At 33.5% G+C, this 144,179-nt stretch overlaps 1 non-coding gene across 1 annotated transcript; it reads right to left on the bottom strand.

Moving 5' to 3' along the window:
- Positions 1 to 99,106: 99,106 nt before the first annotated feature.
- On the bottom strand, positions 99,107 to 99,272 carry LOC129077196 (U1 spliceosomal RNA). The gene has a single exon (XR_008529788.1). It is a non-coding gene; the product is annotated as a U1 spliceosomal RNA (small nuclear RNA).
- Positions 99,273 to 144,179: the final 44,907 nt, after the last annotated feature.

Raw genomic sequence — 144,179 nt, 5'->3', positions numbered from 1 at the left:
AGTGTTTCTTCACTTCTGAAAATTAATTAGACATTCTCTTTATTGCTTCTGCCTCAGTCTCACACTCCACTCAATCTAGAATTTCATTTAGACTTAACATCTTTTCTGTATTCCACAGCAGTCTTACAATTATTTCTTCATATTTCTCTTCCTTTTATTTTTCTGTCCATCTCTTCAGTTTTTTTCATAATTTTCTTTTGTGTAGTCTTTCAGATGAATAACTCTGTATTTTGCTTTCAAATACACTTAATGAAGTCTTAATTTCAGATGTTTTAAAAATATATATTAGCCCTGGCCAGGTGGCTCAGCTGGTTGGAGTGCTGTTGCATTCATCGAAAGGTTGCTGGTTTGATCCCTAGTACTCATGCATACAAGAGAACAGACTGATGTTTTTCTTTCACATCATCTCTCTCTTTCTTTCTCTCTCTCTACCTCCTCCCTTAGCTCCCTCTCTAAAATCAATAAACATATCCTTGGGTGAGTGTTTAAAAGAACATAGATTGGATTCTAATTCTTTGTTTACATCCACTAATTCTTCATAAATTTAGTCCATATTTCTCTTGTTTTTTTAAAAATAAAATATAATTATTTTTAAAGTATATGGTTAATATCAACTTTATCTGAATCATTTTGGGGTCTGTTTTTAATTTTGTGCCTGTTTTCAGATATTTATTGTCCATTTTAGTATGCTTCATTTTGCTTCACCTTTTCTTTTAATTATTATAACCTTACATGTATACGAAAAATTTAATGCATAAACTTATTGAACCAGGTAGGTTCTGCCTAAATCTCATGTAAATAAATCTGTCCCATCCTTCCTTAAAATTCAGGAAATGCACATAATTTAAAAAGTAATCTAAACTGAGATGCCTATAACTCAATTGCTAAGAATTTTTAGTTTCTCAAGTATGCATTTGATTTTTTTGGGACAGTTATTTATAAGTTTTAACTTTTTATTATAATAAGTTCCAACTTTCAAAAAACTTCAAAAAATACACAAAATAATATATATACTCTTTGCCTAACTCCAGTTAACTCTAACTCTAGGCAAGTTATAACTTGTTCCTTTACTCCTTAATACTTTATTTAGTGTGTATATGAATAACATAGTATTAATTTAAATAACAACATTATAGTTATCATGTTTAATAATTAAAAGAATTTTAATCCTCACCTGAGGATATGTTTATTGATTTTAGAGGTAGAGAGGAAGGGAAGAGAGAGAGAGAAACTTCGATTGATTGCCTCCTGTACATGCCCTGCCCCAAGATAGAACTAGCAACAACATGCCCTCTATGGGAGGATGTTCCAACCAAATGACCCACCCTGCCATGGCATAATAGAATTTTTATTAATATGTCAATAAAAAATATATTGCAGATTCAATTTGAAAGTCTTAGGAAAACTGTAATATTACCAAATCATGGTTATTAATAATTGCTGATTGTCAAAACTAAAAAGATTTTTCTGAAGTATATGAAACTACAATTAGTCTAGCATGATATTTTTCTTTGATAGGAAAATTATTATGTGAAACAACTTTTAATGAACTTTTTAATGAAAAATATATAGAAAAAGACCATGGGAAAATGTTTTACCTAATGTTTAAAATTAACATTATTACATCTTATTTAATCTCTTAAGATATGTATTGGTTTATAAGCAAAATTTCCATGAGATAAAAATAGAACATAAACTGATTTCCCAGACAATAACTGGTTTACCAGTTGGTCAATAACTGGTGACCAGGTAGTCAGGAGCTCAAAGGAAGTGGCTAGATATAAGATTACCATGCACTTAGAGAATAATCCAAACAAGAGACAATAAGATAAGGAAAATCTCACTTTTGCAGTTCAGGAAATCGTACACAGCTGAATTTTCTCTCTCCATAGCTCCTGAGCTTTCTACAAAAGTCTTTAGTGTGATAAATGACAGAGATAATAATAAATCATTGTCACGGGATTTGGATAGTGATGTTCAATTATACCAGAAGGGGGCTCCAAAATAAGTCATTTTCACAGTGTTTAAGTAACTAGCAATCTCTTTTTTCTTTCTAGAATACTTCAAATCAGAAAATAAATATGTAAATTTTGAAAAAACTAAACAATAAAAAATTTTGAAGTTAATATACAAGAGGGAGACCCAAAAAACAGAATTTATTTATAAAAATGGTATTTATTCTTACATGTTTAAACTTCACTCACCTTCAAAAGACTCTCTATTTGATGCAATACGCTTATCGAGATTTTTTTTCACTCTTCAAAGCAGTTTTTGAACTCACTGATGTTGACACCTTTTAGAGTCTCTGCTGTTTTTTGTTTCACCTCTTTCACATCAGCAAAACATTTGCTTTTGAAGACTTTTTTCATTTGGGGCAAGATCAGGTGAAAAGGGAGGGTGGAGAAAGGGGTTCATGCCATTTTTGGTCAATAACTGCTGGACACTCAGTGTGGTGTGCGCATGTGTGCTTGTAAATCGCCCATCATAAAATGGACAAACACATCAAATGAGTCTTCAGAAAAATTCACTGAAACCAAACACAACCTCTCACAATGATGCCAGCTGGTGCACTGATACAGATGGTTTCCTAGACCACTTACCTGTACTACAAGGGGCCCACCCTCCAGAAGATAATTCCGTCTTTTCGTTTGGCCCCCCTTTGTAACATTTAGGTTATAGATAACAGATTTTCAAAGCTGTGCTCTGGAAAATCAACTTTCTTCTTTTTTGCTCTATGTGATTATCTTAATCTTGTGCTCTATATTGTTACTTTGGTTTTCTGCAGTATCATTTTATATTTTGTAAGTTCTCATGCCATATAATAAGGGAACAATAATTGATATGCTTAAGTTGGTTTCTTATTACAGTCTTTTTCACATTGTTCTATCATATTAACTTAATTAATTTAGAAAAAATGCAGTAAAATATTTTTCATTTTTTTTAATAATTTATATACCACATAGATGTATAGCACATATAGGATTTATATATTTGGAGATGAGAGAGCCCATCAAAGAATAAATTTACTGGCCCATGTACATCAAACTGACTGAAATTTAAATACAAAAAAAGTATTTATAAAACAAAAGTGTAGTATATAGAGGCAAAACCTAGTAAATAGGCAATTATATAGAAGTAGGAAGCCAAAGAGTGGTACGTCATGTTGCTCAAAAAATATTGTTTATGTCATTAACTTTTTCTCTTTTAGTAATGAATCTTTGTACTTGGTTACCCGTTTCCAGAATTATTTTCTACAAGCATGTCATTCCTTTTAGTCTGATTGCTGTTCCAACCAAATTGTTAATGACAAAATAAACTGTATTTTTCAAATATATTTGTAAATATGTAAAGTAAAGGTTAGGATGCATTAAATTACTTTCCCAAAGTCATATCACTGGCAAAAGCATTAATTTCTGCTAAGAACTAGATATCCGCTCACACTCTAATTAAGACATTGAAACAGAGGATATTAAAGTTCCATCCCCCTCAGGAAAAATTTTACTTATAAACATTTTATATTAGATTATTGGCCAAAGTAACATTTCCTGTATAACTAGTACAGTCTATTAGAAGGGTTGATCCTTTGGTCATAATATGTGAATCACGGAGAGTAAGTCTTTATAACACTTGATGAAATATATTAAGTAATGGCACCTACTTCTTAAGTTTTTAGTTTTTTTCTCTGAACAGATTCAACTTTTGGGACATGAAATTTATCTTACAACATACAAAAATATGTTGCACAAGCTACTATTATCATATGTAAAATAAGAAGAAATGAAAGGAGAAAGAGAATGTTACTTAATTTTCTAAAATTAGTTAATTTTTTTTCATTTTCAATATTTCTATTTTTTTTTAAATAACATATGTGCTATCTAATTCAAATAATTGAAAAGGCAGTAACTCTTACATAATTGGTGTGCAAATAACTAATCATTATTAAAATTCATGGTTGTAGAAATCTGAGGCACAGATGAAGGATATTGTACTCCTAGACATATCAAAGATCATTTAATAGGTGTAATTAATGTCTTTGAAGTGATTTACTGAGAATAGATAGCATAGGTTAGACACAATAGTAATTATTCTGAGGTAAGTGATGAAGTATATTTACTTAAATTATGGCATTATCATTGAATTAACAGTGTCTATTCATGCTCCAATCATAAAGTGGTTCTTTCAGCTGTATTAGTCATGGAATTTTAGCAAGAAAAAAATATTAGGATAGATGCTACAAGGTTTGTGAACTTTTGTAATATGAATGCCTCCAAATTAAAAGGTGTGTATGACTAAATGAAAGTATTGAATATAAAGTTATTTATTACAGTTAACTTTTCTTCTCCTAGTCTATATCTTCTTCATGCATTACTTCCCAGTGGAATTAAGATATTGAAAATAATACTACCCTTAAATTTTTTTCATTTTATATATTGATTTTAGAATTTCAAATTTATTAAATATTTTCTAATTAATTATGAAAAGAGATAAGAGAGAAAATATCTAATAGTATATTCCTGAGGTTAATATTTAAAGTAGAATTACATTTAACTGCACTATATATTATCATTATTAGTACTAGTAGTAACAAAAAAGTCATGGTCAAAAATGAAATGTCAAACATAAAGAAAACTTTAAAAAAGTAAGCTGCTAAAATGACCATTTTAATTTTCATAAATTCTGAAAAAATAACCTGAAATAGAAAAATCCATTTCTCAGGAATGAAATAATATTTTTTAAAGACCATTAATGGATCTATGCAGTTCTTTCAACAAAAGCTATAAATTTAAATGAAAGTTTTAACTTTTTATCTTTTAGAGTAAGAGTATCTGTAAATTAACTTTAGTATGCAAAATAATGATTAATGCTTCTTTATTGTGAAATACAAATATTTTAATATAACCAAATTTGGTAAGAAATTAATAGGCATCTGTAATTTATTTATATGAGATATTGTCATTCTTGCAAAGCCTTTTTAGTTTGTGTAGATATCTGTCTTTTGTAAGTAATTTGCCAACATAAAAAAGAAAACAGAAATAAAACCTTAATCATTCAGTAAATATTTACTGACATCTACTCTGTGTGTAAGTCACCAAGGTGACTGCCATAAACACAACAAATAAAAATCCTAGACCTTAAAACTACATATTAGTTTGGGAAGAGGTGGAGGTAAATAAAATAAGATGAAATCCATTAGCCACCTGAACATGTGCCCTGCTCATCCAAGGACGTTTATCCAAGTAGTGCAGCTTATTGTCGTACTTACATAAACTTTTCAAAAAGTACAAATAAGCTAGAAACAGCGTAACAGCAATGACAGAGAATTCCCCAAATCATCACTTTATTTAATTTTGTTAATGAGAATAATCTCAAACTTTAGAGTTAGAAGCAAGAAAACTATTACACAAAAGCATAAAATGCATATTGTTTCCTTTTATCACTCAATAAGAATGTCTCAATACTAAAGCACTAAGTAGTATCTATATAACTACAATGACAATAATGCGGGTTTGCAATTTCAGTTTTAATTGTTACCATAATAAAAATGAGACAGAAAATGAACAATTTATAAAATCATTATCTAGCTTTTCCTTATCACTTCGGCAACAGATTTTATTTTTCTTCATATCTGTAAAATGTGTCCAAGCGCAACAAGCTGACCATTCCAATTTCACACATATTTTTGTTTGCTGTTTTATCTTGCTGCTGTCTCATCTCAGTAGCTCACAGTTAAAACCTAATGGTCTGTAGCAAAACCCAGCCTCAGAAATCAGAATCAAATGAATGTTATGTGAAAGAATATCCCATAAAACAAAGTCTCACGCTGCCTTATGACCTATTTAAAAATAGTTTCCCTCATCAAATTTGCTTCTTCTCTAATAGATATTGCTAATTATCAGACATCATGTATCATAGATGTCTTCTACCTATATGTTATTAAAATAAAATTCACTACCATTTTGATTGGTCTTCCTACTTGCTATGTCTCAAATCCACTTCTTTCTGTATACACTGAAAAAATTTATTAGGTTTATTTACTCCAAGCCTCTATTCACTAAATCATGACCAAGTGGTTGTCTGATCAAAATCTTTGATTGCTCATATAGTCTCAATTGTGCATAAAGAAATAAGAGTTTCCAGGGAGGAAAAAAAAAACTGATTACTGTTCACCTAATTATCCAAATGTCTCTAAGGAGATGAGCTATTAACATGTCACAAATAAAATGTGTAGTGACAAGTATTTATCAGAAGAAAATCAGAGAATGTATTAATCATGTAACAGAGGAAAAATCTACCAGATTATCTGGTGGAAAGATAATGAATTAAGAAAGCAAATTGAGGACAAACCATCAAGTTGATATGGGAGGAGAAATCAAAATGGAGATGCAATGGTTTGCTTTGCCACAAGAAATGAAAAGTGTGAGATGAGCCAAAAACAAAGGGGGCAGTTTAATAAATAGCATTAAGTCTCTTATAAATGCTGAATTACATGCCTAAAAAAGTGCACTGAACTTGCCACCTCATCCTCTGATTATGGGATGAAAATAAATGTAAAGTATTTACAATATAGAGGTTGAAGAACATGAAATTCATGCAAAGTATTATGAGAAAGTCTGGACAGGAGTCTTGATGGGTTTTTACTGCAAATAAATTAGAGAAATGTATGTGCTAACAAATTAATTTGAATTTGCACCTGCAAGAACCTCTTAGGAATTGCATCCCTACTTTACCTGTGCTCTGATGATGAGCAGCAGAAATAATAAAGTAAATGTTCCACATATTTTTCTCTTAATGTGATAATAACATTGTTCTATGGAAAGAAGCACAGGAAGAATGGGGTTGGTAAGTATACAGGGTCTAGGACAAATAACGTCCACTTTTTATTACAAATGTTTAATTACAAAATCATAAGCATGTAATTCTGTAACATAACGATATCACACTCAAACATACCATGTGAAATTTTAGATGAAATGATCAAATTAAAACTATAAATTATTACACTCATATTATTACCCTACTCAAGCAGGCATGACTTCTGCCAGACCCTGTATTACTCAGAAATACATTCACTTCCCAGCTGGAAACATAGAGTATTATTGTCAGTAATTTTATTTGTATCATGAAGTTCAGGGCAAGTATGGTGACTCCCAGTTGTCACTAGGAATTTAGTCTGTTTCCAGCTTTTTGTTCTCTCAGGCTTAGGGGTTTACTTTTACCACATGCCTGTGGTTTATGGTTACATGTGCTTCCTTCGCACCCAAGCAGGGAGAAGCAAAGAAGGAGAATAAGGAATAGTTGTCATCTCCTATAGGAAAGTAAGCTGCTTTCCCCAAAATGCTCAACTGATTATGTCTCTTAGGCCATAATTGTGCTTCATGGTCTCACACATAGCACATTTCCACACTAAACAAATTATGGGGTATTTTGGCAAGAAAGAATACCAGGTATTCTTAAAAAGACAGAGAAAGAGAGAGGTGTAGTTGTAAGAGCTGGATCCTGAAGAGGAACTGTGTCAATCTACAAGCTAGCAGAGGGAGAATAACTACACCAACATCACTATGCTCCTACTTCTGATCTCTTTCTGGTGTCTTCCCCTGATCTAATCCATGCAGAAGACAGGGGAAAACCAAGTTAAGAATCTATAAATGTCCTCCTCCTGGAAGAGGTGGGAGAGATGTAAAAAGCATGAGGTAAAGGCAGGGGATAGACATGAAGGATAAATGGGGAATAGCCAGTGCAGCATCCAAATATCATGTTAAATCTGTGGGGGAAATGTCGACAAAAGAAGGATATAGGAAGTACATGCCTTCAATTGCAACCTAAAAACAGTTTACATTCGCCTCAAGTGGATAGCTCAAGTACATTGTCTAATTAAGACAATCTTGGTAAAGATTATACTCAACCTACACTTCTCTTATTTAACATTTGTCGAATACACATTGAAATCATTAGTTGGGCAGTGATTTTTTTCCAAACTCAATTGAATATATTATGAAAGAAGAGATTGTGGTTGACTTGTTCACTTCTTGTTTTAGGCAGAATTCTAAGATGTGTCCCAAGATTCTCATTCCATTGAGAAAGGCACACATTTTGCCATTTATTCAATTGAACAATAACCTAGTTGTTGTTAAGATGTTATTTTGTAGATGTAATTAAGGTCTTAAATCGGCTGACTGTTAGATAGGAAGATTATCCTTGGTGAGCTTCATTTAATCAGGTGAGTCCATGGAAGAGCTTGATGTCCTGGAGGGAGGTCCAAAGTGAGAGAGACTCTAAACATAGATTTGATGCCAGGGAGATTTTTCCATTGCTAGCTTTTTAGTGGAGGAAGTCCATGGCAAGGAACGCAGATGGCCTCTGGGGGCAGCAGAAAACCACCTTAACTGACATCCAGCAAGGAATCAGCAAGGACCTCATTCCTAGAGCTACAAGAAACAATCCTGTCAACAACTTGAAGAAGCTTGGGAAAGAATCTTGTGCTCTAGATGAAAACTACAGCCTGGTCAGCACCTCCTGGATCACAGCCTTGTAGGAGTCTCAAAGAATCCAGAGATGCTGGGCCCAGGCTCCTGACCTCCAAAACTGAGCTCCTAAATTGTGTTGTTTTGAGTCACCAAGTATGTCACAAAATAATAGTACACTATATACTGCTATATCTAAAAGCATAATGAATGCTACAGGAGAGAAATCATATCGAATGAATACTTTTTATGTATGAGAAAATCCAATCATAGTAGGAACCTTAGAGATGATGTAATTCTGACTTCTCACTTTGCAGATAAAGGAACAGAAGCTCTGAAAAGTTCATATGTTAATGAACAGACAGATAAAAAAAGCTGAACGTTTTGACCAGATGAACGTGAATTCCTCCCGCACTTCCTGCCCCCCTCTTTTGCTGCACTTGGCTGTTTATCTAGGTTTCTCTTTAAAAAAAAAGTCTCAAATAAATATAGTATTTTCCAGATTTTCAAATATATTGATTCTTAACCAACAAAGTGAAAACAATATTGGAAAACAGATTTTTAACATAACTTTTAAATTGCTATAAAATTGGTAACACTAAAATTATGCAACTTATTTTCAAATAAATTTAACCTATGCTTATGCAAGAGTACTGAAGAAAATAAAGACTGTAAATTTAAAGTTATACATTGAATCCGAATGCTTCTTAAAATTAATATATTTCAGGAAAATCCAATCCTAAAAATAATATTTTAGATGTTTTCCAGGTTACAAAATGGACTAATACATTTTATAGGAACATATTTAATTTGGATCATTCTAGAAATAATTCCATGTTTCTTGTAATTCTCTGTATTGGTACAGCATTATTGAGTACTTCCCAGCCCATTGGGAAAAAAAAAGCAAATAATAAAACAAAACACAAACAGAAACCTTATATTTAATAGACCAATAACAAACAGAGTGGATCTTATGTCTTTATAAATTTTAATTTTACGTATTTGAACATGTTAACACACATATCAGTGTCTAAATATAGATATAACTTTCAGTTAATCAAGTTAATTTCCAGACTGATTTAGGAGAAACCAACAGACATCTGAACTTCAAATATAACACTGAGAATTTCTTTTAAAATATTTAATTTTATATGAAATGTGTACAGCATATTTTAGCAATTAAAATTCAAAACATAAAATTAATTCAATAAATAAAATTATTATAAGAACTTAAGTGTTTTCTTCTTTTATTAAGGTTGCATTGCAATTAACACATTGGCATTCGATAGTGATTAAAAAAATGACAGAGCTTACATTGCAATTATATTTTCAATTCGTTCTGTTCAACTGGAAAATTGTCACTCAACTAATTCTTAAAAAAGTGTGTTCTATGAGGCTTCTTCCTAAAACCAGTTTTGTTACCTAGAAGGAAACTTCAATGATGCAGAAAAAATGTTTATTTAAATTTATGTTTTCTGGAATCTAAGTACACTTAAAATTTTTAATAATTTTTGGCAGGTACAAAATATTTCAGAATTTTAATGGTAAATATATTTTTTTAAAAACTTAATAATTAGCATAAAACATTTCCAGATGCTAGATTTTACATTAGCATTACTAGTAAAATATAATGAGTTAACTGAAATTTAAGGATCTTTATTGCCAGAAAGTGATTGCTTAGCAGGCTTTGTGTGGGAGTATATTGCATTGTATTGTATCTAACAGAATTGTGTTCCTAAATTTGAACTGCTAATTTTGTAAATTACCCCTAAGTTTCTTTTCCCAGCAAGTGTATCAATAACTTTAAATAGTTTTTATTTCCCTAGTAAAAAATTTAAATGAAATTAAACCAAGAGAAATTACCTTTACATTGGTAAAATTCAATTAAACCAAACCAAAATATAATTCATAATTTGTCATAGAATGAATTTTGTCCTGTTTTTTTAATAAGACACCATTTCTTGCATCTATTATTATTTATTCTACCATAACTTTTGGGGGGAGTATAAATAGAAATATAAAAGTAATTTATATAATTTCAAAGATAAAAATAATTTTATAAAAAAATGAGGACACTGAATAATAATTATTCAATCTGTTGACATAAACAATAGGATTTATGACATACGTGCATACTAATGACAGATGACAGAACTTTTACTCCATAAAGAGATAGTAGTTGTCTACTTCATATTTTGACAAATTTATGAATTTACAAACACACCTAAATATTTAAAATAAGTATTTTTCAAATGTCATATACCCTGATATAACGTTCCCATTATCAAGTGGACACCATTTAAGAATTTGTTGTAAAAGATTTCTGAATCACCTCTGTAACAGCCGGTGTTTTGTTCAACCATTCCTTTGGGCTGCTTACCTATTTTATCCCATTTTCCACTAGCCTACAAATTCATTGAGAGCTGAGACTTGCCATACTATCTTTGTTCACCAAAATAGGTATGTTGGTTTGCACACCATTAAATACTCAGGAGAATAGTTATTTTAATTGTGTGCCTTTGTCAAATTAAAAAGAAAATCCATAAGCTTTTTTGGAAAAAAACAATTTTACATGTTATTTATTGCAGATAGAGAGATGGACTTAGAAAAAATAAGAAAGATTTAATTGCTTATTAGTCAGAGTAAGTAACACTATGTGGTATAAGAGAGAAAAATCTAAATTATCAGTGCCAAGTGTGTAAAATGTAATGTCTTCCTGAAACTACTCAGATGAATATTTCTGGGTGGTTGTCTCTCTTGAATGATTTGCTTTTAGGCAGGAACTCAGAAACAATTCAGTAGCTCTCCCTTATTTAAAGTCCTCAGAGGGTTCTCAGTTCAGTTAATTAATTTTGAAAAAATATTGGAGAAATTCCTAATTTTTAGCACTCAGCCTGGAAATGACACATTCCTCTCACATTCCTTTGATGGAAACTAGCCATAGTCCTTTTTTCCCCCCCACTTAATCCCTGTTTTCATTCCTGGCTTCCTTTGTGATCAAACTTGTTTTTCCTTTTTTTTTAAAATTATATTTTATCGTCTATGTTATTGTTACAGGAGGATTAGGCACAATTTCTGGAAAGCGAGGAGGGAACCCCAAAGTGGCACAGGAGGGCCTGTTTTCCCCTGAGGCGGGAGGAGTTGGGAAGTGTTGCAGGCGGCCGATTGGAAACTGCAGCAGGCACGTGATCAATTTCTAGAACCCCGGGGAAGGATGAACAAACTAGCATGGTCAGGACACAGTAGGAGGAAGCGTGCACAGAGTATGTGCGGCTGAAAAGGTCACAGCACATGTGTACCGTGGAGGTTATCATGGCGACAGGAGAAGGCTCCTGAAGAAGCCACGCAGTAGGCTAGTGAAATGTTTGGACAGAGGAAAAGACCCTCTTACTTGTTTCCAGCGTGCACAGGATTGTGGACTTGGATTTTTAAACCGAGGGAGTGCAGAGACTGGGCGCTGTTTTCCCTTCTTTTCCCCCTTGCTCGCCCAGTAGGGAGCCAGTTTATGGAGGCTAAATCCCACATGCTGGGCAGTGCTCCAGGGGTGCATGCCTCCCCAGTTGCCGGTTTGCAAGATGCTGAGTCTCCATGCCTTATGGGCTGTACCCCTTCCCTCACTCTGAGATAAGTGCACAGACACGCAGTCTGGAATTCTCTCTGATTCCAGGCACTTGAGCAGTTGGGCGTGGGGGCCCGTGTAGGTTAGCCCCCTTGCACGACCAGCTGCAGTGGTCTTAGCAGCAGCCCCAGGCCTTGGGAGACAGAAGAAGCTGCAGCGAGGCCATGAGACATGCCAGCCCCAAAAGTAGCTAGAGAACAGTTCACACAATAGCCTTGGGCCCCAGAAGGACAGGTAAGAGGGAGCTGGGTTTCTGGGCACTGGCTCTGGTTCTACGGGTAGCTGGATTCTTTCTGTGTTTTGTGGAAGGGATTGGCCTGGAGCAAGGGAGTCTCCACCTTCTCCAACATGGACTACCCTTTAATAAAGACCTTTTTCCTTCCCCATTCATCTTTGTGTTAGCCTGTGTTCTGCGGTAGGCAGCCAAATCCCCACTCTGTTCCATAACATTATTACAGCTGTCCCCACTTTACCCTCTTTTGCCCATATCCACCTAACCCTACTCCGTTCCCTCAGGCAATCTCCATACCAATGTCTGTGTCCGTAGGTCATGGATGTACGTTCTTTGGTTAATCCCTTCATCTTCTTTCATACAGTCCTCCTCCCCCCTTTCCCTTTTGGCAGCTGTCGGTCAGTTCCATGTATCTATTAGTTTGTGCTCATTAGTTTATTTTGTTCATAAGATTCCACATATAAGTGAGATCATATGGTATTTGTCTTTCACTGACTGGTTTATTTCATTTACAATTCATACCATCACAAAAGGTAAGAGTTCCTTCTTTTTCAGTGATGTCCAGTATTCAGTTGTATAAATGCACCACAGCTTTTTTTATCCACTGATCTGTTGATGGGCACTTATGCTGTTTCCAGATCTTGACTATTGTAAATAATGCTGGCTATGAACATAGAGGTGCATATACTCTTTTGAACAGATGTTTTGGAATTCTTATGATATATTCCCAGAAATGGAATTGTTGGGTCAAAAGGCAGTTCCTTTTCTAATTTTTTTGAGAAAATTCCATGCTGTTTTCCACAGTGGCTGCACCAGTCTGCAGTCGCCCCAACAGTGCACTAGGGTTCCCTTTTCTCCACATCCTTGCCAGCACTTATTGTTCATTGATTTCTTAATAATAACCATTCTGGCAAGTATGGGGATATATCACAAAGTCCTTTTGATATGAAACTGGGAGAAATAGAGTCTAGTTATTACCTGTAACTCAACCACAATTGCCATAAGTTTCCTCAGCCTATTTTAAATTATGCTATGAAAATATACAATCTATTTTTATAAACTATACTGAATTCACATCACAGGACTAGGCATTTTTACCTACGGGTGTCAGGGACAGAATTTTGCTCAGAGAATTATTTTTCTGATAAATATACTTCTCCCCTGGGGAAACATTACTCTCCATGCTTTCTTATAAAGTCAGAATTATTGTTCCCAGCCCTCTAAATTTGAAATATCTATGGTTCTACATAATGGTATTTTTAACTATCTGAAAGGACAATATAATGAAAGTGATAGCATTGGCTATAGTCTTCGTTCACTCTCTTTTTCATTTGGACATGGTGACATAAAAGAGGCTATTCATACTCTTAATTGGAATAGTGATGTTTTGATATGAGTATACATTGAAGTTCGCCTGCAATTAGTATTTTAAAGAAAAGCCATTAAATATTTTCATTCAATATCATTTGCTAAAAACCATTGTTAAATCAAGTTTTATTCGTGGACTTGCTGTTGGTTTACAGGGTCTGCATAGAGTTAATGAGTTTTTGCCAGAATCTATATTCTATTTCATTAGTCACCAATTAGACCATCTGACAATGTCTTTCATATTAAGACTTTCTCAATGAAAAAAAAACAGTACATTGATTTATCTTCTGGTTTCAGCCCTTAAGCTCATTGTAGATCTCCATTTTGCTTAATATCAATTTAATTCTCTCAACTATAGAATTTTTTTTCATGGTCTTCTATCTTGGTCATGTAATTATTTCAGGAATAGCAATTGCACTCCTGACTTTGCATTTCTTAAATCCACTTTTATTATCTCAGCAAGTTGAAATTCATGAAATTATTTTCACATTTAACACAGAGTCTTAATCTTTAATTGTGACATAAGGATAATAAAATTCCTTATTTCCTTCTAGAATCCATTTTTCTAGAACTAGAGTGAGCAAGCACAATGGATACAATGGTAAGGAGGATGGATGAGTCATCAGCTGGATGAGTCATTCTGCTTACTTGGTGACTTCTTTAGTAGGTGATTTCTTACAGGCATTAATGTGTAATATAAATATTTTCATACTATATGCCCTCCCATACACCAACGTTCATTTCTCTTCTCTAGACCCTCCTTCCCCAAATAACTATTTTTTGTTTGTTTTAAGATTCTAATAAACCAATAAACCATTTGCCACTTTCCGTCTCTCCACTTACGCTTGGCTAGGTTCTGCAACTCCTTGAGTGTATATGCCCTTTCCTCCCTTGATAGCCCAGTTCTTTTCCAAATGAATTATGTTGTTATATAATCCTACTTCCTGTTTTTCCAGGTAGGAGGGAATGGGTGTATATATAGGTCCTGAGAGAGGCACAAGTAATTGCCCAGTGAATCATATTCAACTAAGAAATACTAGCTTTTCAATAGGAAAACTGGACCACTTCAACATATTCAGAGAATTGGGGGGATTCTATGAGTTCAAGGTTTTCAAGTCCCTATTCTAAATTACAGGGCCCCTCTCTTTCCTAATCATAATTTTTACCTTGGTATAGCAGACATGGCACAGTTAAAAATTCAGCACTCACTGTAGTTCTACTACTCCAATAATTAAATCCTGCACCTGATTTTTACTTTTATTCTGACTCAACTAATTTTCCTCCCAAGATATTATTATTATAAATGTAGTAGTAATAGTGATAATAATTATTAAAATGTAAAATTTGTATAATAATTTATAATATACAGATTTAATATATTGATAATATTAAACAGATTATAAGATTTTCTGTACACATATTATACAGATAATATATAATATACATATAATATGGAAATAATAACAACATAATATCTTATGTTTTAAGCCTCCAGCAATGTCCTAAATTAAAAAATTATTATTGCCATTATCTGAGTTTGAACCAAGTGATTAAAAGTTTAATTAGTTCACAAAAATGTAAAACATTGTTACATTATACAGCTTAGTAGTTGCTGAAGCCCTTATTTAAGCTGAGGCATTGTGATTCTAAAGGCTCTGACTAGGGTGTCCAACCGGAGGCCCTCAGGCTGCATGTGGCCCAGGAGGGCTGTGAATGTGGCCCAATGCAAAACCGTAAATTTACTTAAAACATTATGCGATTTTTTTGTGATTATGTGCCACAATGTATTTAATGTGTGGCCTATGACAACTCTTTTTTCTTCCACTGTGGTCCAGAGACCCCAGAAGTTTGGACACCCCTGCATCTAAACAAATCAATACTGCTAAAAGTTTTCTGTTCCTATCCTTTTAAACTCCATCTTTGTATAAACAAAGATAATGCATGTACATATAATGTTCAAATCATACTATATACTTTATTTGCTTCTGTAAGATTACGCACACTGCTTATTTAATTATTTTCACTTTATAATGCATATCCTAAAAGCAGTTCCATGCCAGTATGTTTTCTTTTTTATTACTTCAATTCTCACATATATTTCATTTTATTACAATATCCTTAATCATACCCTTAGTTTTTGGTATAGCAAATGATTGCACATTAAACTACCATTGTGTTAGTTCTTGAGTAGTTGAACCCCAAACTTATGTTTATGAGATTCTTGTGTATTTTTATCTTTAAAAGCAGTTCATTCATTTGTACTATTCTAGACTATTCAGTTGTATGATTACATAAAAATTTATTTATCCACTCAACTGTTGATGGGTTATCTGGGCTCCTTACAATTTGGAGCTATTATAATTAATGATGCTAGGAATGATTCTAGTACATGTTTTTGGTAAATATATACATACAGGTTTTTTTTAATTGGGAATGTTAGAATTTGTAATTTCTTTAATGAATACTGCCAAGAGCTCTCCAAACTAATTGTAATATTTTTTTTTCTGCCAACAGTACATGAGAGTTCCAATTACTCCACCTCCCTGCAACACTACTTAAGAACAGGGTTTTGTTTCATTAGTTTTTATAATTTCATTCATCCTGATGGGTGTGTAAGAATAACTCTGCTTGGTATTGTCAGGGAAACAGTGCTCTGTGTACATTTTCATATATTTTTTTTAATTGTGATGATTGTCTGAGCAAAGAAAATTAGAATAATGACAGACCAATTATGTTTTCGTCCAGCTTATCCCTGTTGGGTTGAACCCTGCTCTTATATTTCAACTGTTTGTAAAACATTAATTACAAAGTAAAGGTGTTTTTACCTTTTGAGGGAGAGAGGATAGCATGTGTAGTCTATGTAAACTCCCATACTGATAATTTTGAGGTCTTCCCATATCTTTTCTGACACCCCTTTTTAGATGTACAGGCATAATCATCTGACTTTCATTACATTTTTCTGATGGGGAGCAAGAAATGTGGAAACTGATATAGCTATTGTTATAAGTAATGACTGTCTGCCTTAAACCAGAAATATATTTGCTTTCAGAATAAAAAAAAATTGTGTGTCTATAGAAGGAATGATGTTAAAATGTATCAGGCATTATTTTGCACATTCTGACAATTAATGATGTTAAACAGCTTTTCAAATGTTATTTTACCACTTAGCTATATTATGAAAGTAACTGCTGAAGACTTTTGCCCATTAAAATATGATTGGCTGCCCTGGTGGGTGTGGCTCAGTGGACTGAGTGATGGACTGAACAAAAGTGTCTCTGGTTCAATTCCCACTCAGGGCACATGCCTGGATTTTGGGCTCGGTCCCCCATAGGGGGTGCATGAGCGGCAATCACACATTGATGTTTCTCTCCCTCTCTTCTTCCCACCCTTCCCTCTATCTAAAAATAAATAAATAAAATCTTAAAAAATAAGATTGTTTTTATTGTATTAATTACCAAAAGTTTTATTTCTTTTCATGTAATCTGATTGTGAGTTCTTTGTAAGAAAAATGTAATGCAAGTATCTTCTGCTCATGGCTTTCACTTTCAGTTTCTTAATTATTACTTTATATGAATAGGAGCTCTTAATTTCAATAAAGTTTAATTTATCAATATTTTTATTTTTATGGTTAGCATATGTGTATATGTGTGTGGGTGTATGTATTTCCTTTTTAATAATTACACAAACTGAGCTCATTACATATTCTCCTATTATTTCTAAAAGCTCTATTATTTCAGTGCTTATATCTAGGTCCACAATCAATATTAAATTACTTTCTTATGGAATGACTTAGGTGTCAATACTTTTTCCCATTTCAAATCTAAATTGACCCTGCTTAATTTAATGGAAAACTTTCCTTTTCCATTGGATTGCACTTGAGAAATTAGAGCTCTAGAGCTTTGTATTTGTTTCAATTATATTACATACATCTATTTATCCATTCATCCATACTACACTATCTCGAAAGTCTTTGTTTTATTTTGTTATTATTTTTGGTAGAAATAAAAATATGCATTTTGTTTAATTCTTACAAAAATGCAATGTGACAAGTATTACTGTCCCAGACTTATAAATAAGGAAATAGGCCCACTAATGTGCCTAAAGTTACCCAACAAGCTGGTGAGATTCCAGAAAGTATTCTAATCAGCCATTCTCTTCTCAACCCTGTTGGTGGCGGCTTCTGCCCTCACCTCTCCACTGAAACTTCTCTTAAAACTTCTTTAGGATGTGCTGAAACTTATATCCCAAGATTTTTACCTCAGTGACTATAATTGTAAAAGCCTCTGCCTTTTTAAATTTTTGTATTTTTTACCTGGGCTTCTTGGAGAAGTTCTTGTTGAGAGTCATGGACCCCAGGCCACGCTCTCTGTTCTCATTTGAAGCGCTCGGTGTTCAGAGAACTAGAAGTACTTGTCCACAAGTCTATTTTGGCTTCTCCATACTTCTCCAATGCCTGGCCTGTTTTATTTCTCATTGTAAGATTAAGTCAATTTCTAGAAAAATAAAATGGAATTGATCATCCTAGTCTTAGTATAACTTTCATAGCTATTTATATAAATCCTTCCACTTGATCCTTCTTTAAGATTTACTTGACTATTATTTGAAATTTTGCTTTCCATATAAAACTTACAACCCACTTATCAACTTCCACCAAAAATATTTTTATTGTTGTTGATATATAATTTTGACTGGGATTGTATTAAATCTGTAGATTACTTTGGTAGATAATGCACATCTTGGTAATGCTGAATCTTCCAATTTACACAACCTTTACCTATGTGTTTTTATAACAACTCCATGTTGAGGGATGAGCTAGTCAGATTAAGAAAGAAGGAAATATCTTCCATCTAATCAAATCCTTTCCTCTGTATTATTTTCTCTCATACACATATAAAGCACTCAGTAAATATTAGTTTAATGTAATTTATTTGGTAATTAGTGATGAGTATGCCTGTACCCTTTCTTCCACAGGGAATACAAACTGAAAATATGAGTGGCTGGAAAACCAGAACAAACATCCATCTTCCTTCACAGGAAGAAGTCAATAAAGAGACAAATGTCTCTCTCTTCTGTTTTTATCCACACATTTTATACTTAAATTGACTTTGCTTCATTTAAATTTTATCATTTTATAATTACCATCTGAAAAAGACATCTCAAAAAAGCACGCTCCGGGCATAGTGTGTGTTTGTGGACAGATAGAATGTAATTAATGTCAAATGAATATATTGCTCTCATGCAGCAAGGCAGATACATTTTATTTTCCATTTTAATATTTAAACACAGTACAAGAAAAATAAAACTCAGAAAGTCTGTCTAAATGGAAATGATTGAATAAAGAATAAGAAAAGAAATTTGAGGCTATTATCTAATATTAAAGAGAACATTCAATGATGGTGAGATTTTCAGGAGATGTTTAAAGAGCTGTCCTAACTAATTAGACACAAGCCAGACACCTCTTTGAAATTCTCAATGTGAGAGGCTTCTGGATAGAATTAATAGGCAGTGTGTACACACACACACACACACACGCACGCACACACACAAAACACATGAAAATAAGAACAAGAGGACGCATTGAGAAACAATTTGCATAACCAATTTGCACAACCTCTGGATAAAAGACAAAATAAGAAGCAGATAAAACATCATAAAAAGAGTAGGCACACTTTAGGTGCGCACAGTAATAATGAATGACTATCTTGAATTGGTATGTGGTAATAAGAAATTGAAACATTAAATAACAACCATTAGCCTGATAGTCTTTCTTTCATTTTGGCTTGTTTTTATTTGTTCTCCACTAAATCCGAACTCCTAGAAAACTTTATTTTCAAAACAGAGTGTTCTCCTTGCTCTTCAGTCATTTTTACTGTAGCTTTTGTCACAAGACAACTGACACTGTGCTTGCCTGCAGTGGAATCCTGAGGCCAAGGTGGGTGAAGCAAAGAGAGAGGGGAAATGAGCCAGACAAGATGCTGACTTCTTTGTTATTTCCTCTCTAATTGTAAATAATGGCACTATTTTATGCATATTTATAAGTGAAAAATGGTGGTATTTATACCAGCCAATTAATTTATATTTTTATATATAAAGAGAAATTTAACTTGACTATTATTTTTGCAACTTAAAATTCTGGGATTATCTAAAATTTTAATTGTTGTTTTCTCTTTAGAACTAACACTTTATCTGTAATCTCTACTATGATTATTGTTCTAGAGTAGTGTTGAGAGAAATGTTTATCTCAGTCCATAAAACAAAATATCATTTATATAATCTAGTAAAGGGCATTGAAAATGACCAGATCAGCCAGAGTTAAAGGTTTAAAATATATCTCCTATTACATTTATTAGATACCTTAATTTTGAAAGCATTAATAACCTATGTTTAATAAGTATTATTTAAACATTCCAATTTCTAGTCTTACTCATTTTCATAAACCTGTCTGCCAATTTAATCAAATCAGAATTTACTGGACATTACTACTTTTGAATACAATTTCCAAAGAGAAAAATTTTGTTTTATAAACATATTAATAAATACATGGAGTTTTTCATAACATTACTGGTATTTGATTGATGGGTAGAAGGTTGAAATGCTCATTTAAAGATTTAAATTTAGGGAAAATATAAACTGGAGAAAACATACTTTTCAGCAAGATCTGATCATAAAAATGCTTTGTTTCCTAAGATTACTAAATGCTGTCTTCAGAAGAAGATAAAACTATTTTAACCAAAAAATTATACTTTACTCTTGAGCAGCTCTCTAAAGATTAAACAACTCAATAATAAGTAACTCCTTGTCTCTTTGCTAGCATCCTTGGAGAGGGAGACAGAAAAACACAACACTTACTCATTGATCTTCAATTCTATCTCTGATCTCCCAACTTTGACCAAATAACCAAAGTTTTCTCAGCACTCAGCTGTGGTCTAAGAGGAACCACTAACCCTGTGTCATTGTCAATTGCATTTACTCTTAGGTAGAGTGAAATGACATTGAAAGGGTATATAACATTTTAGCGAACACTTTGTCTGCATCCATTGAGGTGATCATGTTTATTTTTCCTTCTGTGGCGTATCACGGTAATTGATTTTTTAAATATTTTATTGTTTATACTATTACAGTTGTCCTAATTTTCCCCTCTTTGCCCCCCTCCGCCCAGCCTGTTTCCCACTTCTATAGCCAACACCCCCACCGTTGTCCATGTCCATGGGTCCTTCCTATATGCTCTTTGACTAATCCCTTCACCTTCTTTCAATCCCCCACCTCCCCTCTTACAGCTGTTAATCTATTTATTCCATGATTCTCTGCCTCTGGTTCTATTTTGCTCATTATTTATTTTATTCATTAGATTCCACTTATGGAATCTAATGGTATAAGTGAAATCATATGGTATTTGTCTTTTACTGATAATCTTCTTAGCATAATAGTTTACAGTTCCATCTATGCCGTTGAAAAAGATAAGAATTCCTTCTTTTTTACTGTTGTGTAGTATTCCACTGTATACGTGTACCATAGTTCTTTAGCCACTCATGTACTGATGGGCACTTAGGCTGTTTCAAAATCTCGATTACTGTAAATATCATTGTTATGAACATAGGGTGCATAAATTCTTTTGAATTGGTATTTCAGGATTCTTTGGGTATATTCCCAGAAGTGGAATCACTGGGTCAAAGGGCAGTTCCATTTTTAATTTTATGAGGAAATTTCAAACTGTTTTCAACAGTGCCTGTACTAATCTGCATTCCCACCAACAATGTAGTAGGGTTCCCTTTTCTCTACATCCTTGCCAGACCTTGTTGTTTGTTGATTTGTTAATGATACTTATTTTGGCAGGTGTGAGGTGATATCTCATTGTGTTTTAATTTGCATCTATCTGATGTCTAGTGATGTTGAGCATTTTTTCATATGGCTTTGGGCCATCTCTATGTCCTCCTTGGAAAAGCGTCCATTCAGGTCCTTTGCCCATATTTTAGTTGGATTTTTGTCTCCCTGATATTGGGCCATATAACTTCATTTTTTAATAAAAACATTTAATAAACCACTTGTTACTACTTATAAATTTGATTAACCACATCCATATGCATTGTTATACTTATGAAATGAATATATTCACTTTCATTCCCAAGTACTACTATTGTGAAACATATAAACTTGGAGGTAAAAAGACGTAGAAGTTAATTACATAATGAAATAGGCATAGACCACTCCTGTGTTGTATATATTAAAATTGAACCCATGACAAGAGTAACTACCACTGTTTAAAACTTATAAAATTAATGAATGACAAAGCAGGTAGAAATATGGCTGAAGTTATCTTGTCCCAGTTGCTTCTGAGGTTCATTATTTGTTTAGACTTAAGACAGAATGCTTTCATTCAAGGTTTTTGTTATTCATTAATTTATCTGAGTTTTTTTTTAAAGACCACCAAATTGAATGTGTTTATGAGTTATTTCTGCATAGATTTCCTAGCAAATGAAGAGGCAACATAAATTATGGCAAATCATGCCATATTCTTTGCCAGAGAAAAGAATTTCTCTAGTGTGAACTGACATCTACTGAGTTTTACTTTTGATCAGATGCTTTCCCACAGAGATATTCATTCATTCATTAATTCATGATCTCTGATGATCACATGAGAGGGTCTACATCCACTATGGTTTCCCAGTTAGTCACATTTATAGGATTTATCTCAGTATACACTGTTTAGATAGTAATGTCTTAAAATATGTTAATCAGGCTGATTATATCTGCCATATAACTTCTTTACAAATTTTTTAGATTAAACCCTTGTCCAATGTATCATTGGCAAATATGTTCTTGCAGACAGTGGGCTCCCTTTTCATTTTGATGATGGTTTCTTTAGCTGTGCAGAAGCATTTTAGTTTGATGCAGTCCTATTTGTTTATTTTTTTCTCTATTTCTCTTTTACTAGGGGATATATCCACAAAAATATTGTTATGTGAGATATCTGAGATTTTACTGCCTATATTTTCCTTTAAGATTTTTATGATACTATCAAGATCCATATTTATGTATTTTATCTATTTTGAGTTTATTCTGGAGCATGGTGTAAGTTTCATTTTTTGCATATACCAGTCTAGTTCTCCCAGCATCATTTATTGAAGAGACTGTCTTTCCTCCATTGTATGCTCTTGCCTCCTATGTCAATTATTAATTGAACATAAAGACATGGGTTTATTTATGGTTTCCCTATTTTCTTCCATTGATCTATGTGTCTATTCTTATGCCCATACCAAACTGTTTTGATGGTAGTGGCCTTGTAGTGTAGTTTGACATGAGGTATTGTGATCCTTCCAACTTTGCTCTTCTTTCTCAAGATTACTGAGGCTATCCAGGGTTATTTTTGGTTCCATAGAAATTCTTGAATACTTGTTCTCGATCTGTGAATTATGCCATTGGCATTTAATAGGAATTGCATTGAATCTATGTATTTGTCTGGTTAGTATTGACATTTTAATGATGTTAACACTAGCAATCCATGAACACGGTGTATGCTTCTACTTATTTATATCTTCCTCAATTTCTTTCTTCAATGCCCTGTAGTTTTCCCAAGTACAGTTATTTTACCTCCTTGGTTAAATGTCTTCCTAGGTATTTTATTTTTCTGTAGCAAAAGTAAATGAGATTTTTTTCTTTGTTTCTCTTTCTAATAGTTCATTACTGGTGTATAAAAATATCATTGATTTCTGAATATTGACTTTGTATCCCACTACTTTGCTGAATTTATTTATTAGATCGAGTAGTTTTTTGGTGGAGCTTATAGGGTTTTCTGTGTACAATATCATGGCATCTGCAAATAATGACAGTTTTACTTCCTCCTTTCCAATTTGGATGCCTTTTATTTCTTCCTCTTGTCTGATCACTGTGGCTAGGATTTACAGTACTATGTTGAATAAAAGTGGTGAAGGTGGGCACTATTCTTTCTGGTTTTAAGGGAAACACATTTTGTTTTTGCACATTTGAACATGATGTTGGCAATAGGTTTTTCATATATGGCTTTTATTAGGTTGAGGTATGCTCCCTCTCTTCTCATTTTGCAGAGGATTTTTATGATAAGTGCTGGATTTATCTAATTTTTTTCCTGCATCTATTGATACAATTAAGTGATTTTTATCTTTCATTCTGTTTATGTGCTGTATCAAATTTATTGATTTGCAAATGTACCATCCTGCATCCCCAGAATAAATCCCAATTGGTCATGGTGTATGATGTTTTTAATGTATTGCCATTATTTTGTTGAGGATTTTAGCATGTCTCTTCATCAGAGACATTGGCCTGTAATTTTCTTTCTTTGCTCTGTCTTTATCTGGTTTTGGAATTAAGATTAATACAGGTCTCATAAAAAGAGTTTGGAAGTTTTCTCTCCTCTTGAATTTTTTGGAATAGTTTGAGAAGAATAGGTGTTAATTATTCTCTGAATAATTGGGAAAATTAGCCTGTGAAGCATTCTGGTCCAGGGTTTATGTGTATTGGGATTTTTTATTGCTACTTCAATTTCATTAGTTGTCAGTCTATTCAGGTTTTCTTCTTCTTCTTGATTCTTGGCAGATTGTATGTTTCTAGAAATGTATCCATTTTGCCTGGCCTGTCCAATTTCTTGGCATATAGTTATTCATATTAATTTATTACAATCCTTTGCAATCCTTTGTATTTTTGTAGTATTAGTTGTTACTTCTCTTTCATTTTTGATTTTCTTTATTTGGCTTCTCTCACTTTTTTCTTGAGGAGCCAGGTTAAAGTTTTATCAATTTTGTTTATCTTTTGGAAGAACCAGATCTTAGATTCACTGTTCTTTTGAATTGTTTCTTTTAGTCTCTATTTAATTTATGTCTGCTCTGATCTTGATTACAGTATTTTGCCATGTATAATGAAGACTTTTTGCCCAAACTTTTGAGGAAAATATAAGGATATTTTTACATGGGTATAATGATTATATGCCATGGGTATAATAAATGGATATAATAACCCCTTGTATAACATGCAGAAAAATGTGGGTGGGTGCACATTATATGTGGCAAGATACGGTAATTCCTTCCTTCTGCTAACTTTGGGCTTTGCTCACGTTGTTTTGCTAGTTCTTTTAGGTGTAGGGTTAGTTTTTTATTTAATAATTTTTTAAAAATTTTCTTTAGGTAGTCCTGTAATGCTATGAACTTCCCTCTTAGTACTGCTTTCACTTTGTCCCATAGGTTCTGGTTGTTGTGTGATTTCTATTTGTTTCCAGGTACTTTTTGATTTCTTCCTTGGCCTCATTGTTAACCCATTTATTATGTAATAACATGTTATTTATCCTTCATATATTTGAATGTTTTTGAGGAATTTTTTTTAGTTGACTTCTACTTTAAAACCATTGTGATCCAAAAAAATGCTTGAGGTGATTTAAATTTTCTTGAATGTGTCAAAGCTTATTTTGCATCCTACCATGTGGTCTATTTTTGAAAATGAATCAGATGCATTTGAGAAAAATGTATGTTTTGCTTCTTTGGGATGATCTAATGTCTCATTTATTTTTTTTCAAATATTTTATTTATTTATTTTTAGACAGAGAGTAAGGGAGGGAGAAGGAGAGGGAAAGAAAAATCAATATGTGGTTGCCTCTCACATGCCCCCTACTCTGGAACTGGCCCACAACCCAGGCATGTGCCCTGACTGGGGATTGAACCGGTGACCCTTTGGTTCACAGGCCAGTGCTCAGTCTGCTAAGCCACACCAGCCAGGGTGTTATTTAATGCTGCTATATCCCTGTTGGTTTTTTTGTCCAGAAGATCTGTCTGTTGTTGACAGTGGGGTGCTAAAATCCCCTACAGTGCCTGTATTGCTGTTGATCTCTTTCTTAACATCCTCCAAGGTTTCATTTATACACTTAGGTGCTCCTATATTGGGTGAATATATGATTACAATGTTTATATCCTCTTTTTTGGACTGACCCCTTAAGTGTTATGTAATGACCTTCTTTGTCTCTTGTTATGGTCTTTGTTTTGAAGTTTATTTTATCAGAGAGAAGTATTGCTATCCCAGCTTTTTTAAATCTCCATTTGGGTGGCATACTTTTTCCATCCTTTCACTTTCAGCCTGTGTGTAAATCTTTTGCTTTGAAGTGAGTCTCTTGTAGACAATTTATATGAAGGCTGTATTTTCTTATCAATTCAGCAACCCTATGAATTTTTATTGAAGAATTTAATTCATTTATATTTAAGGTTATCATTGATAGGTTATTATTCATTGCCACTTTTCCTTAAGAAACACTGTGATCTTCTCTCTATTTCTTCTTTTGATAGTGGCCCTTTAGCATCTCTTGTAATGCTGGTTTGGTGGAAATGTATTCCTTTAGTTTTTTTTTTGGGGGGGGGCGTTGTTTGTTTGTTTTTGGTCTGGGAAGCTCTTTATTTCACCTTCCATTTTAATGAAAACCTTGCTGTATAGAGTAGTGTTGGTTGCAGGTCCCTATTTTTCACTACTTGGAATATTTTATTCCAGTCCCTTCTGGCTTGTAGTGTATCTGTTGAGAAATCAGCTGTCAGTCTTACTGGAGTTCCCTTGTAGATAACTAACTGCTTCTATCTTGGTGCCTTAATTTTTATCTCTGTCTTTAAACTTTGCCATTTTAATTGTGATGTGACTTGGCATGGGCCTCTTTGGGTTCATTTTGATTGGGGTCCTCTGTGCTGCCTGAACTTGTGTGACTTTTTCTTTCACCAAGTTAGGGGAGTTTTCGATCATTATTTCTTCAACCAGGTTTTCTATCCCTTGTTACCATTCTTCTTCTGGTATTCCTAAGATGAAAATTTTTTATATTTCAAGTTGTCCCAAAACTCTCTTAAATGATCCTCACTCTTTTAAATCTTTTTTTTTTTCATTTTATTGCTCTTACTGTGTTTTTTCTACCTTGTCTTCCAAATTGCTTATTCGATCCTCTGCTTCATCTAGCTTCTTTTTAATTCCTTCTAGTATATTCTCCATTTCAGATATTTCATTCTTCATTTCCAACTGGTACTTATTCATGTATTCTATGCCTTTTTTCATGCTGGTGTAGTTCTCATTAAGTTTCTTGAGCATCCTTATAACTATTACTTTTGACTCTATGTTTGATAATTTGCTTGCCTTAATTTCATTTAGCTCTTTATATAAGGATTCCTCCTTTTATTTCATTTGGAGGTTGTTTCTTTGTTTCCCTATTTTAGCTGTCACTTTTTGTTTGTTTCTATGTATTAGATGGGTCTACTTTGATTCCTTGTCTTGTTGGGTGTCCATAGGTGGTAGGAGTCTTGTGGGACCCAGTGATGGAGTCTTCTTGATCTCCTGTTTTGGATGCTCTAGGGTTGTCCTTTATGTGTGTTATGTGGGCTCTCCTGCTATATTTCTATCCTTAATTTTGTTCACCCATTCATTGGTAGGATGTCCCCTCTGGCTGGCTGACTGCAAGGCTCAACCTCCACCACATCTTGTATGCTGTTGTACAGGTGCTTACAGAAGGAAAACAATGCAATAAACAAAAACAAAACAAGCTGTCCCCCAACAACAAAAGCAATATCAATGACAAAAGATCAAAAAATAATAAAGGTGGAAAGCAAAATGGAATAATAGAGCAAAGGGAAATAATAATGAAAAGACAAAAAAAGAAAAGTAATTTTAGGAGGAAAAAAGGGAAGAGAATAAAGAATTGAAAGAGGAAAACAGGAAAATAGGACAAAGAAAGAAAAAATAGCAACGATATGAAAAGGAAAGAAGAGGAGAACAATTGAGTAATCAAAAATAAGGTAATATAAGAGATATAAAAGAAAAAATAATGTACAGAAAGAAGAAAATGAAAAAATAATAAAAAGCCTGTAAAAGAGACAAATAATGAAAATGAACAAAGTGGAATTCATCTCAGTAGAGTTTAGTGCTCGCCTGTTGGGTTCTCCCTTTGCATATGGCTCTGGTATTGCCTGAGGCTGGTGTAAACCAATGTCAGATGCTGTCCACGTTTAACCTTCAGCAGCCAGTTTTAATCTACAAGCAATCCACAGTTTGTGGCTGATTCCTCCATGCTTGCTGCACCCAGAATCAGCCAAGCTGCTTTCTGCATACCTAGGTTTAACAGCACTGGTTCCAGCAGTGTGTCAGCAAACATCCCAAGTCACCACAGGATCTTCTGCCTATTTTTGCTTGCTGTCCTGCTGTCAGTCTTAGACTAATCACAGGCCTGATTGTTTGAGAGGGCTTCTGGCAGAACCAAGTGATGGGAGTCCTGGATCTCTCATAGCAGGGACCTTTCAGACTTCAGGGAAGATAGCAGGTGTGTTCCCCTGCCCCACAGGCCACTAGTCTGACTCTGTCTTGTATTATTTCCCTGTACTTAGTAGGGTGAGGCCCCTAGTAGGCTAATAGATGGGATCCCCAGAGCCCAGATTTTGGGTCTCCCAGAAACTGAGAGGGTGTTTCTATGTCTCTCTTGTGACAGTAATCTCCAGTAGTTTCCTGGGAGAGTGTATGGAATGGCTGTGCCCTATAGCCAGTCTCTGACACCCGCTGAGTCTCGTAAGTTGCTATCTCCTCAGGCAGGGTTAAGATGCAGGATGGGAAGAAGAAAGAAGAAAAGGGAAAAAACAAAACAGAAAAACAGAACAACAACAACAAAAATTGGTGCAGGCTGGGCAAGCAGGATTCCAGAGAGTGGTGCAAGCAGTATTCCACAGAGTAAGTAATTGCTTTCTCCTAGGAAGGGCTTGCTCTTCCCAGGAAAGATGGCTCTGTAGAATCTAGGTATATCCTGGCACAGAAAACCCTGTGTCAATCCCCAATCTAGACTCTCCTTGCATAGCTTCAATCTGTGCTGCCTTCTTTTCACCAGGGTCCAAGGTGGATGGTAGCAAATACAAACCTGTGCTGTTGCTTCTTTAAGAATTGTCTCTGGTGGTTGTTGTTGTTGTTGTTGTTGTTGTTTAATAGTGGCTTTTTTCCCAACAGGTTTTATCTCTCCCTAGCAGAGAAAGAACTCGCAGCATTTCACTGCTGGATGCTATGTGATTGGCTGATATGGGCACTACGACTCTGTTCTTGGGAGCCCCGTTAGTGGTCCCAGCCTCTCTTTTCAACGGGAAGTGCCCACAGCCATACCACCTTTAACAAACTTGCCTTTCTTACCAGTCTTCAGGTGGTTTTTGCCCTTCCTAGGTTAAAAATATTTTTTTCAGGCAGTCTTCTTTTTACTTCGGGTGACTGTTCCCCACTTTAGTTTTCAGTTTTTGCCTTGGAGGAAGTATGCAATGTATCCTCATGCTCTACCATCATCTTGTGACTCTTTTCCCATATTAATTGATTTTTATATGCTGAAACATCCTTGCATTTGTTTATTGTATATGATCATTTGATTGCACTATTGAATTCAGTTTTCAAGTATTTGTGGAGGATATTTGCATTTATATTCATTAGGGATAATAGCCTGTACTTTGTTTTTGTGTAGTATCTTTGCTTCTAAGATCAGAAATGAGACAAAAATGCTCATTTTAGACACTTTTATTCAAAATATACAGAAGTTTATTTGCATATACAAATAGAAATTTATCTTAATTTAACAAACCTTTATTATTACTAACCTAGAGATCAAAACAGAATTTAATGCAATTAATTTAATAAATTTAATGCAATTATCTTTAATAAATGAAATTAGGTGAAAATTTTTTCTTTAATACCTTCCTACTACCCCATTTCACTGTTCATTTTCTTTATGCCAAATTCTGACATAGATTCTTCTAATACTATTTTTTCCATGAGAAAGAAAAACTATGGAGGCTGTGGTGAAATTTTGTTTTTATATAAACATAAATATAAGAAAAATATTGCCTCATTCTCTTCTCAGACTCATGTCCCTACATCAGAACTCAAAAAATGTGGTGGGTGGAATAAAAGAAAATAAACTTTTTTTCTGTGAATGTTCCTTGACCCATTTTTTTCCTCCCTCTATACAGTTTTCTTTTATTTCTTAACTTGTTTTTCCAAGAATTCATTTCATTATATTCATGATATTTCAAAGTGAATAGTATTAATTTTACTTATAAACATCCTCTTCCATGTTTGAGTTCCTTGAGGACAAGAATCATTTTTTATTTTCTCTTTGTAACTGACAGCTTATGCCACATAGGTTAAGTACTCAATAATAACTTATTGAATGAGTAATGGAATAATGAATGCATACATTTGTTCAGTGCTTTTAATTTTACAAAATGTATTAACATATTTCTCCAATGAAGAAATATCCTATGGAGATTTACAGAAATATAGCAGAGCAGTTCAAATTTAAACTTTACTTGGATAACCAGGGCAAACTAGAGAAAGAGAAATCATCTCTAAAGGAAGTAATAGCAAGTATAGAAAGATTTTAACACTGGAATTCTGAAGTAGGCACTCATATAGGGCTTGTGGGACATGTATAAAGGACCCATGGGTAAAGCCAAAGTGGGGAAGGATTAAAGGTGAGGGTGGGTGGGGCAGGGGAAAGTGATGGTTGGGAAAATGGAGACAAATGTACTTGAACAATAAAAAAAAAGAGAAATTTCCTTGTAGATTTTCAAGTTTCACTTGGTAGGTATAGAAGCAAATTATTGCTTTTGTATCTTTTGTGACCACCTGCTCCTGTCCAATCTCCTTTAAGTGGTTTGGAAAAATTTCAGGTAATTAGAATTTTTCCTTCCAATTGATTAAAAACAAGAATTCGCCCTCACCACTTCTCTGGTAAGGATTATGGGGATGGGGCGGAGAGGAGGGTGGTGTTCTTTGTCCAGATAACCTTGAAAAAATCTGAATTAATCATTTTTTCATTTTTTTAAGTTGGAATTTTGGGATCTTTTTATACATATTTATCAGTGCTTATTGTGTGATCCATTAATAACTAGTGATATTTATTATTATTCTTTAGGAGGATGCTTTTGAATGAAGATTTCTTAAGTATTTTTGACTATTTTTATATTTGTGAGTAGTTTTTGAATTCTGTTAGTGTGTTTGTGGATGTGTGTGTAATATCATTTAAGAAAGACTTGTATGTGCAAAGGTAAATGTGATTTTGATTACCTTTACGAGAATACAAGTTTTCTTTACTTATCATGCTCATTTTCTCTAACTTTAAGAGTTTTTAATTTGTACATTTGTAAGATAAAACAAACTGTATGAGCTTTAAGATATATTCCAGATTTAAAACATAATGACCCTTTAAAACTAAAGCAAATACTTTTTCTTGTTGATAAAACCTGAGTAAATCAAATGACTTCAATTAATAATTCAGACTTTATTCTAATTATTTTTAAATGAAAATATTCATTAACCTAACAAGAAATGAACACCATTTATCTCTAAGATTTATATGCACATTTGAAAATAGTTAATTGAATTTCTGCCAATTTGAATTGCAATTTCCATGGGATGATTTTACTACATGCATCTGTGGTTTGTAGATTTAGTTCCAGTGACTGTGAAATTTCTTTCAGTTGTCATGTATACCCAGTCTCCTGAGTTAAATAAAATTCTTATAGTTCTTGCTGTAGTATATAACATACATTTTGTTCCTTAAATATGTATAAAGTGAGTGTTTTTTTGCATATATTTTTGTTATTATTAGTTCACTATATAGTCACTTTATCATTGGTATCACATTCTGGATTTTTTACAAACACTTTAATTGGCATGGTCTATATTTTTCAAGTTCTTCATTTTTTACATGAGATAGATGATATACGATAGTAAAACATTTTATACTATAGAATTTTAACTTTATATTTAATCTTAAGTGTGAGGAAAACCAACACATGATGAAAAGTTTAATCAGATTAATAATAAAAATTATTCAAAATTTATGTTTAATCTAAAGTAGCTAAAAAATTTTTTAAAGATTTTATTTATTTATTTTTAGAGAAGAGAAGGGAGGGAGAGAGAAAGGGGAAGAAACATCCATGTGTGGTTGCCTCTCACACACCCCCTATTAGGGACATGGCCTACAAGGCGGGCATGTGCCCTAGACTGGGAAATTGAACTGGTGACCCTTTGATTTGTAGCAGGCACTCAATCCACTGAGCCACACCAGCCAGGGCAGACAATTTTATTAACATATTGTATGTGCTTAACAAAACTTTTATACTAAGAACACGACACAAAACTGCACAGTATCACTGTATTATCACAATTTGAACCATCATCAAAAGCAATAAATAAAATATGGCCAACAGTCTAGAATAGTTTTAGCATACATAAAGCATCTCTCATACCATAAAGCAGCAATTTTTGACCTTTTTTATTTCATGGCACACATAAAATAATTACTAAGGTTCTGCAGCACACCACGAAATAGATTGTTTGCTGATATGACAAAAAAATGGTGTAATTTTGACTCATTCACACTAGACAGCTGTTGTTGTGTTGGCTGTTGTCATTTTTAGTTTCACAATCTAAAGGAAAAGAGATCAGTGCCCCTGCCTAAGTAGTCAAGTACAACATGTTTTAAAAATTCTTGCAGCACAGCAGTTAAAAATTGCTGCACTGAAGTAACCACTACATTTTCACCCGTCTCAAAGTTACTGTAGTCTTATTTTTTAAAGTGTGGTTTTAATATTTATACAAACAGAATCATATAGGTTGCATTATCTTCTGCCTAGCTTCTTTTAATTTAAAAAAATGTGTTGGCAGTACATAATCTTACATGTAGCTATTTGTTCATTTTAATCGATATGTATAATTCCAAGTTCATTATTTATCTATTTATCAATGCTGGGCATTTGAGTTGGTTTCATTATGGGATATTACAAATAATGAAGCTATGAACATTCTGATGTTTTTACTGCATACGTGCATGTCTTTCTTTTGGCTATACAGGATCCAGCAGAAGTAATGCTTGCCTAAGTGTGGTTGGTAGAGAAATCATATGGGAGGAATAATTTATAGTTTTAATTTGAACATTTCAGCTAAAATGTCATATGGTGTCCTTGAATGTGATATTGTTATGTTATGGAATTACATGCTTATGATTTTTTAATAAAAGATTTTGTAATAAAAAAGAACATTATTCATGCTGGACCCTGTATATCTAGAAATAAAAGTGTTAGTCAAAAATATGCATAGGTTCCCACAGGAACAGATAGTTCAGTAGTGACTGAATCAATATAATGTGAGACAAAGAATTAGGCTTATTTTTATTTCTCTGCATGAAAGTAACATATTAGCCAGCAATATTTATTGAAAGGCTGACAAGTACCACACTTGTCAAAATCACATGTCCATATGTGTGTGGGCCTGTTTTTGCATTCTATTCTGTTCCAGTTTTTATTTTTAATAATATCGCATTGTAAAAAATGATTTTATTGAATTTAAAACAATTAATGTAATCATAGTTTTTTACTAAAAACATTTAGCAACAAATAAGATAAAAATTATTCTGCATCCAGAGACCTGTACAGAGTTCTAGGAGGTCTCCAAGGAACTGAATGGCATTAACGGACTTACAGTGTCATACTGGAATTCACCAAAATCTAGTGTTCTTGGAATGTAAACTATCACTTATGATTTAGACCACAAATTCTGCAGGAAAGATTACTGAATCAATGACAGTCTGGATTTTATATAAAAGATGTATGAAAACAGGAGTATTTGGGGGCAATCTGTTGAAGCCAACACTAACAACTTTCTGTATCTCTAGCAAAAAAAAGCTGTATCTTTGGAATAAGCTCATCATCTTTAGCAACTCTGAACTCAACCCTGAGCCTACATGTGTGCATGTGAGCATTTGCAGACGTCGGTCTACCTCTGTGGTGAAAATATCTGTTAAATTGGAGTTATAAGGCTCCTCGTGGTTTTTCCTAGGTGCCTATCACTAATGCATTTCATTACTAAATGTATCACTTTATTACTTGACATATAACAGATTTGAGGAGAGCAATATCAAGAATCACAACAGCTGCAAGATAATTTTTGTCTATCAGATTTAAAGCAGCCACTGCAAAAACTGAGGTATATATTGTAACTGACAAACATGAGGGAAGTTTAAACATTCTTAAATTGTCAGCTATTGGGCTGTTGTGACTTTGATGATCCAGAGTAGATATGGAATAAATAGTTCACACATGTCAAGTATTCTCATTTCAAGACTCATTAGTAAATTAAGGTTTTTGCGTTAATTTTGTATCAAATAGGGAAATGTGTTAAAATTGTTAAATTGATTTTATCTAAATGAGGGATTGTTTTAACATCATAATGGTTCTAATTTATTTTTCAAACTATCTAATTTTAATGTAATGTAGCAATAATTATTGCCCACCTCTCAGTAACAATTTATTTGCAGATGTGCTTATCTTCATAAGTGGATCTTAATACAATTATTCGGAAGTGTATAATAATGCCAAATTTGTAACAATATGCATATGAATAATCTAATTACATGTTTTATATTCCAGAAAATGAACCATATAAGCAATATAATATTTTTCTCTGATTTATTTGGAATAAAAATTTCCCATGATTCTCATTTTCACTAGTCAATTATAAACTAAGATATGTTAGGGGCCCAACAGAAGTTTCATTGAACTTGGAAAAACCAAATATGTAGCAAATTAATATGTAACAAATTAATATGTAACAAATATGTAACAAATAAATGTAAAATATTAATTTCTGACTGTTAAGTTAATTATACAGTCTCTTACATGTGTATCTGTAATCAATTTATTGCAAGCTAGCAGTAAAATATGCCTTAAAGGCACATACAAATTAAGAGTATTTGAACACTCCTACATTTCATTTTGCTATTTAAACATGTTAAAATTGTTTTAAAACCCTGTTTCTTAAATTTACTCAGGAAACTGATATTGTATAAATGTGTATAATTTAAATAGTATTCTGGAAACATTTATTAAGTTTTATATAAAGAGACATTTGAAACTCCTGATACTAAACACCAAAAATATTGAGTCCTTAGGAAACATTGATATATATGGGTATAAATAAAATCTCAATGATTCAAACACATTTTAATAAGAGAGCTCACTTCAAAGAAGCCCTAAAGGAAATCAGTTTATTACAATGAAAGCATTCATTTAAGCCTGTCTTAGTACTAATATTTTTTATCAAGTCAGGTTTGGCTTAATTTTTACACCTGTTTCATGGCTGGAATTATGTCTCCCCCTCTTCAAAGAAAAATAAGTTCTAGTTCTAATCCCCAACCCCCATCACTTATAAATGTGATCTAATTTAAAAATCAGGTCGTTGCAAATATACTCAAGTTTGGATGAAGTCATATGTTTTTAGAGTAAGCCCTGAATTAATGACTAACATTCTTATAATGAGGTCAATTTGGACACAGAGATACGCAGAAGGAAGACTCAGAGGTAAGGAGGCTCTACAACAATGGAGGCAGAAATTGGTGTGATGTGTCTGTAAGCCTCAGAAACTAGGCATGGATGAGAACCTTCAGAAGGTAGAAATGCACAAAGAAGGATCCAACCCTAAAATCTTCAAAGAGAGCATGGCATTGTTCTCCTGTTGATTTGGGCTTCTAGTTCTCATAATTGTGCAAAAATTTCTGTTGTTTTAATCTTCCCATTGTCTGGTAATTTATGACAGCTATAAGAATCCAATACAACCTGCTAGAAACTTGTTCATGAATTTACATATTTGGGAAATAGTTTCTCCTACATTCCAGGACCTGTGTTAAATTACTCTTTATTAAAATATTTTACATATTGGCTATAAGTAGTACAGTGGGGAGAGCAATAACATCCTCAGTTTGTACATAAAGAAACCAAGTCACAGAGAAATCATACACTAGACATGATATTCAGTGTAGCTCTAGGTGGCTCCAAAATCTACCTCTGTTAAGTATTTACCAGACATAGAGATACCCAAGTTTTTAATTTCTTATATATTTCATCTTCAGTTGTGACATGATAGTATTGATATTCTTTTGTTGTATATATATTAGTATTTTAATATGTGAGTTCCCAGAATACATAGTGATTTCATACTATGTAATTATCTTTCTGCCAGGTATATAGATTATCATTGTATGCCACTTTTTAGTATTTGTCTCTTCTCACATTCTGTATCAGTGCTTTTAACAGCGTTCTTGAGCTGTAAATTATACACCATAAAATGTGTTCAGTTTAAGTGTACAGTGATTTTTTTTTAAGTAAATTTATACTTGGGTAATCTTCTGGTTTTAGAACATTTTCATCTCCCTGAGATGATCTCTTATGGTCAGGTAATTTGTAGTCGATATTCTTTCTCAATCACAGCCTAGAAAACTCTAAACTACTTTCTGTTTCAATAGATTTGCCTTTTCTGGATATTTCATATAAATTAATTCATACAATGTGTTCTTCTGCATCTGGCTCTTTTTACTTAACAGTGCTTTTGAGATTCTTCTACTCATGTTGTATACAACATTATGTTTACCCTTCCTCCAACTGATAGATATGTAGGTTATTTCTACCTTTTGATTTTAAGACTAAGGCTGCTATGAACAGTCACATGCAGGTCTTTGTCTGGACATATGCTTTCAGTTTTCTTGGGTATGTGCCTAAGAGGAGAATCCAGGGTAAATGCGTGTTTAACATTTTTAGAAATTGCTACACTGTGTTCCAAAGTAGCTGAACTATTTTATATTCTAATCATCAATGTATGAAGATTTGTTGCTCTTCATCCTTGCCAGCAGTTTATTATTTGTCTTTTTTAGTATAGCCATTATAGTAAGTATGAAATGTTATCTCATTATGGCTTTAAAATGCATTTCTCCAATGACAAATAAAATTGAATATCTTTTCATGTGCTTACTGGGCATTCCTATATCTTCTTTGATAAATTTTTAACTTTTGATCAAGTTAAATATTTCAAAAATAGCACTGGTTTTTACCTCATTTTGTACATTTTAATCACCTGAAAAGTGTAATGAAGAAAAATCACTTTTGCCCCCCTTTTTTTAAGTCAATGAAATCAGTCACTCTGGAATGCTGCCAGTTTGAGAACCAATATTCTGGATGGAAAAATTATTGCTTGTGGAGTCTGTTCCAGTGTTTTCTTTTGTAGTGCAAAATTTAGATAATAAGATAATTCTCCCATAAAAGGCAGTGTGAGTTGGGGACAGATTCTCACATTCCAAAGAACTGCTTCCAGGCCAGAATTAGTGTAGGAAAGAGTGCTGTTCTGAAGGGTGTGTTGTACATTAGGATTTTAAAGTTTATATAATATATAAAATGAAAGCTATTCCATAATGTTTACAAATGTTAACAAATGAAGTGGAAGTGAGAGAACTTTAGTATAGAATTTAGGAAAAACATGCTTATATGAGTTGTTGGAGGTTAAGAGACAACTAGTGTGAGAATGAAAAATTTATGAGGCTATTGTCTTAAGGGGCCTGAGCCATAGTGGGCTTTCTTCTAAGAATCCTACAAATTTTGAGTTATTTCTGTGAAGATTAAAAAAATATCGCCTCTTCGCTTTGACAAGAGGAGAAGAAGTATAACTATTTGAAACACAGCCATGGCTTTCTCCATAACAAAGGACTGCTCCCAGGGGAAAGTGACTTTGACAGAGCACAGTTATGAAATATTATTCCAGCTGGGAAAAGAGAACAGATCCCCAGTTCTGCTCCCTCTCATGGACTCCCAAAATGGGGTCAAGAACAACATAGTCAACAAGGGACAAGATTTTAAGGAAATAGACTGGGAGCTCTTCAGATACAGAAAAATGTACTGACAGAGAAAACACTACACTATTAGATAAATGCTTCTGAAAACCACGGTATTGAAAAACAGACCCACTAAAACACTAAGTTTAATCAGTAAAATATTGAACACTCCCTTACCTGCCTCTTTATCACCATGCAGATTGAACTCCACTATAATATAATTATAGTGGGTTTATATGAAAGGAGTATACAATATAGGTGATCTATAAGGGTTATACATATTCCAAAAGTGGAGCAGGACATAAAAATGCCAAAAGAATTTGAAGCCACTAATATATGAAAGTGCAACAAACATTAAACATTGTTCAACTTGGAGACAGATTAACTTAAATATGTAAAGTCCTAATTACCTCATTTTCTATTCCTCAGTTTCCTGGATAATATGTCTGGCTTTCAATAGAAAATAACAAACATGACAACAAACAAGAAAATAACCCAGAATTGAACAAACAAATAAATACATGGCAGATGGGAGCCCAGTTTCTTACTGTTATGGAATTGTAGAGATTGTGGCAGAAGTGTAGATACAAGCAAGAGAAAGCTAGAATTATCCAGGTGGTAATGAATTGGAGTTGAAGACATCAACATGAACTCATGCTTAACTTAGTGTACGTTCAGATAGATAAATGCAGAAATATTTATACACAGACACTTAGTATACATACACATATTTTCTCACTGTGTCATTTGAGATGGCTTAGAAACAAGGACGCCGAATATCAATAAACAAGCCTAGTACCAATATTTTGGTTCCTAATATTATTCTCCAATAAAAGAAACCAGGCTCTTGGCAAAATGGCTGGTTCTAGGATTGAGACAGGCAATATATAATAATATCTTGAAGCATCGCATAGTGTTAAAATGTAAGAACTGCTTAAAAATAATACACAGTTAAGAACATATGTCAAAATGACACAAGTCAAATAAAAGATCTCAATGACTGAAGGTCATGGAAGAATTTGAGCAACAAAACTAAGTAGTATAGGATAATAACCCAAAGATTAAAATAAATAATTATAATGTAAATAAATTAATGATTGACTACATAAATACATGGAGAAGTAGAGAAAGCTCCCATGCAGAAGAATCCTAAGACACTTATGTAGGTATTTATCCCTTAAGGAGGTGGAGCATATCTCCCCACTTCTTTAGTACTTTATATGAAAGGCCAAAATATGGAAGAGAAGAAAGAAAGCAAATTTACACTGAATAAAACTGATAAACATTATTTCAACACAAATGATCAAGGTCAACATGAACAGTGGTAAGTTATATTGATTAGTATGTACCTTTGATGTGATTTGATAAAAATCTCACTATACATCTCTTGTCTTCCTCCCCAAAACACATCACACCTTGATATCTTGATAAAAACATCAATAAATTCTTTTAATTACAATCCTCTAATGATGACAATTAGCATGTCATGTACTATTGATTGTTTTAAAATGTAAAAATATTGCTTTTTACTGAAAGTTTAGATAATTTTCATTTAAAATGTGCATAATTGCATCCATTTGTAGAAAAATATTTTCAGGAAATTATGGTTAGAACTTTTTTTCTTTGAATGCGTCATATATATTTTAGAAAGAACTGAAAACCTGATTAAGATGCATTATAAATTTAGGAAAAGAACCTTTGATCAACTATAATCCTCCTCAAAGTTCACAGAGTTAAAGCCTTGAAATGTTTCATTTCTTTACTTGTAAATTTTGAGCGAATAAATTCCTTTCTCAGCAATTTTTTTCTTTAAAAAGCCAGTAGCTAAATTCAATGAAGATTTATGAGTTCATAGTTATAGATGTCATCTAACTCCTTGGGGTATTGAGAGAAGAAATATAGAATAAGTCTCTCTAGTCTTCATAATCATACAAACTGCAAAGTGTACAAAGCCTTCAGAATTATGTTACATTGTAGTTTACAGGAGTACTTCTCAATATCTGATCCCGTCTTTACAAACTTCAGCATAAAATAAAAATACAACAAGGTAATTAACCACTTTTAAATTTAATATCAATTGATGGTAAATCATTATAGACTATCATTTTTTGTTTATTAATTCAGCTACCATTCTTGAAAGAATATATTTAATAGACTTTTCTATGATAAGGTATAATAGTACGCTGATGTCTCTTGTGGTAGATGAAGTAAAACCCTAGTTGACTGCCCATCTCACCTCTAGAAACCTTGGGGTATGGATCCTTGCGTGTCAAGACATTCCGGTTACCATTCCAAGCTAAAGTTTATTTTGGTAATTTAATGTTTTTGAGAATACTAACAATTCCATCAATACAAACTAAACAATCATGCCCATGCCATGGTAATTGGGACACCCAGGTAAACCAGTTGTTACTGACAACTTTCGTCTATTTAGTTTCTTAAATATTCTCATGTGCTTTCACCAGTGCATTTCTTATAAAAAACAGTTTCTTTTGAGCCCTTCCTGGGAACATAATGAATTCATGGTTATTCCAGAATTGGCCTTTGCAGTAACCTAAGGCTATTTGTTTGTTTTAAGATAAAATGAAGGTAAGCTTGGAAACAGAGGCATTGAGGTAGACATACAAATTTTTTGTGGCAATTGGTGAGTTCACTGCATGGTTTCCAGTGAAAGAAGACTGTTGTCTTATAACACGAAGGAGAGAGTTGTTTTCCTTGGCTGGGAATATCAGGGGTATATGGTATAATCTCAATTATGTTGACAAAAATTTTCTTACTCTCTATACCAGCATCCTACTCTTTTCCTTTCAGGGTCAGAATTTTGGTATACAACTGCGAAGATGTGTACTTGGTGTCCTTTGATACTCCAGCACCATTACAATAAAACTTCAGCCTGATTTTCAGCACAGTCTGCCTTGAAGTTATAGGTAATGGGGTTTTTTGATATGTTCCTATAGAGGTGTTCTGACATTCACAGTGTGCATTGCCCTTAATAGGTGGCTCAACTGAGACTATCATTTTGTTTTTTCAGGGCTTCTACAACTAATCTGAAGCCACCCCAATCCAATCCTTATAATGTCTGTTTCCCCCCAAATGTCAAATGCAATCCCTACATTATAGCTAGTATGTCACATTCCACCTTATCAGGTGCTGAAAGTTGACCCAAAAAAATACATGTGTATGTTCTAATCCCCTGAACCTGTGAAAGTGCCTCATTGTTAAAGATCTTCAGAAGAATTTTTCCTGGATTATCTAGGAGGACCCTATGTAGAATTATCTGTATCTTTATAAGAATACAGAAGGGGTTGTTTTGGGGCAGATACACAGAGGAGGCTGAGTAAAGAAGGCAGAAATTGCTGTGATGTGGCTACAAGCCAAGGAACACTAAGTATTGCTGGGAGCCCCAAAAAGCTAGGAGAGAGCCATGGAACAAATTCTCTCTGGAGGAGGCACAGACTTGTCAGCTTCTTGATTTCAGACTCCTGGCCTCTGAACAGCAAGAGAATAAATTTCTGTTGCTGTAATCCACCCAATTTGTGGTAGTTCTTATGACAGCCATAGGAAACTAAGTCATACTTGATTAAAATGTTCCAGCAGTGAGAATATCTGTAATGTTTTTCATGCCAGGGATTATTATTACCATCAACAGCACTGGAGCTCTTATAGATATCTGACCTGTGGGTGATCTGTTTTCATATTCCCATATTGAGGGTCTGCTTTCTAAGACCACTATGATATCATTTATGTCATGATTTCAATTGCCTCTCCTTTTGCTGGATCAAACTTTATGGCAAGATTGGCATGCAGGTAGTTTATGTGAAGAAGTTCTCCTAGAGACAAGGACTAGGGCTTCAGCAAAGGGCGAAATAAGGAAACCAAACCAAGGATGTGTTTGAGCTGGGTTCTGTCCTGAACAAATAAGACATTTTGATGTGTCAGCTAAGCAGGTTACAGTCCTAAATTATTCAATTAGACACTAATGTAAGTATGGCTATGAAGGTATTTTGTAAATGGAATGAAAGTCTATAATCAGTTGACTTTAAGGAAGGGAGATTATTCTAGATAGTCTGGGTAGGTTTAATTCAATCACTTGGAATCAGTTGGAAGGCCTTAAGAGCAGAACTGAGTCGTTTTTGAAATGCAAATTTCACTATGGACCTCAGCTTCAGCTCCTGAGAGTTTCAGGCTGCCCTTCCTGATGACCTGTGCCATAGATTTTTGAAATTGCCTAGCCAGCCCCCTCAATTGCATAAGCCAATTTCTTGGAAGAAATCCATCTATCTATCTATCATTTCTCTAATCTATCTCCACTGGTTGTATTCTCTGGTTGAAACTTGACTGATATGAGCTCCCTTGAAACATTTCAGGTAGCTGTACAAAATGCACCTCAGTATTTTTAGCAGAAGTACAGTAAAATATTCATCCATAGACTTCTATTGTCAATTGATTAATGATTTCCCCAGGAGCTATTAACTATCTTATTTTGAAGTTTTTCTATGAATTTTAATGGCTGAGCAAGTTTTACGATGATCCATGTAGTGATGGCAAATAATAACTGGGGGAAAGTAAGTAAGAGATAAAATGTATACTGAGAAAAGTGACCAGTGGATATATGAAAACTGCTAGTTCCTGCAGCCACAGCCATGGCCCATGTAAAAAGGTCCAATATAATGGGTACAGAAATGATATTTACGGACGCACCTTTGGGTAGGTACAAAAGGGCACAATAAACAAGTAAATTTCTAAGTGACAAAATCTTTTAAATGTACTTCTTTTTTTTCACAATGATGGTGATGAAGAAAAATATGATTTGGTTTATTATTTTTGCTAGACCCAGTCGAACAAAATATTTAAATAAAAATGTGAAACCTAGCCCTGGCTGGTGTGGCTCAGTGGACTGAGTGTTGGCCTGTGAACCAAAAGGTCACTGGTTCGATTTCTGGTCAGAGCACATGCCTGGGTTGCAGGCCAGGTCCTCAATGGGGGTGCTGCAAGAAACAACTGATCCACGTTTCTCTCTCACATCATTGATATTTCTCTCCCTCTCTTCTCCTCTCTCTAAGAATGAATAAATAAGAATCTTTCTAAAAAATGTGAAACATAAAGTACTTACCCATTTAGATTAACTAACACTTATTACAAATAATATTTTCTGTATATAACTCTAATTTCATTACTATTAATTGGAGTTAATATGACTGATTAATTGAATACTTCACTAAAGTACATGTGATGTCTAATACTGCACCTTTGCATAGAACCCACTATTTTAGAATTAGACAAAAGTCTGTAAAATACATAATCAAATATTTTAATTAAATAAAGATATATACATATGCATGTATAATGATGTATATGTGTGTGCATATGCATATGTACATATATATGGCCATGTGTAGATTCTCAATTTGAGATAAATCAATACACACATACACACCACTCTATATATATACACACATGTATATGTGGATGCATGTTTGTATATACTTGTGTTTAGAGGAAAACTTTTTTTTTGATGCAGTATATCTTTTAATGAACATTTTTTTTTAAATTTGCAAAGTTAATATTGCATATAACTCGACTAATTCAAATAAAGGTGCCTTGCCATATTTTAAGCAGATCCAGACTATATCATCATTATATTTACTTTCAGAATATTACAAAAAGCAATTATTTAGACTCCACCCCGAAGGAGATATTTACAATATAGAGGTAAATATAATTTAGCTACTCCAAATAATCATCAATGTGTGTAAAATGTATATAAATCTTTGTTGTATTTAACAAAAGAAACCCATATGTTTTCCTTTAATAACATAATTAAAACAAAATTCACATACCATACAATTCACACCTTTAAACCTACAATCCATGCTTTTTAGTATATTGATAAGGCTCCACAGCCATCGCTCTAATTTTAGAACGTTTTGGCCTCCCCGACAGGAACCTTGCACCCCTTAGTGATCTCTCAACACCCTCCCCTCCCCTCCCACCCCTGTGCAGACACTAATGTACTTTCTATCTCTGTACATTGTCTGTTCTGGGCATTTCATAAAAATGAAGTTGAAATATATATGCTTTTTTTTGTAACTCGCTTTTTACACTTACCATAAGGTTTCCTTTTTAATTATTTTTATATTTTTAACTTTATTTTTATTGTTTACACTACTACAGATGAAAATTGTATTCTTTTTCGCACAAGTATTTTTTCCTGAACACAGTAAAAAGTGTTTAAATTTTCACGTGGATATTCCTTTACATACTTTCACTTTATTTAAATCATCTTTGTTTTAGGTTGTAAGACTTTTTAATTATTTATTTTTACTAAACTATATGAAATTCTACTTCTGAGTATATATCCAAAGGAAATAAAAACAGATATATGCACTTCCATGTTCATTGTAGCATTATTCGCAATGATCAAACTAAAGAAATAATCTAAATGTCTGTCAATAGATGAAAGAATGAAAAAGTTAGTTATATATTTTATATGTAATAAACTATTATTCAGCCATGAGAAATAAGGAAAACCTGACATTTGCAATCACATGGATGGAAAGTGAGGGCACAATAGTGAGGTAAGTCAGACACTAAAGACAAATACTGTATGATTTTTTTAAGCGAGTGAGTTAACCCATGAAAACATAAACCAATTACTGTAACTGTAACAGAGGGAAATTGTAACCCACTGCACCAATCTTTTGACATTACTTCTGTAAGTGCTTACTCTGAGTAATATGCATGTTGTATTGGGGTTGCCAAAAAGTCTGTTTAGTGTTTTCCATAAAGTAAAATACACATTTTTCATTTTCACCAATAGCTTTATTGATTTGGATATCTGAGTATGTCAGCGATCTTCTGCTATTGGCTTCCAGAGGGTGGAGGTCAGGGGTGCAGCTAAACATCTTCCAATGCATAAGACAGCCCCACAGCAAAGAATTACTTAGCCAAAATGTCAATAGTACCAAGAAATTTCACAAACCACTTTTGACACATTCGATCAGTCACAGCACCTTCTCCATATATTGCACAATTCCTTTTTTGCATTTCAGTTGCATTTTTTGCTTTTCTTCAAATAATAAAGCACAATATGCTGAAAATGTTGTATCTTCTTCCATTTTCAATATTAAAATGGCAACACAAGAATTCACCAATTTTGATGTCTTTTTTTAAAATACACAGTGATATGACAGCTGTCACAATACAATCTAACAAAATTGTTTTGAATGAAATAAGACAACTAAGCACTACCAGAGCCATCATATACTTTTTGGCCAGCCCAATATATAAACAACAGGTTTATATAAGAATCCTAGGAACTAATTTCAAAAGATACAGACTCCAACCTTCAAGTATCCCAGTTCCAGGAGATTTGCTGACCTTCATCTGTGCAGCCAGGATGATGGGAAGTAGGATGATGTGAATTCACGATGACTAAACTAGGATGATGCACACCGGACTACCACCCCTCGCCTTATTGGAAGGGGTTGTGCCAGTCTGCACGTAGAGAACTTTTCAATCCCCTGCTTTAATCTCTTTGTTCTGTCGCCCTCTGCCTCCTTATACAAAAAACTTCTGCCTCCACGGAAATGAGGAGATGGGCTTTGAGACGTGAGTCCCCCCACTGTCCAGATGGCCAGCATCTGCAAATAAACCACTTTACATTGGCACCCACCTGCCTCCCGAGTATTGGCTTTCATAGTGGCAGCCAGCTGAATCTGCTTTTTGGTTACATAAGTATATTCTTACCAAAACTATTAAGACCTATTTGCCAAATAATCAGATTTCTTAAGTTTTTAATAAATGAAATTCATTGATTTTCAAATTCCCTAGACTTTAGCAAATTGGCATCAAACATATACTATAATGTTATCTCCATCTTCCATTATTTAGATAATTCTAATGACTATTGGTGTACCCACCCCAATGATGCTGCAATTAAAACTTTTTATTGCTAATCCTTTGTGCACAGAAATCAGAGAAATAGGCAATCATGGGGCAATTTTCCCAAATCAGTTCAGAAACCCAGAATGACTTGGGTTAACTAAAATGTAGTTTTGTCTGACAGAAAGTGTATTGTGGAATTAGCAATTATTCCAGATAGACAAACAGGACTTATGTCGAGGTTACCCATACAAATTATGATTATAAATCTAAGAAAACTACAATCTTTAAAAAAATAATACAATGGGAATAATACATATTTTAATGAATCTAGTTAATACTCCTCTTTATAATGTTTATATGTGATAAAATGTTAAATTAATGCTAAAACTTATTTGTTAGAACTTATAGACATAAAATAAATGGTAGGACTATATGTAAGTTTTGAAAGGAAAATAAAAACTATTTGTAAGACAATTTAAAACATAAAGTCTAGTACTTTGGCTGATGTTTTTCCAATTTATAATTACCTTTCTCTTTGTTTCTCTACATTTTTTTTCCCTATGGTGGTTAAAAGCATCTTTGAGATGATGCTTTTATTAATTCCTAAATAAGTGATAAATCCTTGTTTTATCTTCAGTTAGTATTTACAGTGAGAAACAAGATAAATAATCAATACTAGTAGTTGCTATTCATTAATTGCCATTTCCTGAGGAAGGACTTTCTCAATTTTTCTTGCTTAAAAACAAAACTAATCAAATCAGCAAGTGTATTAATTTATACACTCAAAACTGAATACACTTAACTGGCCTAGCACAGAAAAAACCACTGGTATAGAATCATTAGATGTTCTTAGAACATTTAGAATAAAACTACCCAAAATAATTTAAACAGTTTTTCTTTCATTGGAATGCAAAATGCAGGTAGGCTAGCAACTGCAGTTGCAATGGCAAGTGAAAGTTTATTACTCAGCCTTCTGCTGTTCAGGAATGGATCATCTCTCAAAACCCCTGGGTCATTTCCCCTGCGTCCCTTTAAAGGGCATCCTTTCTACTAACCTTTTAATTCCTTGTTATTTCTCTCTTCTTGGAAATGCTACAGCTTTTTAGATTTTCAGCCTTCCTAATTTCCATCCTCTGTTTTCTACCTAATTGCAGCGTCTACAGGGACTCTTCTTACTATCTACTTTTCTTTTCCAACTGAAATAGAACATTCTGAAATACTGGCCTCTTCACTTCTAAATGAAGTTCACTCATTTGAAATGCTGTCAGTGATAAACTCTAACTTATTTTACAAACTGCTAAGCCTAAACAAATCACTAAAGTTGTTTAAGTCTTTTGAAAACACTGCATCAGAATTTCACTCTTGTAGGATACCCAGCAACTGGAGATCGAAACAGAGTCCATTTAAATACAACAAAATGAGGTGGGGGAAAAAAAGCACAAAAAAGAAACTGAAGGCTTACAGCTTTATGTGATCCAAGTCTCCAATGTTCTGTAATTTTGAGTGACATTGACAAAGGCTCAGTCAAGGGAAAACCATGTTACTGGTGACTGATTTGTTTGTTCTTTGTCACTTGTCACTGATGCACAGTAAAACCAGATCACTTTCCCAGAAGAACAGTATGTTTCCATTGTTTAGTTTTACTGTGGTTTCCATGCTATATGCAACACTACTCTGTGGCATTGCAGATAACTAACAAAATATGTTAACAATAAAATAAATTAACTATAAAACTAACCAAAATTGCTTCTGAGTATGCATGCAATATTTCCAAGATTAAGGTTGCACATCTGCTTACCTATTATTAAATGAATGAAGATGAAGAAGAAAATAGAGAACATGAATAATGATTAAATACCTTTTTTATATAAACCCCCGTTGCCTGAAGTACAGCCCGGTAAAGATTTTATATTATTCACCCAAAGTTTTTTCAAGGAACTTGTTAGATGTCGTTTACTTTGTCAGCTAGACTCGGTAGTGTATCCCATTAGGTGACACTTATATATAACTAATTGTGGCATCATAGGTATGCTATATTGTTTATTGATTTGAAGGCACTGAACCCTCTTTTTATAGTCCACAGCAAGAGATATTCATTAGAACCAAGGGGCACAAAACTACATTGGACAATGTTTGGAGAACTGTGATGAATGTTTAAGGTCTGCCTTTTTTTTTTTTAATTACTCTCCATACCATTAGGTACATTTCCAAGTTTTATTGCAGGTTTGTTCAAACTGTGAAGAGATTTAATTAACTAAACCCATAGATTTATGACAGACAATAGTGAAGTATGCAGTGCCGCTCTTTTGTTATATTTTTCATTTTTTTTTAATTCTACTTGCCTTCTCTCTTTACACCCATATCTCTTTTCAATGATGCCCACTCTGGTTTGTTTAATCTCTTTTATAATCTACCTTCATGATAGCTATTGTAATGATGTGTATACACGAATACTTTGAATTTGTGTATTTATATTTTAAGTGGTATTGACTTGTATATTTTAATATTTTGATTTTTTTACTCAAAACATTATGAGATTTATTTATGTTGCTATTTGTCTTTGTAACATTTTACTTTTATGTTTTTTTATTGTTTATTCTATTACAGCTGTCCCAATTTTCTTCCCTTTTACCTTCCTCTACCAGCCCACCCCTGTAGCCCACACTCAATCCCCTTTCCATTGTCCATGTCCATGAGTCATGCATACATATTTTTTGACTAGTCCCTTCCTGTTCCTTCCCCAATTGCCCCCTCCTTCCTCCTGTTCTACAGCTATCAGCCTGTTCCATGTTTCCATGTCTTTGGCTCTATTTTTCTCATTAGTTTATTTTGTTCATTAGATTACAATTATAAGTGAGGTCATATGGTATTAACCAGACTCATCAAGAATAAAACAGAGAGGACCCAAATAAATAAAATCAGAAATGAAAGAGGAAAAGTAACAACTGATACCACAGAAATACAAAAGATTGTAATAAATTACTGTGAACAACTCTATGACAAGAAACTGGACAACACAGGCAAAATGGACAAATTGCTGCAAGCACACAATCTCCCAAAACTGAATCAAGAAGCAGCAGAAAGCCCAAACAGTGTGAAAACAACTAGCGAAATTGAAGCAGTGATTAAAAAACTCCCAGCACACAAAAGCCCTGGATAGGGAGGCTTCATAGGAGAATTTTACAAAATATTCACAGAAGAAATGACACCTATCTTTCTCAAACTATTCCAAAAAATTCAAGAAGAGGGAAAACTCCCAAACCCGTTTTATGAGACCAGTATTATCATAATGCCAAAACTACATAAAGACACAACAAAAAGAGAAAATTACAGGCCAATATCTCTGATGAACATAGGTGCTAAAATTCCCCACAATATATTGGCAATCTAGATCCAGCAATACATTAAACAGATCATATGCCATGATTAAGTGGGATTTGTCCCAGGGGTGCAAAGATGGGATAACATCACAAATCAATAAATGTAATACATCACATAAAAAAATGAAAGACAAAAATCACACATTATATCAATAGATACTGAAAAAGCATTCAACAAAGTCCAGCACCCATTTACAATGGTCAGAAACACTCAGAAAAGTGGGAATAGAGAGAGCGTGCCTCAATATAATAAAGGCAATATACAAGAAACCTACTGCCAATGGCATGTTGCTATTTGAACATATTTAAACATCCAACCATCCTCCTGCTAACTTAATGCTATACAAGTGTATCAGATTTTTGTTATGGTTCCACACCACTTTTTATAATAATTTCTGTATTTTTTAGGATAATGCAACCTGGATTTTTTTAAATGTTTATATAACTTCAATCTTATAGAAACTGTTTAAGAATAATGCAAGAAATTCTCATAAGCCGCTCACCCAAGTTCACCAATTTTTAATATTTTGCCATATTGATTTTACCAATCTCTATATTATTTTAAAAACAACTTGATAACTGCAAATATTATTCCCCTTCATATTAAACAATTTGGCATATATTTCCTAAGAATAAAGATTGTAGCCATAGTACAAGAATAAAAATAACATTTAATGGCACAATACTACTAAGATCATACAGATTCTCCAGGCACATGCTTTGGATATATACTTCTCTAGGTAGGACCTAATCCAGGATCACACATTGACCTTTTTAAAAAAATTTGTAATTGTATTTTTTCATTACCATTTAGTCCCCGTTTACTACCCCCACAATCACCCCACTGTTGTCCACGTCCATGAATCCTTTTTCCTTTTTGCTCAATCCCTCCGCCACCTAACCTCCTCACCCCATTAACTGTCATCCTGCTCTCTGTCTATGAGTCTGTCTCTGTTTTATTTGTTAGTTCAGTTTGTTCATTCGGTTCCACATATGAATGAAATTATATGGTATTTTTCTTCTCTAATGGACTTATTTCACTTAGCATCATGTTCTTCAGGTCCATCCATACTGTTGTAAATGGTAAAATATCTTCTTTTTTACAATATCTTCTTTTTTACAACTGAGTAATATTCCATTGTGTAAATGTCACATAGTTATTTTATCCACTGATCTACTAACAGATAATTAGTCTTCTATATGTTGATGATTATAAATAACACTGCAATGAGTATAGGGGTGCTTATGTTCTTCTGAATTAGTGTTTTGGGTTTCTTCAGATATATTCCTAGAAGTGGGATCACTGAGTCAAAAGGCAGATCCATTTTTAATTCATTGAGGTATCTCCATTCTGTTTTGCACAGTGGCTGCACCAGTCTGCATTCTCACCAACAGTGCAAAAGTGTTCCCTTTTCTACACATCGTCACCAGCACTTGTTGTTTGTTGATTTAATGATGATAGCCATTCTGACAGGTGCAAGATGATATCTCCCTTTGGTTTTAATTTGCATTTCTCTGCTGATTAATGACATTGAGCACTGTTTCATATGTCTATTGGCCATCTTTATATTCTCTTTGGAGAAGTATCTATTCAGATCCTTTGCCCATTTTTTAACTGGATACTTTGGTTTTTGATACTGAGTTTTGTAAGTTCTTTGTAAATTTTGGATCTTAACCCTTTATCAGATGTAACAGTAAATATGTTTTCTCATTCAGTGGGTTGTCTTTTCATTTTGTTGATGTTTACTTTTGTTGTGCAAAAACTTTTTAATTTGGCGTAGTCCCATTTGTTTATTTTTTCTTTTGTTTCCCTTGCCTGGGGAGATATATTTGATAAAATATTGCTACAGGCAACATTCAAGATTTTGCTGCCTGTTTTCTTCTATGATTTTTATGGTTTCAAGTCTAAAATTTAAGTCTTTTATCCATTTTGAATTTATTCTTGTGTGTGGTATAAGAAGGTGGTATAGTTTCATTATTCTGCACCTATCTGTCCAGTGTTCCCAACACTATTTATTGAATAACTTATCTTTAGTCCATTGTATGCGCTTGTTTTCTTTGTCAAATATTAATTGATGAAAGAGGTATGCATTTATTTCTGGGCTCTCTGTTCTTTTCCATCCATCTTTTGTATTTTTTATGCCAGTACCATGCTGTTTTGATTACTATGGACTTACAGTATATTTTCCTATAGTTTCCCACATTGCCTTTAGTTGTCATGTCTCTAGTTTTCATTAATTTGGGTCTGTTCCTCAGCTTTTGTCATTCTTCTCTTGATATGTTTAAATAATATAGGCTACTTAATTAATATACAGACCTTTAATTTGTGTACTTCTAATACTTCTCCAGGACTGTATTTAGGTTATGCACTTTGGGTATGATTACCATTTAAATAACATGTTTTTCTCAGTGCATTGTTTCAGAAGACCCATTATTTCTCAATATTGACAATGTTAATATGACACTTAAAGTTGTATATAAAAAAGTTTTTCTGTAAACTTACTGTTTTTATCTCTCTGATTAGTAAGTAATTTCCTGGAGAGAAAAAAACTATGAAAGTAATTTAATATTCTCTGTGTTAACAAAGTTTCACTGAAAAATTTAGACTCCATTGATAACTTTCTAACTCTATCATCCCTACTACATTTATTAGTTTCCATTCAACTGTAAGAAAGAGATTTTTGTTATCAATATTGTTTTATAAATTCTTACTTCTTTTAGTCGGTTATTGTTTGGGTTTTTGATACTTAAATTGTCCCAAATTTGGCTAGTGAAGGTTTCTTTAAATTAATACTCTTGTGTTATTTTATTATGTTTCTATAATTTCTTATTCACTCCATTACTTTCCAGTGCTAAAATCAGTACCAAGCTCATCATCTACTTTACCAGGCACTACCCTGAAATTCAGGAATTTATCTTGCTTTATTTTAGTGGAGAATTTTACTTAGAACCAAGAACTGGGAGCTAAGTTTACTAATTGTCACTGATGTAGCATTGTTTTTAGGCCTTTTATATAAACAGAGTGAGGAGGAGAAATATAAATGGACACAAACACACTGTGTGTGTGAGTGTGTGTGTGTATCATGAGTCTGTACTGGTACCTCCAACTGTAATGCAACAATACATGTTTCATTCTTGTCTTTCCACTTTCATTTCCTTCACTCCTTTCGTCACAATGAAAAATGTAACTTTTATTATCCTCACTATATTTGCTCATTTGCACAACCCTACTATAATGAATAATAGTTTTAGAGAAAAAAGTTACACATAATGTTGTGAAAAGCAAACATAAAAATTAGAGTTAAAAACTTGATTTTATCAAGGGGCAAGTCAAGGAACATATAGCAAGGACTCATGGACAAAGCCAAAGTGGGGAAGGATTGAGGGAGGAAGAGGGAGGAGGGGGGCATGGGAAAGTGGTGGAGGGAAGGTGGAGACAAATGTATTTGGAAAAATAAATAAATTACTTTAAAAAAAACAAATAAAATTAAAGAAAAGAAAAATCATAGCCATCAATAGCCTACTGTGGAAAACACTGATGAAATCCTAATAAAGCACTGTAGTTTAGTTAATAGTATTATATCTATGTCGATTTCTTAGTTTAGATAAATGCACATGGTTACGTAAGATGTTAACATTAGAAGTGGCTAGGTAAAGAGTATATGGGAACTATCTGCATTATATTCCCAACTTTTCTCTAAACCTAAGGTTATTTCAAAAAGATTTTAAATGTATTAACCCAAAAATGCCTACTGTTTTCCAGCACTGTGCTCTACAAGATGATGGTTGGCCTCCAGCAGCTGTACCCGCACAGCCTCTATAGTCAATTCAGAAATATAAGGCAGCATCCAGCCCAGAATACCCTTATGCAAAAAAACCAAAAAACAAAAAAAAACAACAAAAACCAAACTTGATTTTATTGTCTTATGGAAAAATGCGTATACAATGAAATAAATATATTTTAATAGTAAAATTCAATAACTTTATAATAATGCATATATACCTGGCTAAACCACACTTCATCAAAAGAAAATTCTCATCACTAGAAAGTTCTGTCACATCCTTTCTCAGTCAATATCCCAATTCGAGACAACCACTGTTCTGATTTTCTTTTTTTCTATTGACTAGTTCTAAGATACCATATAAGTGAACTCATACAGTATATACAGTTTTGCCCTCACGTTCCCACACTCAACATAATATTAGTTTGAATTATTAATGGTATTTTTCTCATGAGTAATTAACATCATTTTAATGCTTTGGAAGTATTGAGAAGTGATCAGATTCCAGACTTATTCTGAAATTAGAAGGAAAAAAAATATTGTCTGTGGATCAGTGACAAAGGAGTGAGAAGAGAGGACTCAAAGCAGCTGCCAAATATTTGTTATGAGTGACTGGAAAAACAGAGTTAAGTTTTCCTGAAATGAAGATGACAAATTCAGTAGGCTAGTGTTCAGATTTTGTCATATGAATACTGAAATATGTGTTAGAAAAACAAATAGAATGGTAGGTTTCATTTTGACTTAGGATTTGAGAGAAATAACAACATGCTCAAGGAAATGCTTCACTATACAACAGCAAAGTTTATACAGACCTTTTTAAAGTTCTTATGGTGGACACTTAATGCTTTGTTTTTATAATATAATGCCTTTTGATATAAACACTTATATAAACTGTTGTATTAGCTTTGTCCCATGGCCTTTTTGCATCATTATCATAAGTGCTTTCTATATTCATGTTTATTTATTTAAGACCATGAGGTAAAGTGTGATATTACTAAATTTGAAAATATGTGTCTTTTTCTCATCTCTTATTATTGATTTATAGTATCTCTCATTATGATTGGAGAGATTAAGTTCAACCTCCTTATATTTGAGACTTCCTTTATGGCAAAGACTATGAAAAATTTGGGGGAATAGCCTATATCTGCTTGCAAAAATCAACATTATTCAAAACTGAATTCAGGGTTCTAAATATATTTTTTATAACAAGTAGGCAAAGACTGGTAGTACTAGTAGAAAAAAGTTAAGCTATACTAAAACACATAACTTCTCAGTTACAGATTTGCATTCTCAACTTCTTTTGCAATGATGTGTTGCCATGATACAAGTTTTCCAGGCCAGTGGGATATAAGAAGAGGTCATATCTGAAACATTCTTCAAGAAACTCTGCTTGCCCTAAATTTCTTCTCAAGCAATCTTGTTGTCCAGGAGGCATTAATTAGAGCAGTTGCCTTTGATACATAGGTAGAAATCACATATTCAGGATGACTAGATAAACTATTTGATTCAAAATTCATAGTGTAGGTCTCTGAATTGGCTCAAGTCTGGAAATCGGATAAGTAATGAAGCTTGTTTTTCTCCTCATTTGACTTTGTAAAATACTCATTTATGTCAAGCCGAGGGTTCCTTAAATCAATTACCAAGTATACCTATATTTCAAAATATTCTGATTATTGCCAGCCTTGCAGCCTACCATAGTGGCCATGCTCACCTAGTGTCTGATTGTTAAGTGATATCTGCAGCTTTAGCATCTTATTACCCTACTAAAGGCTGAGAGCTCATTGCAACAACAGTAACTTTAACTGAATTTGTGACCTGGCGATAGTCATTAAATACAGAGCTTTTACAATGCTATTGATGCCCATGCCCAAATGTGTTGCTCAAGGCATTGGTGGAAGAAATACCTTTTGGATAGTCCCAGGGGCTTGAGCTAAGGGGTGGGGAGAATATCGCTCATAATAAATGAACATTTACACTCACCTCCTATAGATCCTTTCTTTTAGAGTGTAAGAAGCATGTGCTGAACTCTCATTTTTGTTTAACTTAGGCCGCTTTTGAGCCAGCTTTCATCTACTCAAATGAGTAGTGTTAGAATCACTGTAATATGCTAATGATAACAGATTTAATACACTTAACACCCAGGATTTATTGTTCAGAATCTTTGTGGTGAGTCATGTCAATAAATTCAGCCAGATCCAACAATACATTCTTTTTCATTCCCCGTATTCTACTCTTAGATATTATTCTCTATCCAATAAATGATGTTGTGAAAATTAAACAGATGCATGCAAAAAAAATTAAACTGATCACCTTCTTACACCATATACAAGAATAAACTCAAAATGGACTAAAAACTTAAATGTAAGACTCAAAACTGTAAAATTTCTCAAAGAAAGCATAGGCCATAAAATCTTGAACATTTCTCTTAGTAGTATTTTCTTCTGACATATCTCCTCAGGCAAAGGAAATAAAATAAAAATAAACAAGCAAGATTACATCAAATGAAAAGGTTTTTGCACAGCAAAAGAAACCATTAAAATGAAATCTCAATCCACTCAATGGGAGAACATATTCACCAATAATAGATTAGTTAGAGAGTTAGTATCCAAAATTTATAAAGAACTTATAAAGCTCAACACCAACAAAAATACATAATCCAATTCAAAAAGGGGCAAGGACCGGAATAGACACTTCTCCATAGAGGACATACAGGTGGTGAACAGACATTTGAAAAGATGTTTAAAGTCATTAATCATCAAAGAATGAAAATTAACACCACAATGAGATATCACCTCACACCTGTCAGAATGAGTATCATCAATAAATCTACAAAACAACAAGTGTTGGTGAGGATAGAGAAAAGGGAATCTTTATGTACTATTGGTGGGAATGCAGGTTGGTGCAGCCACTATGAAAAACAGTATAGAAGTTCCTCAAAAAATTAAAAATAGAGCTGCTTCATGACCCAGAGATTCCACTCCTAGATGTATATATGAAGAAACCCAAAAACCCTAATTCAAAAGATTATATGCACCCATATGTTTCTAACACAGTTATTTACAATAGCCAAGCTATAGAGACACCCCAACTGTCCATCAATAGACAAGTCAATAAAAAACCGGTGGTACATCTATACAATGGATTATTACTCAGCCATTAAAAAAATAAATAAAACAAATACAACATGGACAGACCTAGAGGGTATTGTGTTAAATGATACCAAATACCAAATATTTTCACTTATATGTGGAATCTAAATAAAAATATAGACATAAATGAACAAACAAAACAAAAACACACTCATAGATACAGAGAACAGGCTGATAGTTGCCAGAGGGGAAGAGGGTTGGAGACTGGGTGAAAAAACTGAAAGGATTCAGAAGAACAGTTCCATAGTTACAAAATAGTCATGGGGATGTAAAGTACAGCGTAGGGAATATAGTCAATAATATCATAGTAACTACGTATGGTGTCAGGTGGGTTCTAGAAATATCAGGGGAAGCACTTTGTAAAGTATATGGTTGTCTAATCTTTATACTGTATACCTGAAACTAATATGAAATAATGCTGAATGTAAACTATAATTGAAGAGTAAAAATTAATTAAAAAATAAACTGTAATCGAAAAAAAAGAACTGTGAAACAAACGAAAAATTACTCTCACCCATATTCATCAAGTTCATGCCAATATAACTTGGCTAGATTTTGCAATTCTTTATTTTGTCTGGTGCATCCTGTCATATTAAGCTTTGTGGTCATCTTTCCTCTGGTTTGCTGGGTTTTGTGTCTAGGTATAAGTCTAAAAGCGGGGAAAAGTAATGGATATAGGAACTGAGAACTGGTATCCACATAAAAAGCCACTGTCTTAGATGACATCATTACGGGGCAAGACAGTTCACGCCTTGAGTGGGGAAGACTCTGCCACATCCACCAGCAAGAGAAACTCAAGGGAAATTCAAGGTCTTTATATGCATCAAAATCCACCCAAGTATACACATTGTAATTCAAGGCTCCAGTCTCTTCTGATCAACATTGTAACTTTAGTTTAAAAGATCTGCTGAGGCTTTGATTTAAACTTGCATATTAAAATTTAGCCTACTGTAGAATCAAACTTACATGCTTATCAGAAGCTTCTGCCTTGTGGCTTCAGGAAATTAGGGTTCTCTAAGGATAACCAGAAAAGCTCTTCAGTTTTTCCACCCATGCTTTTAGTTAGTAATTTAAAACCCTAAACTTGTTATTTTCTTCTCTCAAATTCTTCGGGGGTTCAAGCGGTACTAACCACAAACTTGCAGCTCTTGTAATCTTATATTATTTATTTCCCTAATGTTCTAATTTAAGAACTAATAGGTCTCCCGTAACCTTGCTTTCTATAGGCACTTCGTTGCAGGCATTTTAATGTGCTAATTAAAGAAAGTATTTTTCCAGTCAATGCCATGAAATACCAGGGTCTCATTTTCCATTAGCAATGAATTTATTACTGCCATCAAATCCAATCAGAGCAGAGAAGCAGTTACAGATTCTAGAAATTGAGCTTCTGTTTCCTGGAGCCACTTATGGTACAAAATGCTATGTTGATTAGAATCTGTTTAGGAAAACAAATATGAAGAATTTTAGTATAGAGAATCCGATGCCTACAAACATCGGGTCATTGAAAGTCAGGGAAGGTTGCAGTTGGTTTTGAAGAACCCTCGCTGAAGGCACACCAAATCTCAAGAAAGTGTTCAGTTTGCACAGATTGTCACACTCTTTGGCACTCTTCATGCAGCACAAATCAATGTGTAGATTTTCAGAGGCGCATTTGGAAGCTTATTAGGACATTACATCCACACACTGGATCAGCAATAGCCCTAAGGAAATCTATCTATCTCTCTCCCCCCCCCCCGCCCCCAACTTTCTGAGTCTCTTGGGTGTCTCTCTTTGATGGACAGTACAGTGAAACTGCACACTAAAGGAACTTTGGGAGCTGGCAGTCTAGCACACAAACTTACCAGCTGGCCTTCTGGGTAAGTGCATGGGGGGAGAGATTCTAAGTGCCGGCATTGCTTAAATAATTCTGTAATCTTATTTAAGAGAAAGGAACTTCCATCACATTCTAACTATTATATTTTATTTCCTAATTATAATGGTTTTAGCATGTACCCTAATACAAATATCATAATTTAATCTTGTTGCAGTCTTTTAAATATTTAACTTTCTTAAACTACTTGATATTGTATAAAGTTGGTATAATTTTTCTGAAGTGTTTTTAGATCCCATTACCTGTCTCTTGTTTTCCTGGAATCTCCAAACAAGGGCTTGAGAGTAGGAACAAATACCATTTCACCATTTTATTCCTACAGTTTTATTTTAGTTTTCCTCAACATTCTTCATCCTGCTGGCAGGAGTATAACCACTTCTTTATTTCTGGAAATTGATTTAAAAATATGCATTAAACATTAGAAATGCAGCATATAAAAATTGTAAGACCAGCCTGAAAAGCATGATATGATGTATTTAATTCAAGATTATTTTAAATATGATAATTAAGATTTTAAAACACATCCACCATAGGTAATAGTAACATTAGAGACTATCCACTTGATGTAACCGTTTGTTATGGACTAAATCATGGTGCCCAAAATTTCTTATGTCAAAGCTTTAGCAACCAATGTGATGGTATTTAGAGAGAGGGTCTTTAAGAAGATAATTAAGGTTAAATGAGGTCATGAAGTGAGGTTTTAATCCGATAAGACTGCTGTCCTTATAAAAGGGGAAAGAGACTCTAGAGCCTCACAGCCCAGCTCCCTCTATAAGTGCACAGAGGGAAGGACCACTTGAGGAGAGGGGTAAGCCTGCCATCTTAAAACTGGGGGTCTTGTAATGTATTCCCTGTGGATAAGGAAGGACTACTGTATATATACATTAAGCATGTGTGTGTGTATATATGTGTACATTACCATAATATTAAATATAGAAAATACACATAAATTTTATAATTGATGAAAGACTGGTACTGACTACCATAAAATAAAAATGTGCTCAATAAGAGTTAAAAACAAAACAAAACAAAACAAAAAAAAACACTCTGTTCCTGGTAAGCAAAGCCTTGTTTTCCAAAAGAGCTGCATACTGATGAGTCATGAGAATTGATTTCTATCTTGGCTGGCAGCATCTGTTTAGAATATCCAAGTTGATTTTGTAAAATCTGTTGGTGCTGTGTGTAATTCTGCCTGTAGGAAGCTTAAGTTGGTTGAACTGAGCTAAGCTGGTTAAATTACTAAGAAGGGTTAGATCACAGCAAAATGATAAGACTGTAAATGGTCACTGAGGAAGTGAAAGTAGTACATGGCCCTAAATTTAGGCTACTTGAAAATTAACAGTGATAGAATCCTTCAACTTAGAAGGCTTCCTCTGATAAACCTGATATGCTACTCAGAACATGGTTTATCTCATCTAGTTCTTTTAATTCAGAAATAAAAAAGACCCCTCCCCATTTTGGTCTCTTTGGTCATTTTGTTATCTAATTTTCGTTAATGTTGATTTATTATATGTTTGGGGTTTATTTTGGAATTTTTTTAACATCCTGCTTTTTAGTAGTTCAGTTTTCAACTTTAAAACATCTATGCAATATAATTTCTCAAAAAAAGAGTCTATTTTATGGAATTAGAAGCACCACAGCAAACTAAGGCCTTTTGAAATTAACCTACACTTCAAAGATGGTGTTGCAATGCCAACTAATACTGCACTACCACTTTCTGTACCCTAAAAGCAGGTAAGACTATTATCCCACAAAAGTATATTGATTCTAATCTTAATCAGCTGACAATTCTCTATAGAACTATTGGGTATCACTCCATGAAGTTATACAACATAAGTCTTACTTTCCCAGTTTCCAAGGCTATTTCGCTAGCCAGTTGAAACCAGTCTGTGACCTTATAGAAGGATTCTAATCAAAAACTGGGAACTAAATAAAAGATTTAAAAGAAGCACATCAGGCTTTCTTTTGGATTATTGTATATGCTCTCAGAATTATGTATTCTGGATTGGTTCACTAGTTATAAATCGATACCTTACCCATTTTTGAGTGTAGCTTTCAGCCTTACTTGACTAGAAAAGTCTGACCAAGCAGTAGAGACCAGGAACACTCAAGCAGATAGTCTGATCATCCAAAGAAAAGCCAATGGCCCTGCTCCACCAGTGAACCTCAGGAATGGGTAGGCTTCAGTTAATACCACAAACGCAGAGCCTGCTGGTGGCAGGCAGGGAAACTTCTTCATATCCCTATGCATTATTGAATAAAGCCTTCAGCTTGCCTGAATACGAAAGCAAACCAGAGCAACAGGAAGCTACATAGCCCATCCATCTCCTGAACAGAGAGCATAGCCCATGGCTTATCCCATCTGCAGAGCAGAACAAGTGGCTCCATATCGCCAAGAAATTTAGTCCACAGTCTATCCCAATCAAGGTCCTGCAAAAACAGGCTGCACAGGCTTTTAGGCCCATTCTGCTACCCTGCCAGTGCAGGGGAGCTAATTTATAGCTCTCCTGATGACTAGAGTGCCCAAGCCCAGCCATCTAAGAACTCTGACCAGATATTTCAGACAATCTTGGAGCCCATCCTACAAGCTGCCTTGGGAGAAACCAAGCAGCAATTTCATTCAACTGCTCTCAGCTAGTGGCACCCCCACCATCAATCTTAGAATGCAGCAGTAGCCTTGCCCAAAAATAGATCTTGAGAGTAAGCCCACTTTGGCAAGGACATTATCAGGAGACCCACCCAAACTGAATTGACTTGTGAAGAACTGTCTCTACCAAAGTAAACTTGTGAAGTTTGGGAGAGGAGGCCACTTACTCAAATGCACAGATGCCATTGCAATGAACAGAATCACAAAAACATAAGGCAAACATGGGACCATAAAAAGAAACAAATAAAGCCATGATAACTAACACTAAAGAAATTAAAGTCTATGTTCTGTCAAAAATTCAGAATAATATTCCTAACAAATTAAATAAAATACGAGAACACATAGACAACAGCTAAGAAAAATCAGTAAAATAATCTGTCAATAAAATAAGAAATTCATAAAGAAATAAAAACCACTAAATAAACAAACAGAGCCCTGACTGGTATGGTTCAGTTGATTGGAGTGTTGTCCTGCAGCCAAAAGTTTGTGGGTTTAGCTCCTGGTCAGGGCACATACCTAGGTTGCAGTTTCCATTCCTGGTCCAGGCACCTATGATCCTTGGTCTGGACAAGTAAGGGAAGCAGTCAATCAATGCTTCTCTCTTGCATCCATGTTTCTCTCTCTTCCTTTTTCTCTCTCTAATGTCCTCAAGTGAGACTTTTTTAAAAAGCAAACAAATTCTAGAGCTGCAACATATGAAACTAATCTGAAAAATTTAAGAGAGATTTTTCAAAAGCAGACTCAAACATGAAGAAGAAAGAATCATTGACTTAAGTTGGGGGGAAGGATATTAGAAATTATCCAATCAGAAGAGCAAAAAAAATTTTTTTTAAAACAAGAAAGCATTGGGGCTTTTGGATCACAATATGAAGAAGCAACATCTGCTTTATGGAATTGTAAAAGAAGACGAGAAAGAGAAAGGGACAGAAGTATATACATAAAACGATACAGGCTGAAAACTTTTCAGACCTGGGCAGACAAATGAAAACTGGAAGGCAAACGGCAAAAGAACCCAGTTAGGTTGAACCTAAATAAGACTATGCTGAGACATATTATTAAACTGTCAAAAGTGAGAGACAAATTTTAAAGCAACAAGAGAAAAATGTTACATACAAGGGAATCCCTATAAGACTTTAAGCGGATACCTGAATAGACTCTTTATAGGCCAGGAGACAATGACTTGATATATTCAAAATATTGAAAGAAAAAAGCACTATCAACCAGAATTATATACTGGGCAAAGCTGTTCCTCAGAAATGAAGGTGTGATAAAGACTTGATCAAGCAAACAAAAGCAGAGGAAGTTTATCACAATGAGGCATTTGTTAATCACAAATGTTAAGTAGGGATTTCAGTTCTTTGAGTGGAAGTAAAAGCAATCTAATTAACATCATAAAAATTTAAGAAGGTAGTATAAAACTCACTGACAGTGGTAAATAAATGATTAAATTAATAAAAATAATAAATTTAAAAAAACAAATTTAGTAAAATTTTTACTAAATTTTACCAAAACTATAATAATCAGTTATTGGATACACTATAAAAATAAGTAAACTGTATCATACATAAACTATAATGTGACTAGGAGGATAAGCAAAAGTGTAACCTAGGAGGGCTATTGAGACTAAATTGTTCCCAGTTTAAAACAGGGTTTTTCTAATATTTTATCTAAACCTCATGGTAACTGAAAGTGCAGTAATTACATACACACCAAAAATATATGTGTGTATCCAATAAAATAGCACAATAACACAATAAAATGGCAAAGCATGCTGATACCAAAAAACATCAAAACTTAAAAGAAGGCAGCAGAATAAAAAGCAAGAAACAATGACTCTACAAAAGAGCCAAAACGCAATTAAGAAAATGGCAATAGTACTTCCTTACTTGTCAGTAATTATATTAAACATCAATGGATTAAATTTTCTAATCAAAAGACATAAGAGGACTGGATAAAAAGGTTCAATAGTATGCTGCCTATAAAAGACATCAAACTAATAGATTGGAAAAAAAAACTTATGATCAACTCTAAAAACAGAGAAAAAGTATTTGACATAATTCAACATCTGTTCATGAAAATATCTCCTAACAAATTAGGTATAGATGGAATGCACTTCAACATTATAAAAGCATATATGCTTAGCACACAGCTAGCATAACACTCAATAGTGAAAGTTTGAAAATTTTTTCTATAAGATCAGGAACAAAATAAAGGTGCCCACTTTCACCATTTCTATTCAATAATAGAGCTGGAAGTCCTAGCCAGAACAATCAGGCAAAAAAAAAAAAAAAAAAAAAGGAAAAGAAATCAGAATTGGAAAAAAAAGAAATAAATAAAATTGTCTCAATTAGCACACAACATAATTTTATATATAGAAAATCCTAAAGACTACACCAAAAGACTGTCAAATCTAACCAATGATTTCAGGAAAACTACAGAATACAAAATTAACAAACAAAATCAGTAGTCTTTTTATACACTAACAACAAATTATCTTAAAGAGAAATAAATAAAACTCTCCTATTTATAATAGCTTCAAAAACTATAAATATTTAGGAATAAATTTAACCAAGCTGGTTAATGAAAACTACACTGAAAACTACAAGACATCGATGAAAGAAATAGATGGCAACATGGAAAAAGATAATTCTTATACAATGATGGTTATTTTTTATGTTCTTTAATAGTCATTTCATATGGAAATAAAGAGAATTTAAATTATGGAAGCATTTTACAAAAAGAAAAAACTATAGAAACATAATGAATATTTATTTATTTTTAATACCATCATCATCCTTATGTTGTGAAACAAAAGAATAGAATCTAAGAAAAATAGTTTTACCTTTATATTTTCCCCAATTTTATTTTGGACAATTGGAAGAATAATCAAGCAGCAAAATAGCAATCTGTAGTCTCTCCCAAGCACGCAATGTTAGCTTTCTCCCCTCCTCCACCCCTGATGCATAGCTATCTATGTCTCTCTCCTTCTATGTCCTGTATATACATCATTTGGGAGTTAATTGTATGAGTATTATTTGTACATATGATGCTACTTTACTCCTAAATACTTTAACATTTATCACCATAAAAACAAGGAGTTTATCCTACGTACCCATAATACAATAACCACACATAGAAATTAAAATTAATACAATATCATTTGATGTTCATATTTCTGAATTATCCCAGTGTGTTTAACCAATGTTTATTTTCCAGAACTCATTAATTTTACATGTCTTATAATATTATTGTAAATGAGCTTATAAAACATTTGTAATTGTTTTATTAGTAGAGACTTTCAGATGAGATTTTTAAGAGATAAAGGAGGTGTTTTATTTATTAAATCGTTATTGCTAGAGGAAATCAAGGTATCTCATAGAATTTTTTAAAAATAGAAATGTAATTAAAAAACAAAGATGAATTTCCAGGCATGCTATATGATGTGAAAAGATATTTATAGATAGTAATTATTGCCAAAATATAAGACACCATGCCATATTATGAGATATAACACAGAGTAATTGCATTGAACTGAATGTTTGTGTCTCCCCAAAATCCATATGTTGAAATGCTAAACCCCAATATGACAGGGCCTTTGAGAGGCAATTAGGTCATGAAGCTGAAGACCTTATGAATGGGATTAGTGCCGTTATAAAAGGGACCACAGAGAATCCCCTCACTCTTCTGCAATGTGAGAACATACTGAAAATATGACTGAACCAGAAAGCAGACCCTCATCAGCAATGGAATCTGCTGGTGGCACTTTGATGTTGGGTTTTTATAAATCAGAACTATGAGAAATAAATTTCTTTCTAAAAGTCACCCAGTCTATGATATTTTCTTATAGCAACCCAAGACATTGAGTTTAAGACTGAATGAGGATATAAAACCCAATACATACAGTAAACTATTATTTAAAATAAACAATGTTGGCTTATATAATAACCCCAATTACTGTCTATACTTACCATGTTGTTTAGAAATTCCTGTAATAATTATACACTGAGTAGAAACTGCTTAATTCCTTAGACTAAGATAACACTTCAACTCTACTTATTACATATAATTATTAAAACCTAAATCCTTTTTCATATACATGGAGACAAAAATCTAATCTACAGTAGCATCTTTTCCATTTAACTTTAGTACAGGCACATATGATGCGCTACTTATAAAATATTCCCAAATCTTCTAACAGTTCTTATTTCCTTCAAAACATTCTTCTAGGGTAAGCTTGATGGTTGGGAGGGAAAAGAGAGTCAGATACTTTGCAAAAGAGGTCACCCAAAAGCAATAGTAAAGAAAGGCTCACTAGATATAGCCCTGTATGTGTCCAATGGTAGTAGAAAACTAATTAGAAGTGCTGATCTTACTAAAGTTTATGTATAGGCTGCATGGTCTAATATATTGACATCTAAATTAAATTACATATTTTTAAAAAATTTTGTGGATGTCTTTTCACTCACATTTGATTAATTTGTATTTTTTCTTCTGCATTAATTTGTAAAAAATTACTATAACAAGTTAGTATAATTCTATAATTTGTCAGTTTAATATTTGATATTTTGATATATTGTATAGAAAACTTAACCTGAGGAGCTTATATGAGTATAAAAATCAAAACAAACAAGTATAAAACAACTTTATACTTGACTTCAATTAGCTTCAAGTAGCTTTTTCTCAAAATTTCCACACTATTTTAATCTGCAAAAAAAATTCAGAATTGTTTTAACTTTATTTTAGATTTTATTGGCTATCATTATTATAAGTATGCTATTTGATGTAATATAATTTGTCTTCAGATCTTTTTGTCAAGATTTATGTTATCTGCTTAACTCTTTTTAAGTTATTAATGTGTTAGTTATATAATCCACCTATATTTATGAAATTCTCCCCTTTTTTAATAAAAAATATTTTTGAGGTTTCTTACACTATCAACTTTTGATCTCAGAGACTGTGTAATAACATAACAAAAATAAATACTACCAAAATAAATTTTTAGTCTGTTGTCATTCTCATTTTATGGTTTTTATTTTTTACATTTCTTTGTTTCTATTTACTATAACTTGCTATGTAATGTGGATGTTGTATGCATGCTTGTTTTGCACTCTCTTATAATTCATCCAAATTTAAATTCAGTTATGATTACCTTCATGCTTTTAAATCATCTCTAAATATTTTAAAATGTCAATCCAAGAAATATATTTCCTTTTGAATAACTACTTTCTAATCTTTGACAATATGGTTAAAGACTTATTTTTTTCTAACATTATATAGCTTATTATTTTATATATCTGTACTTTATTTTAACTCATTGATGAAAAATTGTTAGGTTAATTTCTCTTAATCATCCATTTGAACAGTATTCTTTTGTTTTCCATTGACAGAAATTTAACATCAAGTAACTTAATGAAAAGAACATTACATTGGCTCATTGAATAACATTTACTACAAAACTACAAAAGGTAGAATTCATAACTAAATATCAGCAAATAAAATTTCAAAAAAGTCTGCTATGACTATGGTAACTGATCCTATCTGCATTGTTCTTGTTTTTCTTTCACAGTGAAACCTTTTTTTCTGCATAGTGAGAAACATAGACAGTAATATCTAAATTTAAAAATATGTAGTGTTTGCTACTTCCCTTGAATTTATCCTAATTCCTAAAATCTCCCTAGAAAACTAGTTGGCCTAGCTTTGACCATACAGTAGGCTTAGGGGAGGTAATAATACAATTTTTATTCAGTTCTGACTATCAGCAAAAGATATATAATTTTGACATAATGACCATTTAAATGGATTAAATAGGTATGGATATGAGGAATAAGTGATGAATAAGGAATTATATTATCAGAAGCCAATGTTTGCCAAGTTAAATATGTGTCTGGGCCTTGAAATCCCTAGACATCTGTGAGTCCAGGTATAATCATAAATCATGAGAATAATTACCAAACCCAAAGGATGATGCTGGGTTGATTTATCTCTAAAACTACTTACAACTGTTTACACACTCATGAATGTTAGTCCTCTGGGGATACAACTCTGTCAACTCATTAAGGATCACAGTTCAATAAGTGCTTTGCTTAAAATATCTTTATTCCTGAATATGAACCTTAAAATAAGCATTCACGTGTCTATATTATGGCTAACATTGTTCAATAGGCTATTGAACTTCAACATTTATATCATACAGCGTTTCACAGAGTTTGCTACAAATGTCAGAATAATGGGTAGCCATATGGTAAAGAGGTGGATTTCAGAGCTCACAATTTTGTTGAAACTGTTTGATGTTTATGATAAGAAATATTTTGTCTTGATTTTAAAAGACTACTTAGTAAAAAAAAAAAAAAAAAGGTGATTCACTGGTTTCCCACCTTATTACCTCCCTTTCAAAATCTATTCTTCATGAGAATTCATAGCTGTAATAATAGTATAGACACAACTTTAGTACATCAAAAGTATTCAACTAGTTTGCTATATAAACATTATGGTGATAATATTAAGAAAACATATTATAAACAATTTAATAGGCTTTAATATTTATTCTCACAAAATTTATTTTTAGATGGTACTATATATATACATGATATATCATTTAAAATATTTAATAATCATTTATTATAGTCCTTTCTTAAGTTTATAACCATAATAACTACATTTGAAGATAAACAACTTTTGTACACATAAACATAATTATCCATGGATAATTTTGTATGGTTGCTTATACCTTCATTATCAACTGTCATTCTTACTTGATTATGACATATGTAAAAATAACTTTATACAGTTTCAATCATATTGAATCCCCAATTTTAATTTACTCTGCAATTCTAGTCATGTGAATCATAATTGCCAATAAAATAAAAATAAACATGGGTAATATTTTCAGTGAGGCAAAACTCAAATAAAAGCCATTTATATTTTCTACCCCCCTACGCTCCTGCCCCACAATAAACCTATATAAGTGGAGAGCTGTTTTGATTTAAAATGTCAGTGTTAGTAAAAGCAGAATTTTGACAGGAAACACAGTATAGCCATAAAACATACACAGATAAGTGCATCCCTTGTTTCACTGTGCCCTCAGCAGTCTAACATAAGGCCTAATTACTGCACTTTTGAAATGCAAGGAGGAAAAACAGCTGTGGGGACTTATCCAGATATGAATGGTCAACCGTTCAAAATTTTACTTTTTAAAATCACGTTCCTCACCTAGAGATTTCAGTTTTTATCCTTTAAAACTCAGTAAAAGCTGGAAGTATTATTTAAACATATCATCTTCTAATAAAGAGGAAACAACAGCCTTAAGAAGTTTTATTTGAATTGAAAGGGAGGAAATTTTGGATGGAATATTTAGATCTTTTTCTGTACGGGGTTAAATTTTCCTATACACCCCTGAAAATCACCTCTTAGAGCCCCTAGAGGACATGCCAAGGCAGACTCATCTCTTCTGCAAACCACGTACAAGCTGGTGGGCTGCTTAAGTGCTGTATCAGTTCTAAACTCTAGTAGATGAGAGGAGTGAGCCCAAGTCGAACTATTAAAGTTCAAAATCATTTATAAAATGTCATCACCCAGAGCATTTACTTATCTTTAATACCAAAAAGCCATTAATAGTCACAGCTCAAACATCAAAGGATAAACTATCTTTACTCCCACTAGAAAAGAGAGCTATTAGAGATCCACATTCCTCCAAAGGAGGAATCTGTGACTATAAGACACACTTTTCACATTCAAATCCTCTTAAAATTTTAGTCACACTTTCCCTTTAAGATTCAACATTTGTGTTTTATGCTGTAATAATTCCTCAATCTTTTTAAGCATCAATTTTTAATAAATAGCAATGGTCTGGATTATGTTTTTTAATTGAATAATAACTCTAGTAGCTTTATGTTTTGTGTAATTGTTTCTAGTAAAATTAAAACAGCTATTAAAATGTCTTTTTTTTTTCTGATAGCACCATTGAAGAGTAATTATCAAGAACTAATTTTGTAAATACAATCTGAAAAATGAGGTTAGAAGACGTTTTAAAAAATGCATATTTAGACTTCCTTTACAAAAAGACGAAGTAGCTAAGTAGAAACCTATGTAGAATATAAATCTGCAGATCCTGACTGTCGTGTTTGGCTTCTAATTATATTCAAGCCTCAGGGGAAGATCAGCTTCAGGCAAGAGTGCAAAAAGGATACTTTTTCCCCTAATCACTGGTATTCAGAGTCTCTTTTCCTTCTGTTTTCTCTTCTTTCCTCTTTATATCCTTGCTTTTCATAGAACAGACCCCTTCTACTAATTGTCTTCCAGATTTCCTCCTTTTTATCTCTATATCTCTAGGGCAATTTCCCACCCAACATCTCTAAAAATTTGCTTTCTCTAATACAAGGTCAAATCAATCTATGGACATAAACTGTCTCTATTATTAAGTGCTTTTACTTTCAATGTTCTTCTTTAAGGGTAGATCTGATATAATCATGTGCGACTTGATTTATTTAGTATGTCCTTTTCCCTTTTCCTTTCAAATTCAAACTGGCCTCTTCCAGCATCCTGTCTCCTCCCTCGTAGGACCACTCCCTTAATCATTAAGCAATCAAAACAAGGAGCTTCTGATCAGCATCAAATAATCTTAGGAAACAAAGCCTCAAGTCTGTTGACTACAGAAACAGAGTGTCAACCAAACTAGAGATAACGCCTAGGCCTTCACAGTTCTGTTTCAGCTCCAGGCCCACAAAACATAGAAACCAGACAAAGCTCAAGGCCAAGGCTCACAGCAGGACCAGATGCACTGATCCCCTACCTAACCCCAGCCTACGAGTAGATCCTCTGGAAACCATCAGGGAATCAAGTCTTTGAGCATATACTCACCTGTCTCTGGGAGTGGGCCACTTTTTAAAAAAAATACACTCATTTCTTTGCTATAAGCTTCTGTTTAGGTCTTAACTGTGCTTTCATGCTCACAGGCAAATGAACCTTTGATCTGGCAACAGTGAAGTGGAAGAATGGGGCACCGCTATTGCTTGGTCATATATTTTTTATCCACTTCAAAAACCAGAAAGACAATTATGTTATCAATGCAGGATTTGGGACTTCCAGCTGGAATAAACCTTTACTAAATATATATGAAGAGAATAACATTTCAGTCCTAATTAAGGTAAAGGACAAAGGAAGAAATATTATCAATCAAGCAATATTATTTATTATATAGGTTTCATTAAAATCTGGTTTTTATATTATCCTACTGGAAAAGAAAACAGTCTACACAAAGTGATGTTTAATGGGCTTTAAAAATCATTTCTACCACCTTATGAAAGTTGAGTAAAATGTTATATTTATTTTTAAGTATCAGGAAAAGTATTCACCGTTATACTCATAAGGATGTATTGTAATTTTCATTTCCAAAGTATAATTTACCTAAATACAAACTAGGAAAAATATTGAAAAACAATGCAATTTCATTAAGACATTTAATACAGTTAGAAAAGTAGTCATATGTATGCTTTTATATGTATTTTACCTCTGAAGTTATATTTAATAAACATTTGCAAAAGTCGAGAGAAAATTTCCCAAAAACTTGAAAAAAATATATTCTGAAAAGAAACTTCAGGAGAGTTACTGCAAAGCAGGATATGGCACCCCTGCCAAAGACAGATGTCTGTGAGGCCACATTCCTTTTATTTGCCCACGAATGCATCTGGAGTCCATCTCTGAGCTGCCTCGCTGAGCAGTGAGAGGTCTACAGACAGTGAGGATATCAGATGAAAAAGGGTAGAAAGAAAAATCAAGACCAAATAGAGTTAATGTTTAACTTGAAATTTTACAAATTAACTTTATACTTTTAGAGTATTCATATTTACATGGTATCATGTTGACCCTGCAAGAATCTACTTAAGTACTTAAGAGTATAGAAACTCTGAAATAAAAAGAACTGATAAGACTACCTAGTTAATACAATGACAGCAACAATAGAAAAATGAATGTTAGATCCCAAAGTACATATTTAAAAGTTAAGCTCCCACCCCCCACCCCCCAACCCCCACCCCTCAGTAAAGAGAGAGTAGCAACAGTGTTATATTTCTGGATATGTTGCTTAATTAAGATTTTCAGCTCATTGTTTTCTATGGATTTCTAGTTGGGGGTACAATTGACTTTATCAAGTCATGAACGTATAGCCCTAATACCAAAACAAGTTATAATTTTATCAGAAGCCACGTATAAAAATTTTAAAAACTTAAGAAAAATTTAAAAGCTGACAATGCAAAAGTGACATAGAAATAACAGTAATGTAATATATGAAACTAATTAGCAAGTATTACAAACCAGTAATAGGAAATTGCAAAAAATGTCCTAATGAGAAGGACAGAATGTTAAAGCAACTGAAGAATGCAGTTGTATAAAGGAAATTTTAGACAAAAATCTGAAGTTACACTAGATTTAGAGAGTTACAAAATTAGTTATAAGGTTTTGACATATGAAATAAATTTGTCTCACATTGAGACTGTGGGAACTCAGTATTGCTTGCTGCATGCTATTGTAAGAAGATTTTAGGATTATTTTCAGCCTTCTGAAATTTGTTCTTACTTTCCCACAGAGTTTGAGAGAACAAGCTGGAGTGATCCTGATTGAAGGCAATGCGCCCCACGTTTGCCAGGTTATTTTGAAGTTTTAAAGTTTTCTGTGATAAAGTGAGATGCTTTCCGGTATTTGTCAATTACACTTTGGAAAGCTTTTGGTTCTGACCCGCAGGTTTTAAATTTACTATTGATGGACCACAAGAGGAATGTTTTAAAACTTGGAGGTGTTTAAAGATTTAGTTGGTGCCGAAAGGAGCCTTCAAACTCTCATATTGCCAGCCCCTCAAAAGGGGTCTAAGAAACTATAAGCAGCAGGGACATGGATTGAAAAGATTATTTCTTCAGTAGAGTAATTACTGCACCCTGTCACTACCTGTTCCGTGAAGCATTTCCAGCTCCCTGTGTCAAAAGGAATTACTTCCTCTGCTCTGCTTCAATAGTCCTTTGTACATTCTCAAATACCCCTCTTGCCTGCTTTATATTTAGTTGCACACACTCTTGTTCTCTTCAGCAGATTACGAGTTCTTTCATCTCTGTAACTTTTGCATCTATTAATGCCTACCCAATACTTAATAGGTACTCAGTGAATATTGTCTGACTTAAAATTAATTCCATAAGGTACTGTGAGAAGAATATTTCAGAAGACAAGTTGAAAAACTAATCACACACTATTAGAATTAAAAAATGCAAAATATAAGAAAGTAGTATTCCCACAGAAGTAGATAATTGAACAGTTTTCTAAGTTATAAAATATGCATGTTTACAATTTTAAATTGGTTAGTGAAATAACACAAACTACAATGGAGAGTCTTCTTCAAAACAATTCAAGAAAAAGCAATTAGAAAAAACAGCATAGGTAATTAAATTAAGCACTAATGGATAAGACTAACAGCAAATTAAGCACAGTGGAAAAAAGAAAACTCAGAATCTCATCCTCAGGTAAAGATGGACTAACATATTTACATAAAATCTACTACTGAGAATAACTAGGAAAAAGCGATATATATAAGCTCTACTTACAAGTATTTACATAGACAAGGTCAAGGAGACAACCCAATGGAAAACAATTTGCCTTGAATTTAGGGAATGTTTTTTTTTTCCCTTGGGCTGTCTGATGATTTTATCAAAAAGTGTGGGAAAATAAGGAAAGTTTTAGCAACCTTTTGCATTAGTGGTTTAACAAATGGAGTTAAGAGTATTCCAGGAAGCAAAGAAGGAGGCAGATTTGTTCTGGTAAAAGCCATTGGTTTTAGGTTGGCAGTTCAAGACAAAAGAAAATGTGAAAAAATAAAATAAAATAAATTACTGTAATAAATTTAGTTCACCAGTCCTTTAAAAAAAGTTACTCAAGATAGTAAAAAAAGAAAATAGGTCCTTTTCATTTCAGGAGCTCAAGTCAATCTTAATGTTTTCACAAACACTGAAATTGAATGCAAATGATCTAGAATTACAAATGCTCCCTATCTTGCTCCTGCACTTCCAGGAGCAAGAGTATATTGTTTGAGGAGAAAGTAGACATTATTTTATTCAAATTTAGCATGTATAAGGATTTATTTAAAAACGAAGTTTTGAAGCCAGTAAAAACAATCAAGTCTCAATACAAGAAAGTTAGCTATGAACTCCAAAAACTCAATAACTATTATAAATATTGATCATCTATGTTTGTACTTTTATTATTTTTAATATATTTTATTGATTATTCTATTACAGTTCTCCCAATTTTCCCTCTTTTTCCCCCTCTACTTGGTACCCCTCTTCCCTCCAGCAATCCACCCACTTATTTTATGTCCATGGCTTGTGCATATAAGTTCTTTGACTTCTCCATTTCCTACACTATTCTTGGCATAACCTTGTCTACTTTGTACCTACCGGTTATGCTTTTTAATCCTTGCACCTTTTTCCCCATTCTCCTTCTTTCCCCTCCCAGTTGATATCCCTCTGAATGGTCTCCATGTCTATGATTCTGTTCCTGTTCTGGGTGTTTGCTTAGTTTGTTTTTTTAGATTCAGTTGTTGACAGTGTGAATTTGTTGCCATTTTAATGTTCATAGTTTTGGTCTTCTTTTTCTTAAATAAATCTCTTTAACATTTTGTGTAATAATGCTTGGTGATGATGATGAATTCCTTTAGCTGTACCTTGTCTGGGAAGCACTTTATCTGCCCTTCCATTCTAAACTATAGCTTTGCTGGATAGAGTAATCCAGGTGGTAAGTCCTTGCTTTTCATCACTTTGAATACTTCTTGCCAGTTCATTCTTGTCTGCAAAGTTTCTTTTGAGAAACCAGCTGATAGTCCTATGGGAGTTCCTTTGTAGGTAACTCTCTGTTTTTCTCTTGCTTCTTTTATGATTTTCTCTTTACCTTTGACTTTTGGTATTTTACTTATCATGTGTCTTGGTGTGGTCTTCTTTGGGTCTAACTTGTTTGGGACTCTCTGTGCTTCCTGGACTTATACGTCTATTTTCTTTGCCAAATTAGGGGAGTTTTCTTTCATTATTTTTTCAAATACGCTTCCAATTTCTTGTGTTTCGTCTTCTCCTTCTGGCACCCTTATGATTTAAATGTTGGTATATTTAAAGTTGTCCCAGAGGATCCTAAGCCGACCCTGGGTTTTCTGAATTCCTTTTTCTTCCTACTGTTCTGATTGATTTTTTTTGTTTCCTTGTGTTCCAAATTGTTGATATGATTTTTGGCTTCATATTCTACTGTTTGTTCCTTATGTACTTTTTGTTTCTTTCACTTAGTGTAACCTTCATTTCTTCCCTTCTGTTTTTGCTGTACTCAGTGAGTTCTTGGGGCTTCCTGATCACCAGTGTTTTGAACTCTACATCTGATAGATTGGTTATCTCTGTTTTGATTATCTAAATGTTATATTTACAAGAATATACAGGTTAAATTTCAACCATACACAACATATAGGAACAATATCTTAAATATAAAGATATAACAAGCTTAAAAAGGCACAAAAAAATTTACTTTGCAAACAACTAATTAGAAAAAATAATGTAGCTTTATTAACATCTATTAAAGTAAGCATTAATGCAAGAAGGGTTATTAAAAATGCTGATTTTAGCATTGATTATAAAATGCTAAATTTTTCAAAAATATAAAAATTCTAAATTTATGTGAAATTAATGGCATCAAACCATACAAAGCAGAAATTAAAGAAATAAGTAAAAAAAAAATAGATGAATCTAAACTTATAGAGGCTATTTTAACACACCTGTCTTAAAACTAATAGAAAAGCAAATAAATTATTAATAAGAATGTTGAAGATTAGAACTAGGAGACCAAAAATCTGGATATAATTGATATTATACTCTCAAACGGCAACATATAGTTGACTTATATAAAATACAGACTTGAAATGCATGGGTCCACTTACATGTGGATTTTAAAATATAAGTTTGGTGCTCTGTATCCCTGGGTGTGGCATCCACCGATGCAACCAATCACAGATTAAAAATGATATTTTCTATCTGCAGTTTTGGGAATCCAGAGGTGCAGGGGCCTGACTTGCCATATTTGCAGATATTTGACTGTGCAAGGGTTGACCCCAACCACTGATTTATTCAAGGGTCAATTTTACACATTTATGTCAAGATCACCTCAACATTTAAAAATTGGAGGTTTTTAAGAGTTTAAATCAAGATGTTACAAAGGTCAAGAGATCAAATTTATACAGGATATGCTCTCTATCATCAGTTGAAAAAATACAGAAATAAATAACATAAAGATGACTGGAGAATACTCATATGTTTTAAATAAATTTCTAACCCTAGGGATCAAATAATAGTATCACTGAGGAAATTAGAAAATATTTCCACCAATTACATTGAAAGTACTATACATAAATTATTATTATATAGTGGCAGTAATTATACTAGGTAGTGTTAAAAGAATAGACAAACTAGAATAAGATAATCCACAAAATAGCCCAGGTATAAAGGGATGGGAAAGAGTAAGTTTATAGTTGTAAGTACACAGAACATGGACTCTATTCTTGTATTATTATTTATTTAATTATTGTATTGTTTCCCATATGCATAACTATAAACCTACTTTGCCTACTCCTTTGCATTGGCACCTGGATTGTGATACAAGCACCGCTACAAAGCTTTGGGGAAGGGGCTATCTTCTCAATAACTAATACTAGATAAAATGAATACCCATATAGAACTAGTGAAACTCTTCCCCCTACGCCCACCTCATGTCTACACACAGTGTTTTATCCAGTGTAAAGTTTAGATCTAAGTTTAAAGGAAACAAAAACAAAAACAAAAACACTAAGACTTTTTGAAAATAATAAAATATGATATTTTTAAAGAATTTAGTGTAGAAAAAGATTTCTTATAACACAGGTATCACAATCTAATAAAAGTTTAGAGAAATTGGAATATGTTAAAGATTTCTATTCATCAATAACACTCAATATGTAAGTGTTAAAAACAAGCCATAGATTGAGAAGGATTATTTACACTATAAATGAAAAGGATTCTTATCCAGTGTACATAAAGAATACCTATAAATCAATAGAAATAAGTCAGATAACTCATTAAAAATTGGCAAAATTCTTGAATTCTTACTTCAACACTCAGCATTATCTACTAAAATGGAACATAGAAAATCTGTATCTTAATCATTCTAGGTTTGATCAGAAAAGTGGAACCATAACAATGTGAGCTAAGAATTCATTGAGACTGAACCTTGCTCAATTGTAGGAGCTGGTTAAACTGTATAACGTTTTTCTTTATTCAGTGTTGAGCCTGATGTCACTGAACTAGTGGTCAGGGAGGAAAAATGGAGATGAATTGGGGGGAACAAAGAAAAATGGAAACTTCAAAGAAAAATCACAAACTAAAGTCAGGAGAACAAACTGGATCGTAAACTGGAAAATTGGAATCCCCTTCTGCCACTAAGCAAGGCAATCTTAATGACAAGGCTGTCATGTAGGACAAACTGGTGCTTTTCACCCGAGAGTTGCACATCTACCTGGCCTACGACTCAGGAAAGCTAAGGCTGGAAATGAGCAGTGAGAAGGCTACTGTTTATCTTCTTCCTTTTAATTCATATACATTTAATGGCGTTCTCTTCATTCCACTGGTGAGGGTAAAACTCCCACCATAAGGACAGAGGGACAAGCAAACACATAACACTCAATACTGGGCAGATGAGATTGACAGCAGCTTTATTAGTCCCGTGTACTCACAGTCTGGGAGAGAAGAACACTGCACCATGCAAGGATACAGTCGCATCCAAGATCAGAAGAAACAACCAAGGACCATAGGAAGCAGGATTTGCAGTTCTAAGGTGTGAGGTGCCTTCTGGTTCCTGTAAGAGGATGTGATTGGCCTCCTTGAATAATTTCATGGGGTGACAGAGAACTGAAACACACTACACAAGGGGAAGCAGCATTGGGACTTTGTTCTCTTGAAAAAGAGGGTTATTTGGTGAGGGGAGCTTATCTGAGGGAGCAGAGTAGGTGTTGGTACATCAAAGACTCTCCAGTTAAAATACTTAAGATGGCCCAATGTAAATTAAGACAGAGTTTTCAAAGATTAAAGATCTATTATAAAAGACCTAATGAGTGAAGAGGTGATAATCTCCACAGTTTCGCCCAATTTAGCCTGTTCTTAAACATGACAAGACTGGATGACACCTCATGGTGCATTACCACAACCTTAATGTTCGCATCCTATCCAGTAAGATCCCCCCAATATCCAATATTATTTAAATTACTTACTCTGTCTAACAAGGAAATATTTTGTCATTAGAGATTTGGCTATTCAGTGCCTATTTCAATACTGTCTCAGATTTAATTTGCCTTCACAATATTGAAAGGACACGATATGCTTGTACCAAGCTACCTCCACAGTCTTTCCATTCTACACCATCTTTACAGTCAAGGTCTTAACAGCATCCACCTGTCTCCAGCATCACAGGAATGACATTATATACAAAGTATGTCCAGAAGGTATCCAGCCATGTAACATGAAAAATGCAGGCATTTATTGAAGAAGATACAAGAAACATTGTATATAGGACAATGATGCCTGAATGCCCTTCATCATCAAAGAAGGCATCTTGGGAACTCACACAGTTCTCTCAATCGTCATCAGCTGCCGCATCGTATTTTCCTGTATCTCATTGATGGTCTGAAATCTATTCCTTTTCAAAGGTGGTTATAGTTTGGGTAAAAGCCAGAAGTTACAGGGCACCAAATCTGGGTTGTAGGGGGCTTGAGTCACCTGGGTGATTTGATATTTCACCAAAAAACTCTGCATGAGACATGATGTATGAGCAGGCACGTTGTCGTGATGAAGCTGCCAATCACCAGTTGCCAATAGCTGCGACCTTCTGAATCATCCAAATAGTTTCCATGGAAGAATATTCAAGCTTAATGAAAAATTTGATGCAGATTCATGGCAAAACCTTTATAAAGAACCCAGATTATAAGGGTTCTTTGATATAGCATCCCTCCCTTGTCAAAAATATAAAGAATACTTATCTCTTTTTTCCCCCGTTTGGCTCCTCTAAGAACTCTAAATTGCTAGTGAACTACCTTCTGAAGCAAAATGATAATTATAATGCTCTACAGTTCTGTAGATGACAGACATCACAAATAAATGAATTAATAAAAAAACAAATTAGCTCTGGCTGGTGTGGCTCAGTGGATTGAGTACCAACCTGCAAACCAAAAGGTTGCCTGTTTGATTCCAAGTCAAGGCACATGCCTGGGCTGCAGGCCAGGTCCCCGGTGGGGGGTGCATGAGAGGCAGCCACACATTGATGTCTCTCTCCCTCTCTCTCCCTACCTCCCCTTCTCTCTAAAAATAAATAAATAAGATTTTTAAAAAACCAAATTAATTCATGAATTTTTGATTACTTCTTTGCTTTTAAAAATCCATCACAATATCTGATCTTGTAAAATATAAGAATTTGTTTACAATACAAACTACAATGAGACATACTTCTGTTCATTTTTGTTCTCGTGTCTAAATGTTGTCTTTGAGGTTTGAGTGAAGTTCTTATAACAAGATAGTAACTAAAGCTTCAGAAGCATCAAAGGGAAATCATGTCTCAATAAAACTTTTAAAAAACCTTGGATGATAAGTTCTAAATAATATGACGTGCCCTTCAAGTAAGCCATTTTTGTAAATGTACAGTCGTACCTTGGTATCCATGGAGGATTAGTTCCCGGACAGCTGCAGATACAAATATCTACCAGTACTCAAGTTCCTTATAAAAAATTGGGTAGTATTTGCATATAGCCTAAGAACATTCTCTTGTATACATTAAATCATTTCTAGATTACTTATATTATCTAATACAATGTAAGTTCTATATAGTTAGTTGTTATACTGCATTGTTTAGGAAAAAATAAAAAGAAACTAAAGTGTGTACATGTTCAGTATAGACACAAACATCATGGGCCTAATTACATAATACATATTACCAACAATGTAACATTTTTTTCAGAATATTTTCTAATAGCAGTTGATTGAATCCACAGATGTTGAACCTGCATATACAGAAGACTGAATATATATTGTCATCATTTTAGATCAGTAAGAATAAACAATTTTAGAGGAAACTTGAGTAAATTAATTTCATATTATTGTGCATTATAAGAGCTCTATTATTTTGTATCAACTGTTTTTATTAGACAATAGGAAAGTGTAATGATTGGGCCAATAAAATTTCTCAAATTAATTAGGTGCACTTAGTTTAATTTTAGATAGATAGATAGATAGATAGATAGATAGATAAAATCTACTTTATTTCATCATCTAGACTTGAAGTGGGCAAACTATGGCTCACCTGCCAAATCTGGTCCACCATTTATTTTTATATGTAAAGATACTTTGAAGCACAGTTATAACCATTCATGTGTATATTGTCTAAGGCTGGCTTGTATTATAAGGCAGAGCAGAGTAGTTCTCACAGACCATATAGCCTGCAAAGACAAATATATTACTATCTGGTCCTTTTAAATAAATGTGTTGACCCCTTATCTGAACTGTAAAGTTAAATCAAATATCTTTGATAAGTAGGATCTAAATGGCCACTGCAATTTTATTTATATACTTTGATCAAACATTTGTGAATCACTGTCCTTCATCTCTATATCCTAGTCACATTAGAGTCAAAGGAAAAGTTTGGGCTTGTGTGCTGGAATGGAGACATTTTTCATTTTACTAAACCACAGTATAAGTAATGGTTTTCCAAAAATATATTAGTCACTGATCTTAGATAAATTTTAATAGAATTTTGTCAAAATAAGAGAAAATAAGGATTAATTGTCCCTGTTGATTGACCTCATATGGTATAGAATAGCATTTCTTTCGCTCAAATTTCCAGATCAACTCAGGACACTATGTTTATAAATAAATAGAAAATAAAAATTATATTGATGAAAAATAGCATACTAAAACAAGTTTGGAGTGGAAGATGCAAAAGCATCATGACCTTGAACTTTCATTACTGTAGCATGGATAAAGAAATTCAGAAGTCTAACTTAGAAAATACGGGTAAATTCTATAGCTTTTGCTTGGACAAAGTCAAATTTAAAACTGTGCAGTTAAAAGATGTTGGGGGAAGTTTCTGACATATATCTGACACATATATGAATGTAGCCCTCAGTTAAGCTAGGTTGCAAACAGTAATAAGCATCACTCTGATTTATAGCCTTTTTTATTTAAGCTTTGGTAAAAGAAAAGGAGATATTTTTTAATTGTCAAGTTGTATGCAGCCAATAGCATATTGTCATTTACTTTAATTCCTGAGGGATGACAGGCACTATATCTATGATAATCTATCCCTGTTATTTTATTATTATAATTAATCTTACAGCCTGCAAGATAATGGGATGCATTGTTCCAAGAAAAAATATATTGTGAGAGAGTCAGAGTACTTAATTAACTAATAAATATTTAAAATGCATATTTAAAGAGAATTTTGTTAACTGTGTAGACATATAAATTTTGTAATTTGTAGAAACATAATTTAAAACATTATTTAATTGGCTATAATTCACATACCAAAAATAAAGTGTTTGTGAGCAAAGTGAATGGAAATGCAGGCATGAAAACAAGAAGGCACAGTGATGACATACTTTCAAAGACAAAAAAAAATGAAAAGAAATATAATACCAGCATAGTACAGAAGATAAAAATGCCTGTGAACATATAAAGATATTGTGGAATTGTAAATAAAATGTATTCATAAGCAGGAGAGTCCTAGACTCTCTTTAGCCCTGCACCTGCTATTTTTTCCTGCTCTCTTAGAGGTGAGAGCAGTAGTTCCAACAGACCTCTCTTATCTGTAGGAATCACTGCATGGAGTACAATAGGGCTGATGAACTTCATTTACTGAGAACATTCCCAGGGTCAATCTGAGTGGGAGTAGCTGCTGCATTAGTTGCCCCTTGTCCTCTCACTCTTGTGCTCACAAAGATTTAATGATCAGTGACTGCAGAATAGAAAGACCCAATTGTTCTCATACCCTATGGACTGGTTTTCACTCTGAAAGTGTTTTGACTCCTTGAAAAAAATACATCTATCCTAAATCTATTAAAGTGTGCCATATACATACACTTTTTAAAGTATTCAAAACAAGAACCAAAGCCAATTGGAAAGAAAATCTCACAAAGATAATTCAAGCAAGAACAGGGTAGGTAAAAATGGTACAATTCACCTAAATTGACTTTTGTGAACATAAACACACACCAAGACACATAAGGCCTGGTGTGTTTGCTACAAATTCAGTACCATTAACAGATACATATGAATATATTTTCACACCTCATATACTTCTGAATTCAAATCATAAGACTGTCTGCTTCAATTAATGAAAGGCAGATTACAAAGGGAAAGAGGAGCACCTAGAGAATTATATTAGAACAACAAAGCTATTAGTAACACTTAGCACTGAAGCACTGGAGTGTTTTAAGTAACAAGCACTGTTTACTTTTCTAGTCCATGTTCTAAAGACAAAATGAAACTTTTAAGCATATTTGCATACATTAATACCTGAAGGAATTTAGGAAAAATAAAAACCAATATCTACTCTAATATTTAATCATCATCTTCTTTGGTTGTCTCTCCAATGATTTTTAAAAAGCAAGTGTCAATTATACCAGGAGAATTATTTGTAAAGAAAATAAATAGCCTTTGGACAATGAGCTATTCACTGAAATGAGAACATATAACCCTAACTCAGTTAATTGTATTGTTTGACCTTCCAACTCATAAAAGTATCCCCATCCTTTAAAAAAAAAATAACCAGAGTATGTTTCTATCTGTTGAAGCTTACATCCTGATTCACTTTTTCTAGACTAGATATTAAGACAATCAACACTTTATTTTTCCCTAGACTCCTATTCACTGATATGCACAGTGCTCTTAAAAAAAAAAAGAAAAAAAAAAAGGCTTCATTTACCAGGAGAAAGAACCCCACAGTGTATCTCAAGCCTGAAGGCATTGATATACACTTCATTTGGAGACTCAGTAATGGAAATAATTCTTGGGCACACTGGTCTCTTGTAGGTATTCACTTCTGAAAAAAACAGTTTAAGGCTCAAAAGTGCATCCAAAGAAAACCAAGACCTTGTCGAGTGGTAAAGTAAGAACTAAAAGAATAATCAAAATACTCCTCTAAAATGTTATGTATGCATGTTTGGGTCTGTGTGTGTGTTAGAGACACTAAGTTAGAAAAAGAAAATTGATTCTCTTTTTTAAAATTGTATATACTTTCTAGTTTTAATTACTCTACTGACAAGTTGTATATCATAAATTTAGAATTTATAACCATAGAAACTGAGGCACTACAGTGTTCTTAACTACAAACACAGTGCTGTTCAGCAGATCTCTAGAATGCACTGAAACTTTGTACCCATCGAACAGCATCTCCATTCCTCCTCCTAACCTAGCTTCCACATCGTAGCTATTGTGAATAATGTCCTAATGAACATGGGGCAAAGGTCTTAAATAGACAGTTATCCAAAAAAGACATACAAATGGCCAGCAAGTATCTAAAAAGATACTTAATATCACTAATCATTGGAGAAATTCAAATAAAAAAACAGTAGTGAGCTATCACCTCACACCAGTTAGGATAGCTAATATAAAAAAATAAAATAAAATAACAGGTGTTTGCAATAACGTGAAGAAATTAGAATCCACATACACTATTTCTAGTAATGTAAAATGGAACAGCCGCTGTTAAAAACCGCGTAATGTTTCCTCAAAAAACAAACAAACAAAAAATGCCCCCCCTTACTTGTGGGTATATATCTATAACTCTTTTAAGAAAACAGCAGATGTAGAAGCAATCCCAAATCTGTTTATGAGTCTAGCATTACCCTGATACCAAAATTATAGAATGATCTTCCAAAAAATAAAAAAGTCACAGACCACTATTTCTTAAGAATATAGACACAAAAATGTTCACAAAATATTAAATGAAATTAGCAACTTGTTAAAAAAGGTAAATTTTTTAACGATTCGGGTCTTATACGAGAAATGCAAAGTTAACACTCAAAATCAATCGATGCTATTTTACCATATTAACAGAATGAAAAGGAAAATGATCATTTCTGTAGACACAGAAAACTCTCATGAAAAAAGTGAGTAATAATCATGCCAATATTTGCAGTAACCTAGAAATATTGGGTTGGCCAAAAAGTTCATAATTTTTTGTAAAATAAAAGACACATTTTTTCATTTTCACAAATAATTTATTGTTTTGCATATTTTGAGAACGTTGATTATTCTCAGTTAATGTCTCCGTTTGATCATTATCAACTTCAATTGGTCTGACTGCAGAGCATGTTCCAGCAGAAACTTCGCAAACCACTTTTGACACATTGGATCAGTCAACACCTTCTCCATACACTGCATAATTTTTTGTGTGTGTGTTTTAGTTGTATTTTTACCTTTCATGAAATAATAAAGCACAATATGCCAAAATGTTGTGTATTTTCTTCCATCTTCAATAGTAAAATGGCTACACAAAAATTCACCAATTTTGATAAGATTTTTTATTTTATTTTATTATTTTGATAAATTTTTGAAATGCATGCTAATATGAAAACTGTCACAATACAATCTAACAAAATTGTTTTGAATGAGGTTAAAGACTACTAAACACTACTAGAGCCTTCGTACAGAAAAACAAATAAACAAATTTTTTGGCCAAGCTGATAGATAAGAATTTCTTCAATCTAATAAAATATATATATAATACTAAAATCCTACATATAGTATCAATTTAATGGTTAAGTATTGATAACTTTCCCCAATATTAAAATAAAAAAACAAGAATACACACTCTGAACATTTTACTCAACATTATTCTCGAGCTTCTAGGTATTTTACTAGGGTAAGGGGGGAAGTAATAAAAATTAGATAAAAAATAAAACTTTCTATTGGCAGATGACATAATTATTTACACAGAAAATCCATAGGTTTTAAAATATACTTGAATAATAGGAGAATTAAGCAAGCTTGCAGACACGGCAGTACTTCTATACACTAGTAAGCAGAGAAACTCAAAAAACTAATTTAAAAAAATAATTTCACTATGATAATATCAGATCCATCAAAATTTAAGAATTTAGCAAAAGATGTGCAATATGCTAAAAAACTATAGAACATGAATGAAAGAAATTAAAGGAGGCCTAAATCAATTGATTAGATATAATACCAAATCTTCTAATCAGTATTCAAACTATATAACGAGGGTTGTCTAGCTACAACCCATAGGCCGAACGGGGCCCTAACCTGTTTTTGTAAACAACTTTTATAGAGCACAGCCACTCTCACTCATCTACATATTGCCTATGGCCACTTTCATGCTACAGTTGAAGAGCTGAGTAAGTAACAGAGACATCTGGCCACCTGCTAACACTAAAATAGATACTGTTTTTTTGTAGAAAATGTTTCCTGATCCTCCGCATAGTAAATTATAATGGATTTTTCTATATTACCCTTCTATCCTGTGACCTCGCTAAATTCACTTATCAATTATAGTAGCTGTTCTCCTGATTCCCCAGGGGAATGCTGGCTCTGCTGAAGGAAGAAGGTATTAGGCAATGAAGCAGCTGCTGGACCTAGTGACCACACCTGAGCAGTCACCAGGAGAGTAAAGGTGAGAGTAGATCTTTGGGGTGTTCGACGAAGAGGACCGGAATGTAAGTTTCGTGGCAGAAAATGTGCCACCGTGTGGATACCATCCAATAATATGGGAGCTAAATCCAAGATAAAGAGCTCATGAGGCAGCACTGGTGTGCTGCTAAGCAACATTCTGTGTTCTAGGTGTCAGTATGTGCAATCAGTTACTTCTGTCCCCAAGTCCCACCGCGGTGATTCCAACAGGCCCAGAAAGATGCTGCATACGCTTGGGTTTTGCATTGTAGCTGAGGGGCATGCAGTTTGAGGAACCTGCCATTATATAACAAATGATAAGCAAGCCTGCTCTTTGTCTCAGAAGGAAAATTATTTAATTTCCCAAGCATGCTTGTTATAAACACAACACTGACAGAAGTACAAAGCAGAGTGGTCAGAGCCTTGCACTGTATCAGTAACACACAGAGACACTCAAGTTCATAACAAAATGCCTTAGACTGAGAAGCTTAAATAAAAGAAATTTATCCTTTCACAACTTTGGAGGCTGACAGTCTGAGATCATGGTGTGAGCATGATTGGGATCATTGGGTTTGGTCAGACCTCTTTTCCTGGACTGCAGGTAGCTACCTTCTTGATGTGTTCTCATATGGTCGGTAAGCAGGGAAAAGCTGGAGAGAGGGGGCGGGAGGAAAGAGAGAGATTGGGACAGAGTTTTCTGGTGTCTCTTCTTATAAAAACATTAATCCCATCATGCAGGTCCCACCTCATCCCCTTATCTATCTAATTACCTCTCAAAGGCCCCACATTCAAATACCATCATGTTGAATTTAAAACTTAACATGTTAATCCTTAGGGGTCACAGTTCAGTCCACAGCAAGACCTTTCCCAATACTGAGAGATTACATAAAGAATCCCTGAATTTAGCAGCTGTGAAATTAGTAGTACCTTGGAGTTAAATTTCAGCGGTGTTTGTGAGCAGAAGTGAGATTAGAAAGGAGCAAGATGTGAATGGGAGGTTGAGAAAGTAGAGCCAGAATATAAATTTAGAAAATAACTTTCAGTCCAATGTGTTCATGGGGTTAATTAGAATTAATTTTATTATTTTCTAAGATTATTTCAAAGTTACAGAGAAAATAACTTTCAGTCATGGTAATTTCAAAAGCTTTGATGTTAGTATCATTTCCATTAAATAAAACATTCACATTATAGCTCAAGATATAAAGGAACATCTTTTAACCTTTGTTGTTCTTTTGTTTGATACATATAGAATACTTTATAATGATTATTTCCTAATTAAGTCCATTAGGAAAACAAAAATATCATTTATTTTACATCTCCTACATGTTAGGCTCAACATTTTTATCTCAATCCTTATAGAGATCCTGTGACAGGTTTTTGCTCTTTGTTTGTTTGTTTGTTTGTTTTTTTAATTAACCATTTTACATACTCAGTTAACATGTGGCAGAGTTTAACTTGAAAGCCCATCATAGTAATTCCTAGGCTAATGTTCTTCCCACAAAATACACTGTCTTGGAGGGAAATGCCATAGTTTATACATTGAGCATTAAGCAAATCAACTACTCAAAGACTGAAAAGGTAGAGGAAAAGCAATCTCATAGATCACTGTAATGGCATTCTCAGATGGCTAACACTATGATCATTGACAAAAAGAAGAAAATTTATAGGCTTTATCATTTTTATTTTTCATAAGAATAAAGTGTATCACTTTATAATTAGTAAGAAATTCCATAGCATTAAATTTAGGACTCCAGCCAAAAGAGTCACAAATTAGTATACAAAGATTATATGTTTTAGTTATTAACCATTATGAAAAATTTTGAATTTAAAAGACCTTGTCCTCAATTTTAATTAAAGGAGCCTTTGCTAGAGCTTTAAAGGAGTAATCAGCAAAGTGGATTAGCTAATACGTAACAGGGAGAATGGCTCCCCCACCCCCCATAAGATATGGGAAACATCATAACTTGTAGCAGTATTGAGACTCATAAAAAAGAATTGTTAAGCAATTCTGTCAGATCAGTTCTAGGGTCTCTATCAAGAGATATAACTGGAAGGATTAATTTCTTCATACATTTTTTTTCTCTCTCTCAATGGTTCTCTCATATATTGAGAGATAATGTAACTTCTAGTACATTGAGACAATGAAATTTTGCCATATCAGGAAGCTGAAGATACAGTCTGATACAGAGCAGTTATTTTCCATTCAAACACAACAGTGTTTAAATTCCTGATCTTCAACTTATACGATGTGTAACATTTGAAAAATTACATAGCCCCTATTAATGTTAGTCTCTTCATATATGCAATGTGTATGATAAACACTGACATATTTCATTAGGGTAAGAAAACATTATCATTAGCATGCCATAAGGACAATAAATGCCCTCCTTTTTTAACATTATCAGGAGCAATTCAAATATATTCTCTTCGTATAGATCAACAAGCTCAGAGACTTACTCGAAATCACTCTCTAGACGATTCTTGCCTCCTCGTGAGTGAGTGATTGAAAAAACATTCTCTCTAAAATAAAGAAAATATTAAATATGAGACAGCAAGGCACCTGTCAATAAAAGATATTATCACCTTTCAACTTCATTTTTGGTATGTCAAGATAAAGGAACAAGGTATTCTTGAGGGGAACAAAATTCTTTTAGAAGCATCTATTCTAAAAAGATAGGTCAGCATAAATGAATTTTTTATGAGTTGAATAATGATTTTCCGTATGTCCTCCTGAGTGCTTTCTGAAGAAAATTAAGACTGCATCTTGTCCTCTCATAGTAAAATTAGACATATGAAGAAAACAAAATGTGAGCTCTTTAAGAATATAATTTTCTCTCCTTTTCTTTCTCTAGACTTTTTTTTTACCTCACAGCTTGATAATAAATACTATTTTGTTTTTAAAATAACACAAATATCTTTAAGAACAGGCAGGCCAGCATTTGTAAAATAGTGTCTCTCCAGAATTATTCCCAGTCTGGCTGTGCCATTCTGCCTGAACTATGAAACTTCTTAATTCTGCAAGTCCGTTATGATAGAGGACTGCCATAGAGCTATATGTGTCACTAGTAAAATCCAGGAGCCAGCTAATTAATGTATAAAAAAGAACACATTGCCAAAAATGTCCTTAATTCAATGATTTTAATTAGGGTCCTTTACCCTTCTAGTGAAGATTACTAGAAATTTGAAACACAGACAACAGAGTATAGAGAATAGTGGAGAATAATAAAGAATAACAGACAATATAAACAGAGAATCCAAGTAAACAAATAAAGTAACTGAAACTGAAGGAAAGTGCAATAATTTAGAAAGGAGGATGAGGTGTTTAAAACTCTCATTAATAACATTAAAATGATACGGTTATACAAATGCTCTCAAAACTTGAGTGTGCTGCTGAACGAATTAAACAAAGAGGTACAAGGCTATTTAGTGAAAAATACCTTATTTTGACTCATGAGTTTCTTTTTTTTCCTGGAGCAAGTATGATTTTAAAGCAAGGTTTATTGGTCAATAGGACATTAGCAATTTTTTTAAATCTATATAAAAACATAAGGGTTTTTAAATTTTCAATAATCTCTGTCATCACTTACCAATTGGCTGTCTATATCAAGCTATTGTATGTGTTTGATGAAAACCTATTTAAAATACTCGTCCATTACCTTCAACATGTGAGGACTAAAATGTCACTGTGACCGTATCTAAGATAACAATTATCTTTGTAAGTGAAATGCATTTTTTTTAATTCAGAAAAGAAAGGTACTCTGATCTCTTTAATAGTTTTTTTCTTTTTCTTCTTTGTAATATAATTTAAAACATTCTTTTTAATATAATTAAAACAATCTATTTAGTTTAAAGGCAAAGTTAAGCTTTATATGCATAAAATAAATAAAATACATTTAATCTGTTATGGCAAAATTAATTTCCCATGGTGTGAAATTAAGAGGAAAAAAATCAATCATAAAACTAGGAATGTAAAATTCTAGGGTTTTGACCACACATTTTCTGTATTCTTTGAATTCCTCCAATATGTATATGTCCTAAATAACTCCCTTTTAGAAGTCATTAAAAAAAATAAAAAATAAAAGAGATAAAAAAACAAAACAAAACAGTGCTTGAAATGTAACAAGAAGAGAAAAAGAAAATTGCTTACAAGGATTACATTCATTTCATAGATGGATTAATTATAAGGAATATTTTGAAGTTCTTAGGGAATATGAAATGTTGGCAATTGTTAGGATTAAATAAATATTTTAGTATTTAAATAAAAAAGGATCAGGTAGAAACCTTAGCATTTAAACACAAATAAAAGAAGAAAAATACTTTTGAGTCTAATCTTACTGATGTGCTATTGCTTGAGCTATTTATGACATGTTAACTAATTTAGGTGGAAATAGAATACACGATATCGGAAGTTCTGATTTGGATAAAAAAATAATGATGCTCATCCTGGAACTTTTATATGCTACAATATTCCAGGATTTTTTTTTGTTAGTTTTGTTTCATTTTTTAAAATATATCCCTTTTCCCTCAATTTACATCCCAATCTCCCTTCCTGAAAGCTGAAACAACTCACTCCCTTCTTCCAGGCCTTACCTCCTGTCCTTAGGATGAAACTAAGCATATAATCAATGTTTAGCTCCCATTCCGTGGCTCAGCCTCTTATTATACCTAAATTTGTGCACCTTTTTGAGAAATAGGTTTCTGCATGTTCTAAGGACTAAACGCCTTAAGTAGCTTTGGCCCCATTTATAAATACAGCCAACAGCTTTATAAATGACTTGGCAAACTGTCTTGCTCTCTCTGTTCTCAAGACTTAAGCTTGATCTTATCAGTTCCTCTTAAATGAATTACAGATGTATTATCAAATATTTTTATTTTTCTTAATGCTTTATATACTGTCTGACCTTCCTCTTTAATGCAGATTGTTTGCCTTATGATTTTCAAATATTTCATCTAGTCAAGTCCCAGTCTGTTGATATTTGAGCGATTGGAACACTCCATGAAACCATCTTGGACCATATGTGTCTTCTTCTTACTTGAATTCAGTCAGTTTTTGTTATTTCCCATAGATATAATTCTTGCTTGACTAAGATTCTAAGGAGGGAATCTCTCCTCTTTCTGGAGAGCAAAAGTAATTTGTAATGCTTAAACTCTAACCACACCAACTTTGGTTTTATCCTATAGAAAGTAATTGAACAAAGCCTGTTCATATCTCAAGATATGCCAATCCCTGACTATGCGTTCAGACATACATAGAACAAAAACAAATTTTTTAAACGGCTTTTTTAAAAACATAAATGAGAGCATTTTTCATACAGGATTATGAATTTTAGGGTATATGCTGTGAACTTATTATAGAAGTTAAAAGCAGTGTTATGAAGGATATTCTTTGTAGTACTAATCTAATGGAATTTTTCTTGAGTACAAAAATAAATTGGATGGTTTTAAAGAGAATAAACCTGAATCAATCAGCAATGAAACTAAACAATACGAAGTAGGGACAGTCCTTTCTCCTTACAACTCACAATCTTGCTGGATTTTAATGATATTCTCCTCTCAGGTAATGGGGATCCATTCAGGGAAACAAACCATATTTCAAGTGAAGGGAATTTACTACAGAGGTTGATTACATAGATGTTAGGAGCTGAGAGGACCGACTGAGTAAATTGAGGAATCTCAGGTTTTGTAATGGCTAGAAACAGCTAAAATGAACAGAGCTGGAGAGATGAGAGAAAGCACAAGGTTCTTACACTTTTGTGTGAGGCATGCCTAGCTAGTGTTTAGATCTTAGGGGGAATGGCCCTGCGGTGGGTGCGCAGAGCCGCAGCGTGCAGGGTTTCACGTCATGGCTGCTGCTCCAGCCACTGGGATGATCCCAGCAGGCACAGCTCGCTCAGCCGGTGCTGGGAGTGAAGAAAGAAGCTGGAACCCCTCTCTAAGTGTAGTCTTTTGCCAGGGCCTCCTTGGTAAGACCCTAAGAAGAATCTGGCTAAAATGATGTCTACAGATGTGGTTTGCAGATCCCCAGGCCCCATATCAAATGATACAAAGGGGAAGAGAAGAGCTGAGAGATGATAAGCAAATAACTGATATACAAGTGATATGCATAAGTAATATGTAAATAACTAATATACGACAGATATGTATAACAATCTGGCTCTCCAGACTTTGAAATTATGAGGCATGAAGTTCAAATCCCATAGTTTGGGGTACAGTAATTTTCATTATGGGGTTCTTAACTATTTCTTCATTACATACTTTTCACTATTACAATAACCTTATTAAGACCAAGTTTTCTTTATGCTCAAGTATAAGTTGCTAATAGCATGTTCAATATTATTAGAAAGAGACTATAATGACATAGATCAATTTAAAGTAACAGCTAAATAATTTTAAATAACAAAATATAATTGCATTTGCCACAAAATGACTTTTAAATTTACACAGCAAAATATGTATTGTTGTACTTGTTCTTTAGAAAAATTAAATTGGACAGTTATTGAACTTGTTTTTAAAAGTATCCATATTGCAGTAATTTTTCAAAGTACTTCCCTACAAGAATTAAAAAACAACTTAAACATATAGTGCATCCATTTCCACTAATTTAAGTGGTCAAAAATTGTCTATTTTTGCTGGGGAGTTGTTCAAATTATAAGGTTCCTCTCATCTCACTGCCTTCAAAAATCAGTGTGCTGTTGCATTATTCATACCAAACAGCTTTTCAACAGATTAGCAATGTAAGAATAAAATAGATTTTATAAATATTCCAAACAATTTGACTACACTGTTGGAAGACTTGTAAACATTATGGATTATGAGATTTTAGTGCCATCTTCTGATGGAAGTACTTTATGAGGAAAACAAAATGTGTAAAAATTATCCAAAGGAAATCTCTCAGTATGTTTTACTTGTGTTTGGGAATGGAATGCTGGAGAAATATACGGAGATAAGTTACATTGGTAACATGTATACAACTTCCTTATTGCTCCATATCCTCAAACATGTTGCTAGCATGGTGCTGATTTCCTTTTAGGCCTTTTTTTTTTTTTTTTTTTGGAACAACGATTTCAATACTCCCTGTGATAAGTTGGAATATAGCTGATTAGAAATATTTAATGATGCTTACCTTTAAATTGACAAAGCATTACAATATAATGATTTAGCTAATTGAAAAATTTATCAGTAGGGTTTTAAAGTGGATAAGCATTAAATATATTTATCATGAATACGAAGGCCTTCAGGTTCATGTTCCTGTTTCTGAAAAGCACTGTTCAAATTCTATTTTTTTATTTCTTTTTTCAAAATACATGAACTCTGAAGGAAAAGTTAATGAGATATTATTATCCCATTTCAGATGATTAAATTAGAATACATGAAATTGGAACCAACCAGTGCCTGGTTCTGCCATGAGCTTGAAGTATAATTTTATGCTAGTCATATTTAAGCCCTTAGTTCAAAATGAGTTAGTTCAGTATTTCCTAATGACAAGTTCCAGAACGTCACACCTGTGCATTCCATAAATTTCTGAGGTGACAAAATGCTGGATTCCCCTCTGTAGCATCTCACTGTTTTTCTCAAATTTTCAATGATAGGTTCAGCTATAAGAAAGTCTATTTTTCTATGGTATAATTTGAGATAGAAAACACAGTGAAGGGTGACAGATGATTTGACTTTAGGTGGGAAGGTACACAATGCAATATACATATTATGTATCATAGAAAGGCAAATTTGAAGCCTATATAATCTTATTCACCAGTGTCACCCAATGAATTAATAAAAAGAAGATAAATAAATAAATAAAAACATTGGGAAGAGGATTATAAACTTCAAGCCCTGTGATGGCCTTAGTGTATAGATAGTGTCCAAACTATGGAATAGAGGTTGATGTAATGCTCATCAGAAATATTAAATGTTCCTTTTTCAGGCACTTTTTCTTCTTTTTGCAACTTTATCATTAGCTTTTTAATCTACCCAATCCTATGGAATATTGTTTTTAAAAAACAATATATTAAATTGAATTGTGAAAAACGGACAAGTTTCACATACATTTCCAAGGTATGTTTTCATTTTAATATTTTTGGGACATTTTAAAGGGTTGCCTCTAATTGTGGGAATTAGACAGCTGTCCTACTTACAGATGCATATAGGAGAACCTTTTCTTAGCTTGAAAAAACAAAACTAGACAAAGGATGGTGAAAAACACATACCGTACCTTTGTAAAAATTTTAAAAAGTGACCCCTGAAATGGGCTAAAAGGTGGTATAACCGTAACTGAACAACTGTTTTAAAAGTGATCCCTATAGATACATCACAAAAAACACATTTCCTTGGTGAAAAACCCTCTAGCCAGAGACCTAGGCTTAGTGAGTGGAGCTGGAGGTCATTGTGCAATGCTTAAATTTCAAAACCATATGCAGTGACTTTAATTAATGGAGAATTCTGAAAATTATGCTAGGTTCTCAGTTTAATTGGTGCCTGTGGTAGATTTTTATGGTATCTTTGCCTATTTCTACTCTGCTTATCAAGCCACTGTATGACTGTAGAATTGTTAGTGCTCTGTCCCAGGCCCCTCTTGAACCCATTCTACATCCTTTCCCTTGGCAATCCCAGAATCACTTCTGCACCTATGTGTTCAATGCCCCAGATGCACCCACTGCTATAGTTCTTCTTGGTTTGTAGAGACCCCAGATTGAAATGTATCCCTTACCTTCTTGAAATCTGTGCTTGGAGGTTACACATTCATTTTAAACCCTAAGTACTCAAAACCCAAATTGTGATCTTCCTTCCAATTGTGCTACCATCTCCATATGTTATCTTCATTTCTTACCATAACTATGACCTAAGTTGTCTGAGTCTCCCCATGCTGCTTCTGTCCATTTCTATCTGCTCTCCTCATTTCTGTCAGAGTCTTTTAAACACAGAAGTCTGGCCATGTTGCTTTCTTGCTCAGAATCCTGTCAAGCTTCCCAATTGCTTGAAGTATGTGTAATTGGACTGTGCCCATTGCTCTTCCTTTAGACATACTCTTCACTCTGTGTGTCTCTCTTGACCTTTATGCTGGATTTCCTCCATTTCCCTGAACACAATGCACTCTCTCACTTTGGGTCCTACCATTATATACAGTTTCTCTGCCCAGAACTTACATCTAACAGGTCCATACTTTTCTTCACTTCTCATCTAAAAAGTTACTCTTCTGAGTCCAAGATTAAGTGGCTGTTCGCCCAACTTCTTAACCTCCAATAACACACTACTCTAGAATATTTATATTTTTTGTTTCTTTCTTTAACAATTCAAATTATTTGATTACTATGTCTACCCAGACAGATTGTAAACTTGATGAGGACAGAGACCTTGCCTGCTGTGCACATGACAACATCTCAAACATCATACTTTATTTCTGACACATCAGAGACACTCAGTAGATATGGCTGATTAACTATGACATTCATTCATTTATACATTCCATATACATTCATTTTAAAACTACTGTAAATAAGGCAATGTGTATTCTGTTTATGAATTGATTTAGTGAATGATGCAAAATTCAGGCTGGAGTCAGTAAAATATGAAATATGATAGCAAACAGGTAGGACCACGTTTTTACTATCTTTTATATTGATTCTAATCAAACTAATTGTCATGTGATTATTGGCAGCCCTACTTTAAATTTTCTGTAGTTTGTGATATTTTTAGTTGATAAAAGACATTATAACCAATGGGGATACTGTATTACTTTCATGGCAAATATAGTTAAAATACTCAGAAAGTTATTTTATGTTAAGTCATTACTGTTTCATGATAATGACAATATCACTTATTAATTAGCATACTGTATGTTTCATAGGTTTCTGTTAAACTTTGAATTTCCTCCATTTTTTTATCTAAATTATCTGCTCTGTTTTAAATATTTTCAAAGGTTGTGAACTTCGAATTATTCAAATTATTTAATGCAGGCACTATCTTTACTACTTAAAAATTTTTGAAAGAGACTGTGTTTTCTTTTAAAAATACCACTATATCATCTGTGATGTTGATAAAATGAATAAATGCTCCCACTATTTTTCTAATCCTCTTCTGAACAATACTTCTCATCTTTTATCCTATGCTGAAAATATTTAGTTCATCACTGAGTTCATATTTTCACAATTTCCATTTTTCTGCCTCTAGATATTTTATTTCCCAAATTTTCTATGAAATATGAAAACTTCAGTTATATCTGCTAGTTATTAATAAATATAATATTAAAACAGTTTTCTTGGTTTTAAGAGAATGATTAAAGCTTTTTACAAACTAAAATGTTAGACTGGTTAGATTATTTTATAAGCAGCTTATCCATAAAAGACGTGAGATAAGATATCTACTAAATTAAGAAAACTCTTGATAGTGCAAATCAACAGATCATCCACTTTTCAGTAATAAGTCTCTGAAAATTAAACTAAAATTCAGATGTTAGAAATGGCAGGATATCCATAATATCCTGTGCTTATTGATGAAATGTATTTATTTGGGAAAATCTATTACCAGCAGATTAAATTTTTAATGTTTCCTTATTATAATATGAGCTTGTTCAAATATTTGAAAATGAGATTGAGTCCTCAACAATATAAACTTATGCAAATCAGTCACATCTTATAACATCTCAGATTGCGTTGTTAATTAAGGATTAAAAACCTTGCATATATCAATGTTCAGAGTGCCACCAGTCTTCAGTGAAGATGGTTTTAGAGTCTTAAATACGTAAACAAGAAAATCCAAATGATTATATATGTATATAACCTATTTATATAGGATGAACTGATTATGATATTATGATGTTACTCTGGGGAAGCACACAAGGCAAAGCTGCTCAAGTGTTTACCTTGTTAACAAAACCTGTGTTGTTCTTGTTATATTTTAGGATTTGTATTTTTAGCATTATCACATGGTTGCTTTGCCTCTTTGGGGTCTTTTGCAATTCTATATATCTATATAACAGAGAATATTTACATTTTAATCACCAAAAGCATTCTTGATAGTAATGTTTCTTTCTCAAGTAAATCACACAAAAATATAATTTTCATTAAAATGGCTTATATAGGTACATAAGACACAATAAATAAATGTTAAATGATTGTAAGAAACCAATTCAGTCTGTAAATCTTAAAATAAAAAGTTTTAATCTTGTTTGTGTGGTAACCTTAATTAGATTCTTTAAAGGAAAATGAGATGTGATCTATGATTCTTACTAAAATAGAAACAATAATATATTTGCACTATCTTTCTTCACCCAAATTTTCTAATGAGCCTAACAGAGAGCAGAAGCATAGACAGTCTTCACTTTGTTCTGTGATCTTTAAAAAGTTTTGTTAAATATTAAAAATGTTTATACTTTATTATTAATATGTAAAAAATAAAAATACAATAAAGCTATATTTACTTAGTACACTGTAATCTAGAACATTAAAAACATTGAAAATTAGTGTTTTATTGTAAAATAATTATCAAAATAGTTAAATAACTAACCTTCCACCTGTTATTATGTAACTCAAAACATAATGAGCAAGTATCTTTTCAAAGCCTTGAAGAGTTGTCATTTTTCCAAAAGTTTGGATAGGCCCCCACCATTTTATCTTTTGAGCTTTCCAATATCATGAATTATCTCTGTGATTTCCTTTTATGTGACGTTAAGTACTGATATCTCTTCCTCTAGGATATCTTCATCTTTTCATCACATCCATTTTCTTCACTTATGTCAATAACTGCACCTTCATAAAGTTTTTCTGGCTACAAATCAAGAGTCTTTCCAATGGCAGTAGGGCCAATATCCCCATGGTCATCTATATCTGAGTTCATTTACATTCAATTTGATTTTCACTTTCAGTATTATCACTTTTATTTTCTTTTCTTTCTCTTTTGTTTTTTGGCTGCATTTTTACCTTTGTTGACCAATTTCTTTTTGGATTATCCAACTTTTCAACATGGCAGGTGGGTTTATCACTGGGAAGAAGAATGCAACAAAAGTGCATGCATTGTCTGTCTGTATGTGAAAACTGAATCATAAATAGTATGTGGGAGATTAGCTTAATTAATACAGAAATAACATTTGCTAAAGTTCAATACTTACAGGTGACTTAAAAATATCTCTCCACAACAAAGGCAGAATAAATTACCTACACTTGGAAAATAAAATATATAAAAATATATTTAGATAATGGACCTAAAATTTACATGAAGAGATAAAAAACACACAATAGCCCACTCAATATTAAAGAAGAACAGAGCCATCTGACTGACACTACCAATCTTCAATTCTTACTCTAAAGTACTATACAGCAATCAAGACAGTGTAACATTGGCAAAAGAATAGACAAATAGATCAGTGGAACAAAAAAGAAAGACTAGAAATAGACCTAGTAAAAAAATTAACTGATCTGTGAAAAAAATCCAAGCAACACAGTGGAACAAAGATAATCTTTTCAACAAATGGTGTTGAAACACCTAGACATCCATATCCCCCCAAAATTAATCTAGAGATCTTGCACCCCTCACAAATAGTACCTCAAAGTGAGCATAGGTCATAAACTCAAAATTGATTAAAGACTTAAAAGTGAGACTCAAAACCATAAATGTCCTAGAAGAAAACACAGACACTAAAATCTTGTGTTTCTAACAGTAATATCTTTTCCGATATAGCCCTCAGGCAAAGGAAACGAAAGAAAAAATAAATGGGACTACATCAAACTGAAAAGTTTTTGCACAGCAAAGAAAATCATCAACAATATGAAAAGATAACCTATTGAATGGGAGAACATATTTCCCAATGATACTTCTGATAAGGGTTTAATATCCAGAATTTACAAAGCATTTATAAACCTCAACACCAAACAAACAACCCAATTAAAAAAATGGTCAAAGGGTCTGAATAGACACTTCTCCAAACAAGGCACACAGAGAGCCAATAGCCATATGAAAAGATGCTCAACATCACTAATCATCAGAGAAATGCAAATTAAAGCCATAATGAGATATCACTTTACACCTGTCAGAATGACTATCATCAATAAATTAACAAACAACAAGTGCTGGCGAGGATGTGGAAAAAAGTGAACCCCTGTGCACTGTTGGTGGGAATGCAGATTGGAGCAGCCACTGTGGAAAACATTAGAGAATTTCCTTAGAAAATTAAAATTGGAACTTCCTTATGACCCAGCAAATCCTCTTCTGGGAATACATATCCAAAGAAACTGTTTTGGATGGACTTATAGGTAGACAATACAGTGAATATAAGAATTGTCAACATGAGCTAGTCAATGAACACCAACAATTTGAAACACAAGAAAAAAAGATTAAAATATTATAGAACATCAAAAAATTATTAAAACACATGAGAATATTCTTATGTATTTCTAATAGAAATATCAGAAAAAGAACATAGATGGAACAAGAACAGAAGAAAGTAATGGCTAAGAATTTTCCAAATTAGTGATAGATATCAAACCATAGTTTTAAAGAACTCAAAGAAAAACTCATGCTTAGATATATTATATTCCAACTGCTGCAACATGAAGCAAAAAAGCAGACAAATTGTTTAAAAAAGAATTTTATACAGGAACAAAGCTTAAATAATTACAGCTGACCTTTTTTTTCCAGAAACAGTACAAGGAAGCAGATAGTGAAACAATCTTTTAAAATGTTGAAAGAAAAATACTGTCAACCCAGAATTCCATACCAATAACAGTATCACCTAAAAATAAAGAAAAGAGTATTATTTTTTAAGTTAAAAAAACTGAATTTATTATCTATTGACCTGTATCAAAATGTATATTAAAGAAAGTTATTTAGGCAAAAGTACTATGATACTAGACAGAAACTTAGAATTGCACACACAAAGAGATGAAGAGTCCTAGAAAGATCATAAACAAAGGAAATGCAATTTTTATTTAATTATTCTAAGGAGATGTTTAATATGTTATGCCATGCAAAAGATTACACAAAAAATGTGTGGATAATAAAGGAAGGCAGAAGTTAATGTGAGAAAAACAGTCCTCAATAGCGTACCTGCCCCCAGAAGACGAAGTTTTTGGAAAGGTTCAAACATGCCATTAGAGATGTCCGTTAGAGATTATTTCTGGAATCTGAAAGAGATATTGGGGAAAATCCATTTTTTCAATTACGTGGATATAATTGCTGGCACTTTTAAGATGGCCACATCATGATGCTGAAGAGGTATGAAAGGAAATTTGAAAAGATCTTATGTAACTATATAATATTAGAAAAAATTCGCCATTTCATTCAATCAACATTGTGCATAAAAAGCTTCAAAACTACTGATAATGTTTTTGGTTCATTCTTAGTAACTTGTAAAATAAACAAGTATTAACATAAATCTGTTTAGCAATTAAGATACATTTTTTTTATTTCAGATTTTTCAAAACACTTCCTAGTATTTGTATTATGTCAGAGACTGTCCCTCTGTGAAACAGTAATCAGACTGTATTTGGTAGAAAAATTCTATTAAATTGAGATTCTCCCCATAGAAAGCAAAAAAATTAAGTATAGGGATCTTTCTTTTTTTGCTTGGATTCTCTAAAGTTGAAATGTGTATGGTAATTTTCTACTTGAAAGGTGACTCATTGAGTTACTAATTAACTTTGGATGCTAGAAGTCTTAGAATCAATTATCATTTTCAAAAATCTGGGAGATTGACCTTATGTTAAAACTGTATTCAGAAGTAAAAGGCCTCTAAAGAGTGATCTTATTAGATATTATTCTGTGGAAGTAGAAAATAATGTCCTACAACCAATAAAGTCTATTTAAATCTTATGCCTCCAGCTCCCTTCTTGCCATCTCACCTCTCAAATAACCAACAGAGCACTTGTAAAATCCAGCTTTGTCTGGTGACTATGTCCAATAAATACTTAGGAAATTCTGGGACTGTTACCAATTATTACTTAAAGTGGTCAAGTAGGCCTATGTCTCTAAAATACTTCAGGAGTCAAAGGGATTTAAGTGGGCTTAAATTATGAGGAAGTTAGTGTATTGAACAAGATAGTGTGATTACCCCTTAAATTAGGTTTTAGAAGTATCTGAGCAGGTAGGGTGCCTTTGTGACAATATAAGGTAGGATAACTTTGTCCAGTGGTAGAGAGCACCACTTTGTTTCCTCCTCCAATGAATATTCTGTCCATGCTAAAGAAACATGCTTCCTTGACTTTTTCCTGTTGTGCTCAACTGTCAGCTAAGTCACTGTATTTTTGTGACAGAATTGTATACAAATATAAAAACCAATATAATATTAAGTCATTGAATCAAAAAATACTGTATCAATTGTAATAATATCTTCCTATCCTTTTTTTTTTCCTATCCAGGGGAGATCATGAACACAGTCCCCCACCACCACAAATTATGCAGTCAGGTTTCCCACATTCGGGGAAATCACAGGGGTCAGCACTTCCGTCCGGAGTGCAATGGGTGAGCCTCACCCTGGGAAAACTTCCTTCTTAGTCATGGGATCTCCCCTGCCAGGTGACTATTCTTCCTATGCTTTTTAATTCAAATGTTTATTCAGCAGTGTTCTTACCAGACACATCTTTTGAATTCAAATAACTAATATTGCAGTGTTAGCTATTCATTTTTACATACCACATGCTGTTCTTATGAACAGTTAAAACTTACCATACTTTTATTTATCTACTAATAATAAAAACCACTTTCTATTTTGTAATTTTAGACTTCTCAATTTCTTTCAAGAACTGGTAACAAAAATAACTATTTTGTACTGTTTTCTTAAAATTATATTTTTAGTTTTTCAAAGATGAACATTTATGTTGACCTTTAATTATAACCCTACTCATATGCAGATATAGAAAGTAAAGATATACGCACTGTAAAGTAACTAAACCAGTAATACAGGATACCTCATAATATCATGCCCATATGCCTGTAGATCAAAGCAAAGAAACAAAGAGAGGCCATGTATATTAACCAAACCAGAAGCAATATTGTCACAGATACATTCAACAAGGCAGAAATAATTGAAAATAATGTTATCATTTGGTTTTCAGAAAGACTGTTTAAAGTACGTTTGCTAACATCAAGCTCTTGGGCATGGTATATAACAGTCCCATTGATTAGAAATATAATGAGCTACATGTGTCATTTAAAATTGTCTAGTAATCACATTTTTAAAAGTACAAGGAAACAGGCAAAATTAAATGATATATTTTATTTAACCTAATATTTAACCCAATATATTTAAAATATGCTCATTTTAATAAGCAATTAACTTGAATACTGAGATATTTTATAGTTTTTTTAATACAATGTAAAGGGAAATTCCTGATATATATTTTACATATACATAGCATCTTAATTCAGATGCTAAATTTTACTGGAAATATATGATCTGTAAACATATTTCATGAAATTTATAGTTGTAAAAATAAATTCATATACTCAAGTTGTTCCAAACATAGTTTTAATGCCTGATTCAAGTATCAAAAATTCTTTTCATTTAGCTTTCTTACCCACACTGAGGAAAGTGGCTGCATTTTATTAGAGATTGGATTTTACTTTAAAGAAAAAGGATATCAATCTCAAAACTACATTTCTCTTACATTAACACTTGTGTCAACTCAGTATTATCAGCATTGAATTCAAAGTATTGTTAATATTGAATCAAATCACTAAATATATTAATATCAAAAATGAACATAATGCTGCCAATTACAATTACAAAATTGTATCAATTAACAATTAAAAATTAAGTCTACATATTAATCAATGTTAAACAATGAGTAAAATCATTATTCTTGATTTATATTATGAAATGTTTCATTTTCAATATAAACTTTCATATTGTCTATTTAGGTCTCAAGCCATTTCTCTCTTTGGACCTTATTTGTATGCAGTGTAATATTGGTGAGAAAAGAAATTACACTGACATTTTTGTCTTGATTGTTGAATATTTGGCAAGCATTCCTTTTGTTTCAAGAAAATCTTGAATTGGAGTTAACAGAACAAGCAAATCTTTATAGCACTCTTCCATGGCTCAACCAGTGAGCATTGACAAAGAATACAAGATCATTAAAATTCATTGTCTTCTATTTCTCGAAACATTTCTATAAACTGGTGATGATTCATAACATTTGCATATATAAACTGAAAGATTTAACAACTATATCCATGACACTTTTCTAAGCATCTGTTTCAGAAAACTGAACACAAATATATTCACTATGTATTCTATAGTGGAATAAAACTAGAAGAGGAACATTAGTCTCTTGTTTTAAAATTCCAATAAATCCACATTTTTGGCTTAACAGAAAGAGTACCATCTGTCATGATAGAAACTAATTTTGTTTTATACAGCTGAAATTCTTCCTTGACAAATAAAATATAAAAAAATAACTATGCTATAAATGCTATATTAAAGGTTTCAAATTTATTGATAATATAATATGTATTCATAAATATGGAAGTATCTGAAATGAATTAAGATATTAACTGGACAACATCCTTTTATCACATTATTAATATAAAGCTAGAAAATCACTTGCCATTTATTGATTTTTAACCAACTGATCTTTGATTTTATTAGAAAAGCCTTGTATTCTGCAGTCAACTCTTTTGTAGCTAGCTGAAGACTTCTAACTTTTTGTGAAACTTTTCTTTTTAGTTTGCTCCTCATCATTTGTAACAAAATGTTATTAAATTTTTATCATTATTCTAATAAAAATTGATTTTCCTTTTGTGCAACAAGAAAAGCTGGTCAAAACTACAAGTTCAGAACCTGTGAATTGTATAAATATTTTTATTTCAGGCAACAAATTTCTTTGTATTTGATTGGTGAGAGAAAAACATCAAGTTCACCATTTATCAGTTGAAGATAATCCTTAATATTGTCCATTTTGTTACTATAAATTTTTTACTTAACAAATAGCATTATTGCTTTTCTCTAGTGTTATAATTTTGCAAATACTTTCAGCATCTTTTTCCTTCACTGTATTCATTATAGTATTAGTTTCTGCATCTCCACTCAATTTACATCAGTTGTACACCTTCATTTTAAATAAAACTAATCCATACTTTTCTTTTACCTAAAAACAATTTAATTGTGGCAATAAGTATTAATTATTAATCATAGTTTGCATAGGTATAACTATTACTTATGCTCTCTGCTTAAAATGATACATATAAATACTAAAATAAGATAGTTATGACAGATCATTATTTTAATAGAGAGGCAGTGTCCAAGTTTCCTTTAAAAAAATTAATGCAGGGAAAAAAGAAAATGCACTAAAGCATTTAACAGGAAACAAATAATATTAAATTTTCTCTGAACAATGCTATGACTTATTCTTACATTTCATAAATGTACCTTATTTATAGCCAATTTATATGCAATCATTTATTTTGAGATATTTCAGACTTGCAGAAAGGTTGTAAAAATAGCATCATGCCTACTTAACTTTCTCCCAAATTTCTCAGTGTTAACATTTTACTTTTCTAATTTTTTCATTTCTATCCTCCCAATCAATGCCCTACACATCATTTTTCTGAAACATTTGTAACTTAGTCATGTTGCCTACTTGCCTCTAAATATTTCAGTGTGTTTTCCAAAATTATTTTTATATAAGCATAATACACTTATCAAAATCAGAAAATTATCAGTGACATATTATCTAATTTATAGATTACATGCAAATCTCAGCAAATGTCTCATTAATTCTCATTATTTCAAAAGCAAAAATAAATGTGTTTTTTTTTTTTTAGTATTGGAATCTAATTTAGAATAAAAGATTACACTTATTTCATTGCTTTGGTCTCCTGAATTTGCACTTTGGAATAATTTTTTAGTCTTCCTTTTACTTAATTTTACAAGGTACTGTACATCTGAAATTTAATACTCAACTATAATTTACAATTATTTCTTAGCCAGCTGTTTTTCCTTCAAGGAAAGCACACTTTGTATTCTAAGTGTTCAAAGCCCAGCACTGACTTTCAATTCTATCATTCCTCAAACTTATTATCAATACTAATCACCATAAACAGCAAAATTCAAATATGAAAAATGCATTTAGAATTTATTTTATTTTGCCAGGAACACACATAATCACCATTTTCTCCTTAGACAACTACATAGAAAGGAGGCCAGGTAGGTACTCCTGTCTTTTTCTCTTAAGAAAAAGGCTAAAAAATTATTTCCTGATCAAGATCACAGATAATTACACATTTTCGGTTAGAGTAGGAGAATGGTAAGGACGATCACAATGTTTCTACTCTGAAACTTATTTCCAGTGGCTCAAAGGGAATGCAAGTGGAAGTGCCAAAGGCAGCTTCTTTAGTACTTCAAATCTCAAGATCCTCCTTTTAAATGAGGTCAGTAACTCCTCTGGACAAAAGAAAAGACAGTTCTGCCTGGAAGCAACACATAACAAAAACTCAGCCACCCAGGAGCAAAGTAAATAACCACCCAAGTTCAACTTCTTTGCTCAGAAACCATGGGTTCTTAAATAACCTAGATTGTTTCTTTCTACTAAATTCTAAATCATACACGTAAATTCCTCAAGGATGAGAACCTCTGGAGAAGGGAGAGAAAACAGTTTTGAAGAAAATATAAATAAATATAAGACCTGAGAAAGTTAGAGAAGGTGGGCTCTTGTAGGTAAAACCTAAGGAGGGGTCAGAAGAGGAGGAAGGGGAGGAGTTAGGAAAGCAGAGTGAGAAAGGGGCATTTTCAACTAGCACAGGAAAGGTAAGAGAGAACATGCCACAATTAGAAAACTGCTTGGTCTCCATTATATCTGAGCAAAGAATTTTATGTAGTGACATGGTAAGAGATAAGGTTTTATATTAGGCCAGGGTCAAATCTTGTTTCATATTCTTGGTCCTTGTGGGAATTCATATAGAACACTATAAGGATTTATGAGGGATTTAAGTGGTGGAATGAATTCACACCTAAATCAGATATATGTTTTAGAAAAATTACTTAGCAGTTAATAAGAAATGTTCATTGATCAAGGAGAATAAATGGTAAAGAGTGGAAGTGGAGAAGAAAGACTGGATAAGATGTTATTGACAAAGACAAAGAAAGAAATAATGAGAAACAAGGTCATGGCTGAAATAAAGGACCAAAAGATATTAACCTAAGCATTAGTCTGTTTGTAATTAATGATTGAAATCTGTAATATTTTCATGCCTTTCAAGCACCCTGTCCTCCTGCCTACCCTTGTCTTCTTTCCATTAATACTACAAAGCTTTTCTACAATCAGGCCTTTACACGTGTTTGGGAAAGGACAGGTGGGTTTTGTATTTGTGGATCACAAAAGAGTAGAAGCTTTGTTTGTTCAAAATTTATTATATCCACCTGCTCACCAGGGACTTTCTGACACCATCGAGCTTAGTCTTGACAAGTAAGGCTAATATCGATTTTGAATGTTGATACAAACATTCTTAAAAAAAAAATACTAGCAAACTGAATTAAACAGCACATTAAAGAGATTATACACTATTACCAAGCCAGGATGCAAGGATGGTTCAGTATACACCACATTAAGAAGATGAAGGGTAAAAACCCCGTTATCATCTTAATTATGCAGAAAAGCATGTGCCAAAATATACTCAATAAACAGTGTCTACAAGGAAATTGCTTCAACATCATAAAAACCATGTATGAAAAGGACACAGCTAACACCACATTCAAAGTTAAAAAACTGAAAGCTTTTCTGCTAAGATCAGAAACAAAACAAGGATGATTACTCTCACGCTTCTACTCATCATAGTACTGGAAGTCATCACTAGAGCAATTAGATAAGTATGTGCATACATACATACATAAATGGCATTAATATCTGAAAGAAAGAAGTAAAATGATCTGTTTATAGATAACATGATCTTAAACCTTAAAAATTCTAAAGACCCATAATAGAATTTTGAGAACTAATAAACATATTTGGCAAAGTTGTTGGATATAAAGTCAACATACAAAAATCAGTTGTATTTCTGTACACTAACAATGAACAATGTAAAAATTTTTTAAAATCCTATTTTCAATAGCTTAAAAATGAATAAAATATTGAGAAATAAACTTAAGCAAGTGTCTGAAAGATTTATATACTGAAAACAACTAAACAGAGACAAAAAAAGTTTTAAAAGACACAAGTAGCCCTGGTTGGGTAGTTAAATAAATTAGAGCATTGTCCCAATATGCCAAGGTTGTGCATTCAATCCCAAGTGAAGGCACATACAAGAATCAAACAATGAATGCATAAATAAGTGGAAAAACAAATCAATGATTCTCTCTCTCTCTCTCTCATCAATAAATAAATTTTTTACTAAACTCAAGTAAATAAAAATATATCCTGTGTTTATGGATGAAAAGGCAATGGTGTTCAAATGTCCTTACTTTACAAAGTGATTTATAGAGTCAGTGCAATCTTCATCAAAATCCCAATGTTGTCCTTTTTTTTTTTTTTTTTTTTTGCAGATAAACTTCCTAAAATTTGCATGGAACCACAAAGGACAAAAACAATCTTGAGGGACAAAAATCTGGACACTTCATATTTTCTGATTTCAAAACATATTACAAAGCTATAGTGATCAAAACAGTATGGTACTGGAACAAAGAAACATGTAGCCAAACAAACAGAAGGCCTGAATTGAACAAAGACAGAGAAAAAAAGAACTTGTCTCTTTTTCCTGATTCGCTAATTAAGCTAACACATTCTGTCTCATTGTTGCTTGTTCTTGAATAGGGATTAACACCATTGGCTCCTCAAGTTCTCACACCTTTGGAATCAAAGTTAATTATACCTTAAGCTTTCCTGAGTATCCAACTTGCAGAGAGAAGATAGTAGAACTTTCCAGCATCCATGATTATGTGAGAGGTTAAATTTTTATCTATCATCTACTATCTATATACCTACCTACCTATCTTTCTGATTTATTTATCTATCTAGTCTATTTACCTAACTCTATCAATCAACTCACCCATTCACCCATTCATTCACTCATCCACCAATCCTATTGGTTTTATTTCTCTGAAGAATTCTGAATGATACATGGTAGTCTTAACAATGATGTCCTGAATATGACACCTAAAGCACAGGCAACAGAAGTAAAAATAAACTTGTGGAACTACATGAACAAAAAGGTTTCTGTACAACATGTGAAACAGTCAACAGAGTAAAAAGGCCATGTACAAAACAGGAGAAAATATTTTCAAGCCATATATCAGATAAGGGGTTAATTTCTTAAATGTATAAGGAACTCCTATGACTTAATAGCAAATAAGCAAGTTTTAAAAGCCCCAATAAACAATTAAAAATGAAAAGAGTTCTGGATTAGACATTTCTCTGGAGAAGAATTGGCCAATAGGTGTATGAATAGATGCTCAACATCACTAATCAACAAGAAAATGCAAATCAAAACCACAGTGAGATATCAGGCCACATCCTTTAAAGTTTCATTATCAAAAATAAAAACAATAAACAGAAAATAACAAGTATAGGTGAGAATATAGAATAATTGGAACCCTTGTTCACTGGTAGTGAAAATACAAAATAGTGCAGCTTTTAGGGAAAAAAATATGAAGGCTCCTCAAAAAACTAAAATAGTATATAATTCAGCAATCCCACTTCTGGGTATTTATCAAAAAATTATTGAAATGAGAATAATAAAGAAATATTTGCACTCCTATTTTCATTGCAGCATTACTCAGATTACCTAAATTGTGAAAACAACTTAAATGTCTATCTGCAGATAAACATGCTATGTACGTACAATAGAATATTATTCAGTTTTAAACAGGAAAAACATCGTGTCATATGCTACAACATGAATAAACCCTGAGGACAGTTTAACAGGTTACATAAACCAACTACTGAAAGATAATATTGTAAGATTTCACTTTTATGGTATACCTAATGTAGTCAAGCTCATATAAGCTAAGAGTGGATTGTTCATTTTCAGGGACTTAGAGAAGGGAAAAAAGGGAGAGTTGCTATGCAATGGGTATAAAGTTTTAGTTGCGCAAGATGAAACACTTCTAGAAATCTGTTATAGAACAACTCACATAGACTTGAATAACTATACACTTAAAAATTTGTTAATAGGGTAACGCTGGCTGGTGTGGCTCAGTGGGCTGAGTGCTTGTGAGAAGCAACCACACACTGATGTTTCTCTCTCTTTCCCCCTCCCTTCCTCTCTCTCTAGAAATAAATAAAAAAATAAATTGTTAATGGGGTAGAGCTCACATTATATGTTTTTAGCAAAATAGGAAAAATGAATTAATAAGCCCAGCTTTAACCCATATTTTCAAAAACTAAAATATAGTTCGTTGTGAATATTCATGAGCACCTACTATGAATCCTGTCTATCCCTTGCTATAGGGGATAGAGCTGTGATTCAAACAGGAAAAATTCCTTGGTTTTGCAGAGATTGATTTCTTGTGTATTATAGGTAATATCTCAACAAATATCTTTAGGCATGCCTCCTTGAACTATGTAAGAATTTTTCTCTGTGGAGAAAAACAAGAAATGAAATTGCTGGATCTTACATACCAGGGCCTTTGGAGTCAATTTACCTTCTTAGTCAGTTGTGCCTATAATTATATATGAACTTATTCTGTCATGCATATTTGTTATTTTGGCATTTTAACTTTTACCAATAATATTACTGTTGACACTATTTGAATATTGATTTGAAATAACAGTGTATATCACTAATTCACAATGATGAAGGGTAAAGCACAGAGTTTTACTATGGTTCTTGATATTTATTACTAACTTTCCAAAATGACCTTGTAGCATTATAGAACAATGTCCCCTCGTCACTCTTTTTTCAGTTTTTTTCTTTCATTTCCTCCAAAAACATGAATAAGAACAAAACATCTTTTTGAAGGTACTGAATAGGTGGGTTTTCTTAAGAAGAAATTGATATAGATATTGATGCTATATAAAAGATTTACATAAAATATGTTTATATCAAACTACTATTGCAGTAGTGTTATGATTCTAATTTGTAATATCATCTTGATCTTAGTTTCTATAATTACATATAGCATGTATTTTGAAGGACCAAAGGCACATCGACATTCATAATTTCTCAGATTGGCAGAATTTTTAGATGTAACTTACTCTTCTACATGGTATTATGAATATCAATTATTTTTCATCCTCTTGTGAGCATCCTCTGAATGCTTGGTATATATTTTATAATAAATAAGTGATAGTGAAAAGTAATGCATACCAATGCAAAGCACTGTGTTTCTGGATGAGGTTAACATTTGAATTGGTATACTGAGCAGCGTATTTTGCCTTCCCTAATGTGGGAGGACCTCATCCAATTACTTGAGGACCTGAAAAAGAAAAAGAGGCCAAGGAAGAGAAAATTTCACCTGCCAACCTGACAGAGCTAAATCATTGGTTTTCTGCTTTTAGACGGGAACTTAAAGCTCTCCTACGTATCCAGCCTGTGGGCTGCATATGTTGGGAAAATGGGAGTGGATTATGCAACATCAGGCCTGAACAGGCCCTGAAGGCCCAAGTATATAACATGAAATGGCTCAAATGCACATGGCTCCTATTCCTGCAACACTGCCTTCCCTATCCCACCTGTATGTACGGCCTAATGGGAACTCCCTACAGTCAGTTGACAGAAGAAGAGATGACTCATGATGGTTTATAGATGGTACCGCATGATATGCATATGCCACTGGAAAGTGACAGTGGCAGCACTAGAGCGCCTTTCTGGGCCAGTCCTGAAGGATCCTGGCAAGGAGCAGAACTGTAAGTAGCTCACCAGGATTTTTACTTTGCTTGTTAGTAAAAATAGCCAGCAACACAATTATATACCAATTCATGTCAAGCTTTATAGCTTTGTGAGTCAGTTAATAGCCAATTCATGATGTGGTACTCAAGTAATATGATAATTTGGTGGACAATAGTTAAGCATTCCATCTCTGTTAAAGCCCAGTAGCAAGCCAAGAGCCATTCCTGAGAGTAGGTATCTGTGGGAGATATCAAGTCTTTGCTCCAAAATCCTAAAGGCCTGCTCTGTGGTTTGCTGTGGGGGACAATGTGTTGCAGGGAGCGCGGGAGTCCTGGATCTGAGGGACAGTGTCTGGGAAGCTGAGGAGGGAGCAGGACTCTGAACCCCAGAGCCAGTCCTGGGGTTGTCACGGATAGGGGAATAAACACGAGTAGTCGCAAACACTTCTCTGTTTGCCAGGAGAGGGGAAAGGGCACTCCCTCTAGTGGAGAAGCCATGAGTCCCTTTTTGCAAAGGCTTTTATTGAAAGGGTTATCAGTGGGGCCAGGTAATAGGAATGTGCAGATTGTCTCATTACATCAGTATGTTAATGTTTACAGAGAATATATGATGTTTTGAAGAAAACAAATGGCAGGAACACATCAATTTACATGGGTCAGAGAGGAGACTAATAAACATGACAGCATAAACATAAGAGAGCCAAAGGGTATACGGTTAAGGTCTGTGAATAATCTAAATTTCTTTTCCAACCTGAGCTGGCGACCATAGCTTTTGAGGGAGAAAAAAAACATGTTTTAAAGAATTTACTTCTAGGCCTGATTTCCCCTGGGAACCGCCAGAACCAGTCTAGGACTGTCTCCTGTATTGTTTCAAGCCTTAGCCAGGTGGGCTGGGCAGAGCCACCAAGAGATAAAGAGACTTCTTTCAGGTAGAATGAGGACTCCGGCCATATCAAAGCCCGTGGTTAGGGTCCTTTGCCCTTTCTCCATGTCCCCCAGGTCCTCGATCTGCTGCCCATATTGGCTGTGTCTGGCTTAGGTCGTCCTTCCTCTTGAGGGACCTTACCCGTCATTGACTACCTACCATCACAGGGCCAAGCAGGGTGATGTGAGGGAGGCAGCGGCTGCACCCCTGCCAGGAGTCAGGTTTTGTCTCCTCAGTGGCCTATTTTCCCAAGGCTTCCTTTATTATTTCCAGCCTTGGGGCCCTCTCACCTGTCTGCTGGGCTACAGTTCCTGAAACCAGACAGAGTGTTTTCCAACAGCAGTTCACCTCTAGGGGCCCACCAAAATCTCCAAAAGTATCCCTGTCTGCCACTGACACTTCAAACACCATTGGATGTGCTGGATCATATGGCCTGAGCAGCAAAGCAGCTTGCACAGCAGCCTGGACCTGTTGCAGAGCCTTCTCTTGTTCTGGACACCACTGAAAGTGGTAGCTTTTGAGGTTACTCAGCAATGGGCTGAAATAACACACACAGGTGAGGAATACATTGCCTCCAAAATCTAAAGGGGCTAAATAGATATTGTAGCTCTTTTTTTTTTTTTTTTTTTTTTTTTTTTGGTCTGTAGGCACCCATTCCTTCCTCACTATGGAAGAGACATCTTGACATCTCATACCACTGGACCCTTCAAATGTCAAAGAAGCAGAAGACCCTTCAACTTTAGTTGGATTTACTCCCCACCCTCTTGCATGGAAATATCTGACCAGTAAGCCTAGAGTACTTGCTAGTTCTCCCTCATGAGGTCCAATCAGCATAATGTCATCAATGTAACAGACCAGAATGTTATCTTGTGAAAGGGAAAGGTGGTGAAGATGCCCATGAACTAAATTGTGGCATGGACTTTGGGAGTTAATAGAACTCTGAGATATGCCAGTGAGGTTGTGTTGATGGCCAGCTGACTGCAGACTGTCTTCAGTGGGCTTCTGCACAGTGATGGAGGAACAAACGCATTTGTCAGGTCAACAGCTGCATACCAGGAACCGCAGATGTGTTAATTTGCTCAAGCAATGAAATTTCAGCCACACTAGGAATCATCCATCACCTGGTTAAAGTTACAATCACCCATTGTCATTCAGTCATTCTCCAAGATCCATCTGCCTTTTGCACAGGTCAAATAGGCATGTAGAATGTGCATGTGGTGGGAATCACCACCCGCGCATCTTTCAAGTCCTTGGTGGTGGCACTAATTTCATTAATCTCTCTAGGAATAAGATATTGCTCAAACAGAAGGTATTTTACAAGACTGGGAGTTCGACTTGTGTTTTTAGTTTAGTCACTCACAGGAAAAATTCTGCATTACATTTTAAGCAATATGAATACTGTGGCTACAGGAGATAAGTCTCCTTCAGGGCTCACATAGAAGTTTTCAGGTCATTTACTTGACACTTGAACTTGAAATTCAAATTCCTGACCTTATTTCCTTTCACTGCTTTGTCATGTGACATTAAAAACAACAGCTAAATCACAATATATCTGTTAGTTTGCTCAAAAGTTTGAAAATATTTGTGGCTTCTTTCTTCTTATACATAGTTGCTAAGGGTAAACAGGGGATATCTTTTCTATATCTTTATTGCTAGATCATGTCATGGACTAGTAGTGCTCCCTTAACCTTTGAAAATAAAATCATGGGTGTCTTTAAATCCAATCAGATTGGCCCTTGTCAGGTAGCTCAGGTGTCCCAATATGCCAAGGTTGCAGGTTCAATTCCCAATTTAGACTTATACAAGAATCAATGCATAAATAAGTGGAACAACAAATCTATGTTTCTCTTTCTCTCTTTTCCGTGCCCTTTTTCTTTCTGTAAAAATCAATCAATAAGTTTTTTAAATGTGTATACATTTAATCAGATTGTAGAGCCAGCTCAAAAAAACTCATTTTTAAAATTCTGTTCCCCTAGAATCACTGTTGGTACCCAGACTCTGTATTCGTCTGGGTTCTCTGGAGAAAAAGAACAAGTGGGAAATGAATATAAATATGCATATTGTAAGTAATTTGTCTCCATAATCATGGAGGCTATAAAGTCCCAAAATCTTCAGTTGATGAGCTGGGTCCCCAGGAAAGCTGGTGGTGTAAGTTCCAGTCTAAGGGCAGAATTCTGAGCAACGCTTTCACTCAATCTGTCAGACAGATGGAATTTCCTCTTCTTCCGCCTTTTTGTTTTATTCAGGCCTTGAAGTAAGAGAATAAGATCCTTCTTATCGTTAGGGACAAAATGATTTACTGAGCATATCTATTAAATGTTAATAAATGTTAATTTCTTCTAGAAACACCCTCACAGATACACCAAGAATAATGTTTAAAAGGACACTACATGGCCATCAAAGTGACATATAAAATTAACTATCACTAAACTATCACTAGTCTAAGTAATAAGTGTTGTCAGAAAAATGACCCAAATCTCCCAAATTATTATACCAAATATTCCAAAGAGATCAGCAATGACTCCTAAACACTTACTTAAAAGTTGACTTTACTTTATATCATTGACTGCAACCAATACAATATTTTACTATAAAAATTATCAATGTCTATAATTAAAAGTCAAAATAGTATATCATTTTAAAATTATACTGATTACATTGATTTTCTGTGTTTAAATTAAAAAATATAAAATTTGTTGTTTGGTTTGAATATATTTATTAAAGTCACACGTGACAATGTATTAATTTATTGAACATAAGCATTCCTTTAGAATCATTCCAGTTCCTTGTGCTTTTTTCTTACTTTAATAGGGTACAGTGCTATATTTTTATTCTATAAAGTAATCAAAAGAATATTAAATGATGTAACTTGTACATCTTTAAACACATTAACTCATCTTGAAAATCAAATACCATAAATCAAATAAAAAAGATTAAGAAAACATAACACATTATACAATTTTAAAAAAATTTTAAAAATCCAACTCTAATACAAACATTTGTCAAATATAAATGTTATTATTATGAAACATATTACATGTGTAAGTAGTACCATTTCATTATAAAATCACTCTGAAAATATGCTGTTTAACTTTGTTAAGAAGTTCCTATTCTCTTGAAAGTATAAAATTATTTGAGCAGTATTATGAAATTAAAAGAAAAAAACTAGGAGTAAATAAGCAGTTTTAGACTTCAAGGTGTAACTGTTCCTAAATGAATATTTAATGTTTAAAGTATAGAAAATAGTTGAGTTTCAGTCTTTTTACTTTAAATATTGTATTTTCTTTAGGTGTTGCCCACTTTACTTTATATTCACCACTCAGATGCTTGTTACACCTTCTGTGACCTGTTAACCCGAACTGGGTACAAGTCTTTTGTTGTATATAACATACAATGTTATTTTTTCAAAAGGCCATATATTTTCCTTTTGAACATAGAAGACAACATTATCCTACACTCTTGCATCTAGATTGGGCACATAAATAGTCGTAGTCAATATAATACCGGAAAAATACATCATACAATTATGTATGCTTTTGCCAGATCTAATGTTCTATGAAAAAAAAATCTCCTAAGCATGATCTTTACTCTTCCCCTTCCTTCTTGCCCTGGAGGTCACATATTGAGGGACAGTATTCCCAAAATGAAAAGATTTTAGATTGTTAGGTCACTGCATTAAAGAGAATCATTTCAACCAGGAACATCTGCATTGGAATTAGCATAAATGAGGAAAGCTTTTTACTGTGTAAATCCACTGAGATTTTGGAGTTGTTACATAACAATTACCCTAAGATATTTCACTTATAAAGCTTATCTGAGTTAAGTATTTTTTTTTAAGTACTAAAACCAAGTAGTGTTAAAGATTTTGGGTGAACATGATACATAATAACCTGTCGTTTGAAACATTGAAATTTCTGCTTGTTAGCCTCATAAACCCTGTCCTATTCAGATGCTAATCTGGAAAAGTCTTCATTATTGTCACAAAAAGGATGGAACATTTTCACATGCAAATATCTTAATTTTTTAATTCTGAATAATGAGACTGCTTCCATTAACTATGGAAGTATAAAATTATTTGAGCAGTATTATGAAATTAAAAGAAAAACACTAGAAGTAAATGAGCAGTTTTAGACTTCAAGGTGTAACTGTTCTTAAATGAATATTTAATGTTTAAGGTATAGAAAACAGTTGAGTTTCAATCTTTTTACTTTAAATGTTTACTGATGCAGAGCTTTGATACAACACACATCGATGTTTTCTAGGTAAAGAAACAATACTAGTCTCATATTGATTATTATGTAGACTTCTCCCTTTCAATTTTCATTTCTGGTTCTTTCCCAGATAGGTGAAACCACATGCTTCACCCTTTAGATAACGCAATTAACTTCATCTTTATATGAGTTAAGTAGAATGATAATATCTTACTAATAACATCTATGTTCCAAGGGTTGTAAGTAACCACACTAAAATGAGCCATTCAAATAAAAATTCATCTTAGAAGGTAACTACAAATCCTATAAGTAAACATATAGTAGCTAACACTGTTATTTCATGAGTAGTTAGCCAGAAAAGCCATGTAATTTGGTGCTTTGCATACATTATCAAATAGGACACTTCAGTAAGTACAACAAACATAAAATCTCAGAAGAGATAATTAAAAAAAAAACAGAGTATAACACTAAGTATGTAAAATGTTTACTGTGTTATATAGCACAGCTTTAAGAATGAGGTAAATATAATTTTTTTCTTTTATCTCAACCAGAAGTTAAATGAAGTCATTCAATTTTAAATGTCATTCAATTTTAAAAGTATTCTTTTAACTAAGTTGTATATTTAAACCAAAAATATCTTTAACTATTTCTTCGGCCCTGGTCAGGTGGCTCAGCTGATTGGAGAGTGGTCCCGTGCACCAAAAGGCTGGGTCGGCCCTTGGTCAGGGTGTGCACGGGAGGCAACCAATCAATGTTTCTCTCACATGGAAGTTTCTCTCTCTCTCTTGTCTTCCCTTCTTCTTACACTAAAATCGATAAACGTATTTCTTGGTGAGGATTTAAAAACAATTATTTTAGCTAAAAAAGCCCTCAGAAGTGTAGATTCTTGTAATATTGTTGCATACATATGTAGTTTCAATACTATGAATCTGCACGTACCTGCATGTGCAAATGAAGCAAATAGAAACCATTTACACAGAGATAGTTCAGATACCCTTTTTATAGTTACGTTCAGTATAATTTTGCTAAAAATCATTGCTCTGACCGCTTTCTAGTTTCTAAGCAGCAAGTACTCTTTAAAAAGTGCTCTTTAAAACTGTTCCTCTAAATTCCCTTGTAAGAATTCAATTGGGAGGAGAGTTGGTCTGAAAGGTGAAGATTATGGAAAAGTTATTTCAACAAAAACTGTACACCACAGATATTTTTAATAATTTTCCTTTTTGCTGAATGTTCATATCCTATAATGCAGCACCATTTGTCTTAAGAATTTAATGTCTTTTCTTAACCCAAGATTCCCAAAAAGGCCTCTAGAAATGCGACAAACAGGAATTGAGTTAATGATAACTGGGTACTAGAAAAAAGTAATTGATTCCATTTTTTACTCAGGTATGAACCTTTTCTAGAAGATAACAAACTACATTTGGAAAAAATAAATAGAACACATTATGGTAGTTAAAACATCCTGCCATCTAATCATCAATTTATACTCAGAAATGTTTCCAAAATCCACATTTTATTTCCCATTCCCAATATTACCTCCCCTGTTAAAGTTTTATTATCTTTTCCCTAACCCAACTTATTTTGTCTTTTTTAAAATTAGCTTGTATTGATTATGCTATTAGAGTTGTCCCAATTTTCCCCCTTCCCCTCCCACCCGGCACCTTCCACTCCTTCAGGCAATTCCCACACCTTTGTTCATGTCCATGGGTCATGCATGTAAATTCTTTGGCTACTCTATTTCCCATACTGTACTTCACAGCCCCATGGCTATTCTGTACCTATTTATTTGTGCTTAATCGTCTCACCTCTTCACCCATTCCCCTAAATACCCCTACCTCTGCCAACCGTCAGAATGCTCTCAGTATCCATGATTCTGCCTCTGCTCTCCTTGTTTGCTTAGTTTGTTTTTTAGATTCAATTCTTGATAGGTACATGTTTATTGACATTTTATTGTTCATAATTTTGGTCTTCTGTTTTTTTGTAAATAAGTCCCTGTAACATTTTCTATAATAATTGTTTGGTGATGATGAACTCCTTTAGCTTTTTCTTGTCTGGGAAGCTCTTGATCTGACCTTTGAGGATTCTAAATGATAGCTTTGCTGGATAGAACAAACTTGGTTGTAGATACCTGTTTTTCATCACTTTGATTATTTCTTGCCAGTCTCTTTTAGCCTGCAAAGTTTAAGAAATCAGTTTATGGTCTTATGGAAATCCCTTTGTAGCTAACTAACTGCTTTACTCTGCTTTTTTTAAGATTCTCTCTTTATCTTTAACCTGTGGCATTTAATTATGATGTGTCTTGGTGTGGGCTTCTTTGCATCCATCTTGTTTTGGACTCTCTTTGGGCTTAAGGATTGCACAATACATCAAAATTACAACTAAACTGTAGAAAAACCATTACTCAGAACCATCAGAAATCAAGTTAAATGGAAGTCCATTAACTACAGAATTAAAGAAACCACAGCCTTTCAGACTAGTAGGAGGGGAAGAAATGCAGAGATGTGGAGAGACACAGAATGGGCTGGTCCCACATCCCTGTGTGGTGGATAAAATTTCAGAGGGTTATATCAGGAATGAGGAATTTCAGTTCTACACCAGTTCCTCTAGCCCAGGGTTCCAGTACCAGGAAGATAAGTCTGCATAACTTCTGGCTACAAAAACCAATGGGGATTACGATGGTGGAAGAAATTTCCTGAGCCTCAAGAAGTTCCTCTTAAAGGGCCCACACACAGACTTACTCAGACTCACTTCTCTAAGTTCCAGCACTGGGGTAGCAGCTTGAAAGGCATCAGTGGCATGTGGGGAAGAACAAAAGCGTTTGGTATCAGGACAAGAGCTGGGAGATAGCCTTCTCCCAGACAGAACTGAAGGGAGAGGCCATAGTCTCTTTTCTGAGCTCTCCCTCAACAGATCCACAGAGAGAGTAGGCAGGCAGAATATCTGAGACTCCATCAACTCGAGTCACATTGTTTGCCCTGCTCTGGTGATTCCTTGAGTTTCCACCTCAACCAACTTACAGACCCACCCAAGCTGTTAACAGTGACTTTTCCATGTGAACACTTGTTTGGCTCATGCTTCAGATATTTCTAAATCCTCTCAAATAAGTAACAGCCAGCCTCAGTGAGCCCCAGACTCTATACCTCTCTCTAAGTTGTCCCAAGGCCAGGAAGTAGCAGAAGCTGGCTTTGGTTCACCACCTGGCCTTGCTTGGGTACCTTTAAGCCCCCACAAGTAGCAGCCATCTGCAGATTGCTTTTAGCTTATGCCAAGTAGCCCTAGAAAGATCACAGGCAGTGGCTGACCTTGCCCTGCATCACTTGGGAAAGCATAGAGCCTATGCAACTACTGGGCAGCTACAGACTAAGTCAGAAAACCACCACCCAACCACTTCTACAAATGTTATGCCTAAAGAGTGGACTATGCAGGCGTCAGAGCCCTGATGAAGTAAGTCCTGCTTTTTGGAGCAGGTCCCTGGACAGTTGGACCTCCATAGAGGGCTGAGGTTGGTGGTCCGTGGTCACAGCCAGTCCTTGAAGTTGACTGGCTTGGGTAAATCCTTCCCATAGGCCTGCCAACAACAACCAAGGCTCAAGTACAAGAGGGGGACATACTCAGCTCACGCAGAGGGTGCACCTCAAATACCCATCTTGGGTGATGGGGGAGGCTGTGCCACTGGACCCTACAGGACAGCTACTACATTAAGCATACTGCTAAGACAGGAGGTCATAGCAGCTCTACCTAATACATAGAAATAAACACAGGGAGGTTGCCAAAATGAGGAGACAAAGAAATATGGCTCAAATGAAAGAACAGATCAAAATTCCAGAAAAAAGAGCTAAATGAAATGGGGATAAGCAATCTATCAGATGCAGTTAAAAACATTGGTTATAAGGATGCTCAAAGAACTTAATGAGGACCTCAACAGCATAAAAAAGGTCAGTCAGAAATGAAGGATACACTAACTGAAATTAATAACAATTTAGAGGAAATGAACAACAGAGTGGATGAAGCCAAGAATCCAATCAATGATTTTGAACATAAGGAAGCAAAAAACAACCAATCAGAACAGCAAGAGGAAAAAGAATTTTAAAAAAATGAAGGTATCATAAGCAGCCTTTGGTACAACTAACTTTAAGAAGCCCAACATTCACACCATAGGGGTGCCAGAAGGAGAAGAGGAAGATCAAGAAATTGTAAAACTATTTGAAAAAAACAATGAAAGAAAATTCTAATAACCCCATTTTATTTTATTTTATTTTATTTTATTTTATTTTTTTTTACCAAGCAAGGCTATCATTTATTTTTTTATTTGTTTTTTGTTTTTGTTTTTTTTTTGGTGTTGGCTTTTTTTTTAATTTATTTTTTTAAATACATTTGTCTCTGCCTACCCCCCACCACTTTCCCTTGCCTCCTCCTTCCTTCCCTCCCTAATAACCCCATTTTAGATCCTGGATTTCCTATCCATATAGGGAGTCTCTATTTTCCATTCAATCATATCTAATGATAGTTTCTGCAAAAAGTTAATTTCTTCAAAATCCATATAGATCATTTTAAAATGCAGATAGTTCTAGAGTGTTTACTGATTAAAAAATCTCTTTAATTTTATATTTAGAAACCTCCAGAATATGCTCAGTCCTCTAACTATATAATCATTGGTCTTTACACATCTGAAGTTCCAGTCAAACAACTTGAAGGTGCTGTTTACTCCATACCTGTTAGAAACTCCATGACTTTATACATGATCTTCATTTACCATTTTTGGGGGGGGGTTGTTTTTTATTTTTATTTATTTTTAATTACATTTATTTTTAATATTTATTACTAATAATTTACATTTTAAAATAAAAGATGTAGGCTGGAACTAGGTACTCCATTTTCACTTAACATGTATGTTTGTTAGCAGCTGATAAAATAGTTCCCTTGGAAAATTATAATATCATGACAGATTGTGAAAGTGAAAATGAATTGCTTGCTGTGTTTGAGTGACCTTGCTTAAGCCTTTTATGTGTGGTAAGATTCCTTTTTACCTTTACTTCATTAAGAAAAATAAATCCTTAACTTGGAAATAAAGCAAAAGAATGACTGCATATTCTTTCAAGGTCATTGTTTAACAGGCTTACTTACAAATTATTTATTCGGAAGTAGGAAAGTGCACCTCTGTTTTGCTTTGCCATTTATATTTTATTAGAGCCCTGAAACTGAAATTAAATGTTAACTTATGGGTTTTTGTCAGGTAGAAAAGAAAAGTAAAAAGTTTCCAGGGTTTCACTTTGAAGGTTTTAGGACTTTTAACAGTTTTATTCCTATTTCAATTTTTTTCAGGAATCCTTTGCTATATATAGGTATATGTCGTTATGGATATATCAGAATTAAATGACATAGAGACTACAAAACAATTCAAAGAATCAATAAATCCAGGAAATCTTTCTTTGAAAAGATAGACAAAATCAACAAGCCTTTAACCAGACTCATATATAAAAAAAGAGAGAAGACCCAAATAAATAAAGTCAGAAATGAAATGAAGATAAGTTACAAAGGATTGTAAGAAGTCACTGCAAACAACTATATGCCAAGAAATTGGACAACCTGGACAAATTGGAGAAATTTCTAGAAACATTCAAACTTCCAAAACTGAATCAAGAAGCAGCAGAAAGCCTTAATAGACAAATAACAACTAGTGAAATTGAAGCAGTAATCAAGAAGCTCCCAGCATACAAAAGCCCTGGACTGAATGACTTCACAGGGGATTTTTACCAAACATTTAAAGAATAACTAATTCCTATCCTTCTCAAACTATTTCAAAAAAAAAATCAAGAAGAGGGAAGACTCCTAAACTCTTTTTATGAGGCCAGTATCATCATAATTCCAAAACCAGGTAAAGACACAACAAAGAAAAACAAAACAAAACTACGGGCCAATATCTCTGATGAACATAGATGCTAAAATCCTCAACAAAGTATGGGTAATCTGCATCCAGCAACACATTAGAAAAGCTCATACACCATAATCAAATGGGATTCATCGCAGGGATGCAAGGATGGTACAATATACATAAATCAGTAAGTGTAATACATTGCATAAACAATACAAAAGACAAAAAGTACAGGTCTTTTACCTCCTTGGTTAACTCTATTCCTAATAATCTTAAAATACCAATGACAGATAACAGTAAAATGCTTAGTGTAATGCATCTTTGTTCAACCCATGAGAAAATATAGAAACGAAAACTAGTAGGAGAAAGCTATTTTTGTTTTGAAAACATGTAGTTTCTTTCTCTTTCTTAGAAGATTTTATTCTTAATTATAAGCAAAAATAGACTCTATCGTATTATATATAGTACTAGGGTAATGCCCACCATTGACTATCTTAAAGAATAATTCCTAACTTAAAGATTCACCTTGGTGAGAATGTAGGGCTTTCCTTCATGCTGTCATTTCCACTAAGGTTGGAAAATCATCTAAATCTTGTTTTGAGAAGCCTAAGTATGTTCAGGCAGATGGTAGTCAGGAGAGTTTGATACACTCTCTGTCTTCAAGATACAAAGTCATTTCCCTCTGTCTCCACTTTCTCTTTTCAGTCCAGGTCAACCCTCTTCCTCTTACGCCCCCAGCCCTAATTTTATCCATTTCGGGCAAGCACACTTCCAAATCTTTCTATTGTCTATTTAGGCGAGTGTGTTGCAGCCTCTCCAGGCTGGACAGGTCTGCTCAGGGCTCAGGTAGATGGAAGAATACGTGTGGAGCCTTGGGGATGCTTGACATGCCTTTATTCAGGAAAGTCACACAGGCACAAGTGGGTCTGGGGAAATCACACAGGCCACAAAGCCTGTTGCCAAGTCGTGCCCGACTCCCCACCCCATCCGAAGCTCCTATCCTTTAAATACTAGCCCTAAACAAAGCTACAGGCCAGAAGGGGAAGTAGCTATCATGAGCTGTGCATGCGAGCCTACTCAAGGCTACAGGGCAGTTTATTGCACCCAGGGTTCAAGACTGTGGGAACACTGCTTTATCAGACTCCTTTAAAGTTGTGAGGAGCTGCTCCCTCCAGTTACCCACGCATCTGGGTGAGGGAGCCAGAGCACCTCCCTGTACCCTACAGCCAAGAAGCTTTAGTGTATATATTTCTATTTCAGTGATAGCTGAGACAGGAAAAAAGTTGCTTTTAGGTTATCAGTGAAAGAGTAATGAGGGGAGGAGTTACTTCTTGAACTCACAGATTGATTCCTGAAAATGCCACCATCTATCCTGAGTTTTTTCATACTTAGAACACTATGCTACAGCATTCCAGGACCCCAGAATTTAACAGTTTTATTTCTATTTCACAGAAATACAGAAGAGTAACTCACATGCATAATAAAAATCTATATAGACTTAGAATTGGTTAAGGAAGAGCTGGGAGAAAAAGCTTAAATGAGCAATGATAAAGTTGAGTGGCAATGAGTAAGTAGTACTTGAGTGTAAGAGGAGATGAACACTGGGCATTCTAAAAGAAAGTCCTCAATTGTGAAGTACAAGGCACAGAAGTAAATCAAAATTATTATAAAAACACTCAAATAACCCACAAGAAAGGCAAGCTAAGAACCAAATAAACAGTGTGGGTAGACAGGAAACAGGAGTCTGTACAATACAGACTGCACGTAATAGGTACACAAAGTAGTAAAGCAGACCAAAAAGTCAGTATTTCCCAGTAAAGAAATGTGAAAATTGGAAGGGCAACCAGCTGAACACAAAGAAAAAAATATGCAGCAACAGATTGGTGGTTATCATTTGAAATGAGGTGGAGGAAGGGAAAAAAGGATAAAGGGGTCAATTGTATGGTAAAAGATGGAAACCAGGCTTTTGATAGAAAGCACAGTGAAATATATACAGATGATGGATATTAATGATACATACCTAAAATGTATATAATGTTATAAACCAATGTTCTCTTAATAAAAAGTTCATTAAAAATAGTTACCAAAGCTGAGTGGATTGATAATCTCAATTATTTAAAATCTATATCTGAAGTGGAATAAAATGAAAGAATAAACATGTTAAAACACCTTCTTAAATATATGATATCATAAATAAGAAAAATTTTATTTCTAGTAAGTATGGTTTCTATCACAATATAATGCTGAAATAATTGGAAAACATATTAATGTACACAATTACTTCCTGCTTTATGCTAAAATATTGGAATAATAAATACCAAAAACACATAAAGACTAGAAGAAAATGTGCTTAAGTAGTCAAATAATTTCAAAGAGGAAAATATGTTTTGAAAGTTAAAAAAATGATTAAACACAAGGTAAAAGGCTGATCTGTTTAATTACGTAAAACAAATAAAAAAGTATTATAAGGCAATAGGAATTGCTAAAGATCAAAAGGCAAATTGTGATGGTTAATTTATGTGTCAATTTGACTAGTCCAAGATGTGCCCAGGTATTTTACTAAACATAACTCTGGGTTGTCTGTGTGGATGTTCCTGGATGAAATTAACATTTGAATCAATAGACTGAATAAAGTAGGTTGTTCTGCCCAGTGTGGGGGGCCTCATCCAATCTACTAGTGGCCAGAACAGAATCAAAGGCTGAGAAAGAAAGAGTTGTTTCCCTTTTTACATGTCTGTCTTGAAGCTGAGTCATCAGTTTTTCCCTGCCTTCATTCTCAGACTGTGGCTAAAACTTAAAATATTTGATTCACCTGGGTCTGGACTTCCTAGACTCCATGTTCATGTGAGTCAATTCCTCATAATAAATCTCTTTACACCCTTGCTGGTGTGGTTTAGTGGATTGAATGCCAGCCTGCAAACCAAGGGTCGCTGGTTTGATTCCAGTCAGGGCACATGCCTGGGTTGTAGGCCAGGTCCCCAGTTGGGAGCACACAAGAGACAAACACACATTGATTTTTTTTTCCCTCTCTTTCTCCCTCCCTTCCCCTCTAAAAATAAATAAATAAAATCTTTTAAAAATTTTCTTTACACACACACAAATGGCTCTGTTTCTCTGGAAAACACTGAACTACTACACAAATAAATTGAGACATAAAATGTCCAATTTAACATATAACATTTTGGAATTCTTAATAGAACTTGTAAATTAAAGTATTAAAAAATATATATCTTTAAAGGAGGGCATGATAGAATGATCAACAAAATATATTAAAAGACAATTCATAAAAAGAAGAAACAAAACAAAGAGTAACAATACTTATAGAAACTATTTCAACTTCTCTAATAATAAAAAGTACTTAAATAACAAAGTTAAACTGTTTTGATATTATCAAATGCTCAAACTTTAAAATGCTAGGCATTTTTAGGAATGTGGTAATACAGGAACACTTGCCCACTGTAGACAAAATGCAAACAAGTATAAAATGTTAAAAGGAATTTTATCCTTACTTTAATCTAGTAATTTTAAATATGGGAAGTAATCCTAAGAACACAAACAACAATTTACACAATACTTTTCATAATCTGTGCAAAGATGACTTTAGTTCTGTTTATAATAACAAAGGAATGGTGATCATTAAGTAACTAACAAAAGGAAATAAATAAATAAATAAAATGAATTACATCTATTATTTTAAAACATACGCTTAAAATGTTTATGAACATGTATGTATGGTTACAGGATAATAACAAAGGATAACAAATACAGACATAGAGAAAAATAAATGTAACATGACCTGACCTATTTTTGGAGAGAAACAAAGATAGATGAGAAAGAGAACAGAGAAATTACATAGAATAGTTACAAGGAAGAAATGCATCAAGTTATTTTTAAAATTATGTCAGGAAGTGGGTGTCCGTGTACCCTTTATTGTGTCTTATACATTTTTTTTGGTTGAGTCAAAATTATGTAACTAAACTTACGTTCATGAAAGTGACATATATTTATCTCTTCTGTTAATTTTTCTTTATTTTTATTATTGACACTATTACAAATGCCTCTATTTCCCACCCCCCCCCACTCTTTTGGCCACCTTTACCCAGTCCCCGCCTCCTCAGTGCTTAACTCATAATAGATGTGTCACAAATATTTATTGAATAAATAAGTCATAGTGGTGGGGGAAAGAATTATGATTTTCTAAAGATGAATTTTAAATTTAGAGGTGTTCAATTGACACTCAAAATGAAAAAATATTCACTACAGATATAACAGTAATTTAAAAAACAATATGCATAATTTAGCATGTTTGCTATTTCTACCAACAATAACCATTTTTTAAAAAATAACCTATTTTTACCACTGTTTTGCTTTTTTTCTTATTTTTTGTTCTCTTAAATTTTGACTTTGATTGTACTTTATATAATCAAATCCAAATCTTCAGTAACTATGTTAAAGAATTATATACAGTGCCTGTCTTTCAGCTACAGCATAACTTAAGAAGTAGCATATAAAATTAATTAAATAGCTAGGCTAAAAAATCATTTCATTTTTACCAATGACATTACAAGAAAAAGTTTGAGAGAATGACTTTAATTTTTGAGAATATATTTCCTTTAAAATGCAAAGTAATTAATGTATGAATAGTGTAAAGAAGAAATAAATCTAATACATACATTAGCACCTAGATTTTTTTCTGATTAATAATTTTTGCCTTAAATGTATAACAAATCAAACTCAGCAAGGACAACCATCCTGGCATAATAACATTAACTGATTTATTCAAGTGCTTAAAAAGAGACTTGGATGGGTGTGGATAAAATCCATTAGTTGCTCATAGATCTGAAAGCTCCATCCCTTCTTCTCATTTCAAATTAATTACCATCTTGCTGTACTTGATCAATTACAAATTGAACACATTTCACAACTCACCCCTCTAGCCTATCCTTGAAGCACAGTATACTCCTACGTTCTGGGGCTAAGCTATAAAATCAGGAATGTCAGAGAAATGAGGAACTGAGCTCCATCTTTAAGATAATCTTTCTTTGTATGTTTGAAGGAACCACTATAAGACTTTAAGAAAACTGTGACCAGAGCGGACATTAAATATAGCATTTGATGGTATTATTCATGGGCAGTACTTACATTGAAAAGAAAAATACACGTAGGTTTATTTGTTGGTGCCACATTACTATCATGTCTCTTATATCAGTATATAATATAACATAAAAGAGTTATTTTAGATGAATTCCTAATCTAAGAACTCTGGATACAGTGTGCTGAAAATGTCTATTCGCCCAGTCTGTTCCCTGGCATACGAACGGAAGACAGACTTAGTGTCCTGTCTAACTCTGAACTACCTCCTGATGATAGCTTATGAGTTCAACCGAATGGAAGTTTAAATATACAGGCTAAACTACTAGAGTGATCTTTCAGGATGGACATTAATCATTATAGTCAATAAGCTAGAAATATTAATTCCCTAAGAGGCTTAAGACTTCAATGAAGTAGATATTCACATCAACCATTAACACTGGCTCTCATTTCTATTTTCATTGATAAAAATATATTATAATGAATATTTAAAATGCACTGACTAATACTTTTTTTATCAACAATAGTGCTTTTATACTGTGACTCAGCTGACAGCTCTCTGGTGGGTTTGGGGGAGTAAAAGAACTGATTAAAAAAGAAGAAAAGAGTGAGAACTTATGAACATGGAAAACATTCTGAATGTTACTATTTTCAAAATTGAAAACAATATGCTGGCCTCAAAGCAATGTTATGTATAAGAAACTAGTATTAAAGCTGTAATAATGAAGAGAGATAATTAATTATCTTTCTACCATATGTATGTCTATTACTCAATGAGATATGTCACTTAATCTGTTTAATCTAGCCTCAATTCTTGATAGTAAATGTTAGAGTAGTGATTATCATTTTTGAGCTAAAAGTTTTAGGGTAACAACAATTAAATTTTCTCAAGGTCACACTTCAAGGTCAAATCAAATGCTATTTGACCCCAAAGTGCTTATTTTAGATGCTACAAATTGAACTATATTAGATCTTTATTGAAATGATTTTGTTTAGTTTGAGGTCTTACATATTGAGAGAAACATACAAAATCTGACAATTCGGATAGAAGGTTGAAACAAGAACTAAGAAAAATATATATCATTAAAATTGGTTTTCACATTTTTGCTTCTCCTTTTAATGACTTTTGGGCAGAACAGTGAGGATTTTCCCACTGTTTCTAACCACAGAAAATGCTCTGGTAAAATATGTTGGAGACACTTGTTATCCATTCATGCTAGGTTCCTAGAAAGCTGTCACCCTGAAATTTTTAGATAGATAATTATACCTTTAAAAATATTATCCAAACCACTAGTAAATGGAAATTAATTGTGAGAAAGTAAAATCTAAAAAAATTTATATTTGCTATCTTTAGTAAAAAAATTTGTTCCATTGTTCATAAAAATATATTGGGAAAAGAAATAGAAGTTTTGGGCAACATTTTATTACAGAATAGTAAAATGTCTACCCAGAATTTTGGAGCCTTCATGAAACCAGCATGAAAACTTGGGTTCCTGTTTTCCGGCACCATGGTTGCCAGCTAATGAACCTCTCAGAGTCTTAGTTTCATCAACTGTAAAGAACTGGTAGACTTTCCCTGTCTCTCAGTATTTTCTGGAAGCAAATATCACAATTACTTATAAGACCTTCATAAACTCTAAAAGTTTATTTTCAATATAAAATTGTATGACACTCTTAGAATGGTTAAGTACTGCAGATATTGTGCAGTGCTTCTTCTTTGACATTTGAAAATATCTTGCTCCTTGCTCAAAAATGTTTTCAAGAGAACTTCTAACGCAGTAGATGTTATGGGCTAAATGTTTGTATCTCACCCTTGCCAAATTCATATGTTGAAGCCCTAACTTCCAAGGTGGTACTATTTGGATTTGGGGCCTTTGGGGAATAAATAATGTTAGATGAAGTCATGAGAGTCTTGGGACCTTCATGATTTCAAAATGAGATTTGTGCCCTTATAAGAGACACCAGAGATTTTTCTCTCTCTGTGTCTCTGTCTCTCTCTCCTTCCATATAGGACACAGAAAGAAAGTGGTTTTCTGTAAGGTAGGTAGAGGGACATCACCAGTAACTGACTATGCTGGCACCATGATCTGGACTTCCAGACTCCAGAACCACTGTATGGTATTTTGTGATAGCAGCCCTTGCAGTCTCTGGCAGTAAGATATGTTATAATGATGAATTTCAATTTTGTAATTAAAAACAAAAAAGCTAATACTTCATTGAGTTATTATGTCTAGATACTATAGATTTTTTCCTAGCAAATCAAAATTTATATTATGAATTTAAAATCCAGAACTATAATTCAAAACTAACTTACAGAGGAAAATAAATAATTCCATGGGTTTATTAGCAAGTGTAATAGTAAAGTTCTGAAGAGTGGGAAAATGTTCCATCTCAGGCCAAAATCATTCAAGTGTAACTCGAGCAAAGATAATATGCAGAACACTGCCTTCAGTGAGACTACAGGACCAGAAGGCACCAGCTGGACCCGGGCCAGTTCTGAGCACTACAGCTGATGGTAATTATCTCAGCAGTTCAAATGCTGTTCGTTCCAGCTCTTCTTTCATACTAATGTCTATATACATTCACAAAGCTGCCCAAATATCTCTTTTAAAAGCAATACTGTTCCTTTTCAAAGAGTGGACTGAAAATCCCACTCAAACTAGCTTAAATTGTATGTCAAGACACTCAATCAAATTTAAAAACAGATTTATTATTTTTAACCAGGATAATCAGAGTGGAGTGAAAAAAGAGAAAACATGAATTCAAAATCGTGTTATCCTGATGATGTACCACCAGGGAACAGAAGTTAGTAGGTGATGAGAGCATAGTTAATACCTTGAAAGGTGATTATATAAGTGACCTAGTCAACTTGAATAGCTTTCTTCAATGATATACTTAAGTTATTCTTTCAGCCCATTGCGAAAATTCTGCTACTCTCCAAGTATCTATTGAACTTGCTAATTCATATGTTTCACATTATATCTATTTCATACAAATAAACCATATTAACTCCAAATAAAAGATTATAAAAAAACAAAATTGCATTACCTGTTTTTGTGCATTAAAAGTTCATTTTTCATTCGTCAGTTATTACTTAGAAAATTAATTAATATCTCAAATGTATCCATGCAACTTAATTGCATTCTTTAATATAGTTTTAAAGTATATACCTGCTGTTTCATTAGTTGTTTATCTGACCATTTTATATTTCACTGCTTCTATTAACTTATAATTTAATTAAAACAAGTATTTTACAGTGTTAAAAATATAAAAATAACATGTCAAAAAGTGCATTATTTCCCTGGACTTTAGAATAGGATACTGAGGCTTTTTAAATTCATTATCTAGAATTAAGATGTTTAGTGAATTCAGAATAAAGCATTTATTATGTTGTTATATAATCAAAATGGACTTTCTATTAAAAGAGGGAAACTGAATATGTAATTCATAATCTTGTCTTACATTGTCTCCAATGTTTCACTGGCAGTTTCAGAAATGAAATATTCTCATTTCTTTCTACTTGCTTCCCATAAAAATTCTAGATTGTGATTATAATGATAAACTCCAAGTAAATAAATAAAATAACTGTCTATCTCTACATAAGATGAATAACTTTTTAAATCCCTATTGATCTTTTACTTCCTATGTTAAATCCTAATCAAATTTAGTGCCTCTAATTATTTGTACATTTGAACTCTCTTTTAGTATTACCTTGCATTCACAGCATAATTTTTCTGTAAATGCTCTTTTTTTTTTTTTACCAAATTTTGTTCTATATAATGTGCACCTATGTTTTTTGGCCCAAACTTCCAGGAAAAGAAAAATCTTTCATTTTAATTTTTTCACTCAACTATTTATTTATTAAATTTAGATACTTGCAGTGGGTTTTTTTGTATTATAAAGGAATTTTAGCATTTATTTTTTAACATTTTATGGTACAAGAAATTGTATGTAACAAATAATTACAAAACACAAGAACCGATAACAAGGTATAAGAAATTTTATGTACTATTAACAAATCATAGAAGGCCAAGAACTCTTCATCACTACCAATATTAGAAGTATCATCTTCTTCAATTTCTACATTACTAGTGTGTTCTGAAGAGTCACTTTCCTCATCCTGGTAATTTTCTTCATCCTCAGTTCCATCCATAGCATTGCTGATGCCGCATTTTTAAAATGATTTCATAACACTTCCTTCTTGACACTATTTCATGGTCTTAGGATCCAATCACAAACCTGGGTGATGGATGCTTTCTTGATCCTGACTGTAGGTCTTACATCATTACCTGCTGACTACATCCACAGCATCCACTCTTTCTTCATTAGGGCTTTAAAGGATTTGTTTACTGACACATCAAGAGGTTGAAGTTGACTGGTGAGCCCAGGAGGTATCACAGCAAGTTGAGTTTTCAAGTCCTCTGTGATTGCTTTTGCACTTTGTGTAGCATGGGCTTTGAAGTGATCAAAAACAAGCAAAGTTTTGTTTTTTTTTAAGTAATCCTCGAGGCCTTTGTGACCAGACTTAATTAAACCAGATTTTCATGCCTTCTTCATTCATCCATCCTGTTTCATGCTCCACTTGGAATCTTTTAAGAAATATTTTTCTTTTAAAGATGATCATAGGTGGAAGTATTGTCCCATCTGCACAATAGACTAAAAAAAATAGTGAAATGTGTTTTCTTATGACCACTAGCTTTAACAGACATGGTCTTTATTCCTTTGATGTCCACAGTTCTGTTGGATGGTACATCAAGTGTGAGTGGGACCTCATCCATATTGGCGATTTGGACCAGCTCAGAGTTGTAAGTCTTTCAAAGATTGATAACATAAGAATGAGATTCCAAAATTTGATTCTCATAGGCTGCTGGAAGTTTTAAGGTAAGTTTCATTCCTGTCCTCATGCTCAAACCTTCTCTCCATAAAGTTAAAACACCAGTTAGGTGTCCCTGAGAAATCATTAGTATTTTCGTCTAGTTCAATCCTTTTACCTTCTTCTTGTATCATCTTGGTCAAAACAGAGATCCCATTTGACGCTGCTCCAGAATCCAGGTCTCCACCTCCTGTCCCACCGCTTTGGAGGCTTCCCTCGCATTGCCTTCTTCTGCCTTGGCATCTGAAGAAGCTTTTCTTCCTGTTGAGTCCGCAATCTGACGACACTCTCTCGGGGAGGAGGTCCAAAGCGTCACTCGGCAGCTCTGTTGCCAAGCTTTTTAGCACATTTGATAACTTGTAGCTTAAAACTTGCAGTATACAAAAACCATTTCCACATTTTCCAAGGGATTTTCCAATCATTTTTCTTGCCTGGAGTGTATGAAGAGAAATGTCACATTGTTCACCCTATGATAATAAAGTTGGTACCACCTTTCTTAACTGGATAACAATTGGCATCATCTATCTTACTCTGTGGATAACAATATCTCGCTCTTCATTTCATTTTGATCTTTGGCTGAAACTGCTTTTGTTGCAAGTTCATCATAAGTTCAACAAAACTAATTATTGTATTCCAGGATAGTATTTTGCATACAGACATTGTTATTGCTTTCCAGAGTTACACATTTAACACATTAGCATAAATAAAAGAATTAAACATTTATATAGATACAGAATTAGTACTACCCATATACAATGCTTATCCTTATTTTTGCCTCAAAAATTTGGACAAAAAGTGCACATTAAACATGGCAAAATATGGTACTTAAAAAAATCATTTTAGTTCAACATCATCACATTTAAAAAATTATTTTGAAGTAATTATAAATTCACAGTTAGTTGCAAAGAAATGTTCAGAGAGGTCCTATATACCTAGCATCAGCCTTTCTCAATGTTAACATCTTCCATTAGTAATGTACATTATAACCAGGAAGTTGACATTTGTTATTCATTCTTTCTTGCTGAACTAAAGTTATTCATTTTTTTTAAACTTTTAAACTTTGCATACATAAATTTTTACACATGTAGGCATATGAGTGTAAGTGTACTCACATGTGAATGTCTGTATACCTAACTGTATGCCAAATATCTGAATATGAGCTATGTCTTCCTTTTTTGTTCATGTAATTTCAACTTATTAGCTCCCCCATTAAAAAAAAAACAAACCTTGTAATTAAATACTTTAATTGTAATGCATTTATAATTGTTTTTCCATTGTCTGTCTTACTTTTTCTAAAGGTAGTTTTCTTTAAAAATTAACCAGAAAATATTCACTCTTCATCTAGATTTAATACAAATGTGGTGAATTTAATATCCTAGGGATGTCGCATTGAGAGAACACTTTAGAAATTTGTCTCTCTTGAAGAAGTTGGAACAAGCGTCTCATGCACAATTTTCAGGAAATCAATAATATATAATAATGTTATGTAGTTTTCTCCTGGAATTTTACTTAAAGTGTAAATGTTTCATTGTCATTTCCAGTACTAGTTACCAATATCCTTGCATGACAGTATTTATGAGGTAATTTTTTACACCATTAATTTTACAATTTTCATGACAATGCTACTGTTAAATTTCATATTCCACTAGTTATAGAATCAGTTATTTATAGTTGTGATGGGAAATTAATGATAAAACAAAGCTTCTATTTTTTCCTTCTATTTCGCCTGCTTAAGTAATCTTGGATTTGCTATCCAATGTGCTCTATTTTATGTGTATATCCCTTTAATTAGACATGGGTAGGGAGGCATAGATTTTATTTTAGACTTTGACTGTCTTCAAAATTGGCTCCGTTTATGAAGCATAGTAAGCCTGGCAGCAAATGCAAAAAGCCTGGCATCTTTAGTTTTGTGTCCGGATGAAAGAAAATTTAGAGGAGAAAAAAAATCCACATTTGCATGTGGTCAATATTTTCTGTTTCAAGATATAAACCAAGACAAAAGGAAACAAATTATAGGACAATTAGCTTTTTATCCATTAAAGATGTAATACCCCCAGCTTGTTGAGGTCTTCAGGAATGACACAACACATATACAGGCAATCTGGGACTGGATAAAGAAAGCTGTATCACTGGTCAGTTTTTATGATAGGACCCATACAAATACTGCCAGACTGATGATGGCAAGTGAAAAAGAACGGCAGAAAAACAGGATTAGATTTTTATGGACATTTAATGTTTCCAACATCCACAGAAGCTTGGCATTATTATTTTTATTGTTTAAATGTAAACAAGTAAAGTTTAGGAAAGTTAAATAACTCACCTAAACTGGTAAAAGTTGAAATTTTAAAGTCAGGATACAAATTTGGCTGACTTTTTCAAAAAAAACTCTAAATAGCTCTTTCTCTACAACAACCAGGAACTTCTTTAAATTGTTGCTTGTTCTCAATGAATCCTGAAAAATAAATATGAAAAGATACTATTTTATTTCAATTCATGTCAAAATAACAATATATACTGTTGGCTATTTTCTAGGAATATTATAATGAGTAAGAAGGAAAAAATTCAAACAAGTTATAGTAACTGAATTGTATGTGATTACATTTTTCAAAACTCTGTGCTAGGATCTCAGCATGAACAGACATTTCACAGATCACCCGTGTTCCCTCTCACTTACCAGTCTACCATGGAGCATTTCTGCATTGCACAATGGGACTTTTCTTTCCATATCATGACTGTCCAGCCTGTGAGGGCTTCAAGGACCTTGCTTGAGGTTTTAGAAGATCAAGAGGAAGCTAATAAATATTCTGAACTCTTGACGTGGGGTAGAGTTGATGGGCATTGAGGAGAGGTCAGAGAACATAAAATTATTCTTCTGCCAGGTAAAAAGCAGGCCCTACAGGCAGCCTGTAACTAGTGAGGCTGCTAAGATCCTCACCCAATAACTACAAAAATGACGGCGTTGTGTTTACACATGAAGCATGTCACATGATAACTTGAATGACAAAGAATGAAGCACAGCCATTCTCATTTTCAAGGTAGACCCTGAAACTTCCCAAAGTGCACTCAGCCATCTCAACAACCTTGTATCTAACTATTCCTCTTGTCTCTCCTTAGTGGTCAGGACCTGCCACCATGTGGCTCCCCTCAAAACCCTGGGGACCTCCATCTTGGGAGTAGAGGTCAAGATAGAGCTGTGTCCTGTTACGGCTTTTCAATCTTGTTGTGGCATTATGTGAAAACTCATCTCCCCTCAAGTGTCTTCTCTTTTAATTTGCAAACTTGTTGCTTGGAAATTTTTTTTTTTTAAATAAACAAAACTTTGAAAAAAACATTAATTTCCTCCTTTATCCTTGCTGTAACACTTCTAACTCACCTCCAGGCAATGTGAATTTTTCTGTGCACCAAAGGAAGTTTAGAAATTGTGGAAGAGAGAAAAAAACAAAGTACATATCCTAAGATCTTATATAATTACATACATGCATATGTATTCATATAAGTCATAAAAGGATAAATATATGTATGCCCATGAACAAATTATATTAAATATATTAACTAGAATATGAGTTTCAAAGAGAACAAGAGACTGTGCCTACTTTCTCACCTTTGTGTTCTCAACACCTTTAAGGGTACCTATCACAGAAAAAAAAATTTCTTCAACTATTTTAAATCCTGGTTTTATATTCTAGGCATTTGGTTTGTGTGTCCTGAATATTTTCTATTGGCCCCCAAGATCCACTTGCCACTCTCCACTATTCTTTGTGCCACGTGGAGCTAACTCCATGGGCTTCATCACAGGCCTCTCTTGCTCTCTGGCTTCCAGTGTCATTCAATCACTGGGTGTCATTGACAACAGACTGGAGGATGGGAATAAATATTTATTCACACATTCTCCTTTCCTGAAGGGTCATCAGAGTTTGTCAATGTCTGTGCCAAAGACCACAGCTCCTGTCAGGGGAGGTAATGTATTTTTTAGAGGTCCAGCTCTTCTTTCTCAATCTCAGTGACTGTTTCCCTTCCAAGTGCATCTGAAGTCCACAAGCAGTTGAAGCTCCAGGTAGTTTAGGCCAACATTTGATGGTTCCCATTAATCCTCGCTATGTCTTCATAATAGTTCTTTTATTAAACTCCTCTCATTTTCACAATTTGACTATGATATGTGTCTCTCATCAGGACACCAACTGATACAAGTTACCTTTTTCTAATTTTCTCTAGCCTCTCAAGTCAGACTTCTGCAGTCCCTATTCTCACTCAGATAAATCATGATCATGTTATAATAGTCCTAGTTCTTCCAAGAGCAAGAATTCTTGCTGAGATTCTCCATTTGTTAACATTCTACCCTTCCAGCTTTAGGAGCTCCTGCTGTATTTTTCCTATTCAAACCAAAGATGGTGTCAGATGAAGGGCAAAAACACAGTAGATTGTAGATAAAGAAAGATTGTAAAACATCGTGCACACAAAGACTTTTCAAAGGTGAATAATACTGCCCTGCAGAACAGAAGTAGGTGAACAAAAAGCTAACACAAAAATTTCCCTGAAACTACTGTGCTATGGACCCAAAGAAACATGACTTTATTCCTTTCCCATTACAGAATCTGCAGGTTTCCTTATCATTTTTATTTTTCTACAAAAATAATAAATATAAATCAGTGAATAGAATTAGAAGTCTCATTTTAAAATTCTTTTCCTTCTAAATCTAGACAGACTTGTGTTTTCCTGATCATTTCTCCCAAGAGTTTTAAGAGATCACTTCCCTCAGAAGATTTCTTTTTATTCCAATTGCTGTTACATTGTCCTCCTCTGATTCTCCAAATTGATGCATTCTCAATTCAGACTACTCATCAAGCCACAATATTCTGCAATCTTCTTCCTCTGCTCCTTTTAACTAGTAAGAGTCCCTGCAGCCCTCCACAGACCTCAGCTGTGCTCCCAATAGTCATATTGTTTCACGTTTGCAAACCTCACTGGAGGAAAGGGGTAATAGGAAGTGTGATGTAAGGCAATGTCCACATGATTAAAATTACCTTCCGTGGTCCGCAGGGAGGATGGAGCACAGCTCAGGAGTAAGTGACTGAAAAGAGGTTAATTCCTTGTTAGATAGCAGAGATCTCACAAATGAAGTTATTGGATCAGGGATTATTTCAGGAGGAAGCCAGAGGCATCTATTATTACCCATATTCTCTATTCTTCTAATACAATTATATCTCCAACATTATTTCTAATATATACTGCATGGAAAGAGTCTAACTTCTTAGAGACAATAGTTCTCTTTATTGGTATATTTGATAATTATATCAAATATACCAATAAAAGAATAAAGGAGAAAATATACTCAAGTCAAATTTGATAAGCTTTAAACTACATTGCTCACTTTCTAATTAAGTTCAACTTCAAACTTGCAAAGTGCTTTATCCCAGTGTTCAGTGTTTTGTTTTGTTTTGTTTTGACACTGTTGGAGCAGTTGTGTAGAAATGGTTCAAGTAACTCGTCATGTAAGATGGCTGGTTTACTTACTTTAAAGTTTAAAGGTTAAGGAAAAAGTCGAAAGCCACTTGCATGTGGTTTTGCAATTAATATATTGTTATAGTTAGATCCATTACTGAAATTAATTTTTCACACCAGACAAGAGAGAAATTGTATAATTGTGCTAAAGCTGATAAAACTGGCCACATACTAAGTGAAATAATTTGAACTTCTCTCTCATTAAAACTTACACTTAATCTTAGAATTCAAATCAATTTCATAGGGCGATTTTTTTTTAATCCTTCACTTTGGTTCATCAGAAGACATTGAGAAGTTTATCAATAGTCAAACAGAATTTAATCATTAATATAAATAGCTTTCAAAGTAAATTTCCTTTAAAATATTTTCACTGAAAAATAAGAAAGCAAGTCTTAAAATAGATTAATAAATATATGTGTAACAGCTGCAATATATCATTATGCATCAAGCATTGTTCTAAGTGCTTAACATATCATTTTGCTGAATCCTTAAAATTACCCCCAGATATAAGCCATTATTATCTCTGCTTTCCAAATAGGGAGAATGGGCCTTAGAGAATTAAGGGGCATGTCAGCATGGCAGACCTGACATTCACAGAAGAGGTCTGTCCCTGACGAAGATCATGCTTTTATCCAATATACAAAACTTTAAATGTGATAAAAACTAATATCTGTTATATGCTGTAGAAGTTTTTTTCAAAGTTTCAAAAAAAATGGTATATTTTAAGTCAGAATTCCATTATCTTAGCAAAACTTTCCTCTTCTATTTATTGTATCCGTGCAAGTTCACTAATTGACATGCATGATTACAAGAATTTTAAAATAAAAATGTATTTTAACATATAAATCAGTTATTTAATAACCAAGTAAACAATGTTTTGAATCCTAAAACAACTGTTTAAACATCACTACAGTTCTTATTTCAAAGTGCCATTTTTTTAAAATACAAGCTTTCATTGTTTTCAATGTGTGAACTCTTAAATTTCAAGAGTTCAATTCATTTACATTTCCAAGACCAATAAGCATAAATTACAAGGCAAAGTCAGAATCAGAGATCTTATCTCTGGGTCATTAAAAATGAGGGTAGATGCATACAAACACCTGTTCAAATTCTCTTTCAACTCATTTTGGACTCATCTCATTTTGTTTAAGCATTCTATACAGGGCTTAAATTAAGTGAAGGACAATGACTGGTTATACTGTTTTCCTTAATTCTGGAATAGTCATTTTTTATTTTCTTCTATAACAGTTTTAATTTTTATTTTAATAAATATAAGTTCATTTTTATTAATGTTTTTGTCTGTAATTATTGTAGTTTATATAGAAATAGGAAAAACTATTGATGAATATTAATAAGGATTAATGTATTGATAATATGCTGTAAACTAAATAAAAAGAAAAATGACAGATTGGAAGTATTTCCATTCAAAATAATGACAAAATCCAAAACATATAAAGAAAACCTAGAAATTAAAATGTAAATACTGAAAAACCTAAGAAAGATATGCAAATAATAAAAACCAACCAACTCCCAGTAGATGAAAAATTAATGGTCAATAGATTTATGAAAAAATGTTTATCAAATAAAAAACAGGAATAAAAACTGAAATGGCAACACTATTTTTAACATTCACAATTCAAAAATGAATACACTGATAATATCCAGTATAAGTGAAGTTTGGGGAAAATATCTTTTTTAACCTTTAAATTGCTAAAATAAAAAGACTGACAGTGTCTAGTACTGGTGAATATTTGGAAAATCATTAATCTCATATCTTGTGAGATTGTGCGGTAAACATGATAAAATATCTTTGGATATCTTTGGAGGACACTTAGTTTGTGTGTAAACTAAATGTAAAAATTTAATTTCCCCTAAAATTAAAAATAGTCAAAACTTGATGTCTAATTTACACGGTATAGAGAAACAATGGCATGCTCGTACAATGAAGCACATCAGAAAATTCCGTGCATCATTATTTTTCTTCATTAAAGTTTAATACACCAAAGATGATTTCCCACTGCTGTATATATCAGGTGGCCTGCTCCTCAAGTTTAGGTCATTTTTTCCAGAGGGAGAATGGCTGGACTCCTCAAACCCAGCTGGAAAGACTTGTCCTGTCTCATATCACATCTGAGCTAAGTCTAAGACCTTGTGTTTTAAGTGTGACAATAGTAAAAGAGAGGTTTTGTTCCCATGACTGTACACATGACCTTATAATAACTCAGTGCTCACTTCTGCTCAGAGAAATTTGCTTTTCTGGACATCAGTGTTTTTAATTATCAAAATAAAATGGTTAAACAAATACTAGAAAGTGGTCCTAATGAATGAAATAAATCTAAGCATATTGATATAGAAAGATCTCCAAGACATGTTTTAAGATATAAAGCCAATAACCAAAATCAAAATATATTATATACCTATATCCACATGTAGATATCTATTATATAAAGATATAGATGATATATAAGTAAAACACATATTGATTACAATGAATTCCTATGATGAGCTCTTCTTGTTTGAGTTTTTAACAAAATGATTTCTTCACATCTTCTTTATGTAATAAATATTTAAAAATGGGCAAGAAAAAGAAAGATGGTCCTTGTTAACTTTATTAAAGATTCCATTTTTTTCTTCTAAATATAAAATGACATACAAAAAATTTTCATAACAAAATTTATTCTGAATTGTTTTAACAGGAAATACATGTAGATTGGTTTTTTCTACATCTTTGAATATTGTTATTATTTTTTCTAAAATAATATATAATCAATGTAATTTGTGAAAACTGGAGCTAGAAAATCAAAAGGCACAGGATGCTTACATTTGACAGTCTTCAGTCCTTTCTTTGCTGAGCCAACAGTCAATGATCCAATGTCTCTGCCTTATATTCAGCAAGTTTACTTCAAGAACACATCCCAAAGAAGATCACATGTCTTTGCTTTAAGTTCCACACACCCATCTCCTTCATATAAGTTGAAGTCCTGTGAGGACAATGGTTTTCAAACTTGTTTTGGTGAATAAAATTATCTGGAAATTTCTTTATAATGTAGCTATCTGGGAATTCTGACTCAGAAATTTGTGGTGGCTTCAGGAATCAATCAATCAATCAGTGTGTGTGTGTGTGTGTGTGTGTCTGTGTGTGTCTGTGTGTCTGTGTGTCTGTGTGTGTCTGTGTGTGTTTCTGAAAGCCAGAGTGTGTATATGTGATTCTGGAAGCGAGAGAGACCTATATGAATACTTAAGAGGTCCCCAGGTAATTTTGATAATCTGTTAGATTTTAAAATCATTCATATTTTCTAGAAACATTGACTATAGTGAGTGGACCACGTGGTTTTATTTTTCTTCAAAATTTAACTATATTATTGCTAGAGAAGACAGTGAAATTCTGTGTTTTAAAATTGTATATTGAGACCTCTATATTAATGGTTGTTATGGGTTGAATTGCATGCCCCAAAACGGTATGCTGGAATTGTAACATGCCCTTCCCTCAACCAAGTACCTCTGAATAGGACCTTTTTTGGTCATAAGGTCTTTGCACATATAATCAAGCTAAGATGAGGTCATTAGGCTGAGACTGAAGGAACACAGACAGGAAGATGGAAGGCAGCTTTGTGAACACAAACAAAGGTTACCGTTAATGCTGCTACAAACCAAGATTGCTGGGGCTGCCAGAATCTATAAGAGGGAAGGAAAGTTCCTCTCATAGAGACCTTGAAGGTAACATGGCCCAGAAATACTAAATAAACCCTAATTTTCAACTGAATTCAGTGAAGATTCAATTTTGATATGAGGATTACTTCTGTTTTCACAACCCTTCTTTTCCTCAAATACTTTAAGTTCTTTATCATGTCTGGATGGAAGTGATTTACAGTCAGTATTGTTGTATGTAAGCTTGAGGCTTTTTACTTAGTAAAATTATGACCACTAAACAAGTAAAAGTTCTCGAACCTTCAATTTTCTCACATCTTATATATAATTAATAATGTGTATTTCAGAGTTTTTGGACAATTAAGAAATAGGTATGAACACACTCAGCATTGTGTGTGGAAGATAAAATGTCTATAATATAAAGTAACTGTAAATATTATTCATTCCACAACTTGTTTTAACTTGTTTTTTTCTAGAACTTTCTATTTTCTTCTTTCATCTTCCCAAAAATCTTACTATGTTACATTCCATTTGGATAACCTTATATTAATGTCATTCAAATATTTTGATCATGACCCACAATTATAAATTTATTTACAATTTAACTGAGTTAAAAATTAGTTGTATTCTTAGAATTTGCCAAAAGCAATTATTTGGCTTTGGCTTCAGCATTCAGAAGGCTGTAGAAAGATACATACTTTAATGTAATTTTTGGCAAATGTGAGTTTTAGCATGTGTGTGGTTAATTAATATCATGCAAAGGCATCAACACAAAATCTACCTATACATATATGTACTTATATATATATAAACACAATTATGTAATACTATATACATACATATATAATCACATACACATGTACTTATGACAATATAACAACTATACGGTAACAATGTAAATAATACAAAAACACATACATTTGGACTCCTTTAGGTTTACTCAGCTGATGTTTTCCACCTTAAGCAATACAGTGTTATTTGGTCTCTTCTTTTTACATTTCCTTAGGGAAAATTGTCGTCTATGTCCCTATGAGCGCTTATATTCAAGTATGTTTAATACTGAAAGTGCTTTCTTGCTTCCTTTACCATATCATCTCTCTTCTTTTAACAATGATATAATTGTCTATGATTGCATAACGAACCACCCTTTGGCTTAGTGACTTGAAGTAATAATGTATTATTTCTCATCATTCTCTAGGTTAGATGGTGAACTAGGCTCAGCCACACAGTCTTGCTCAGCAGGAGGAGTCTTAGCTTGGCTGAAAGGTTTAAGATGGCCTCTCACAAATGTGAAAACCCTTGAACCACCTTCTTGCAATTTACTGAATAGGGGTTATCTCACGAAGAGGGTGCCTCAGATAAAAAGTTGGGACACACCATGGCAAAACTAACAACTGGAGGGTGGCTGTTAAACTTGCTCCTTGCAGGTAGGGAGCAAGTCAATGTCTGACACATGGATCTTCCCTCTTTGCTAGTCTCTCTTGTCCTTGACATCCATTAATCAAGACTCCTCATTTTAAGCTTTCCTTTCCAGTGGTTTTCTCTGCAACCCAACTCTAAATTTGGTGTCCTTCTGTTTTAGTTTCGGTCCTCATTCCCTCTTGGTCTAGGTGAAATATTTTATTCATGTGTTCATATTGACAAGAAAAAAAAAATCTGAGATGCCCTAATTAAATTACAGCAGGTCCAGGGAACAAAAGGAAGAGACAAGTGAGGTTAATCAGTTAACAACTGGAGGGCAAAACCAACACAAGGCGGCTTACATTCTGAATGTACGTTGAAACTTTGAATTAACTTCCAGGTGGTTATTTCTGTGATAATCATGAAAGAATAGCCGGGTTTCACTGGCCATCTCTGCCCCCAGCGGCCTCTGCTTCTCGCTTACACATGAACTCCCCAGACTGCTTCTAGTACCAATCCGAAGGAGCAAACCCTTCCTGAACAAGCAGAGCTTCATCTTCTCCCGCCCCCTGTATCTACAGCCAATGTGAATTCTTCCAAAAACAGTTTATATCTCTCTTTTGCCCCAGTGGATATATTTTTAAAAAATGCATCAACTAAAAGACACAGTTGTCTTTTCTACCTAACCTTGCTGCTCATAGATTAGGCTCCATACCCCAGAACATGGTCTTTTTCCTGGCCTGACCAGCATTTGGCTCAATAAATCCTTTTAGAAAAGCTTTCAGCCATGAAATTTTTTTTGTTGAATAACACATAATCTATGTGCTAATTATACTCAACTTTGTATTTCTATTCTAACACCTCCACTTAAAATCAAGTTTCTTTCATAACTCACCAGTGTGGCCAGTGGTTGAGACCTACAAATTAGCACACTCTCTAAGCCTGCTCTTCCCACTCTCTAAGCCTACTCTTCCCTTCTCTCTAAGCCTGCTCTTCCCACTCTCTAAGCCTGCTCTTCCCCTAGCATTGTTTTTCTTCCAGTCAGAAACATGGGCCTAAAGAACTGCTTCTTCCCCACTAAATCCCCACATACAGTCTGTCCATTAAAAGGCCTATATTTTCAAGAATTTCTCATCCATTATTTCTCAAGAAAACAGTCTCTCCCCTAAGCTGCCAATAAACTGTATTGTTTGGTTTCCCTGATATCATGCTTGCATTCTCATCGATTCTCCACAAAGCATATACAATGACCTTTCTTAAATGGCTAGTGAAATCACACCACTCTCTTAATGCCCTTTAATTGGTACTTAAGAGAAAACAAATCAGTTAGCATTAGCTGATATCCCCTGCTTGGTCTGAAACAGCATCTCTCTAATCTCATCTCCACTTCTCTCCTTCACCCTCATTACAGTCCTATAACTCTGATCTTTCATTTCTCTGAATCAGTCACCTCAAGACTTCTACCCACATAGAGAATCAGCAGACTTTTGCACACCCATCCCTGACACAAAGTTATATGAAAATGAGAAGGTTACTTAGTCTCACTTTGAAACTTGTTTTGCTCCTCTGTAAATTACCGTCTTTACTAAGAGTTATGTGATACTATAGGAGAGCATACTCAATAAATTTTCATCTCTTTAATAACACTACAACCAAACAAAATTCACTGACACAGACAATAGTGTGGTGCCTGCCAGAGGGAAGGGGGCGGGGTGAGAGGATAGTAAAGGGTGAAGGCGGTCAAATATATGATCACAGAAGAAGATTTGACTTTAAATTGTGGGCATACAATGCAATATATGGACGATGTATATAGAATTGTACACTTAAAATCGATATAATTTTATTAACCAACACCATCTTAAAATTTAATTTAAAAATTCAAAAAAGAAGACACTATTAACCTAAGTATATTCTGCACCCTTGGAAACTGGTGAAAAGACACTTTTTAATAAATCGGTGGACTTGGTAAACAAAAACAGCTTTGGATAGGAATGGATATATGCATTGTAACATTTATGCTAATAATAAAAATCATGAAGAATCCTAGTTTATAAATTTCAAAGATGCCAGGAGAAAAGTCTCCGTAAATGTTCACACCCAGTAAGGAAAACTTTACATAGAAAACTCAACACAGCCCTGGCTGGTGTGGCTCAGTGAATTGAGAACCAGCCTGTGAACCAAAGGATCACCAGTTCAATTCCCAGTCAGGGCACATGCCCCAGTTGTGAACCAGGTCCCCCGTGGGGGATGCTTGAGAGGCAACTACACATTGATGTTCCTTTCCCTCTCATTCTCCCTCCTTTCCCCTTTGTCTAAAAATAAAAACAAGGGAAGGGGCAAATCAAGGAACATATAGCAAGGATTCATGGACAAAATCAAAGTTGGGAAGGATTGAGGGAGGGAGAGAGAGGAGGGGGCAGGGAAAAGTGGTTGGGAGAAGGCAGAGACAAATGTATTTGGAAAAATAAATAAATTAATTTAAAAATTAAAAAAATAAAAATAAATAAAATCTTTTAAAAAAATCAACACAAAAACAAGAAGGAATTATGTCAGAAAACACATAATATAGAGGCTATGGTTATCCACTCTCTAAATCTTCAGTATAAACAGAAAAATACTTTTTAGCTGGTCAGTGAGGTGGTGTGGAATCCCTCTGGTACAAAGGGAATGTCCCTTCAGGCTGAAGGAAGCCCTTGAATGTTTCTTGTAGAATGGATGTACTATTATTTAATTCTCTTATTTTTTATCCTCAAGATTATTTTTGGCATAAGTTTAATTCTGGAAGGATACTTATTTTCTCTCAGAACTTAACATATGTTGTTTCACTATATGTACAACATTTTTAATGTAAAATATTCAGTCATTTGAATTGAATTTCTATGTAATTAATGTATCCTTTTTGGGGAGTTGCAAGATATTTTTCTCTTTATTTTTGATTTATAGTATGTGCATGATATGCTTGACAGTGGTTTTATTTTATTTTTTTCTGTTTGACATTCACTGATTTTCTTGAATCTGTAAATTTGTCATGTGGAAAACTGTTAGCAATTATTTTTAAAAACAGCTTTCTACCCTAGTAACTTTCTCTTCTGAAACTCCAGTGGCAAAAGTATCTGTATTTGGATATTATCTCAGTGAACACTGAGTCTCTCTTCTCTTGTTTTCTATTTTTTTCCCCTCTATTCTTCAGTTTGGATGATTTCCATTAAGATATTATGAAGTTCGTAGACTCTTTTCTCTCTTATTGACATTCTGCTTTTGAGTTTTTTTAGTGAAATTTTTATTTCAGGTATCTGTTTTCATTTTCTTCTCTTTTACAGTTTCTATTTCTCAGCTGAAATATATCTCTTTATTCATTCTGAGAGTTTTTACTCTTTTGTCACAAAACGTGGTTAAAGCTGCTTTAAAGTTTATGTCTGATGATTCCAAAAATTGTTTCACTTTCACTTAGCATTTATTCACTTTGGATAGGCTTAGAATAGACATTTCTTAATAAGCACCTTGATGACTCTGATGCAAATCATTTACGACATCTGAAGGAAAGAGATAATACATAATATTGTTGGGTACCTCACTTATCTCTCAACAAAATTTTTCAATCCTAAAGGAAAGAGATTAATAAGGACACATTCTCTCCCAAAAGAGAACAGAATTATTCTACCTTGTAATGTCCACCACCATTGATAAAACACTTCCCATGACCCTTTTGATCTAATTATATGCTTGAAACTCTGATGTCTTACTCTAGTAGATATACACACACCAGTAGTTTAAGACATATGAACAACCTTGTTTTTATCTTCTATTAAAGAAGATCACAAAGCAGAAAATGAAGAATTCAGAGTCAAAATCGTAAGACTAAAGGATCTGAAAAATGAGCAACAAGAAATGAAAAAAATAGAATTAAGACTATAATAAGGGAGATAATGTGAGTTATACCCTGGACCCTCAAAACAAAACAAATATGATTCTAAATGGAAAAAAAAATATGGAAACATGTTATTTGAGGGTACAATTTCAGGAAAGCAGAAGCTAGGAAAAAAGGGAATGAGAAAGAGAAGAGGAGAAAACCAAAGTAACAGAGCATTTCACTGAGCTGGCTAAAGCCACTTGTCCTGAAGCATACTTTCCTGGAGACCTTATTGGA

This window comes from Pteronotus mesoamericanus, unplaced genomic scaffold, assembly GCF_021234165.1.
Source record: "Pteronotus mesoamericanus isolate MK-2021 breed Mesoamerican mustached bat unplaced genomic scaffold, CSHL_Meso_final contig_116, whole genome shotgun sequence".
NCBI lineage: Eukaryota > Metazoa > Chordata > Mammalia > Chiroptera > Mormoopidae > Pteronotus > Pteronotus mesoamericanus.
Note: the sequence above shows the minus strand (reverse complement) of the source record. Positions and strands in the feature narration are given on the sequence as shown.